At 38.1% G+C, this 144,179-nt stretch overlaps 4 protein-coding genes across 7 annotated transcripts; 2 read left to right on the top strand and 2 right to left on the bottom strand.

The window, feature by feature from the left end:
• The first annotated feature begins 16,613 nt into the window (after nt 1-16,613).
• LOC121312895 (gamma-glutamylcyclotransferase-like) lies at nt 16,614-26,087 on the top strand. The gene is made up of 4 exons (XM_041244790.1): nt 16,614-16,997; nt 21,828-21,970; nt 24,114-24,246; nt 25,402-26,087. The coding sequence occupies exons 1-4, from the start codon at nt 16,881-16,883 to the stop codon at nt 25,525-25,527; spliced, it is 519 nt and encodes a 172-aa protein (XP_041100724.1). The 5' UTR covers nt 16,614-16,880; the 3' UTR covers nt 25,528-26,087.
• A 3,499-nt stretch (nt 26,088-29,586) lies between these two features.
• LOC121312894 (nucleotide-binding oligomerization domain-containing protein 1-like) lies at nt 29,587-52,112 on the top strand. Of its 3 annotated transcripts, none has more exons than XM_041244787.1 (12): nt 29,587-29,684; nt 32,565-32,888; nt 33,013-33,211; nt 33,601-35,413; nt 35,845-35,928; nt 40,262-40,345; nt 41,236-41,319; nt 41,866-41,949; nt 43,460-43,543; nt 43,941-44,024; nt 44,803-44,886; nt 49,671-52,112. In XM_041244787.1, the coding sequence occupies exons 2-12, from the start codon at nt 32,691-32,693 to the stop codon at nt 49,840-49,842; spliced, it is 2,970 nt and encodes a 989-aa protein (XP_041100721.1). In that variant the 5' UTR covers nt 29,587-29,684; nt 32,565-32,690; the 3' UTR covers nt 49,843-52,112. The 3 variants fall into 3 exon arrangements, with proteins under 3 accessions (XP_041100721.1, XP_041100723.1, XP_041100722.1); XM_041244789.1 differs by lacking the exon at nt 49,671-52,112 and adding an exon at nt 45,193-45,967; XM_041244788.1 differs by lacking the exon at nt 29,587-29,684 and having other exon boundaries at nt 32,315-32,888.
• Nucleotides 52,113-54,628: 2,516 nt separating this feature from the next.
• Nucleotides 54,629-109,771, bottom strand: LOC121312893 (E3 ubiquitin-protein ligase znrf2-like). 2 transcript variants are annotated; one of them, XM_041244785.1, is made up of 5 exons: nt 108,744-109,771; nt 70,921-71,016; nt 55,816-55,921; nt 55,229-55,310; nt 54,629-54,897 (listed from the first exon to the last, which is right to left on the bottom strand). In XM_041244785.1, exons 1-4 carry the CDS (start codon nt 109,174-109,176, stop codon nt 55,253-55,255), a joined length of 693 nt encoding a protein of 230 aa, XP_041100719.1. In that variant the 5' UTR covers nt 109,177-109,771; the 3' UTR covers nt 54,629-54,897; nt 55,229-55,252. The 2 variants fall into 2 exon arrangements, with proteins under 2 accessions (XP_041100719.1, XP_041100720.1); XM_041244786.1 differs by lacking the exons at nt 54,629-54,897; nt 55,229-55,310; nt 55,816-55,921; nt 70,921-71,016 and adding an exon at nt 102,907-104,707.
• A 16,512-nt stretch (nt 109,772-126,283) lies between these two features.
• On the bottom strand, nt 126,284-135,799 carry LOC121312892 (maturin-like). Its single transcript, XM_041244783.1, has 3 exons — nt 135,294-135,799; nt 131,310-131,432; nt 126,284-130,384 (listed from the first exon to the last, which is right to left on the bottom strand). The coding sequence occupies exons 1-3, from the start codon at nt 135,459-135,461 to the stop codon at nt 130,274-130,276; spliced, it is 402 nt and encodes a 133-aa protein (XP_041100717.1). The 5' UTR covers nt 135,462-135,799; the 3' UTR covers nt 126,284-130,273.
• Nucleotides 135,800-144,179: the final 8,380 nt, after the last annotated feature.

Genomic DNA, 144,179 nt, shown 5'->3' with positions numbered 1-144,179 from the left:
CTGGTACTACGTTTCTTTCAGGGCATAAATACGTATTTAATGTGCAATTATCCATTTATTGTTGATTTATGTCTTAATGAACAGTCATAACTAGATGAAATGGCAAGCTGTCGGCATTATTCTAAAACGTAATAACTATTATTTATGTCCTAAATATGTGTTGGAACAAGAAACTTCAACTATATGTCTAACTAAACACAGTCAGTATGACTGAGCACAATATTGCAGTGGCATCACTTTGCAGATCTATTGACTGCTGATATCAGGGCTGTCCAGTGCATGGCTGTTCAGCCACATATGGTTCATGGCTCAGGATACCATTTTAAGTTTTAATGGGTTGAGAGACAGCAAGGACACTCTAAAGCAGTGTCTTGGTGTAGTTGTTACTATTTGGTGAGCTTCTTTGTTAGTGATATAAGAATATACACTGCTGTGCAAAAGTCTTAGACACATTCAGGAGTTACGATATATATTGATGTAATGAGCATCAACAATTTACTCAAAGCCTCCGCTACTGTTTTCCACTATTATAAGAACTTTGACTGTTATTAATACCGCTTAGTCTGCATGAGAAGAAACCTAAGCTTGTCATTTAGCAATCTTTAATTCACATTGATCAGAATCTTCAAAAACTTGTGATCCTAACAACTCAAAGTGAGCTATACACGAGCAGCTAATATGAAGGGCTGTAGTAGCTAATCCATCACATTTACCCAGTGGTTCTCAAGTTACATTCAAGCATGGTCAAGTATTAAAGAGATTTTACTGATGACCCAAATATCAGAACCAAATCCTGTATTTATGTGCAAATTCTGTGATTGCCATATTGGCTACCTGCTCTCTGCAACCATTATTTATTCACCAGTTATCATTTTAAGTTGGCCACTTGGCAATTGTCTTTTTTTTTTTTTTAACGCAACATTTTAACTATGAAACTTATTTGTTTCTGATTATTTATTGTGTAGACCTGTGTCTCAGCTTTCATACTGCAGAAGCTGTAATTTTTTAAGGTAATTTTACATAAAATAATATTCATAAGTATTATTAACAGATTGTTCATATAGTCATTCTACAAAGTTCTGAAAATTAAATAGATACAAAATAGCAAAGCAGTCCTTGTTACATGTGAAGCCGTCAATCCTAACTGTAACCCTTTAAAATAAAAAAAATAAAAATAAAAAAAACCTGTCCTACCTCCACCGTGCATTTGGCATAGATACGGAAAGCGCCAGACATTGCCCAGTCCCACTGCATAGGACACACACGCCAGCACAAACTGCATGGGATTTTCCCATGATGGTCTTGAATCCTCCACCATCGCTGAACTCTGAGGAGCTGTCTATGTCTCTTCTTGGGCTCACCTACTCAGCCCCCTTTCAGAGGTGTTCCATGGAAGTGAGCGCTCTCTGCACAGATTAGCAGCTTTTAATAGTTAATCCTATTAAAGGGAACTGGTAAATATATTACTGGTAGGGTGAGAAAATAATTGGACTGCTGCACAGCTTACTGTGTGTGTATAAAGGATTGTGTGTGTTGAAAGTAACACTACTTTGCAAAGAAAAGGGGTTTATAGCAGTGTGGTAAATGTTTAATTAGAAGTTGTTTAATGTTTACCACACATTTTTGCTATCAATTTGGCCTCCTTTTTATTGTTTTGTGTCAATGTGTGTACAGTGGTTTGCAGAAGTATTCACACCCTTGCAGTTTTCACATTTTGTTGGCACCTGAGCGTACTCCACAACGCTTTCAAATTAGACTTTACATTTTTTTTACTTTACTTTACTACTCCACATTGATAAAGTTGAAAAATGCATATAGAATATAAATAAGTAAGATTTGTAGAGAAAAACAGATTAATCTTGGTTGCATAAGTATTCAAGCCCTTTGCTACTGCAGCCATAAATCAGCTCAGGTGCAAAAGATTTGTTTGAAAGGTCACAAAATTAGTGAAATGGCTTCTGTCTGTGTGTACTTAAAGTGGTTTATCTTGTAGATAATTTCCCTGAGGTACAGTGCCTATAGGAAGTATTCACCACCCTTGGATGTTTTCAGTTTGTTGTGTTACAACCTGAAATCCTGATACATTTAAATGGGATTTAACAAAAAATTGATTTACACAACCTACTCAACACTTTGAAGATCATTTTTATTGTAAAACAACGGTTAATGACAAATAAAAAAAAACTGAAATGTCTTGGTTAGATAAGTATTCACCCCCCACCCCCCCCCCAGTCAATACTTCGTAGAACCTCCTTTGATAGCAATTACAGCCGTGAGTCTTTTGGGGTAAGTCTCTACCAGGTTCACACATCTGGATCGTGCAATATTCGTCCATTCTTCTTGGTAAAATTGTTCACGCTCCGTCACATAGGATGGGGATCGTTGGTGGACAGCAATCTTCAAGTCTTGCCACAGATTCTCAATCAGATTGAAGTCAGGGCTTTGACTGGGCCACTCTAGGACATTCACTTTCTTGTTTTTAAGCCACTCCGGTGTCACTTTTGCTGTGTGCTTGGGGTCATTGTCCTGCTCAAAGGTAAATCTCCGTCCCAGTCTTGGGTCTTTTGCAGACTGAAGCAGGTTTTCCTCAAGACTTTGCCTGTATTTAGCTCAATCCGTTTGGCCTTCAACCCTGACAAGCTTCCCAGTCCCTGCTGATGAAAAGCATCCCCATAGCATGATGCTGCCACCACCATGCTTCATAGTAGAGATGGTGTTACCTGAGTGATGTGCTGTGTTGGGATTGCGCCAGACATAACACTTTTCATTTAGGCCAGAGAGTTCAATTTTTGTTTCATCGGACTACAGAATTTTTAGCCACATCTTTTCAGAGTCTCCCACTGCCTTTTTGCAAATTCCAAGTGGGATTTTACATGGGCTTTTTCAGAAATGGCTTCCTTCTTTCCACTCTTCCATATAGGCCAGAGTTGTGGAGTACCTCAGCTATTGTTGACACATGGACAGTTTCTAGTAGATGATACTGCAGAAATGTGGAAAAAGGTTCTGTGGTCAGACAAGACAAAAATTGAACTTTTCGGTCTAAATTCCAAGCTTTACGTCTGGTGCAAGCCCAACACTGCACATCACCCAGTCAACACCATCCCAACTGTCAAGCATAGTGGTGGCAGCGTCATGTTATGGGGATGCTTCTCTTCAGCAGAGACTGGGAATCTCCTCAGGATAGAGGGGTGAATGGATGGTGCAAAGTACAGACGAACCCTTGAGGAAAACCTGTTTGAGTCAGCCAAGACTGTGAAACTGGGGAGGAAATTCACAAAGCCAAAGCCACACCAAAGAGGTTGAACAAGAAGAGAATTAATGTTCTTGAGTGGCCTAGTCAAAGTCCTGACTTGAATCCAGTCGAAAATTTATGGCGAGACAATTGCAGTCCATTGGCGATCTCCAACAAACTTATCAGAATTGGAGCAATTTTGCCATGAGGAATGGGCACAAATGTCACCATCCTACTGTGCAAAGCTAGTAGAGACCTATCCAAAAAGACTCATAGCAGTAATTGCTGCAAAAGTTGTGCTTCTATCAAGCAATGACTTAAGGGGCTGAATACTTATGCAACTAGTAAATGTCATTTTGTACATTTTCTTTGTAAGTTTTGCTGACATTTAACTTCCTGCTGACATATAACAGTGTTCAGTTTACCCTCTACAGCTTTGAACAAAAAAAGTTTGTTTGAAAAACTGTGCCTAGATTATTTGTAATTCAGCAAAATGTGGCATTATTGATAGGGGGTGAGTACTTGTGCAAACCACTGTACATAGGTCTACAAAAGGTTTAAATGGTCATAAAATATTCCTGCCATACAATATTCCTTCAAGGAGGCACAGACGTTCAGATATGACCTCAAAATAAGTATAGTGAACCGAGTGGATCTGTTCTACAAGCAGATGTTAATGGAAAGCCAAATTAATCTTTATCCACAGTTGGAATTTTAGATTTAGATAGTCAGCCAATCAGGAGTACTCAGAATAGTAGCAACCAATCAGAATATGCTTCTGGATGCAAGCTGTAGGCAGCATCCATTACGCGTGCCAACCTACAGCCAGTGATGTGAGTACTACTACATTACAAGGTATTCTTATTTAAATCAGTGGCTGGCTCAAAGCTTCTCTGAAATCTGCTGGATACCCCATCAGTGCATTTGCTCAATATGTATTTCCATTTGGTCAAGATGCAGAACCAGCACTGCATTTCCAAACAACCTCCTAAACTTCACAATACGTTTGTATGCTTTACTTCACACACTGGGTTATAATGTAAAAAGAAACTTGTTTTAGTACAACAAAAAACCTGAAAATTATAGTAACCAAAGTAAACGAGGTTTAAACTCTGCTTGTATTTTCTTTTATAGGAGACAACACTCATCTGGGAAAAAACCTGCAAAACATCAACAGGTGTTATTTTTTTATATTCAAAATATTTGTATTAACAAATGATAATTGTCCACACAGTTCATGTTGTAGCAGTATATGATTAATTACTAGTGACAAACAATTCCTCCATCACACTAGCTCATTTATTTTATGTCAAGAGGTGAACAAGTCTTTGGAGAGTGCGGTAATCCAATTATATTGAACTTTTGCTAAATAGCATATAATGTATGTATGTTTATAATATATTTTTAGGTTAATCTTTCTGACAGTTCCACAGGGGCCTTGATGGTAACCACTTTTCTTCAAAGCTTAGGAGCTTGTCAAGTGGTCCTTGAAGAGTCACTCTCTTCTCCTTTGTGGAAGTCATGTAGGCTTGTGGTAGAACATTTCTAGAAGACTTCGTCAGGTCCTGTCTCCTAGGAGTCTTCTATCAGATTATAGCACCAGCTTGTTCAGCTCCAATACAATTCTGGGAGTGTTTACTTACTGGAGGAATGGGAGCCATGCACCTCCTAGTGTTTCCATAGTAAGCTGAGCTAGAGAAACTGTGTGCATTACAAAAACATTTGTGTCAATCAATACCGAACATTCTGGAAATCGGTACCCCTGCCTTTTCGAGTGAGGTATCAATGTACTCATTCTTAAGCAGATAAGTTGTTACCCACATTTGGCAGTGAAATTGGCCTTAACTGGTGAACTGTTATTGACTTGTTTTTGGTTATACAATATCCCTAAACAGTACACCTTTCAATGTACAGAATTAATTTCAACAACTTGCCTGGCAAGGCTTTTGTAACATTGTCTGGATCTTTTGGCAGTGTTTATTTGTTGAACATGTTGTACCAGTTGGTCTGTGTGCAGAATTAACCCTGCTTTTCCAAACATCCTAAGCATCACTTCCTCCTACTTTGTTTCCATGGGTTATAATGTCCAAAGGCACTTTTTCTTACTTTAGTACGTAGACTGTAGTCTTAACATAGACGATGCAAATATAGGCTGGGAAGATTCTTCAGCATTCTTAACATGATAAAGGATATAGAGATTACCTGCAGAGTGGACAGAAGTTTCTTAATGTTTCTCAACCCATTCAGCCTGACGTTCATTACAGCTTTATAGACGTAGCGCGTCCATATGCAAAAACATTGTTACAACTGAGCGTGAGCTGATGGTTGGATATTGAGCACCTGACGGAAGTTAGTTCATAGTTTATAAAGAAGTGGGAAATTCGCTCATGTAATCATGTTGTATAGCACTAGGCTTGGTGGTCCGGTGGTTAAAGGGCTTCATACAAGGAGGTTCATAGTTCAAATCACTGTGTGTGACCCTGTAACAGGATGGCGTATGTGGTGAGGTCAGACCCAGAAGAAACACTCAGTTCTGTGAACTGCACTGTTGTGCAGTTTAATCATTAAACAGAAAATATATGTACTAGTGTAACAAATTATGGATGAAAATGCAAAAAACACTTTGTAAAATAAAACGGCACAGTAGCCAAAATGAAGAGACAAACGGTGGCAAACAAACAAGTATAGTGCTGGTTGTAAGCCAGCATGTAGCAATTATTTGTCTTAGTTTTTACCTCCTCTCCACACCAGTTCCCCACTCACGAACACACAACCCTGAGTGAGTGAAAACATGCTGCTTTTATGCAGCTGTACGGAGACTCGATTTGCTAATCAATCATTCAGTTGGAGTCTCGGTACAACTGCACGCGAATTAATAAAAGTGCAATTCCCCATGCTCACATATTATTACATTTTACCTGCACGTGAAGTGCTGTGCAATCCTCGTGCCTAAATACAAATATACACTTGTGTTACAACGATCCATTTATATCCCATGTACCAATGACTATACACCAATATTAACACACTACACGTAACACCCAGGGGTGGGGCACTTTGACACAGACCCTGAGCAATTGACTTAGTCTCCTTGTGCTCAGACCTTCGGATGGGACTAAATCCAAACATGACACTCAAGCCATCGGTCACAACCCTCGCCTCCCCGGAAATTTGTCTGCCTTCCATAAAATATCCACTAAAAACGACATTTCCCAGAATACCATATCTTCAGTTACTAGGCAATAGTGCACGAGAAAAATCCACCCAACAAAGCATTATCCAATTATCTTTACAGCCAATTAGAGTAAGAATTAAGAAAATGTGAAAGCTACTCAGAGTCTTTATCAGTGCTGGTTGAAGCATGAAGACTTGCTGAGAAACAAACTAAACTGGACTCAATTGTAGTAAGAAAGGTGCCCTTACTGCTGTATTAAACTAAACTGTCTTACAACATGGATTTTATAATTCATGTATTTCCTTATTTCACTGTGTTGTGAGCTTTTAAGCTATTCCATGGTACATTTTAACAAGTTAACTGAGATGAAGAATTTCACGTTAAATGCAGGACCCAAGTAATGTAATTCCAGAGTCGGTGTCAAACTTCGAGTTATGACAAGGTCTAGTTTTGGGATGGAACTGCATAACAGTCTCGCGTTTTGATTGGTCCTTGTCTGTCGGAAGAACATGACGGCAACACGAGTGGGAAAGCTTGGAGGCATTTTTTACATTGTGATCAGAGAGAGAGAGAGAGAGAGAGAGAGAAAGAAAGAGAGCAAGCTGCTTTCCAGAACCTTTCAACTAAAATATAATATGATATTTTGCTGTACTAATATAACAAATTATGGATGACTTTATATAAATGATCATGTTATGCACAAATGTAAGAATTGGCTTTCTGTGGTTTCTATGTACTTTCAAATAGCATAATTATAGAATCGTTTCCTTAATTTTCCTAATTCAGTCCAGTTAACTGGGCAAAGTGTGACACCTTACTGTCGGGCAGTTGGCATGACTGCACAATCCCCTGTCCTGCTCGAGGTGCTGAGATGGGACAGGACAGATATCAAAGTGCTGGGGGTGTTCTTTGGACTGGAAACCCATATGCAAAAGAACTGGGAGGACCTGGTGGACAGGGTGAGGGGGCAGCTGCAGAGATGGAGGGGACTACTGGCCAAGCTATCCTTTAGGGGAAGGGTCCTGGTGATCAGTAGTCTGGTGGCCATCATGCTGTGGCAGAGGCTGGTGTGCCTGGACCCTCCCTGGGGCATGGTGCAGGAGATCCAAAGAATACTGCTGGAGTTCTTCTGGAGCGGGAGACATTGGCTGCGGACAGCAGTCCTGTATCTCCCCACTGATGAGGGGGGCAGAGGCTGGTCAGCATTGCCAGCAGGGTAGCAGCCTTCAGACTGCAGGCGGTTCAGAGGCTGCTGTATGCTGGGAGGAGGCTCATTGGAAGAGCCTGGTCTGTTTTTTCCTCAGCAGAGTAGGAGGGCTGGGGATAGACAAACACCTGTTTTTAATTGCGTTCCAGACTAGCAGAAGTAGGTCTTCTTTCTTTTTACGTGAGCGTTTTAGATGCCTAAAGGGCAGTGAGGGTGGAGAGAGATGAGGTGTCTCTGACAGCTCTGGTCCTATTGGAGGAGACCCTATTTTTCAATCCGCTCTTCCCTGTGCGTTCTTTCAATCAGTGACGCTCTGTGCCAGCTTTGTGAGGGCAGGAGTGACCAGGCTGAGTCATTTGATCAATCTTGAGCTCTCATGCTGGCAGACTGCTACACAGTTGGCAGGGCGGCTGGGTTGCTAGGCTTTGACAACCCTTAAAGACTAATAAATGTTGGCTAATTCACTTCATAATATTTAAAACAATTGTTCATAGAAATAGATTTAGCTTTAAAAAGAGCGATGGTTTGTCCATTCTTGCAAATTTGGGATGCCGCTTGATTGCATTTTAAAGAAAGGCATAGATTGATAATGTTCTTCAGACTGCAGTACATTTAGAGAAGTTCTGGTTGTCTGTTATCTGTATTTTAAAAGCTTACTATATTGCACTGATACTATTTTTTACTGTACACATTACCGTAAGTAATAGAGCTACGCATCATACAGAAATATTTTTTGACAAGTAAACATCCAGGCTAGTGTTGTTTTTTTTTTCCAGAATATTTTCCACCGGTTTCTTTCATGATTTTGTGTGTGTGTGCTGGGTAGGGTAATTTCCAGCTGTTTCTTTCATGATATTGTGTGTGTGTGCTGGGTAGGGTAATTTCCAGCTGTTTCTTTCATGATATTATGTGTGTGTGCTGGGTAGGGTTAGGGTTAAAATAAAAAACTCTGCCCCCCAAGCCCATCTATCTGCCACCCCTTTGCCTCCCCTCTTCCAGAATCCTGGAGTTGCCACTGGTAAAGGGTCAGAGAGCTAGTTAGTCATTCTAACCTCCGGACCCTGCTGCTGCTGCTCTGTGAACGAGACAACCCCTTGACTCCCAATGGCAAATATGCTGCTCCAATCTAACCATTATTTAAAAGCTAGTTGAACTACATTAATTAGTATAGAGTTAGTTTGCAAAATGTGTGTTAATCTGTATTATTGGGAACCAATTAATTCTGTCTAAACACTGTTAAATATTCTGTCGAAGTTCTGCTGAACAAACTGTATGTAAACCATAAGTCATGTGAGTCGTGATTCCCTTTCAATTCAAAGATGGCCACCAAAACATTGCTTAAGGGATACCAATAGGCAGGCGTATATCCCATAAACAATGTTTTGGTGGCAATCTTCTCTTCTAGGGAATCAGGGTTATGGTAAGTAACCTAAAGTTATACTTTTTTTTTATGAACATTATGAATAATGTTTAGGAGAATAAATATTGCAGGAGTACAATGTAATTCATAAATAGTTAGTTAAACCACATTCCTTACAAAGTTCAGGTGGTTTTGAGATTTTTTAAAATCTTTTTTTAAGTAGACATAATTGTTCGCAAAGTGTTTTCCATGTCTTCAGGTCACAGGAACTGTCTTAATTCTGATTGGTGAGCACACGTGGCAGAAGCTGCCTGTCATGCGTCTGACAGTTGCAGTGCACAGTGCACAGTTCCCTGAAGACATTAAAGTCCTATGAAGCCTTTAAACCCTGATCCACCAGTCAGGAAGCTTAATTCCAGGGTACTATCACACAGGGGACCAAGGAACATTCAGATGCAATACCTAGCTTTTCTATGTTGTGTTGATTAGTTAGTTCAAGAATTCAGTTCTCTTACACCTAGTTCCCAAGGGTAGAGATGTTGTTATGTGAATACCAAAGCATGCAAGTGAGTACCTGCATATACCAGTGGTGCCATGTTTTTTTTTTTTGTTTGTTTTTTTTTAAGAAGCTTGTGCTCTTGCTAAACCCTGGAGACACTCTATATAACTTTGCATCTGTCTGTGAATGTCCACACCCTTTGATCTCTCCAGCATCAGCAGCTTCACCTCTGGTAACTGGCAAGCCAATAGCAGGAGAAATGATGATTGTTTTTGATGGTCTTGGGAATGCTGTCTTCGGGAGTCCTCACTGTCAATAAGTTTTGCCTTCTAGTTTTAATGCATTTTATCTCCACTGGTATTTTTTTTTAGTGATTACAAAACTATTATAAATATAGTAGGCCCCTTTCTGTCAACAAAAAAAAAGCTATTATATAGAAGATTCAAGTACTCACCATTACCATTTTGAAAATATGGTGTGACAATATCTGTCTGAAAGAAAAAAAGATTTAAACCAAGGAGACTGTGTGGTCTGGTGATTAAAGAAACGGGCTTGAAATCCTGGCTCACTCACTGACTCTCTGTGTGACCCTGAGCAAGTCACTTAACCTCCTTGTGCTCCGTCTTTCAGGCGAGATGTTTTTGTAAGTGACTCTGCAGCTGATGCATAGTTCACACATCCTAGTCTCTGTAATTTGCGTTGGATAAAGTTGTCTGCTACATAAACTACTACTAATAATAAATATTGGGGGTTCAGTTGTATTTTGTTTAAGTTTGTGAATTTTATATCACACCTTAAAATGGCTGATCCTTTAATTTTAGGTTGGGTGTGTTTGTCCAAGTGGAAAGTTTTGATTAGGGTAGAATAAAACTACTCAGAATGTTCATTTAATAGACTCGCTAGTGTGGTTCTGTTTTACTGTTTTGTGAATTAGCTTTCGTTTGGCCACTGTATTTATTGTAGGAAAAACCAAAATATTTTTGTGTTCTGATCCTTTCTTAATAAGCATACAGATATGAGTTATGGTGGGGTGTCACAGGATGGCTTGAGCGGTGACGTCAGACCCGGAAGAACACAGGACAAAGACAGGACTGAAGAGCGATAAAATTGCACTCATGCGCCGGTTTATTGTAAAATAAAAAGGTTTAAACAGAAAACAAAACTCTGCACACAAAACAAAACGGCGCAGTGGCCAAAACAGACAGACAACAAACAATAACAAGTATCTTGCTGGTTTAAAAGCCAGCACGCTAGCAATTGTTATTTATACCTTTTAATTATTTTCTACTCTTTCTCGTACCTCCTCACTGTACACCCAACCCCATATGTGTGAAACATTCATTCTTTTATACAGCTGTGCCGAGACTCGACTGCTAATCAATCATTCACTTGAATCTCGGCACAGTGTGCAATCCCCATGTCTAAATACAATTATACAGGCGATGGCCTCAGGCGATGACGAGCTGGCCTCCTCGGGCGATAGCGAACAGGCATTCCCAGGTGTTGTAAACTCGGGAGCCCTAGGCGGTGCAGGCCCGGCAGCCCAGACTCAAGTCTGGCCAGTTGTCTCCCTCGTGTGGCGTAGACAGATAACACAGACCATCTCCTTCGGCATCCCCGGGCGATTCTTCTTCACTCCATGGGTGGTCTCCCTCAATCAGACTCCAGACCGGCCCACGACTTCCCTCTAGTGGTGGAGGTGGGAGCTGCATGTAGTCTCCCCCTAGCAGTGGAGGTGGGAGTGGCAAGCAGTCTCCCTCCAGCCCTATGAGGGTGCAGGTAGGTGTGGCTCTTCCCGCTTGGAATTCAACCTGCTGGAGCAGACCCATATCGACAGCCAAGTAGTTGATCATCACGGCTGCCGGGTTCACAAAGGACGCTGGGTAGTGGTGCTGTTCCCAGCATTCCCAGTGTTCCGCATCTGTGGCCCACAGCGGGTCACCCACCCTCGGGAGGTCCTCCCAGTTCCACTCCGGGTCCATCACCTAGTCCAGTCCTCAGGAATGGGAAATGCTCGGTCTCCATTGCTTCTGTTCGCAGAGGGGGCACACCGGCGATAGCTGGTTGTATAGCCCGGGGTTCCTGACCTTCAGATGGAACTCCTCCGTGTCCTTCACCTCCTCCTGCTGTTGCTGTGGTTGTGGTTGTTGCTGGAGCTTTCCTCTGCCCGTTTCTTTATTTTTTTTCTTCCAAAAAAACAAAACAAAACAAAAACACTCCTTTCCCTTTTAAAAACACCCTTTATTATAACCCCCCCCCCCCCAAAAAAAAAAAAACACTTAAAAAACACTCCTTTTTTTTTCTTCACAAACAAAAAACGCAGTCCTTCCCTGGTCTGACTCGTGGAGGCGGTGGTTTATCCCACGCAGGACACCATATGTCACAGGATGGCTTGAGCGTTGACGTCAGACCAGGAAGAACACAGGACACAGACAGGACAGGTGAGTGATGAAATTGCGTTGATGCTCAGGTGTATTGTAATACCCATTTAAATCTGCCACATGGGGAAATCTCAATTTACCTTTCCAATGGTATTACATGTATAAACTGGAAAGTGTGTGTCATGGGAATTTCTGCTTTGCTGTGGTATGCACGGGATGTTTTACCTTGTGTGACCCCTTTTTATCAGCAGCCTATTTTTAGCGTAAGTTAGCAAAGTCAATCAATATTAAGTGCTATAAATTTTAGCACTGGAGGGCAAACAGTTTGGCACAGTAAACAATACATTTTGCAGGTGAGGGCGTGTATGTCATCTTAATGTTACAAACCGACCTGCCAAAAAACGGAAGAATTACATAAAAAGCCCACAATGCTTAGCTCCAGGTGTAAAAAGGTGCGTCTTGTTGAGTGTTGAAGTTTCTGTGATAAGGGTCACTGAAACTGTTTGTCACAATAAGTTGCTCACGTCTGGAGTTATGCTTTTCTGGTGTTGGTTTCCTGAACATTTTGCCATTTCAGGAATGCCTGGGAGGCTGTGTTGAGGGATGAGCTGCTTGCATGGGCACCCACCATCATGTACTTGTGAAGTCACTGAGATCCTTCAGGTTTCCAATGATTGTTGCTAAATAGTTGCACACAACTCTTACACAGTTTACACCTATTTAAGTTTAATAAATCACACAGTGTGTCACATGACCACAGTAGTTAGCATACTTTCTCCATTTTGGTGACCAGTCAGTGTTATAGGGTTAAATATGATATTAGATTAAAACCAAGAGGTCCGGTCTCAATAAATGATAATTTGATCAATAATGCAAACAAAATACAAGCTAGAACAGCACTGCTGAAGTCAGTTCAAGTTCTACCATGTATGTTTTATGTTTTTATGAAATTAGATTATAATTGTATGTTTTCTCTTACAATTCTCTTTGATGTACAATTACACTGAGTGAACAGCAGAGAGCAGCCTTGCATCAATTGAAGGCATACGAAAAATGCAATTATAATGTAATTTCATGAAAACATACTTGCTATACATGTGTTTGTGCATACATGCTGTGTTAATAAACCATGGAGAAAATGTTTTTGTAACCACGTTCTTAATTGTATAAGGTGCAGTAGTATCTAAGGTATTTGTTAGAGTGGTGTTGTAATTATCCACCAACTCTCCAACAGATCTGGACTGAGTAAAAGCTGGACAATGCCTCCAAGAACTTATCAGTAGTTGATTAATTGAAAGATCGAGTTTTAATACAATGTGCTGAGAGTTAAATAGAGCTGGGTAATAATACTTCAAAAATAATAGAGAATGATTTGAAAGTGTGAGATCAATGATGGACAGGTTTTGAATATTTAATTAAGTCTAATGATTGGCCATGAGTCGGGCCAGTAACATGTTCAGTAAAACCAAGGGACTCGAGCAAATACAATCTCCATCTACATCAACATGTATATTCAAATCACCCAACACCACAACCCTGTCATGTTCAATAGCAAGTGTCAATAAAAACTCAATAAAAACTCACCAAAAAGGAGAGTTGGGTCTCAGAGGCTTTAAATAACTGCAACCTAAAGAAGAATGATTTTCAAATGCTGAATAACCTTCTGTGTTCTCATGACTAAGAGCAATTATACCTAAGAGCATTACCACATCTAGCTGTGTCCTCTAACAGCTATAATGATACTCTTACCTGTGGCCGCACTGCACCTAAACAAACATTAGACTGTTTTTATTGATCTATCAACTGGATTTGGTTGACATAGTTAAGAAGATGAAATCTACTACGTGTGCGTTAGATCCTACTCCATATTTTAAATAAGTATCCCCCAAAATGAATACCACAATTTGAAATGTTGTTCCCTTTTATCAGGTTTTGTTTCTAACTCTTTCAAGACTGCAGTAGTAAAAACCTCTGCTCAAGAAACCTACGTTACATCCCAAGGTTATTAACAACTACAGGCCTATTTCCAATCTCCCATTTCTGTCTAAAAGTCTTAGGAAAAGTAGTGGCTGACCAACTTAACAAGTACATTGCAGTTCATAACATTTAGGAGAAACTTCATTCTGGGTTCTGGCCTTCTCATTGCACTGAGACAGCACTCATTCGATATATATATTGAAGATATATATATATATATATATATAGTAGGGATGAGATGAATACAGCATGTCTGAATAATTTTCCTTTAAGGTCTTACTGAACTGACATATTTCAGTTGAAAGCCGGTTAAACTTTTAAATCACACAATTAGGTGTTGTGTCTATAATCTCCAAAGTGTTTTCAGTTATAATCAAATTGTCACTTTTTAATCTGTAAACAAGTGAGTTTTGTGTGGAAGATGCAGATCCACATTATAAACACATAAACGTAACAATAGTGTGTCTTTAGGTAGGGTTTAAAAAAAAAAAAACTCTCTGTTACAATTCTTCAATGTATTGATTTTGAGGTTTAAAAGTTTTAAATTGAGATGAAGCAAAATGTACATGATGATAATTGACCAGTTAAGCAGACAATTCCCTTTGAATCGAAAGCACTCTGCAGAACTTGAGTGTCACTTAAAAGCGTCACCATGTTGAAATGTCAGTTCTGTTTTTTTTTTTTTTTTTTTAAACACTACTTAAAAACCACGGAAACTCACCTGTCTAAACCCTACAATGAGCTGAAACTGGAATTGAGTTTTGAGAGCTATTGAGAGGCCCCATTTGAACTGTCTGGAATGTATGTACATTTCTGATTCCTATACTGTAAATTAGAAAATGGATCCAAGATTTCCTTTCACCCGATTGGTAAATATGAGGTGCCTAATCTCTGGTAAAGACCCTCGAATGTTATCGTTCAAACGTTCGTTTTTTTTTATTGTTTACCCATTTTAGAATTGCCAATTGTGTTGTTATTTATCCTGGTTCACCGCTGCAACCCCCCGGCCTCCTCCGAAACGTGTTACTGCCAAACTATCATTTTTCCCACTGTGGATCCACAGTGAAGCCATCAGACCTATAGAGGCGGAGGACAACACAGATCAGAATGGCTCCACTGCAGACCCGCAGGTGCCCTATCAGCCACAGGGGTCGCTGGTGCGTGGTGAATTGTGGATTGCCCCGCCGACCTAAGCCCTCCCTACCCACTTCACTGTGCAGTGTATGCAGTTTCTCTGTGTAACGTATGCGATTTCATTATGTAGGGTATGATGTGTCAATTTGTATTATGTCCCTAACGGCGCCTCCTACCCTGGGTCTGGCTCGTTTACCAAATCTGAAGCAGCACTTTGTTGATCCTGTCTGTTATGTTAATCCCACACATCACTTGCCATTTTAGAAACTGACAAGGTGATTAATCAGTGTAATATCAACTATGTAATTGATGGCGGACACAGACTTGGATTTGTGCTTTTGAATGCATGCACAGCAATGTTAGATCGAATAGTGCTTACTCTGCACTAAAGAAAATAATATTACTCCACAATGCCGTTTTCACATCGTGCTACTAAGGTCTTCTCTCGTCGATCAACCAATGAGCGCTATCACAAAGCACAATGGATAGAGATCTGTAATGCATTCCAAAATTAAATCAATTCAGAATGAAAGCACGGCCAATCAACATGCAGTGATTATTGTGACGTTAATGCTGACCAATAGCAGCTAACAGAAACAGAAGCAGTATGAGGAATTTGTTGATTAAGAGAGGAGTTGCGGGACGGGATGGGGAGGCTTCTGTGGTGGCACAACATCCCGCTGGTGGCCACATGTGAGAAACGTTGTAGAGTTTTCGCTTAAGGTTTTATTACTGGTTCTTATTACACCTTGCACGTTTATTATATGGGGCTTGTCATGCACATGAACCAAAGAAATGACTAAACAGGTTGGATTTTAGTAGCCAGTGTTATGAATTCAAAAGACATTTTGAAGGGAAGATCTGAGACATAAAATAGCAAGCGAAGTTAATAAAAAAAATATCAAAAGCAATCACAAATTAAACCTTTTTCTAAATCGTCGTCCCTATATGCATGTTATTTTGTCCTTTCATCCCTTTCTAAATATATATATCTATTAGATATTTGCATTATATATATATATATATATATATATATATATATATATATATATATATAGAGAGAGAGAGAGAGAGAGAGAGAGAGAGAGAGAGAGAGAGAGAGAGAGAGAGAGAGAGAGAGAGAGAGTAAATGTGCAAACTTTTGTGTAAACTATCGTTTACTGTTTCAACCATGCATGTTAAATAAAGGAAAATAAACCACTGTTGGTATATTTTAGTTTTGTATTTATTACATATTTTACGATCACTGTTACATACAGTACTAGTGTACAGAATCAAAGGGAGATTTGCCTTACTTGACGTCTTTATACACTGGTTTTGAACCTGAACTAATGACCCTGAGAACAGCCTTCATCATTTTATTGAAATCATGTGACAACGTTACCTCTGAGCTCTGCCACTGAAATCATGTGACAACGTTACCTCTGCGCTCTGCCAGCTGTCTATATGGTGTATAAATCGTATATTTACGTTTGGAGCTTGTCAGTTTTTTTCTGAACAGAGACAGTACCAACTCAGTCAAAACCCCAAATAAGTAATTGCGTTTTACCCAAAAATTAAAAGAAAAAAAAAAAAAACAACACGAGTTAAATATTTAATCAGAAAGCAAAACAGACCACTGCGGTTGTCGCAATATGTAAACGATTACTTTTGCCTAGCTGCTTCCTAACAAATCGTAGACAGGAGGCTTCCTAATCAATCAAGAATCATTAATTATTTCAAAACTATTTCTTGAACCTTAATTTTCACCTCGTACTTCCGTGTTATATCCTATTTTTATTTCTGTTTACTGTACTTGATTAACTGTATATGTTTTTCATAGCGTATAAATCTTTGGAGGTAACCGGGTTTTGTAAAAACAACAATCTGCTCTGTTATAAGTATATTTTTTTCACATCTGTATAATCAAGCTTCAATGTCAAATAATAATACTAAACATTTTTTGTATTTTGCTTATGGTAGCAACTTACTTAAGGAGAGGCTGCAACTGAATAATCCGTCCGCAGAGTTTTACTGCAAGGGCAGGATAAAGGTAGGCAGCAAAATTTTGTCCTTTTTTTTTTTTTTTTTTTTTTTTTACCTACGTTTTAAAGGTGTTGACTTTTCAAAATAATACACGTTTCAAAATATTTAGTACATATATAGATTTGGACCAATCAGAATACTTCAAATAGTACGTGTTCTAAATAAATGTAAATGAACTATACATTTTATAAGTAGGGGCTGGTCATTTTACAGTAACGTAGACTCGGAGTAAAAAAGACGACACATGGAAACTGAGAAGCATAGGTATTTCTTTTTTAGTCTCTGGTACGGGGTAATGCGTCATTTAAATAATTTTTTGAGTAGTTAAAAATAGACAAATATTTGAGAAACTTATGGCAGGTGTACGGAATACAAAGAGAAATCGGTGTTCTGTACACTTTTCTATAATTTTTGTCCCAGTAAAGTAAGTAATGCACAGGTAACACTTGTTTAATAATGTAATAATGTATATGTATTAATGTATCAAAGTAACAATAATAACACCGTGTAACATTTTTTTTTTTTTGGGGGGTTCCTGGGTAGTAAGTGTTATTTCCTAATTGCTTATGCCTCAAAAGTATAGAAAATGGCTATTATTCCCCACAAACTTTGCTTTTGTGACCAGGACAGTGATATTTCAAAATATCACTATTTCCAATGGGAAAACGGGCAAATGTTTGTCTTTTCGTTCACATTAAGTCAGAAAAAAACAACACATGAATCCAAATTAACATGTATTTATACTAAAGTAATACAAAAATGACTACAAAAGATTTAGAAGTGAGTAGTTTTTCGAGATTTACGATTAAACTGTAAATACATCAAGGATATGGACTTTGAGGGACATCCTACAGCCCATTGTGCCGTAGTTCTTCACCAGAGTCTCAACCAGCTCCACATAGTTTTCGGCCTTGTGATTGCCCAGGAAGCCCCGAACCACTGCGACAAAGCTGTTCCAAGCCAATTTCTCCTTACTAGTGAGCTTCTTGGGGAATTCATTGCACTCCAGGATCTTCTTTATCTGTGGTCCGACGAAGACACCGGCTTTGACCTTTGCCTCAGACAGCTTAGGGAAGAAGTCTTGAAGGTACTTGAAGGTTGCCAACTCCTTATCTACAGCTCTGACAAATTGTTTCATAAGGCCCAATTTGATGTGCAGTGGTGGCATCAGCACCTTCCGGGGGTCCACCAGTGGCTCCCACTTGACGTTGTTCCTCCCCACAGAGAACTCGGTCCGCTGTGGCCAGTCCCGCCTGTGGTAGTGCGCCTTGGTGTCCCTGCTGTCCCAAAGGCAAAGATAGCTGGGAAACTTGGTAAAACCGCCTTGGAGACCCATCAGGAATGCCACCATTTCAGCCTCTTGATGCCATCTCAGAAAAATGCAGATATGTATCTACTGAGGCAGCTGGAACTAAACTGAACTGGTGGGCTTAAGGCCCCTGTATTTATACTACTATTTATATTACTGGAAAGTTCTAGAAAGTTCTAGAAGTTACTCCAAGTTCACTCAGCACTGAAGTAAAAAGGAAAATAGGTAAATTTCAAAATATCACTGTCCTGGTCACAAAAGCAAAGTTTGTGGGGAATAATAGCCATTTTCTATAAGCAAGCAGTAAGGGGTAATGATTCCAGTCCAACATAACTGGAACAGTGCCTGATGCAGCCTTCGATAGGCCTCCTGGTGTTGGTTCAGTTAGGTCTTTCTTAACAAAATGCAGACTGCAAACGTTGGTGTGTTTAGTGACTGTGAATTTCTCTCTTCGAAAATTTGTAAGCCACATTTTTCTCATCTCTTCATGCACGGGAAATGCATGAAAACGTACCGATGAATTGTACCGTGCTGAAGCGGAGCACAGGGGGACACAGCAGCTTCCTTCTCATCGCTGATAATTAAAGGTTTTCATAGTTGTACTTGAAGTACAATTCAAATCAAGTGATAAATCTTTGTAAATTGTTCCATACAATAACAGACAGCCGGAAGCTGAGTTACCGGTATAGCTGAAACATGATGTCTTTAGCTGCAAGTAGGAATTGCACGTCTAAAACATTGTACGACTTTTAAGGGTGGGTAAATCGCCTTCTCCATTTATTTTTAAATGTTTCAGATTATTGCCATTTGATTTGAAAAGTGCTTTATCGTTACTATGTTTTATAAGCAAGGTTATAAAAATACAGAAGCTACTACAAATATAAAATATACCCACTGCAATAAATACATAAATAACTAAGTCCTTTCACTTTTTGTTATCTTCATGACTGGTCATCAGACAGCTGATTGCTTTAGCCTAGACTTTTCTGTCTCTTAGCAATAAGAAGCAATTCAAATTGTACTCTAGCTTTAAGTAGCATCTATCACGCCTAGGCACCAACAAAGGAAAAAAAAAAAGTCTAGTTTGTACCAAAATATGGAGGTATGACACAAGCTATGTTTCCATAAACAAGACAAATACATTTTAAAAATATATGTGAATCTTATCTTACAAAAACAGGTTTCCATAAACTGGATTCTAACGAACAAACAGCTGTATGTAATAACGTCACAAGATGAAAAGGGTTATCACACAAATTTTCTTGATCCGAACAAAAACAAAGTATGATGCATTTCCATCCATTATTTTCTATTTGCTTGCTAGCTTAGTGTATAAACTGTAGCAAATAACCAACCTCGCTGAGCATTCTTGTTATATAATGTGTTGCTGGACTGAAAATAGACCAAGATGGAACGACGGGTTTCAAGAACTAACTGAAATTGGACACATGTTGATCTCTTTTTCCTCATCCACAAAAACAAAACTTTTGCTACAATTTTTTTTTTCTAGAATTATTTGTTTTTGAGAAATTATACATTTCCATTGGGGTATGTAAACTTTTGACTACAACTGTATAAGGGATTTCTAACATGCGGAGGTTGGATGGGAACGATGATTCAGTACAGAAAATCGTGTGGTTTAAATCAGACAGTGCATCAGTAATGCTATCGCAGCATTATGAGATATGTTTATTTTATATTATAATTGAATGTACGTAATACTAGTGGGCATGCTATATGATTATGTCCTAGTGAGGTTAGTATTTTATAAGGTGTAACGTGACTGTGCCGACCCCTGCATATAATGTGTTATTTAAGATGAATTACCGGAACTGCTTTGTCCGCTGCTCCTCTACAAGTTTTTTTTTTTTATCTTACAAAAAAACAATAATTATTATTTTTGATAATTATAGGGGGCGATTACATCTGTGGCCAAAAGTTTTCCAGCACCCTACAAAATTAATCAGTGTTGCTTATAAAGTCCAATGAAACCTGCTGAATAATGTTACCTTAACATATTGAATTACACACCACTTCGTAGTTTTCCATATGCTTAACGAAAAACTGACAAATTGAAAAATGTGACATTTCAAATTCTAACATAAGAACATAAGAAAGTTTACAAACGAGAGGAGGCCATTCGGCCCATCTTGCTCGTTTGGTTGTTATTAGCTTATATACCACAATCTCATCAAACAGCTTCTTGAAGGATCCCAGGGTATCAACTTCAACATTACTGGGGAGTTGGTTCCAGACCCTCACAATTCTCTGTGTAAAAAAGTACCCCCTGTTTTCTGTTCTGAATGCCCCTTTGTCTAATCTTCATTTGTGACCCCTGGCCCTTTTTTGTTTCGTTTCTTTTTTCAGGTCAAAAAAATCCCTTGGGTCGACATTGTCAATACCTAAAAAAAATTTTTCCTGTCAGGTCGCTGCGTAGTCTTGTTTGTTCAAGACTGAATAGATTAAATTCTTTTAGCCTGTCTGCATATGACATGCTATTTAAACCTGGAATAATTCTGGTCGCTCTTCTTTGCACGCTGTCTAGAGCATCAAACTCCATTTTGTAGCGAAGTGACCAGAACTGAACACAGTATTCAAGATGAGTTCTTACTAATGCATTGTACAGTTTTAACATTACTTCCTTTGTTTTAATTTCAACACTTTTCACAATATTGTACTGGCATCAAGGTTTCTGTTAGATTTTTGCGATATCATTTTGTTGCTTTTTGATGACATGATGTTAACTAAAATCTAAATTCTGCTCATTTTTTAAATCATGTCTCAATCCTAAAACTTTTGGCCATCGTTGTAGATTTCATTGACAGATGATATGTGTCAATAAGTTTTAATTATAAAAAAGTATACGCTAGCGCAAAAAATTAGCTTGGAAAGTATTTCCATTGCATTTGTATGCATCATTTGTCGTACAGGATACATTTTTATCCACCCCTATGTAACGTTTTTGTTTTGTTTTGTTTTCGCTCGCATGTATTAACCAGATTTCACCTGTTTGTAAATGGTTTCTGCGATACGATCAACTAATTGAATATCTCCATTGTCTCTGCGGTAGCCCAATCATAAATAATGATAATTGTTCTTATTTCAAACAAAGCTAATCAAATGGGGGTTATCAATTAAAAAAAAAAAGTGCTGCTCAGCTATTTAAAGAGTTAACTTTAATTGTTACAGAACAATCTGTATAAAAGTTGACGGCAGGGAATAATAAAAAAAATGTATAGTTGAGAATGTGAAGCTTGATTGTTTATTGTCTTTAATTTAACAGCAGCATATCCACGACCAGAAAACATAACTGTACATAAATCGTAAAACCCCCAAAAAAACATCGTAAAAATAAATACATTCAAATTGAAGCTTGGTAAACAGTAATTGTATTGCTGGTAATAGATTGGCACTGGAAATAGGACTGCTGCACCTGTGATGTAGCTAAATGTTGTTTAAACATTACTTCAGATCCAACAAACAAGCTGGTTGCCTTTCTGTTTTCCTTCATTCTGTTTTGTTGCACAGGATTACACTTTGAATTTTGGAAACTGGAAGGGGGTTGAGAGTTCTTGGCATGGTGGTGCTGCCACTATCACTGAAAGTCTGGGAGATGATGTGTGGGGAGCTGTTTGGAAAATGAACAAAAGTGACCTACAGAGTTTAGATAAGTATGTTGCCTTTTTATATTAAAAAACCTTTTTTTCAAACATGCTTCCTTTTTTCCTTTGTCTTGTATAAGGAAGGTATATTGCTTGAAGTTTCTAGTGAAGAGATCTGATTCAGGTTAGGTTGTAAGTTACAGCGCAATAGTTTATAGCAGTGCTTTTCAAACTTTTTAGGCCCCGTACCCCTTTCCAAAAAATCTAGAAAAAAAAAGTATTTTCTAATTACTAGGCTTAAGTACTTACTAATGTTAACTGGAAAAACAACAACAACAACAACAACAAAAACCCCCCAAAAAACATTATATATATAAAATGCTTACCTACCAATGTGCCTGCTTTTTATCACAGATTTCAGTAAAACTGCACCCTGATTAGTAAACAATGCAGCCCATAGACAAGGGTATGTTATTCTGTATTTTAAAATGAACGAATAGGACTTCAAGGTACAAAAAAATTTAAGTGAAAAAAAATTAAAATAGACAGGACAGGCTCAGAAGGCACAGGGAAGGAGGAGGGGCTAGAGTTCAGCCAATTACTGTTCATAGAAAACTGCTATTAAACTAATTTAAATAAAATACAATTAAAACTAAAAATGCTATGTAAAATTATTTTAAAAATCCAGACCAATATGTGGTTAAACAAGTCCAAAAACAGGTTATGCTTTTGAAAACAAAACTAGGGTTCTAATTTAAAACAAAATCAGAAAACAATTCTCAACACAAGTCGAGCATTTCTCCAACAAATGCAGAAGTGTAGAGATTTTTTTTGCATAAAAACTAATTAAAATTCACAAATACAGGCATCTTTTTAAAAAATCTGGTAGCATGCAGAACTATGTGAATATTGAATTTTTTAATTTTACATTTTATGTATTTAACTCGAATGTTCTGGTGTAACACTTGAGCTGGACATTTAAAATGCTATGTGTGTCTTGTGCAGTATCAAATCCAGCCAGAAGAAGCACATTGTTCTGAAGTGAAATTTCCAAAAACTAAATTTGATTAAAGTAGAAAGGTGACATTTATATCATGCAGTCAAAAATGACTTTTAGCAAAATGCTTACATGTTAGTGTTTAGTGCAGTCGTCTGTTCATCTTAATCAGCTGCCAGACAGCTTGTTGATGGGCACTCGCTATATGATATGAACACACTCAATAAGTCTGGAGTAGGGAATCCAATTTCAGACACTTCCCAATCCAGGAGTTAGGGATTGGGTATTATTATATATATATATTTTTTTAAATCCAGGATTCCATTTTTGTAATAATAATAATACCGTGCTTTTGCTTTTATTAGCCTAATAATTAGCAGCGTACATGCATAGGCTAATGCAATTACTTGACAAAGGAGTTACTCAATGAATTAGTCAAAAAACACATAAAGTAAAGATAACACAATCGTGTATGCTCCAGCTCCAGCACAGTGATTTCACTGTCTAAGTAGGGCGGCACAGCTGCCTGCTAAACTCAATCATACCGTTATTTAAAAACATAAACTTAGATAAAACACACTGAACTGATTAAACAAAACTACAAACACTGAACATTTAAACTTCAGAAAGCAAATGTACCTAGTAAATACTACACATTTTTAAAAGAAGCAACATCATACAATGATTTTTTTTTTTCTTTTTAGCCTACAGACTGCAGACCACCACCATGCTATTTCAATATGTAATTTAGCCCTGTGTGCGCTCAGCGCTCACTCACGGTCAGCAGCCGGTTGAGTGTTTATAGTTAACCTCGCCCAATAGAAAGGAAACGTACTCCAGTACGGCTGTGGTTTTATTTGAACGGAGATTCAACATTGTTGATTCGATTGCTAAGTCGCAAAGTACTACAATGTAGTAAATAAATAAATAAATAAAAATCCGTATTCCGCCAATTCAGAATTTTTATTGCGTACCCCCTGAGGAGCGCTCGAGAACCCCCAGGGGTACGCGTACCCCAGTTTGAAAACCGCTGGCTTACAGTAATTGATATGTGCAATTTCAGAGACAATAAGTTTTTAGCAAGTGTATGACTTGCACGGGTTTACAAGTTTCGGAAGTCTGCACTGTTGCGTGACAGTTTCACAGAATTTCCCTAAAGTCAAAGGTAGGTTACAGCTAGATGTCATGTGGCTTTTTGCTTTTTGTGTTTTGCAGGCAAGAATGTGTAGAAATGGGAATGTACAGACCCTTGGAGGTTACAGTGGAAACAGAAAAAGGTGAACTCAGCTGTCGAACCTATAAGATGAATGAATGCGTCGTTACTGATACTTCGCCTCAGTATAAACAGGTAAAAGGGTCTTACCATCAAACTGGAGTTAAACGTCAACGTGAACAACTGCTGGACTCAATCCTTTTGCACATAGGGAACAAACTACACAAGGTAACCTGACTCGGAATTAAACAAACAGCATGATTTTCAGAAGGTGCATTTTTAGAGAGAAAATTTAGGTCGCAGTGCATTTGCACTGCAAGTTTTTTGCCACCTAATTATAAGTCTCGATTTGCAACAGGGGCAGGTTAATTTCTTCTACTCGCAACGCCCTTTGTAACTCCCGCTTATGACTGATTTCATTGAAACGACAATTGAGTTTCAGGTTCATTAACAAGCCAATTAGTCACATTTCAATAGTCTGGACTTCTATTTAACTATGAGGCAGTGCACATGTAGTCGCAACAATTGGAAAAAAGAAAGGAAAAATACATTCTTAGCCACCCAGGTTTAGATTTTGCTTGATGAGATTTTAGCAGATAAAACTGTTATTTTTGGCAAAAGGTCCAGAGCCACTGCTAAATTTAAAATACGGAAAAAATAAACAATGTTTACTTTTGTGTACAAGGCACCTGAATGGAGGATCAGCTAGAGTAGAAGATAAATATATGTTTTTTTTAGTACTGACTTATTATTTAGGCTATTGGAAATACCAACATTGGGATAACAAAGCCTGAGCTGAAAGCTGCCAGACCGCATGTGGAATTCTGAGCAAACCACATTACTCATGGAATTTTGAAGAAAACTTTTGCATTCAGTAGCAACAAAAACTAGTGCTCCATAAAATCACAAAAAGAAAACCAACTTTTTCTTTTTTTTTTATGATCCATTTTCTAATAGCAGCAGAACCCTCATAAGAGGGTTTTTACTGTCTGGTAAGGCCCTTCTCATTATGCACAAGGCAGGCTTACCAGATGGTCACAACCTTCTCTTCTGATTCTATATCTTCAGCCAACAGGATTACATACATTTTAGTAACATTTTAAAATTAAAATGCAAATATATATATATATATTTTTAAATTAATGAACCAATAACAACTTAATAGATTGAAGTCAACTATAGTCTGTGCAACCCTAGAATAGTATGTTATGGTAGTTACCGCCTTTCACTTCAAATGCCTGCAAGGTAATATTTGAATATCAGTTTGTTTCTTTTTACTCTGTTCTGTAGGTTGTCTGTTTAGGAGCCAAACAGAACAATCTGCCAGTCGAATATATAAAGAAGCTGGAGGCTATTGAAACCAACAACTATAGTGGACCTACCCCACTGAATCAAATTGAGGATGTTATGAAATAAGGTGTCAAGAGATAAAAGATAAAAACACATAGGGTTATAGGACAGTGAACAGCTGTGTATGTGGGTAATATTAGCACATGTAGAAGCTTGTTTAATCAATACACAGTTGCTCGCAGTCCTATAAATCGCTTATACACTGCTTTAATGGTAATATACAAGTAATAAATCCAGCTATATTTGTTTTTAATCATTATCAAGCTTTATTTAGTCCACTACATTTTCACTGAAAAAAGGGAAATGGTTATTGAAGAGAATACTGGGTGCGTTAAGTAAGTGAGCCGCTCAGAGTGAGAACACTCAGAAAGCACACTGAGCTCATTTAAATGACTTAACGCTCTGCTCCACCAGAGCGCTAAGCGACATTTAAAAATGGAGAATAATAATTCTTTGCTTGTGTGTGTTTAAGAGGTGATGGTAGATGAAATGGCCCTGTGTGAAGTTACTGTCCCCTGCTGTACCTCACTGAGTTTGGCGCTCTGTTTGGACAGAACCTCATATCTGGCTGTGTTTAATACCAACATTAATAATTAAAATTATGAATAATATTAATACTACAAGCCTAATAATAATAATAATAATACATTAATAACTGTAAAACAGCTATAGATTTTTTTTTTAATGAAATTAAATGATACAAATTTGAAAACAACAATTTTTTACCATCGTATTTAGCCAATTAATACATAACTTCAGAAGTCGAAACCAGTTCATCGTTCTTGACAAACGTATTTGTCAATCCTGCCTGTCATCTCCACTTGTTTCCTGTAGGTGGCCATTCCGTTTGCTCACTCTGATCACTGATGAGAAATCCTCAGGAGCGCTCTGAGCGGCTCAGCAGTAGTGGAACTGAGCAAGTCGTTAAGTTGATTCTTTTACTGGGTCGCTCTCTTACTTAACTCTCCCACTGCTGTTAAGTGACTGAGGTATGTGGCCGATTGTGATGTCACCATTTTGAATTGACTTTACAGTTGAATATAATTCCTAGCGTTGCCTTATGATTTTTATTTTTTTTTTAATCATAAAACGGCTTGGAAAAATAACAGTCTTTGATTGGTTAAACAGCATCACATGACCGTGCGTATATATATATATATATATATATATATATATATATATATATATATATATATATGTGTGTGTGTGTGTGTGTGTGTGTGTGTGTGTGTGTGTGTGTATATATATATATATTACTGTTGGAAAACATGGATCGAGAATTGATTAGCAGTTTGCTACGCATGTGGACTGGCAGAGCTATAATGGTGTTCTTTTCTGAAAGGAGACTAATATTGCAGATAGCAGACTGTTTGGTTCAAATTGCATGTACTGCTAACAATTGATAGAGACGTTGCGTCTACAACTTTCTTGCCCAACGTTGACTGCAAGCTAACGAGATAACAATGCTGTGGACTGGAAGGGGCCAGGCTGTAAAGACTTCAGAGAGAAGAATTCACTGAGTTCAGAGGTTGTCACAGTAGACACACACACAGACACACACACACACACACACAATAAATTAACAGAATAATGTGTTGTACCTTGGCCATTGGTTAAGTGTCAGAGAACGGGGAGGTGGACCATCTACACAGAAGTGTATTTAATGTCATGCAAACATTGTAATGATGAGTATTCTGTTTGTCCTGTACCTGGGACCAGACTCCCTGCGTATTTCAATAAACCTGGCAACTGATTGAAGAAAAGGACTCTGTGCATTTTCTTGAATCTACTTAATCACCATCATTTTTTTTAAAGTTACTTCATAATATATATATATATATATATATATATATATATATATATATATATATATATATATATATATATATATATAGTGTATACCATGGCTTGCATACTAATGAGCTGCTTCACACTGATAAAGCCACACACAACCCGCCGAATTACCGGCCTGGATTTTAAACATCTGCGGGAAACTGAGGTACTGTCCCCTGACACCGTGGTCGGTTTGGTGCCTAAAGTCTGGTTCTATCGTCAACTTAATCTGGCACAACTTGGACGCAAGGGTGTCTGACAAATAACAAAAACATATTTTGAGATCTAAAATAATAAAAACGTACTAGAATATGTGTAAACTTTATAGTAAATGCTTGTATATAAGGAGTTAACAAACTCGCTTAAAGATCCGGCTTCAGTCTCTAACGCAGCTGCTCTCCTGACTTCCTTAGTGTAATTTGAAACTTTGCCCTTCATCACAGCTTGTACTCAGCCCTCTAGTTTCTAGTAAGATGGCACTTTTGATGGAGAAATTCACAATAAACAAACGTGCAATTTAATTTTAATAAGCGAACAATGAATTAAATACAGTTTGGGACTATGTTACGCTGCGGATATATACACAATAAAAGTTTCTGGTTTTGTCTTAATTTAAATGTGTTTTAATTATTTTTATTATTTTTCTTCCCACAAATGACAGGTAGCCATGCTATAAGCGGTATAACCAGGACGGGCCGTGCGTTTCCGATGACATATACCACTTCTGGGGTGGTTAAATATGTCATGGGAACCGCACGGCCCGTCCTGGTTTATACCGCTTATATATATATATATATATATATATATATAGTGTACATATATTCAGGCATGGACACTGTAAATACTGACATATATATATATATTCTGTATGTAAATATTATATGTTATATATATATATATATATATATATATATATATATATATAGTGTGTGTGTATAGTGAGCCGCTTCACACTGTATAAATCAATGTGCACCACATAAAAATTCCATAACAAAATTACATGACAAACTGCCATTTTATTTATTAGCTATAGAACCACTGCCACAAAATGAGTGACATTCCACCCATTTTCTTTAATATATTTGGGGATGAAACTCCAGAGGACTGGAACATCACCAACTTTCCCAGTAAATTAAGACAGTAATCCACCTGAAACTACTGAAACTGTCAACAGTAGATTACATGAGATTACATGAGGCACAGCTAAATGAAGCAGAAAACAAATGAAAAAATATATATATATTAAAAAGACTACAACATGGGCTGTTAATGTATTTAAAGAAAAAAATATGGGCATTCATTTTAAAGAAATAAATCCAGGAAAAAAAAACTCAACAGCAGTCAGTGAGGAAATTTTTCTGCCAACTGGAAACCAGTATTCAGTCTCCAGTTTAAAACTGTCACCCTAGTTATCCGGTGCACTGGAACTTTAAAAATGATTTGTCAAAATGCCCTCCCGATGTAACCGCCTTTTACCTGCAACCACTCACTGATTGGAAGGCATTTGCGAAATTATGCCTAAACCTCGCAATAAAGCCAGTCTCTCGCAACGCTATACAAACCACTGCTTGAGAAGCACAGCAGTGCACTTACTTTCATAAACAGGGCTGGCATCAAGGGAAATAATGCCTGTAACCAGACTTCGCTCTGAAAGCAGTTTGCTAAGCTATTGGACGCCCACAATGCAAAACACAACTGGAGTTCAATCCTTAAACTAGAAGTCCGACTCCAGCCTTGCAGTAGCGTCACTTCCTGTAGCCTATTTGATACTAAACCTTTTGTCTTTTTTATATCTTTTCTGTAGTTCAGTACTGTTTTTACTAAATAGCTGTCTGTTATATTTTCCAAAACTTTAAGTTATAGGCTATTTCAGCTTCCTGTCAGCAACGTTTGTATGTTTGCTAAGTTGATGGCTCATTTTATACACCTGCACGTAGGTAACAGAAAAACAACTTGAATAAACAAGCCACTTTTATATTCAGTGCCAGTCACAACAGGCAAGACAGCTGGATTAGTCATAACCCAATATGCCCTCAGTTTGCCGGTGAGCAACAGGGTGCATTAGCAAGTGGTTAAAAATGACACATTCATTTTTTATACCTCAGTACCACAGACTTAAAAAATGGAAAGCGAAATAAGTAAAGCGCAACCTTTACATCTGTAAAAGTCTCGAACAATACTTCAAAATGTTTGCGATAAAAAAAAAAAAAAAACTTTCCAAGAATTGCTCAATAATTTGATGATCTGTGCACGACTAATCCTAATGCTATAAGTGCCTGCTTAGATGCACCGCTGTCTGGGCGAGAATAGTTTTCCTTTCACTTCCTGTGAAACGGATTAAAAGAGTTCTGTGTCAGGCAAGGTAAAAACAACTGTAGTATCTAATTTTGGTAAGTTTCCAGCACTTTATTTTAGATCTTTAACTTATACTATAATGTGTGTTTTGATCTACATCAAATATGCGTTGTTTTGTTTTGCATTCAGTAATTTCGGATTAGTTTTTATTTTGACTGCCCGGTTTGTGAATCGGACACAAAGCGCATAAATACATTGGCAGATAAAGAAATTGTTAAAAATGCTATCCGACCTATTTTATTTGTTGATGTTAAAAAAACAAGTAAATAATAAAAATAAAAAAAACAGCGTTCTATAATGGTGTTTTGATTGGTCAACGTTGGAATTCATTTCGCAAGAATGATCTCGTGTGTTGATCGCATTAAAAAATGTTTGTTGCGCTCTGTACTAAAAACAATAGCCTTGTTTAATAACAATGTATATTTTATGTAACAAATAATATAAACAATACAATTACATCTTTTTTTTTCTATCTGTATAATCTGCCTAAAGAGACCCAATCCTTAACACATAGGTGTTGTTATTTCTACGATCGATGTTTTCACCGGGCCTGACGAGAGCTCCTTATCGCTGAAAGTCTAGCGTTTTAGTGGGTGGGGCCAACAAAATGTACGCCAAAAAGGGGGGCGGCATTTAAAAAGTTTGCGCACCACTGCCCATTGTAAACAAATGGCAACTACACTAGTTGCAATTGTACTTTCTTTTTTTTTTAGTTGTGTTGTCTGTGCTTAATTGATACTATAACATTTTGTTTTTTAGTAGTAATGCACAAGTGGCCCATTACTGTCCAAAACCAACTTAAAGCATACGAAAGTGTTTTATTGTGTGATAATATATTCTGACTCAAACATTGTTTTGTTTGTTCTACCCTACCACCCTAATTATATTGATGAACGAGGGATACCAGATGTAGTGATTCAGAGTTTGTCAGCAGTTCTCTTACCCCTGTCTGCCAAGAAGAGGTGTGACAGTCAGAGTTATGCACAAGGTAACACACAGCTTTACCAAAAACAGGAAAAGGACTGCAGTACTTGGAATAAAATAACAAGTAACAGCGATTAGCCAGTGGCTGTCTGGTAAATTTGCATTAGAAGATAAGTTTGTGTGATGTAGAGAAAAAAAGAGAAAAAAAATGGCTTCTGATGCATTTCCTGCCTGCTGCCCCATCTCTTAACAGCATGTTCACAATTACACAACACATTTTCACTCTATTGCAAAAAGGTCACATTTCCAAACCACCCATAACTACCTAGCAAAACAAAAAAAGAAATGTAGTTTTGAAACCAGAAGAACGTTTCTGTAAACTGGCATTTTAGATGTTTCTAGAGAACCGGTAACCCAATTCAGTAGCACTGTTTCTAGAGAGTATTAGAATCTAGACTAAATTTCAGTGGTTACCTTTGTGAATTCTGGCTTGTAATCCAGAAATCTGCTTACCGTAAAATTGTTGAGTGTTCCTGCTGAGGCTACTGGTAATACTAAGTTTTGCAGCATTTTACATTTTTACACACATTTTGAGCACAGTATAGAAAGCAGGAAACACAACTGGTAATTAAGTGTAGATAGACAGGACAGAGGGAAGGAGACCATTCTTCAGAGTGGTGAGTGTATGGAATGGGCTACTTAGTCATGTTGTTGAGACAGAAACACTTAGATCCTTTAAGAGCTAACTTGACAAAGTTCTGAGGCCAGTCAGCTACTAGGAATGGGATGGGCCGAATGCTCTAAAGTGCTTCTTGTGGTAAAACTTGGCAAAAGCTTTCTTTAGCACAGGTAATGACAGTGTTAGAATCTGGGGCTATATGAAACTGCTTGGCCGTGGATCCTTCCATATTAAACACAACCAGTAAATGTACTGTAGATGATGAGACGATAACAATATGGCCAAACAAATCAAAAGTGATATTGATGCAGACATTTTATTACTTGGTAACGAGGAACAATAGATCTATCACATTATCTATCATAAGTTTAGCAGAGAAAGCAGGCAGTGCGTTTGAGATTGTATTAATAATATAATAACCAACCAAGGTATTGATGGAAATATTTTCAACATGCTGCAATACAGTTATATCCACATGCAGAGTGTAGATTATAGTTAGAGCTTCTGATTTTAACTTTTAACTGATTTAAAACACCCCCGATCAAAATAAAATGATATCGGTGTATAGCCAACAAACACTGGAAAAACAGTAGAAATGGTTACTCAATTCATGTTGACCCCCCTCCTATAAAAAGAATACTACCTTTCCCCATGCAGCTGGGCAGTGTCCTTCTTTCCTGACTTGTATCTTTCATGGATTTGTTCTGAATACTTTAAACCCACCCCAAATACTAAGTGACAGCACATTCCTACATCTATTGGAGACTGCTAGTAAGATTTAAAACAAAATTACAATTAGGAATGGAGGCTTGTTTGCAGGATTTAAAACTGTATTACAGTTAAGATACAGTGGACTTAAAACTGAATTGCAGATTATGGCTAAATGTAAAAAAAATGCCTTCACACAAAAACCTCAGAATAATGTGCCCATGACAACATAAGGATTTCATTGTGGAAGACAGCACAGGAAAGAAGGTACAACTTAAGTGTGCAAGTACTGTTGAGTTACTACCACATTTGTAACAGAAAAAAAAAAAGCCAAAACATTTTGGAAAGTAGCCGAAAACAATTTCATACAGTATATAAAAAGTGAAAGCCCCCCCCAAAAATAAATAAATAAAAAAATAGAAAAACCTATTTACACATAACTTGAAAATACCTAGCAACGAAAAATGAAATTAATAAAAACAGAAAAACAGAATGCTTTTTCAGGCAGTACAGAAACCTGTTAGGAGTTTTTAATTTCCATAGCGGGGCGGATATACTTCCTACAGTGCATTTATTATTCCAACTGACTAACTATTTTTCCCAGGTTTTTTTTCTACAGTTGCCTTGCAATATGCTATCTGTACAGCTTGGGTTTTCACACTCAGAAGGGTCCTTAATGAAGAGTTTCTAGAGGGTAGAACTTGAGCCTTAAAAACAAGCAATTGAAGCAATGGGAACTGAAAGTGGTTGTGCTGTGGAGAAACAAAGTTTGTGCACGCAAAGCTTTGGGCTTCTTACAGTGCATCGGGAGTTATTGGTCTCTCAAGTCAAGAACATTCAGTGTGTCCTGGACAATTTAGTACACAGTGGCTTCTTTTGCACTGAAGATGCAGAGATTATTCTGCGGTTCTCCACCAAAACTGACCAGGTACAGTCTTATTTTCCATTCACTATTTTCATTTCTGTAGACTGCTGCCATCTGCAAGGCTTTTAAAGGAACTGCTGAAAAAAGTAAGTAATTGTATTATTGTAATGTGAAATGTTGTCTGCAGGTTCGTAAAACCCTGGAGCTGGTGCAGAGCAAAGGAGAGGAGGTCTGTCAGTACTTTGTACACATTCTTCATGTACAAACATTCATATCTGATACTATGGCCTTCATAGACCTGAGAGACCATTGGTACAGTGAGGAGATGTCAGTACCACCTCACCAGAGCAAATCTCAGAGGACACTAGTGTGTGTCACAGATCCTGGTGAGAAAAGTTACTGTGTGTGTGTGTGTGTGTGTGTGTGTGTGTGTGTGTGTGTGTGTTTAAACCTTAGAGTATTAGGTTCAGTCAAGGTGTTACAGAATTTGACCCTGCCTCACTGAATGAGAAATGGGATTAATATGAAGCTTCAGCTGATTAGTTTTTGTCCTCCATTTAGTGGTTAATGTCATGAAATGCACCTCTTACCCAGCTTAGGCCCCAGGGTAGTGAGAGCAACCAATTGAAGGACATGACCTAGAATTTCTTTGATCCCACGATTCAACTAGATGTCAAATATTCTTTTTATTTCTTAAATAGTTTCTATTACTGTGGTTTTGTTTACAGGTATGTATTCATATTTCATGTTTTTGAATTTTTTGGTTTCTTTGCAGTGAGCAAGTACTGTGAAAAGCTTCATCGTGAGCTTGGGCAGGACACCAAGTTCATCATCTCGTATGCGCAGAGCGAGGAGACGTTGCTGGATAAGATTTACACTGACACACTCGTGGAGCTGGTGAACGACCGCAATGAAAGCCTGGGTTACTTGGACAACCTAGACGAGCTGTTCAGCGACAACGGCGTCTTTAACCAAGATGCAGAAACCATCTTAATCCTTGGGGATGCTGGCATGGGGAAGTCCATCTTGCTCCAGAAACTTCAGAACCTGTGGTCCAAGAGGGAGCCAAGCATCCCGGTCAAGTTCTTCTTTAAATTTCGCTGCAGGATGTTCTGCGTCTTCAAGAAGACAGATAAGATATCCTTGAAGGACCTGCTTTTCAAGTACAACTGCTACCCGGACAATGATCCAGAGGACGCAGTTTTCAAATACATCCAGCGGTTTCCTGAGACAGTGCTGTTCACCTTTGATGGCTACGATGAGATCCACTCTGATTTTGACCTTAGCAGCATTCCAGAAGTCTGCTCGCCCGAACAGAAGACCCACCCACTCTTGCTGCTCATGAACCTGCTCAGCGGGAAGCTACTAAAAGGATCTAAGAAAGTCCTGACGGCGAGAACGGGCACTGAAATCCAGAACAAGGTGCTCAGGAAGAAATTCATCCTGAAAGGATTTTCTCCAGAGAGCTTGCGGTGGTACACCACCCTGCATTTCAAAGAAAGGACTTCCCAGACCTTGGTGCTAAACCAGCTAGAGGCAAACCCTCATCTATGGAGCCTGTGTTCCATTCCCTTGTTCTGCTGGATTATCTTCAAATGTTTTGAACATTTCCAGTCTGTTTATGACAACTATCAGTTGACGGACTTGTATGTCACCATCACTGATGTCTTTCTGCTGATGTCGGAGGTTTTTCTCAGCCGCTTGACCAACCCAAGCTTGCTCAAGAAGAGCAGCCGATGCCAGAGTGAGACCTTCAAGTCTTGTAGAGAGATCTTGATTGCTTATGGAAAGCTAGCCCACCAGGGAATAGAGAAAACTAGGTTTATCTTCAGCCAGGAGGAGATCATGTCTTTGAACATTGCAGAGAAGGAGCTGCACCTTGGGTTCCTCAGACCCATTGGTCATTACGACGGCTGTGGAAACCCCACCACCTTTGAGTTTGTCCACGTGACCCTCCAGTCCTTCTTCACCGCATTTTCCCTGGTGGCTGATGAAGATGTCAGCTGTAAGGATATCTTGAAATTCTTTGCAGAGTGTGAGTATCGCAAAGCAAGGCACTTCCCTAGATTTCCCGTGATGTCTTGTCTTCGCCCTTCCAAAATGCAGGACAAAGACCCCTTCAAGAACAACGAGCACTTTCAGTTCACCAACCTCTTCCTGTGTGGACTGCTGGCCAGGACCAAGGTTAGCTTGCTTGAGCACCTGGTGTCACCCAAGATGCTGAAGAAGAAGCGTGAAATCTTGAAGTCCCACCTGTCGGACAGTGTGAAATCCCACTTGAAAAATCTGCCACGGTTCAAGTCGGAGCAGGAGGGGTACAAAGTTCATGGGATGCCCAACTTCATCTGGATGTTGAGGTGCATCTTCGAAACCCAGAGTGAAGAGGTTGGTAAGCTGACTGCTAAAGGAATCTCTGCCGACTACATCAAGCTGACCTACTGCAATGCCTACTCGGCTGACTGCAGTGCCATCAACTTTGTCCTGCATCATTGCCGGAAACAAATTGGGCTGGATCTGGACAATAACAACATTAATGACTATGGGGTAAAACAGCTCCAGCCATGCTTCAGCAAGCTCTCTGTGGTAAGGTAAGCAATTTACTGTAGGGAAAGTATTCTTTTCACTTTTTCATACAGTGTATACAGTACTTTCCCCGAAGTCTGGGGGAATTTTAATTTTTAATTGATAAAGAATGTAATATAAAGGCTTTTTTTAATGTTCAAAATTACTTCTTGCTCAGCTGCTGTATACGCTGCATTGCACTAAAATTGAGCCATTGCATCAAACAGAATAATGATGAGCTACGAAATTAGAAAACAGAATCTCCTGGCTCCTCATGTAAAGATCTAGTCTAACCTGTGGGCCACACAGCTTTCTCCTGACAAGAGATACAATAGTACATCAGCATTTTAATTGACAGAATATGGAATGTACACTAAACATTCAGTAAAACGCAAACTTTTACATTAAAATCATAATTTAATAACAAATGGATGTTTGTGGGGGTTTTTTTCCACAGGTTGTGTGTTAATCAGATCACTGACTGTGGAGTAGAAGTCTTAGCAAAGGAACTGGTGAAGACCAAAATTGTCAAAGTTCTAGGGTAAGTTTACATTTCTAGTGTAATCGATAGCTTTCCTTACCAGATAGTTATGAACAATTAATAAAAAAGTACAAAATGTAACCATTACCATATGGGTATTTACCTCTTAACCCTTTGCAGTCCATTTATTCAGCGCTTGTCAGGTGCGTCAGGTCCAGTTTATTTTCACACGCGCTGTTTATTTTACGCTGTTTATTTATTTATTTTTTTCAGAGTAAAACAGGTTTGACAGGCATTGCATGGCAAAACGACATCAGTGCTGCATCTCCAGCCAAGCCCCACACCTTATTCACTGTATTTTTCATGTACTTCTTTATAGACATACATATTGATAAATCCTCTCCTGATCACTCGTTTTATCATCAAACTCTTCAATAATGCGATCCAAGTCATTATTTTATTATATAACATCTCAAAAAGCTCTGGAAATGTCTGTGGTATTCTTTGAGCGCTGGATGCGGAAGCAGCTACCTCCTTTATTTTGTGTCCGTGTTATCTCTGTGGTGCAGGGGCTCTCTATAGCTCAGTCTCACTCGGCTATTGACAGGATTTCTCAGCATTTTCCGTTAAAAAAAAATGACTAGAGACCTGTGTTTTACGTCTTTTTGAGGATGTCTGACAGCGTCCGACATCAGATTGGAAAGGGAAAATTGTAATGTCAGACCTGGTCCGACATAGGACCACAAAGGGTTAAAGACCTGAAACCTGTGACACAGTCATGACCCACCCAGAGGACATAAAAACACTGCCATCACAGACCTCCACACCACTTTTCCTTTCAAGAACTGACCTGACAGGAGAGCGGTTTGTGATAAGTAATTGTTACTTATTCTGCTCCGTCTTTCGCATTGATTGTGTTTTACACAAAGTCTATGTGATAGTAAAATAATCGCTGTATTAGTTTTACTAATTACCATGTGAAACCAACGGCTTGAGTCACTCCTTCCCAGGGATCAAGCAACATAAGTCGGCTGACTTTGTGCTCTCCCCCCACGCTGAAATAGCTCCGGCTGGAGTTAATTCATTCTCATTTTGGCTTCGGCTAAAATTACGAGACTTACTATATTTTTAGTAATTGTTATTACTGTATTTTGCTGAGAAAAAAATGTTTGTTATTCTCGTTCTATTTTCACAGAGACTAAGCGTAGGCCTGTCACCCAACGTGGTGCTACGTCACACATGTAGTGACAGCTGCTGGTTGTGGTTGCTTGCAATCTCTCCCACAGTATCTTGATGCCGTTTTGGTGACAGCTTTAGTGTCACCTTTATGAGGACTGTTAATTAATTCTAACAAGCAGGCTTCCCTCAGTCTCGTGTGAGTACTTACTGAGTGGTTTTGCCAGTGGCTTGTACAGTGGCCTGTGCGTTACTACCCATGGTAACTGCAAACCAGTGGACCAGTGCTGTACGGAACTGAGGTCACCGCTCCATTCCTGACCCAACCTGGTACCGTGCTGGCCCGGTTCTAAAGTCACAGACCCAACACGGTACCGTACCGCTGCCAACCGGTGTTTACACCCCTGGTCCAGTACCAAACTGGTCTTGTTCGGGTCTTGACCTGTCCAGTTACGGTCTATAAGCAGACTAAATACTGTACACTGCATTGCTTGTTTCTTGTATCATGTCTGAGTTTTATCCCTGCGACAAATGCAAGGCCAGACTGCCTGTTAAGGGCATGCCCGGCAGATGTTCTTTCTGCCTGGGACCAGAGCATGCCAAGGAGGCACATTTCTCTAAGCGCACGCAGGACAAACATCTCTCCTGCAGCTCTACAGACGGCTCTGCGTCCTTTACTCCTGCACAGTGCTGTTTCCCACCACCTTGTGTTAGAGGGTGCGTGCGTCATCACACCATTGCTCTGTGCCAAGGTAGACTGGATGACACACCAGGGAAAGTATCCCAAGCAGGAAACTCCTTTCCTCATCTTCATCTGCTTCTCCTTCTTTGGGGAAGAAGAAGAAGAGTCGCCATTCCAGGCGATCATCTGACATAAAACATGATGGAAAAGCTCTGGGCAGCTGTTTCTTACCAAGGAACGGTGCTTGCAGGATTACTGCATGAATGTTCAACGTTGCCTGTCCCCTTGGGGCCCCAGAAGTGCAGATTGACAACAGGAATACTTGCTGTCCATCATTGCCTCTAAGGAGGATGGGCAAACAGGAACTGGCGTTTCTGTCTGAGGACGTGGAGTTAGTCAGCACATCCCCTGCGGAGTTTCTGAGTTTCTGAGAGTTTCTCAGCTGAGTTTCTACCACTGATCAAGAGGGCCACTTCAGTCCACACAGTCTGCAATGCACAAGGTGAGGCAAGGCAGTCCAAACATTACCACTCTCAACCATGCTGGACTATATGGCACCCATGTGTACCAGTACTTGCATCAGCTTGGACTTGCACTGAACTGCTCCATCAGGGCTGGTGCTAGGATTCACTGGGCCCTGGTGCAAGAGTGTGAAGACGAACCCCCCCCCCCCCGTTAACTCTTTGGTACAAAAGTCAGGCCAAGTAGTATATAAAAATCACATAAAGGTGCCTGACTGGGTACCGGGTTCACAATACATAATTCAGTACCTTGTATTTGCTATTGTTGTACATTTCCAATCTGATGTCTCTGATTCATGTCTTTCCTCTGGCTCAACTGTTTATTTTTCGTGTGAGGAGGAGGTTGGCAGTTCCGCTGCCGCACTATACTTCCATCTGCTGTCGGCCCACTTTTAAACCATTTACTGCACACTTTAAAAAATTTATTTATTTATTTTTTTTATCATTTTCTATTTCTTTTTGGGAAATTCCTAGCTGTCTTTTCTGCTCTTTTCGCTTTGAACAACTCGACTTGTGTTTTGAAGACATATTTGATTTACTGTACGTTATGTACTTCTTACCACAATGGTGGAAAAGTTAGCTTACTTCCACCAAGGGTTTTTTTTTTTTACCAGGCAAGTCTATTATGGAAAATTGGGGTGTGATGTAGGAATTCGCACAGAGAATTAAAGTTGGCTGATAGGCCTATGTGTTTATTGTTCTCAGAAGTATTTGTGATTATATACCTTGTTAGTAAACTGTTTGTTATAATCTTTATAAACAGCAGCTGTGAAACAAATGCAACCCCCCCCCTCCGTAAATGGAAGAGTTTTTTAATCAACACTGACTCTAAAGTTTCACAGTCCCGCCTACGTAGCTGTGATTTGATATGTGTTTTGACTGACAGTTCAACTTTGCCTCCATACCTTGCTGCATTCAACTACTGCTCCTACCTGTAACTACTTACTATATCTTGTATTTGATTTTACTCTTATAGGCATCTGTACTCACATTTTCTGTAATTGCTCTTATTTTAAATCATTCTCATCCATTTATCATACTTACTATGTGACTATGGACTTCACTTGTATAAGCTAATAGTTAATAAAAGGTCTAACTTTTAACACTCAAGAATTTATTGTGAAACAACAGTTAATGGAAAAAAAATAAACTGAAATGTCTTGGTTAGATAAGTATTCACTCCCTTGAGTCAATACTTGGTAGAACCACCTTTGGCGGCATTACAGCTATGAGTTTTTTGGGATAAGCATCAACCAGGTTTGCACAACTGGATTGTGCAATATTCGTTCATTCTGCTTAGCAAAATTGTTGGTGGACAGCAATCTTCAAGCTTGCCACAGATTCTCAATCGGATTCAAGTCCGGGCTTTGACTGGGCCACTCTAGGACAATTACTTCTTTGTTTTTAAGCTACTCCAGTGTTGCTTTGGCTGTGTGCTTGGGGTCATTGTCCTGCTGAAAGGTGAATCTCCATCCCAGTCTTAGGTCTTTTGCAGACTAAAGCAGGTTTTCCTTGAGGATTTGCTTGTATTTAGCTCCATCTATTTTGCCCTGACAATCTTCCCAGTCCCTGCCGATGAAAAGCATCCCTATAGCATGATGCTGCCACCACCATGCTTCACAGTAGGGATGGTGTACCTGAGTGATGTGCTATGTTGGGTTTGCGCCAGACATAACACTTTGCATTTAGGCCAGATAGTTCAATTTTTGTTTCATCGGACCAGAAAGTCTTTTGCCACACCTTTTCAGAGTCTCCCACATGCCTTTTTGCAAATTCCAAGCAGGATTTTACATGGGCTTTTTTCAGAAATGGCTTCCTTCTTGCCACTCTTCCATTTAAATGCATCAAGATTTAAGGTTGTAACCCAACAGACACACACACACACACACACACACACATATATGTAGATAATAATGATTTATTTTTTGTGATACTGATTGCTCTAATTTTTTTATTTACAGCAATGGTAGGTGAGGTATGTTACTAACATACTTGTACATTTTTGCTTTTACAGACTTTACAAAAATCAAATAACAGATGCTGGAGCCCAGTGGGTTGCAAAGGTCATTGAAGAATGCCCAAGTCTTAGGATTCTTAAGTATGCACAATTGAGTAACTCTCATTTTAGAGTGATAGAGGTCTGGACTATAAGCCGACACTGAAACCCACAAAACTAATTGGTTTCGGATAGTATGTTTTTGCTCTACAAACTTGCTATAGTATATTTCTTTTTTTTAAAAACCCATCATCTTGAAGGTATTTCCTGATTTTTTTCTAATTTCTCTTGCACTTGTCTTATCCCTGTTGGTTAGATCAGCTGAGTAACTGACAAAATCAGTTGTTGGGGATTTTTAGTGCAGAGTCACTGAGGGGGGTCAAAGGAAGATACTTCTAACCATGGAATTACTATCTACTGTACATCCCTAACTAGATTGAGGAAGCTCAAGAGAAATTAGAGGTTTTGAGAACTCTGCAAAGAAGTGGGGCTTTTAAAAACAGTTTAAAGACTTTCCCAGGTAGTAAAGCATGAAACAAGTCTAAAGTGTTTGAGTAACGGCTGTGCAAAACTACTTTCATCGCTTTGCAAATATCTAAAAAAGGGAAGGGAAACTAAAATGAACAATGTCGCTTGCATTTAAAGCAAAGGTTAATTGTAATATGTTACATCTGATCATTTGTAAGGGGGAGGGGGGATACAGAATTGAAAAAAATGACTGCAGTGCAGTTTGAGGAAGTAGATTAGGGTTTGGATTCTAAAGTGGGAACATTGTTTTTAACTCAAGCTAATCCTGCACACACGGCTATAACAGAAAATATGCTGACAGCTTTTAACCTAGCAGAACCTTTTGTTTCATAAGAAAGTGGACTGGAACAAACACTTCACGATTTATAAATTCAATTCAATATGGAAGTGGTTTTATATATCATTTTTTTTTTTTTAATGAGTTGCTTTTGAACTTGATAAATGACAGCTTTCTGACTTTGCAGGATTGGGTGCAACAAAATTACAAGCAAAGGTGGAAAATCGCTGGCATGTGCAATCCAGAAGAGTAGAACTATCTTTGACGTGGGGTAAGGGCTGAGGACACTTCTCTACTTGCGTTACAATCATTCTGGTGAACACTTACACCAGTTTTTTAAATGGATGGTGTATCCATTTAAAAAACTGTATCCATTATTTCAATCCCAACACACTACAGGACATAAACACCGCAACTAAACATTACTTTTTTTTATTAAGTAAAAATCCTATAGCCTTTTATTTCTTTTTAAAATGTCTTATTGTTTTCACATACGCTAAAGATAAAATACAGTGATGGACCATGGGCATTGCTCTTTTGTAATTCCTGTACTAGTGTGAACAGTTTGTGGGGGTGAGTAGAATAGTATAGGCCACCATGGTATTCACTGGTACAGCTGAATATGTATAAAAACAGACTCGCTTTTGGGACCGAAAAGTCTAAAAGAAGTTTCACTTTAGCTTTGACCATTGTGCCACAAATTGCACTGCAGATTGTTATAGATCCCCTAAACAAAGTGTGTCCACATAGATGTTAGAGTGGCTGTGAAAAGGGAAACGTTTAAAATTTTGCATAACACATTGGCCTTTGTTTTCAGAATGTGGGGTAACAACATTGGTGATGAAGGGGCAATCGCCTTTGCAGAAGCCTTGAGGAATCACCCCAGTCTAACAAACCTGAGGTACAGTACAGTATGTGGCACTGTAGTCGCATTGGATTGGGAGACCATGGAATTCAATTCTCATTGGAGGCATTCGTAAAAGAAAGCGAGAAGTTGTATTATCTGTAGTAAATCTTTGTAACCTCTGCATTCTTTTTCACTATTTCCCTGAACTTAGCATGATATGGAAAGCTTTTTAAAAGGTTGCAATGCTGGCAGTAGTGGCGTAAAGACATTTCCTCCAGAGTGAAGTGCTTGGAAGTGAAGCTAAACCCTGCCATGAGAACTGACATTGTTCTGGTGCAAGATGGGACTGATCATATAGACTGCATAAGTCCTTGGCCTGGGTCCCAGTCCAGATCAGAACATCAAAAAGAGAAAAAGAGAAAGAAAAATTTACTGCTGGCCATACAGAAACTGGTTTAAGGGAGGAGAGTTTAGGCTGATTGAAATTTCAAGTAAGGTGTGCCAGGCTGTGTAGGAGAAGCACTCAGTTGAATGGCTTTTAAGGTGTTTTCTCACAGTGCGAGTGCGAGTCGTACTGGTACGATCCCACCCACTTTTGGTTAATTGGGTGTAGGGCCTAAGGAGTCAGTATGCTTTCTGAGAAAAGAGAAGTGGTTTCTAGCAAGCATTTAGCTGCCCTATAAGAAAACACAGCTTGAGTGCACATCCTGTGTGTGGCGTTGAATGAGATATAAATAGACAGGATCATTTTGACTCGGATGAATGTCTGCAGGACAAAGGGATGTAGCAATACTTCCACACTTAAGTTGTACCTTCTTTCCTTTGTTGTCTTCCACAACGAAATTCCTATGGTCACAGGCACATTCTTCTGGAGTTTTTGTGTGGAGGCATTACATTTCGCCACAATTCTGTTTTAACTCCTCTGTATATTAACTGTAATACAGCTTTAAATCCCGCTAACAAGCCTCCAGTCCTGATTGTAATATTGTTTTAAATCTTGCAAGTGGAGTCTCAAATAGAAATGTAGGAATGTGCTGTCACTCTGTAGTTGGGGCGGGTTTAAAGTATTCAGAACGAATCAATGATAGATACAAGTCAGGAAGGCAGGACATTGCCCAGCAGCACAGGGAAATGTATTTAATATTATTTTTGTAGTAGCTTTTATTTATTTAATGGAAAAAGGGTCAAGTTAACGTGAATTGATTAACCATTTCCACAGTTTTTTCCGGTGTTTATTGGCTGTCCATCAATTTCATTTATTTTATTTTTTTTTGTATCGGAGGGGGTTTTATCAGGTTTTATCGGTTAAAACCGAAAATCAGAAGTCCTAGCCATACAATAATGTGTGAGCTGTTAGTATTGAGTTATCGTTGCATTTGTGAAAAAACTGGTAAACAAATTCTGTTTTAAATAGCAGGGATTTTTAACTGGTAACTTTTTACAGTATACACCCATAAACAGGTATGAACAGACCATATACAGGGTGTTGATTAAATGTTGGTTTATTTGGTGTACCCCTGCAAATCTTCCATGTATTTTAACCTGTTTTAACATATTGTTTCAGCCTTTCAGCCAATCTCATCTCTACAGAAGGAGGAAAAAGTTTAGCGGCTGCATTGAAAGAGAACACCTCGGTGCAGATATTTTGGTAATTATTATTGGATTTTCACTGTGAAGTCTTGCCCGAGGGGACAAAACCCCACCCTGTAGTGAACAGTATTTCTACGAGATATTAAGTCAGACATCACCAAACTCAGGACAGTTTTTTTTTTTGGTTCCGTATTTGTTTCAAGTCAAGAAATAAAAAAACAAAACAGGAGCCAAGGGGAAGAAGCATCTTTTCACTTGATTAAAATAGAAACAAGAGTATCTGCTGGCTTCAGCATTCAAACCCTTCTCAAAAACAAAACATCACCACACCAGTGTAGTTCTCAGCCTCCTGTGAAAACATAGTTTCTTCCCTTTTGGTGTACTGATGCATGTCATGAAGGCATGCTCCAGATCTGTCTGCTCCACAGCCTGTTTAATTGCTCTCATTTCCTCAGGCTTGTGCAGAATGAATTGAATGATGAAGTTGCCAGGTCCTTTGCAGAAGCGATCAAGGTCAACACAGCATTAACGCACCTGTGGTAAGCTTGTGTACACTTTGCAGTCTGAACTCCGTATATTCGCAATCAGTCCCACACCAGAGAAGTAGCCTCTGCTTTCACAGAATAGAAAGAGAGAAATAAATACATTGTCATGTAATAATATAGTATTTAAAAGAGGGGCTGAACAGGCAGAGAAACTATTGAAAATATAGGAAGAGTCTGAGAGTGAAAAAAGAGATATCTACCTGAATTAGATATTGGACCCTATTCACAAAGACTTAACTTGTTTAAATAATTTTGTTGTTTTTGTGAGTAAGAATACACTTTGACCTTCATGAACTGTCAGTGGCTTCTTTAACAACATGAATATTAAATAGTATATTAATAGAAACAGACTTTTAGTACAGTTAAAGCCTTGTGAATAGAGCATGTTATCTCAAGAAGACCTGCAGTGTATAATATTTAAGTGGATCTAGGGAATATATAATTTCCATATTTATAGTTACAAACCTATTGATAAAATATGACAACTGGGATACGTTTGTTTTTGTTCACAAAAAAAAAAAAAAAAACATTTCTAGTTTGGGACAGGATGAAACAGCATGTTCAATATTTTACAGTCTCCCGTTTTCTGCACATAGCAGACATATTCTTGCTATGTCCCCACCTGCTGGATGTGAGACTGCATGACAACACTTCCACTGTTCACCACTCATGCAGGAAGGTTTTCGGTACTGAGTCCTGTCATCACAATAGTTCAATATGTTCTTCACTGTACAGATTTATCTTGTTTTAAGCAATCCTTTTGTATTTGCAGGTTAATCGATAATAAAGTCACAGTAGAGGGTGCAAAACTTATTTCCCAGGCTTTGTCAGAAAACAAAGCACTGAAAGAGATCTGGTATGTACCTGTCTCAATGTTACAATATCCAGACAGAGCATTTTGAATTTGATCATATCCTTCTGATGCATTAACCTGAAGGCTCAGCGTTACTCTGGGTCTCACAACAACATCATAACTTCTCAATTATTATGGGGTTCTTTTAAAATAAAATCTACATAATGCTGATTGTGCATATGCATTTCTCAGACCTAGGTAAATACTTTCTGTTAACTCCTATAACTATATTAACATACTGTATTATTCCCTGAAATAAATGTAAACACATTAATAAAAACCTTGTTCCGATCCCCATTATCAAAACAGCCTGAAAGGAAACCTTCTGTCTTTGGAAGAAGAGGAGGCTCTTAAAAACGAGAAGCGACTACTGTTCAACTGAAGTGCACTGCTGCGTTGTCCTTCAGGAGCCTGCTTCCGTGTGTGTGTCTGGCACAACCGAACTGCTGATTGTGTTCGGCAGCTCAGTGGGTTGGCAGTGAGGAAGAACAAGGAAACAATTGTTTTTGCTGCTTTTGAAATTAGCGAGCAGGGCCTGTGAGGAAAGCACTGCTGAGCTGTTAGCCGGATGCAAGACAGAAGAATTGCTCCAGCTTTCTAGCCAGAGCGTATAGCTCTATGGCTTCTGTCTTCCTCGCAGACCAGTGTAGTGTGTGTTTGTGGATGGCAGGGGTCAGGGCATCTTCTTGGAATGTGTTTAGATTTGAAATCCCAATCCAAGAACTGTGGCTGGATGTCTTGATCCGGTTCAGTCCTATTCCTACAATAGCATGTTAGTTTAAGACTGTCTGTTGTACATAAATAATGATACACCTATAATCTGTCATGGAACAAAATATAAGTATGTTGTTTAAAGAATTAATGAGCTTGTAGCTAAAAGGTGAAGGTGCTGGATGAATGGGGGGATGGACTGGTTTTGTTTTCTATTTAACTTCTGTAAGCCTGTATTGGGGTACTCTTTATCAAACCTCATTGACTGGCACTGAAAGTTTTCGATTGATAGAGAGTCTTATAGAATCAGATCTGCAGTATTGTTTTGTTTCAAGATTTGTACGTGCAGTTTGTATGTGATTACGTTCTGTACTGTTGTCATTGGATTTTCATTTTTGTTCCGGAATCCAACAGTTTTTATTGAAAAATAACATCAAGAATACTTATTATTATTATTATTATTATTATTATTATTTATATAGAATAGCACAGTTCGGAGGGCGTGTAGCTGGGGTTCTGTTTAAGCCCCAATCACCTGCACTCCCACTGTCTAGTGTTTTCGTTGTAGGAAAAGCCTCAGCTGCCGACATTCGTGCTTCAGCTTAAACGTCTTCTCTAATATCTAAACTTCGTTGTCTCGCTCCTTTCACTGCAGGTCACTTCTCCGCACAGCACTGCCAAGACATTATCAATTATTTTCCTACCTGCTGCGATGATTCTTCTCATCATTCAGTTTCTCTATTCAGCTTCGCGAGCTCCAAATTTAGTCTTTCCTGCTACATTCAGTCTCCAGCCCAGCAACAGCACCGTTCAAAGTGCAGCTTCATTATTCAACTTTCTCTGCATCTTCATTAGAAAGACTGGCCCTCTGCTAAACTTTCAAAGCTCCCCCGCCAAGACATCGACATTCCCTCATCAGTAATTGCCCTGCCTTAGCTCTATTTAAATCCACCACAAAGAGCTTTGTCTGCTGAATCTGTCTTTACTCCTCGCCTGCAATCAGGCGCCCCTCCCCTGCTCCCCTCAGCACCGGCTCCCACAGAGCCAGCACAATTTACCGTTCCAGAAGATCCTACCCATCGGTACGTTCAAAGTTTTAAAGAGCTATCCAGCCCATTACAAACTCTAGAGCCTCAGATCTATGCATTCTTCATCTCTGTACAAGGCAGCCCCATCACTGGCACCATCTAAACCTCCTTAACTTTCAAAGACCAATATCCACCACATTTGTATAGCCTCAGTTGCTTCTCTCTCTTCATGTAATCCCAGACAGATTCGATGATGTCGAGATCAGGGCTCTGTGGGGGCCATACCATCACTTCCAGGACTCCTTGTTCTTCTTTACGCTGAAGATAGTTCTTAATGACTTTCGCTGTATGTTTGGGGTCGTTGTCATGCTGCAGAATAAATTTGGGGCCAATCGGATGTCTCCCTGATGGTATTGCATGATGGATAAGTATCTGCCTGTACTTCTCAGCATTGAGGGGACCATTAATTCTGACCAAATCCCCAACTCCATTTGCAGAAATGCAGCCTCAAACTTGCAAGGAACCTCCACCATGCTTCACTGTTGCCTGAAGACACTCATTTGTGTACTGCTCTCCAGCCCTTTGGTGAACAAACTGCCTTCTGCTACAGCCAAATATTTCAAATTTTGATTCATCAGTCCAGAGCACCTGCTGCCATTTTTATGCACCCCAGTTCCTGTGTTTTCGTGCATAGTTGAGTTGCTTGGCTTTGTTTTCACGTCGGAGGTATGGCTTTTTGGCTGCAAGTCTTCCATGAAGGCCACTTCTAACCAGACTTCTCCGGACAGTAGATGGGTGTACCAGGGTCCCACTGTTTTCTGCCAATTCTGAGCTGATGGCACTGCTGGACATCTTCTGATTGCAAAGGGAAGTAAGCATGATGTGTCTTTCATCTGCTGCAGTAAGTTTCCTTGGCCGACCACTGCGTCTATGGTCCTCAACGTTGCCCGTTTCTTTGTGCTTCTTCAAAAGAGCTTGGAGAGCACATCTGGAAACCCCTGTCTGCCTTGAAATTTCTGCCTGGGAGAGACCTTGCTGATGCAGTATAACTACCTTGTGTCTTGTTGCTGTGCTCAGTCTTGCCATGGTGTATGACTTTTGATAGTAAACTGTCTTCAGCAACCTCACCTTGTTAGCTGAGTTGGCTGTCCCTCACCCAGTTTTATTCCTCCTACACAGCTGTTTCTGTTTCAGTTAATGATTGTGTTTCAACCTACATATTGAATTGATGATCATTAGCACCTGTTTGGTATAATTGTTTAATCATACACCTGACTATATGCATACAAAATCCCTGACTTTCTGCAAGTGTACCTAGAAGAATTGATGCTGTTTTGAAGGCAAAGGGTGGTCACACCAAATACGGATTTGATTTAGATTTTTCTTCTGTTCAGTCACTTTGCATTTAGTTAATTGATAAATATAATCTGTTAACATGTCTATTTTTGAAAGCATTCTCTACAACATTTTCTCACACTTACCTAAAACTTTTGCACAGTACTGTGTGTGTGTGTGTGTGTGTGTGTGTATATGTATATAAATGTAGATATATAGATATATATATATATATATATATATATATATATATATATAATAAAATCTGTAAAATAAGGGTTGCCTGACTTCCTCAGCAATCTGGTCACATGTCCACTCATCCTATCAAATACTACAAGCTTTAATAGATAGTGAGAGACATGTTACAAGAATAGAAAGCTGTGTGATTATGAGTTAAGGAATTGCACTATAAGGACTGGAGTTGTGAAGCCCAAATCTCTGAATGCGAGTTCACCTTTTCCATTTCAAGCAGACATGATAGTAGCAAACCGCTGATCGATCCTGTATTAACTAACACATAGGATGGTCAGCATCTCATTTCTCTGCCCTTGTTTCCAGAATGGGGCACAAAGGGCACTGAGCTTCCTCAGCAGTCGATTGTTACATTCGTTCAGCTCCAGCTGCCACCTCAGCTTTCAGTTCCAGCACTCCTCCTATCTCTGCTTTCAGTATCTACGTTCTGTCAGCTGGTTCCGGATTCTTAACAGCCTTTCCTCTGCCTCACCCTCCTGTCTGCCTATTCGCTCATTTCTACTCTTTCTGCTTCTTCTCCTATGAGGATCTACTCATGGAGGCCATCTGCCTCTCAGCCTTCTTCAGTCCTCTCAGAAGCTCTGAATTCATTGTTTCTTCTGCTTCCAGTTTCCCCGCAGTGGGTATTTGTCTGGGGTGATTTGGTTTGGAGAGACAGAGTGAGTGTGGCCTGCAAAAGTGTACATAGAAATACTTGTTTAATTTGATTGATTTTGTTCCAGTGTTTTTTAAGCCTTTGTTTTGTGTTTGTATCTTTTATTTGGTCCTTGTGCCTTTTTATGTTGTGTTTTGGTTAATTAAAGGTTTTTTTGTTTCACTGCATTTTCCTGACTCTGACTCTTCCCTCTGCGGCTGTCCTGCCACAATTCCGTTTAGGTGCAGCCACCTCCACTGCAAGGGCCAGGCTGTCAATCACGCCTGATCAATAATATGGGGAGCTGGTCCTCTTCTGCGGTGAATTCTTACAGTCATTCATCCTCTGATATAGTTGCAGCCCATTCTGAAATTGCAAGTATGCCCAAAATGGGGGCTTCCTGTCCCCTGGAGCCACCAGAGGTTTTCCCCTAATCAGTCTCAAGGGTTTTTTTTTCCTCTGTACTGAGCGCCAGGTATACACAGTCACACCTACTAATAATTCTGTTTGTCCTAATCTTTTGCGTATGTTACATTTCAGCATGTGCATGTTTTTCACAGAGAGCCGGGGGTCCATCCTTTGGGGGGCAAGTGAGTCTCACTTCCCCAACCTCAGGTCCAGGCATCTACCTACCTTCCTTTTAATTGGAGGGAGTGGGGGGGCGGGGAGTCAGAACGGACCCCCGGCCACATTCTATCCTATCGCAGTTTATGTGCTTATCTTACCTCACCTAGTGAGGATCTGTTCTATCCATTCCTCTCTTTGGGACGTGACCACTCTTAGCACTCATGTCCCATACTAACCTGCATGCTTTCTGTTTACTGCAGGTCCCAGACTGCGCAGTCTCTGCCAAGCGCAGGGCTTAACAAGCGCCCCTTTACAGAAGCCTCAGATGCTGGGTACCCTGCTCTCCCGAGGGGCGACTCCCTCATACTTCCATTTGTGTACCTGCCTCCAGGACCAATTTCCTCTCCCGAGGGTCGGCTCTTCGAGTATTAACCCTCGTATATGTTTTTCGGTAGCTGGGCTTCGCCCCTGGGATGCGTTGGCTACGCCACCCTCAGTCAGCAACAACCTTTCTATCCTAATTTCCAGCCAGGGCCATCGGCCCAGTACTAAATCTGGGCTTCGCCCTTCAGCGGCACTCTGTCCTACTAACTGCTCTTTCTGCTTCCTCTGCCATACTCTTACATACCCAGTTCACGCCCCGTGATTTATAATTTTTTTTTTTATTATTTTGAATCGGTAATTCTTTTTATTACCCCAGTTTCTCCCCAATTTGAAATGCCCGATTTTAATACACCTTCCTGTATTTCAAATAAATAGAAATACAGGAAGGTGTATTTTTGCATATTGGCCCCAGTTCCAAACAGGTTATCCCAGTTCAGTACAGAGTCATTACATTTAGCTATATTAGATAACTGAAGCAGCATCCTGTTATGTGCACGGGGGTATGCCTGTGAGATACACAATGGTGGGCATTTTGTGCAAGGAAGGCCAATAAGGGCGGAAATAGCCCTCCCACCTGTAAAAATCTTATATTTACTTTTACTCATTTTTGACTGGAAAATTCATAAACTGTATTTATGTCTGGTTTGTTTTTGTTCTGCTTTGCAATCACAGATTGACTCAGTGACCATCCATTATTTAACAACCCAGACTGTAAAGATTGTCTGTATTTGCATTTTTCTACCCAAACTTGCTATGCAACTACCAGTATATGTATGCTTACTGTCAAGAAGCTCCAGCCTCTTCATTCCAAGTGAATACTCTGAGAGTCATGTGTAGTTGGAATGCAGTTGAAACAAATATACAGCAAAGCTGTTTAAAATGTTGTTTAGGTAGCCTACTTCTCTAATGCTCTGTTCTGTATTATTATTATTATTATTTGCTTGAGAAGGCCCTGTTCATTGTTTAAATGCTGCTCTTCAGTTACTACAGGTGGTTTTAACACATGTTCTTTTGTTTTATTCTGGCAATGCACTGCTGTGCACTAAATGGTGCTGGTGCTTACTACTTTTAAGAGGCTTTGGCTGCTCCAGTTTACTCTACATGTGTCTATGGTAGCTGAAGAGTACCTTAACACAGGCACTTTAAAAGTCGCTTTTAAAGCCAAAGAAAACCCCAAATGTTAACAAAAATAAGCATCTTGCTGTAGACATGTGCAAAGCAGGTAATAATATTATTTATTTAATATCTGTACATATTTTACATACATGGAATGTTATACCACATACACCCTAAATCATTAAAAAAATATTTCATGATCATCTAGTTGTGCACTATCTGCTTGTCAAAAAGTACCATAGCATATCTTAACGAGAATGCTCTCTCTCACCAATTTTAAAGTCTATTTAATTACAAAATGTACAAAGAGCTGTAGCACTGAACACTTCTGCTATTCTGATTAAATGGAATACATGGATTTGTTTGCCTTTATTTCATCAACAACCTGTTGTTACCACATTGTAGTAACAAATCATTTTAAAGCCATTTCAAGTGTTTTACTGTATATCACTCTGCAAAAGTTGTTTCTGTGGTTTTCTCCATTTTACCCCCTGCCAGCACAATTTCAACAATTTTTATTTATTTTTTAAACATGTGGATGACTTATGTTCCTAAAAATCATGAAGGGACCCTTTCACATATATGGGCTTAGTTATGGCAATTATTAGCACAAGCAGCAAAGAAAAATATTTTCAAACAGTAATGATAATCATATGGGTTGGATTTCATTATTATTTTGACTGCTATTTTTAATGTAACACTTTCAGAGCAGATGGGTGCTCCAGAAGGAATCTCCTTCAGAAGGTGGGGATGTGGACACTGTGACACCTGACTGTGTTCGGACCATGAATTACCAAGTTTCAGGAAGATGTTGAAGCAGCCAGGCTTTGCAGACATTTTTATTCAATTGTCACCAATGTGTGGCTCAAATCAAGTCTGCTTTTGGATGTTCTCGCTTGTAAATGTCCCCTGCAACAATCTGCTTCAAAAATTGTCAGAAAGTTGCCTTCTGTTTCATTGGCCTTCTCATACCCATTTACAACACAATGACTCAGAGTGGGCATCCAGTATGTGCCTTACCCAACTGCTGGACTTGGGACAGCATTCTGTGTAGATTCAAATTAAACATCCAAATACCACATATTAAAGAGTAAGTAGCTGGGTTTTGAAAAGTAGAAAAGCTATACATTGCCACGTGTTTCTACAACTGTTTTAATGATGTACCTGCCATGTATCTTTTCATTGTTAACATCCTGACAACGTTTTACATGTATAACTTTAAAGTCTGTTTCAAAGCTCTTTCCAAAATGGTCGCTCTAGTGTACTGGGGTTTGAGATCTGTCCTCTAAATCACTGCAGGAAGAGAAAACATAACAAGTGCTCTGGCTTTTCTGTTCCAAACATACTTTTTATGCTTACTTTAACATACTTTAAAGTTATACAGTGTTCCCTCGGTATAATGCAGGTCTCAGGGACACACAATATGAGCGTTGTAACAGCAGAGTGTTAGAAACTATGGAGGGGATGGGGGGCCCCCGCGGGTCACATAACAACACACATCTGACTAAAATATAAAATAAAATAACTCTCTCTCTATATTGCACATATAGTGAAGCAAAAATGTAACTTCCCGTGAATTAACCTGTATTTGCATTAAGCACCATGTAATCAACGCTAAATTTTTTACAAAAAAAAAAAAAAAGATAACATTCCCACTCGTGGATCATTTTAATTCGCAGATTTTAAACTATAAATAACCTGGCTAAACGGCAGTCAGGAGTTCAGTTCGAAGCGACACACAAGCAAACCAAGTGCGAGAAGGAGAGCTGATTGAGAGAGGGGAAGAGGGAATGGGCTCGCCCCAGCTTTGGCTGCCAGAGAGGGAATGAAGCATCTCGTCTCCTGGATAAATCCGCAGCTCCTCTTGCAGCAAAAAAGTAAATACATTAGGAAAGATAACCACGGAATAAGCCTAAAATATTTAGTTAGTTATAAAACGAATGCTGAATATGATGTCTGTGTTATAACGAGCCAGGGCAGCTTTTCTTCAGTTCAGATACCGGGAGAGATAGAAATGGAAGTTAGACAGTTGTTTATAGTTTGAACAACACCGGTACTGTATTTAATATTGCATGAATCACTAGTATAGGGAAATGGGGGACATGCTGTAGGAGTGTTATATCCGAGGCGCTTTAAAACCGAGAGCCTTATAGTGAGGGAGCACTTTAAGTGTAAAAATTTGTCAGGATGTTATTTAAACAATGTAGCATGGGAACGTGTAACACTATATTTTTTGGAACTCCACTGCTTACTCCAAGCACTGATTTTTTAATTTTTTTTCATTCTGAGGTGTTCATCTAATTAACATTTACGCATACAGTAGCTTGATAAAAACAGATTGAGCAAATCCAAAAAGGCAGATCAAAGCCATGATTGTAGTCAAGCTGCCCTTTTTGCTTGAGAGGGTGGCATTTTAGAAATTGTAATGTTTTTTTTTTTGCTTAATTTTTTTCAGTGCAGGATTTGATCCTGTTATATAAATATTTACAAACACCTGGGTACAAACCAATTGTACCTTTTATTTATTAAACATTGTTTTTCTTTAAAAAAAAAAAAAAAAAAAAAAAAAAAGACTTTTAAAAGGGAATTTGAAAAATATGTTTGTTAAAAAGTAAATGTGCACGATGTCGGCATCTAAAACAAACTTATGATGCAAGAAGCACTGCTGAGGTTAGATTATGTATATCTATCCCTGTACTTTTAAGATTTGAGTTTAGGATCAGCCTTGCTTCATGTCCCAAACAGATATTGCTACAGCTTAATGGTTCTGAGATGTAAGAGGAGTACCAGCCTTTTCCACCATTGTAGAAGAGGTCAATTTACTACCGTTGCTGTGTTTTAAAATTCAAACCCAAAGAAAATAAAACCGCAAACTCAAGTCAAAGACGGACCTTTCTTTTCCTAAAGAAATAAGTACTGGCACAGTTTTTTATCGAAGGTTGAAAGTTTGGCTCATGTGGCTAAAAAGTTGATGCTCGCTATATTGAAACTGCACGCCCTCACGTTCATTATCACTTATATTCTGCACAGGGCACACCTCTCAAATGCATCCCTGCTGCTGCTGACCATCTTGGACAACAGTGACCTGATTTGAATCTGCATCCTACATTCAAGCACTAGAGTATGCTCTTTATTTGTATGCCCTTTAGGTCTGACTGTGAAGGCACTGAGACAGCAGGGGAGGGAGACAGCTCCAGTGTTAGGAGAAAATGTATGAATAGCCAGTATCATTCCTGAACTGATTTTCTGCACAGATATATTCAAGGCCCTGTTTTTCTATGTAGCGAATGTGCTTGTGTACATGTACACATGTGTCAAGACCAATACTGAATGTCATCCTATGTATGCTGCTAGGATGACTAGTCAGCCAAAAACAAGATAGCCGCTCCAAACAATTACTTCTATTACAAGGGTGCACAAATAGATAAAGACATTGTAGCGATGGATCCAGAATGCCTTTAAACAGGACCTCTGTCTGTCTGTGTGTGTGTGTGCAGGTATTACTATCAATGTGGGGACAAAATTTGAGAAAATATCCCCACAAAGATAGTAACTCCTGAAAAAACGACGTTGTGGTGACGTCCCCACTTTGTAAAACACCTTTTTAAGAACTAAATATGCCTTTAAAAAAAAAAAAAAAAACTAAATATTTACTTTGTTGTCAACTTTCACCCTGTGTGGAGTTTTGTCTGATCGGAGTTAGAAATAGTAAATACAAATATAGTGAGTCAATGAGAAGTCCCAAGAAGTAGAGGAATAGAAACGTGTGTGTGTGTGTGTGTTTGTGTGTAATCCCTGAAGGTTGATTTAATAAGTTTTGGCACACCAAAGTGCTGTGGAAACTGGCTTGAATTGTGAGGATGACTTCTTGAAGACAGTGTAGATTAATCGCAGTTTGTGTACTAGCCGTCATTCAGTCATAAGTCCTAAAAAGACTGCAGTCTCTCGTTATTAGGGCGGATCTATTTCAAGAGAGAATTAGGAAACCTATAGAAGAGAAAAGGCAAAATTATAACAAATCATTAAAAAATATACACTTGATTAATCCATTTTTTTGTATAAAATGGACATTCTTAGCAATGTATTATTATTATTTACTGCAGTATTTATAAAATCTAAATAGGTCTTATTAGCATTATTATTATTAGTAGCAGTTTACAGAGGCTGTCCCTTCAAGGTTGGGCTCATCACCTTTACAGTTATGCTTATATGTTAAAGCAGATCTTTCAGAGTAAATCCATAATACATAGAGCACTCTATCAATAAATACAGCATGGCATCATACTCAACAAGAGACAAAAGCACTTTGCGCAGTTACCTGTGCAAATAGTAATTAAGTGCTTTAATCTGAAGGATGTTCAGGACACGACCGATTCACTTCAAACCATTCATTTATACAACTGTTGAGGAAGAAAAACAAGCACAAAATAAGACAGGTATGAGTAACATGTCTCAGTCTCCGCCTCCCTGAGATACACATTCAAGTACAGTATGGTTACCAGGGGGGGGGGGGGGGGGGGGGGGGGGGGGGGGGGGGGGGGGGGGCTGCAAATCAACAGCGACCTACAGTCAGTGTTTTTAATGTAAGCAGCCAAACACGTGTTCACTCAAAAGCTCTTTACGCTAATGTGCAGTTGAGGGAACCTCACTGTATCTGTAAATGAATTTCAAAAGAATAAACACCTTGAGGCTCGCATTTTATAGTGTAAAACCAACGAGATGTTTCAAACAGGAGGATTCAGTAACTGACAGTGGGACACAAACTGATGGAGACATCTCTAAGACAATGATACTTTACAAAATTAGTTTAATTACGAGTCTCGTGCTCTACAACCTGGTTCTTGTAGAGTACGAGACTCGTAATTAAACTCATTTTGTCTGACAGCGTGTGTTCACAACATTTACCCTTTATGGTATATGCATAGACATGGCAGGCGTGCAATGGTGTCTCCCTGCACCAGCTCCTCCAGGCATATTGCACATTCCCCAGCATCTTTAGTCAATACATCCTCTGGGGAGAGAGCAGAGAAATTCAGATTTAGTATCCTATGGGATCACACCTAGTTCTGTCAGATCTGTCAACATTGTGAAGAAATGTAAGGTAACCCATGGAGTTTGCAATAATATATTATTCTTAATTTTAAGCTAGAACTGTGACAACTGTACATACTGTATTTGAATATTTATATAGTATCATTAAATTCATTAATATTTACCTGGTTGTATCCTTGCAATCGATGACAATTCTGTTTATTTAGTTAAGGGTGATTGTATCTTTGGGTCACAGGTTTTCACAAACACAAAAACTAAAACAATTACAGTGCAGTATAAATCCAGTAAGTAGTGAGACATTTAAAACATCAAGATGTGTCCAGATTGGAAGTTCTGGTCCTTGGAAGTAGAGTACACTACACCAGTCATGTGTTAATAGAACCTAGAACATTATAAAATAACTGTACGGTACTTTGATAATCTCAGCGTTGATCCTACAGAGGGCAGTCTAGAACTAGTCTGTACTTGGAAAATGTACCAATAAGAAAATACACACTTAAAAAAAGAAGGATGTTTGTGGTTAATATGGGGAAAAAAAAAAAACAGGCGCACCCAAATACAACAAAATCAACGGGTTTTAAAAGCCAAGGTCTAAATATTGAATTAGTTCTAAGTAGGGCCAGTGCTCATCCCTGCTCCCCTCCACAACATTCAGCCTTACAAAACTAATATCTAGTTATCCACTGTTTCATTAGGTACATGTTGGGAAATTCCTTTACACAGTAGATGAAACAGTAGCATCTGACTGATTGTTTTTTTAAGATACCTGGAAAAGCGAACATTTGATAAGTTCCCTCTTTATACTGTAGGCTGTGTGGTGCTGTGAGAACCATGTCAGAGGTCCTTTTCAGTTTATAAATTCCAGTAAAATAGTCCAGCAACAGCACAACCCCCCCCGTGTTCCTAAGTGCTCTAAAAATAGTATTTGAAGGGAAAAAAATACTCTCAGCTGGGTAGTACAAGAAATATAACATCTATCAGTTTCATCAGACACAGCAGTAATAATGTACAGTACTGCTGTTTTATTTTGCTGGTATTTAAAGTCAGCTGCAGCAGTATTCATGATTTATTCAGCTGGGAAACGTGTGTTTCCATTCTGTAGACACACAGTGAAGCAGGGGGCTCATTTACTGGGTGTGCTATACAGTATCCCTGGCTTCTTTGTTTAAATGGCCACTACTGATGAAAATGATCTGCATTACTTCCTTTTTCACACCTGATAAAAATAGAAAGACAACCAATATTAAAAATTATGCTTCAGATGCCTTACTTATAGAACACCCTGTATAATAAAATAATTTAAATCTTCATTTGCTGCTGTTTAATTTCCTGCTCCCTCCTTTGCTCTCCAGCAGATCAGGATGTATTGCTTTGCACTCAAAGTGAAATGAAACCCTTTAAAACATAGCAGCTGTTTAAATTGTTCTGAGCTTTTTCAATGACACTATCGAAGTAGGTCACATCCAATCTCTAACAGTCCAATCAACTTTTACTGAAAAGCGATTGACAAAACGCTTGCTGGTAAACCCAGCAACTGTAGTGTTTGCACTATCAAGCCAGGCGACACTACTGAAAAGTACATTCTTCAAAGCTGAGGGACTACAGATTAGTCTCCTCACTTTGTTAAAGAACAAGGAGCTTCAAATGACGTTTAAGCAGTTTTTTGTTGATTTCCCTTAACTTTTTATGACATTTGCAATCTTTGAGTGGCATTGGTCAAATTTTCAGTTTTGCTCACCTTGGAAAGTGCTTTGAGATGTTTTGAAAAGCCCAGAACTGTATAGAGGTTGCCCGGTCTGCTAGGTTCCTCTTGCACGTCCTCATTCCAGTTACGACATTTCTACGGCTACATCAACAACGGTGTCCTTTTAGTTTGAGCCCTGTAACCTCTGCAATTCTTACTGCAGGTTTATTTACGTAATGGGTAGACATCATGGGGGCCAAGATGTTTATTATTCTGCATTACTATACGCCATATACATTACTGTCCATTCCACATTGTACTTGTTTAATCAGATACAGCAATAACTGACAGAATCCGATTGCTTTTTAGAGCAATGTCACTGAGGGGTCAGAGGACACAACAGGTAGTTATGGAAATCCATTGCCTGGAACAGAAAGTGCAGGAGAAATGAGTTCCGACCACTTTGATAAGTTCTTGGTGTTTTCAAAACAGTTCAAAGCACAGTCTTTGACACAGAGAGTAACTTTGATTAAATGTCAATCCACATTGCTGCTCACTTGTTCAGTGTTCAAATTATATTGTAAATAGAGCAATGGAAATCTAAGTTATTAGAAGTTCATTAAATATAATACTGTTCTGAATCCAACACTCATTACTGTCATGTATGAAAAGAGACAGCAGGGAGCATGAACCTGGAAAGGTAAATTCTATTAGTAGTATTTTTAGATATCTTGAACAACATATTTTATCATATATTTAAAATCCATGCAATATAAAAAAATAACACGTGTTGCATTTCACTCTCGCGGTTTATGATGTCATATAACCCCTCGATGAAATGTAGCCCATTATATAAATAAATATATAAACATATACATACAAATGTATACCCCAATGGCAATTTATTAATTTCTAAAAATTTCTCGAATACAAATAATTATAGGAAAAACCTTTTGTAGAAAAAGTTTTGCTTTTGTGGATGACGAAAAAAGTATCAAGAAATAGAGGTCTATTATTTATTTCAGTAATTTTTTGGCAAAACCTTAAAAATGCTAATTCAAAAGTATTCATACCCTGACAAGGACAATTAAATTAATAGTTAGTTGAGGCACCTTTAGCAGTAATAATCTCTTTTAAACGATTAGGATATTTGTCAAATAGCTGTTGGCATGATTCTTTAGTGATTTTCGACCATTCTTCAATGTAAAATTGTTCCAGTTCATTCAAATTCGGAGGACTTCTCTTGTGCACAGCCTTCTTCAACTCATACCAAAGATTCTCAGTCGGATTTAGATCAGGACTTTGACAAGGCCATTCCAGAATCTTGATTTCTGGCACCTTGTAGACAATACTATCATAGCATCAAAGGGTATGAATACTTTTGAATTAACATTCTTTTGAGTTTTGCATATTCATTCCTGGTATATGCAATGAAATCATATGGACGAAACAGAGTACAGTTTGACCCACAATACAGTAGTCGGTAGTATCGGGGATTCATAGAGTACAGCATTTCCAGCTTTTACAGATCTCAAATACTCAAAAGAAATTGATGAAACTATGGTATTCAGTTGGATACTTTGAAATTCTTCCCAGTGCTGTACAGGTAAAGTACAGTACAGTTGCTGACATGACACACAATGTCAGCAACACACTTTCAGAATTTTGGCTGCCCTTGTAACCTGTCCAATGAGCACTGTTAGGAAATCATCTGAAACCCCCTGATTGGATTACTGCTTACAAGTCAACTGCTATATCAGGCATATCATTTAACTGCAACCTATCACAGTATTTTGTCTCTTTCGCCACCAAGTCAGCATATGCTACTCTATACCATCTATGACAAAAAGCATGGTGAGAGCACAGAGAATTAACCTCCAAAGCTTCCCACTGAAGAGTGATCTAACCAGGAAAACCTTTTAATGTATTTCTTGACTTTTTAAAACACACAGTATGTATCTGTTCACAAATAAAACAAAAACGTTTTTTACTATGACTGAATACTGTGTTTCGGAACAAAATGTAGACCATCTTATTTCTGAGAGAACAATATAAGATAGAACTACTGTACTTCCACTCCTGTACTGAACTCACTGGTATGAAACCTGCCTGAGATAGCTCAACCTGGGGGAGACAAGTATTGTGACTTGCGCCCCCCCTCCATGTGTTACTGTAGTGTACAGGGTCACACCTGTAACAGCACCTTCCCTGTGAGCAGGCAAAGATGTGAGAATGTTCTGTTGACTGTTCAGTACATACAGAACCCTTCCAAGGCTAGCTTGCTGAAAACAACAGCTCAATTGGAACTGGAAATCTTTATTGTAACTTGACCTAGTGAACACATTAAGCCATGTTTCCACAATGTCCAGTGTTGCTGTTCTTAAAGGCTTGGTCAAAGGAGGTACTGTATTTGTTCTACATGAGACCTCAAATGGAAAGTACTATGCAGTGCAGCACATTATTATATAGTTCAGAACGTTCGTACTACATTGATCAAACATGACCTTTACTGGATGATAACACCGTGTAACAATTTTTTGTTTTGTTTTGTTTGAACAAAAATAGTGTTACATAGTGTAATGGATCCGAAACTGTGATTGGTTCTTTGTTCTGCCTTCAGCTAATCATGGGATGAACAGCATAGCACAACTTTCTTAAGTACAAATCCATAAACAAGGGCCCAGCTACTTAAAGCTATTTCAATACAATTTAGTGTAAAATAATACATTTTAATCACTTAATATCTACAGTACCAGCATACAGTTACTTGTTTTTTTGGAGGGTTTTTGTTTGTTTTTTGTAACAAAACATACAGCATTCTTTATAGGATCATTCCACGCAAGTTGACCAAATGGTGTGATGCAATACATGAGAAAACATTAATCCAACAGTATTTCACCTCCCAATGTTCCACAGGATATAAAGCAAAAGGAAAAGGGTGAACCCGGTGTAATACTGGATTCATCAGCTTTCCAGGAACCCAACACTTCTATCAACTAGAATGTTGTAGCACCGTTTAAGTCTAATTGCAATTAAGGATGAGATGTAAAAACTGTGCGCAATATTAATAATGAGAGTAAATTCCAGAACGGGTGACACTCGAACAACAATATTTTGCCCCACATACAGTATTGTTTACAATATGTGAACAGAATGAATAAATTGAACAAGTTGCTATTGACAGAAAACATTTTGGAAACACTGTTTTGGAAAATACTCCGTTTCCTGTGTTTACTGTAGACTTACAGTACATGATGAAATAATCTGTATGACCTTCAATAAAAAAAGAAAGCCGTGGGCCGTTTAAACTGTTTGGTTAATAATAGTGAAGGTTCTTTATAAAAACAGCATGTTCCTATTGATAGATTTTCAACCTACATCATTAGCCTGGTTCGCACCAGACTAAAACTCCTAAAGCAGAAGATACCTGGTGAATTCCCCATGTGCACACAGAACAGTACCATTCAGTATTATTAATAGTTAACAATATACGGCAGACATAAATCAAATGCCAGGCAACCATCCTGAAAACAATGGGGGACCTAATAAAAGGATCAGTGTCAAGGTAGGATTAGAAACTTGTGGCCAGTAATAGAAGCAGGCAAATATACTGTTCGTTAAAAATCAGGAAACCATTGAGTCTAGCACAAGCATAAAGACTGAAATAATTCTGAGGGTTAAGAGGGAGATTTACTGAACTACCAGCCAGCGCATCAGCTGAGGAAGGGTTTATTTTTAGTCGTCTGCTGGCCTTACCTGAAATTAGGTTCAGCAGAAAATAAAATGTCAGTAAGTGCATACACAATATTCAGTACACACCAAAATGTTGTCTTACTAATGTTTGTCCTACTGGCAGTACTGCAAATCTCACATTGAAAGCTATACTATATATAGACCAATTTAACATGCTAGCTTCCTAGCCCAGCCCACTATACATATAACAATATATATATATATATATATATATATATATATATATATATATATATATATATATATATATATATATATATATATATATATATATATATAAGGGCTTAACAGTGTTACTGTATTTTAGCTTTGTTGCATCATTAAAGCTGTAGTACTGATACAAAGCCAATGTCATGAGGGTGGTAGAAAACTACACACAGTGCAAAAAACAGCGTTGTATTGCAGTGGCAGATAAACACCACCATACTTAGACGATGAGCTTATCGGACATTGAACCACCAGGATTTCTTGACCAATGCAGCATCTCCAGCAGTCACAAGACTGCAGCAATTATACCCAATGTATGTCATCCTCTGAGTGACCTTGCTGAGTGGAAGATACACAGGCAGTCCGGGAGAAGTTCTGTACAGTGTGCTCTCTTACTGTTACACAATGCATGACCACAGTAAGCTGGCTTGCTACTGTAGAGTGGTCTTCTCCTTCCATACGATATGCTCCCCCTTCTACATTTCCCTGATAAAAAGCAGTTCAATTCATTAAAGTTAATGGATGTGTGTGGCTTGTGCCAAGAGAACGCATAACTGCAATAAGAGGCTTTTAATCCCAAGTGTGTGCGACAAGAGGGACAGGCTTCAGAGCAGCTAGATTTCACTCGGGAGGAAGAAAGCACTGCTCTGTATTTCCCCCCCCCCCCCCCCCCCCCCCCCCCCCCAAAAAAAAGAAACTTGATACTATTGATAATCTTCACACTATATTAAAATGAGATAAATTTACACCCCATCCAGTCTTGACTGTGTCATATTTATAAAACTTGTGGAATGCTCTGCAATGGCAGTGCTATGTGCACTTTATTCTTAAAATTACAGTTCCTGTTTCGTGTATGTGGTCTGTATCGACCGGTGCACGCACTGTACCGGGGGGGCCTCTGTTACAGTATATCCTCTACACAGGGCTTCCAGCACAGATCAAAAGCTAGAAATGTGTACTGAACTTCTTTCCACCTCTTGCAAGCTGTCGTTGGGCAATGATGTCATCACTGTAGTATATTAAGCATTTACAGAACATAAAACTCATGAGATCACTTACCGCTGACGGCAGCCATTTTAATAATGGTGATATTGATTTGTCTTGGGCTTGCCATTAAGCTTCCAAGAGAATGCTTCACTCCGAAAGCTTCAGTAAAAAGCATTTTCTTGTCTGAATGTCAATAGCTTCCCTAACATGCTGGGCTGGCACAAAAAGAAAACAACAGACAAGCGTCTTCAAGAAATGTAATACAGTATGTGTGTGTGCCACTTTCTCACAGCTACATTAACTTAACAGTGAGGGGAAGAAAAGATTAGGTGTTACCTTGGCTATAAACTGACAACACAGAGTACAAATAAATAGCTGTGCTGTAATCGCACATCATTAAAAGATTTTCTAAAATCCACTACTGGCACAGCTCTCAAATAAGTGTTTGCTTTTCTTTTGACAATCTCAAGGCAAGTCAGATCAATATGGAATATAGAAACCATATGCTGTTGTGCACGGAGAAGCAATAAGTTACAGTGGCAAGTCATAGTACTATATCAACTCACTGCTGTAAATATACAACTAGAGGTACTGCACTGTATCAATAACATGAATAAGGTACCATGGTCAACATCCACTGTATGCATCTGTAAAACACACACACACACACACACAAATAATAATTCTAACATAACGTGTAGGTACCTGCACATATCCCCAGATTCTGACACTCTTAATAACTTGTGCTAAAGAACGTCCAGACCAAGTTTCATCACAGCTGAATAAGCGCTTTTCTAGATGTACAAATGTAAGCTGCAGCACACAGACAGCTGGAAGACTGACAGAAAGACAGACTCCATATCCCCACATTACGATGAGCTAAAGAAGAATGTCCCAAGTTTAATCGGAATTGGAAAAGGGGCTTTCTAGAGACACGCACAATTGGAAGTGTGACACAAACGGACAGTCAGATGGATATGCGTCATTAAGCAGGGGATAATCCTGATCCTGACGAATAGGACAAGTACTGCCTGCAAGGCAGAGCTTCTGATTTAATAAAACACTTGTGTGTGTCAGAGGATAGTAAGAAATAAATACACCATTTGCTAACAGAACATTTTAAAATATTTTACTGAATCACACAAAGAAGCAACCGAGTGTACAATTTAGTTTTTATTTCAATATTCACTTTTTCCTTTCCTGCTGCTTCAGGCTTGACCTTTGTGACAGGATTTCCAGCTGTTGTTTCCGCTAATAAAAAACTGTTTCCTTGCAGAGTTGGAAAGTAATGCTAGCCAGGGCTGGAAGGGAAGCTTCTGCCTTTCAAGGTGCCCTTCATCTACTGTACATCTACAGCATGAAACAAAACACAGTACTGTACAGCCCATATTCTAGAAGGATACAAAAAGGATCAGAAAGTGTAATATGCTCATTGTGAAAAGAAATTCATGAATTAGATATGAAAAAAAAGTTATAAAAAGGTATCCTCCTGTTGCCTATGTATTGATTATGTACACCCGAAAAATGCGCAATAAAAAAAACATACCAAAATCTGGTTTTGTAAGGTACAAATGTTTAAAATACGACACTTACAAGAACTGTTTAGCAATCCCACTCTACCCCATAAATGTATCACAAGTCTACCAATACTGATAGGATAATAGTGGGAACTAAAAAAAAAAAAAAGTAACCCATCTTTTGTTGGGCAAGTCTTTGAAGCAGTTCCTTGCAGTGTCCCAGCCCACTCAAAACATGGGTACCAGTAAGCTGCTAACAGTCACTGTGGTCCATTGTAATTGGAGACTATAGCCTACCAAGAGACCTGCAGTACAGGTACAAAAGCCCACTTTAAAATGTAAAACAACATTTGTATACTGTCCAAAGCGCCCCCTACCTTCTGTGCAGAGATAGAAAATGATCACTGCACGTGTGTCTTTTCTGTTAGCGTCTAAGAACTCGCGTCTCCACCGTTAAACTCCTTGAGTACTGTGTGTTTCAGTCATGGCTACAATTGCCACTTTGAATGAGATTCTGTTATCGCCAAGTCTGCAACCTCATCATATCATTAGACTGTTTTTTTTTTTCTCCAATAACAGTCTACACATACCGAACTGTTACAAAGAAAACAGGGACGGCAGACAATCAGCTCTCTGTTCCTGTATTGGTTGATGCAGAGAACTCTACAGTTCGCAAGTCGCTCAGCACGTCTCGCTATGGAACAGTGGTTTCCCTGCTGGATTAAAAAGTAAATATCTTAGTACTTGCACACTGTCGTAATGTGATCTTAAAATAAGTAAAAAATCTTGTACTTAAAACCTTTTTTAATTTTTTTTAATTACATTGCATCTCAGACAGGGCAGACTTTACACAGACCCCTCCCCCGTCCTTCACACTCACAGACACACACCATTATCATAAAATCACGTTATAAATTTTAAAAAAATGTGCCAAAATGATGATAATGAATTTAGTTAGAAAAAATATCTTGCAGATTAGGAAAATATAAGGCATGCAGGGCTTCCTTCAGATCCAGGTTTTGGGTACGCTCACGTTAAACTGAAATTGTTGCAAGTTCGTTTAACTGATCCCTTGTCACTGTGGACCGCAGGTAGTTTTATATTCGTTTCAACTTTGAGAAACTGCGCTCCCCACTCACAACTGTGACTGGCAGCGTCAGCAGTATTCCCAGTGAAATAAATGCATTTGGAAACACTGAAGACATATTGTTTTTGCAAATGTCAATATATTCAAGTGCATGTCTTTTGAATCTCCATGTGTGAGAGCCATTTCAATAACGCAGGACTGGTTGAGAAATAGTTTGTTCCCAATGCAGTCAGTACGGGGATGTTGTACAAGATTTTGAATACATCACTGAATTCCTGAAACTGAAAAACAATCTTCGACTGATTGTATAGCAGAGCCCAACACCTGGTTAACAAAGTGAACTTTGAGTCTCTGATTGGGGTCATTGACAGGATTGTCTTCTGCCTCGTAGTGCCAGTATTTATTTTTCTGACGAGATCGAATGTGTCGCTCAGGTGGAAAGCGGGCATCAATGTGAAGGTCCTCTGCCAACTCCCTCGCATTGGTTAGTGCCCCTCCAAAGACCTTGTCTGTTTGATAATTCTGGAGATACGTTTCCGTTGTCTCCTGCTGCTCAACTGCTCGAGAGAGATCGAAGTTAGCTGCCCGGAGCTTTTTGCTTGTTACATTAACTTCACACAGTATATCGTACTAAACCACTAGGTTGCACAAAAATTTTAAATTCAGCATTTTACCTGTGATACATTTTGCTTCCACCCGTGAATCGAAACCACTGCTTCCAGAGGGTACCATCCTCTGCGATTGAAACCAGGGCATTGTACACTTCCCCGAGGCGATACCAGATCGCCTTCACTGCTTCAACTCTACTTTCCCATCTCGTTTCACTGTAACATTTAGACATAACAAGACATGCTATCGGACCCCAAAAATCGAACGAGGGACAAACAAACACGACTGGACAACATTCACACAAGCACACAGAGGTCACGACTCGATCATGCTCCATTAATACTGTTTAAATCTACCAGTCATTTAACTTTCAACAACTCAAACTGAGACACACAAATGCGCAGTTAAGTAACTTCAGTAGTAGATCTCCAGTTCATTAATGATCCTGAAACTTTGTTAAGAATATGAAGATTTCATAGGGAGGTAACCGTTTTACCTAAAGAATATTAAACGCAATTATGTTTAATAAGAAATTAGTACTCGGAAGGCAGCAACACATCTAGTTCTTCTTTTAACAAGTTTGTTCCGTAAGCTCGGGCCCAAACACTCAATCACCATGTTTCCACTATCATACCTGACTCGTACAAGGGTTTTGTCATGCTGTTTCCTTCACAACCTTTGTGAAAAGCACAACGAAAACACTATTTCAGTGAGAAATGGCATGCTTCACATGTTAACCTTTGCACATATAACCTGAAAGAGGTGAAATGGAGGGTGCAGAACACTGGTTGAATTCTTTCACTCAGGTGAATAACTCAAAGTGAAATTTTGTAAAATTTTAAATCATAGGATGCCAGACTTATTGAAAATCAAATCATGTAGACAAACACTCAAGCCTGTGCCTTGGTCAGTCTGCTGTATTAGCCTCCACACATCCTTCATTCCAGTGCTACAGCACATTGTGCAATCTGTGTTTTTTGTATTTTGGACCATTGAAAGCCTATGTGCAGATTTTCTATTGACTCTCCTTTTAACAACCTTCACTGCTTCCTGTTCTTCTAGTACATCAACTCAATCTCCTCAGATGTAGTCTGTGCTGGGCTAAACACAATACAGCCTGATACACATGGATTAAAAAAAAAAGATTTATTGTGTGGCATAGAAGAGATCATTGTTTTCTGTGACATGGAGAGAAAAGCAGACAGCTGATCTCACATCAGCTTATTGCCAGTGCAGGAGGCAGACATTGATGTGATGCTGATCACTAAATGTTTTATATAATAAATTAACCCTACTACAGTACTTTGTACGGTCATTTGTTTCTTTGATGTTTAAATTTTAAAATAATATTGTGTTTGATGAATATTTTACAGTTCTGTAGCATTAGCCAAGGCAGAAGCTATGCAAGGAACATTCAGGTAAAAAGACTACAGTATACAAAAGTGACTGTTCTGACTTTTACAAGGTGTGTTCTTGGCAAGTTGCTAATTGAAATATGTGCTAATTCACCATCTATACTGTTTATTTCTAGAGAATGATTACACACATGTATCAAATCAAAATGCCCAAACTGTTTTATTCAAAACAAAAATACAAAGTTTAAATAGAAAAAATAATTAGGTTATTATATAAAAAAAAAACACAGTGTATTTGTTTAAGGCGTTTCTTTTAACACTTCATCAGAGCTTTCTTCATCATCAGTTTCTTGGCGGTTGTGCTGTAAACAGTGTCAATGACACCTGCACTAGTTCCTAACGGGGTACAGCAATAAAGCACCTGTAGAAACTCCCTCCTCCTTGTGTCCTCTCAGCAGCTGACAGCATGCAAAAATCTTAATTCCACTTATTAAATACCAATGTCACCATCTTACTGTTACATAAATCTAATCCTGTTAATGGGAGGAATCACTTTAGTGTTAAACGGACACAGATGGCACACATCAGTTTCACAGCTGACTCGTCGCCACAGGCTTTTCAGGTGCTGAGCAGGAGATACATTTTGTGCCATTCTAGTAAGAACTTGGTAAACAAGTAGATAATCCGGACTTTCCCATCTGTAGAATGTTGATAACAGAACCCAGTGCACACTGCTGACTATGTCAATAGCCAAAATGTTTGTCTACCTGACTTAATTCCAAACAGAAAGTGTAGCCTTATAAGTGTTTAAATAATGCATGGTGAGGTACATCATAAGGCGTCCCTTAACACTGTGGAACCAGCTATAAGGCTACATGTTCGTGGCTCCCGTTTGCCCAGTAATGCCATTTCACTAGCACTTTCATTGTCTCTTTAAGACGGACACAATTAGCACAGTCTTGTAACTATGGTTCCGATTAGTGTTATAAATGTTTAATTTAGTAATGCACTGTGTAAGGGAGGGGGGCACTGTGCGGAGGATCACATGATGACTATTTCGTAGTGATCTCATCAACTTTATAATAAAATGAAAAGCACAGACTGGCTCACATTGAAAGTATCAAATGTGTAAAAAGGGACACAGTGATGCGGGAAACATAATGATCCACTGGGTGTTGATTGCTCACTGAATAAATAATTCATCTAATTAGCAGTGTCAACAATTGCAACCTGGCAAAATCAAATTTCCACAAAAAAACACACCACAGGGACAGCTGTAGAACAGAAAGATTAAATAAGAGGTAACATGTGCCTGCCATGCTTCTCTGCATGTCTCTGACAAATGAGGTTATTTTCCCTGTACAATGTTCGCACTTTCCAGGAATTGTAAACACATCACTGTCCTCTATAACGAGTAACAATGCCCACCGCCACAAAAAAGACGATCTGTTTACTGTTGATGAAAATGCCGTCCCCGCCCCCACATGCTCAATCTATACACATGTATAGAATTAGGTTTGGATCAGGATCTGGAGCTGAATCACAATCTAAATATACAGGACACGTCACAGTACTGGAGGAACATATTTTTTGGGGGGGTGAAATGAACAAATTCAGTATCACACACAGCCATTCTGCATTAGTAGTAAACATGTTACATTTTGGAAGACTATTATTTATTCAGGTATATTTAATTAGCAAGCATTCAGAGAGGGGTAAAACAGGCAAAAAAGACAAAGGCCCCACCCATCAAGTAATAAACCGGTACAGGTTTCACTTTTCGTTGGCAAAGTATAGGTCAGCAGGGTACATTATACAGACAGTGCATGAGTTTAACAAATGCCTTTTAAAAATCCTGTTTTCAGAAGATAAACTGAGGCAGGCAATCTTTGATTGGATGTTGGAGAGTTTTTATTTTCCCTGTTTTCATGTTTTTATTTAGAAAAACTTTTGTTTCCTGTATACGGGTGCCAGTGTGCGAGGTAAGCAGGGTAAGCATGGTCAAAAAACTGTAAAGTAGGCACGGATCAAGGGTTGTGTACAGCAGCCATGTCTGAATGAAACAGGTCTTTTTTCAAAATCTGTCAGAAACCTATGTTCAGACTTTCATGATGAATACAAATGACCAAGAAGTTTCCATGAACGGTAGCTTTAAGTATTCAAAATGAGAATGATGTAAGGGGCTAGAACTATTGTACAACAACACTAAAACTTTTAAGGCTAGTGAAAATCAAATCCACTCCATAATTAGTCTGCTTCATTGTATTTGCACACGTGTTTATAGATTCTCAAAAATATCATGAACCCAAACAGCCAATTCCCCACTCCTTTATACAGTTTGTACAGTTAACAGGATGAAATATACAAAAAGAACATCTTGTATTGATCCCAAAGATTACAGTATCTACCCTACTTCTAAGCCTGTGTTTCTTGACTGTGCATCACATTCCCTGGCTGCAAGACCCAGTCCAACAATCATTACTGAGACTAATTCATTCATGGTAAAAGGACTAACATGAAAGATTATTATTAATTAATTAGTCAGTTATTAGAGGCTTTTATCCAAAGCGACTTACAGAGACTAGAGGGTGAACTATGCATCACAACTGCTGCTGCAGTCACTTAACAATAGGACCTTGGTTTTACACAAATGCATTGCTATCTCTCTTGTTTTACCACTACTCATAATCAATTAAAATGCAGAAAATGACTGCTTACTCTGACACTGTATACTGTACATACCACACTATTGTGATTGACACAGAAAAATAAAATGTTATGATTGGCAACATGCATTTTTTGTAGTTTATTGGATTTTTACTGCCATTCTTCAGTCTGGTACCTGTCCCATAGGTGGAGTTATAGCGAGAGAGCATTGTAATAAATCATATGGCACTATAAACATCTTGAAGTTTTAATGACATTGTACTGCAAGCCCTGTTTCACTTGCTTTTCCATCAGCGAAAAGGGGTGATGTACGGTATTTAGGAGATGACAAAAAAAAATTACAGATGACGGCTTCAGACATGTTTTGGCTCAATAACCTATGAATCCACCAACAATTGATTTTTAGTATTTTTTAAATTTAGTAATCGGCAATTGATTTTACCCCATTTTTCTCCCAATTTGAAATGCCGATTATATTAGGCTCAGCTTACCGCTACCACCTCTGCGCCGACTCGGTAGCGGCGAAGACGAACACACGCTGTCCTCCGAAGTGTGTGCCGTCAGCTGACCGCTTCTTTTCACTCTGCAGGCTTGCGGTGCAGCCAACCCAGAGCTACAGCATTGGAGGACAATGCAGCTCTGGGCAGCTTACAAGCAAGCCCGCAGGCACCCAGCCAGTCTACAGGGGTCACTGGTGCGCAACCGAACTAAGCCCCCCCTCCCCCGCCCCCTGGGAGCTCCCTTCTATAGGAGGCAGTGGAATAGCCTGGACTCGAACCGGCGACCTCCAGGCTATAGGGTGAATCCTGCATAAAACTAAGACTATATATATATTGTACATTTGTCTTGCTTCCAGTGAAAATTATTTATGAAAAGACTCCTTCAATATTTATTACATAATGAACTATAGCAAGTGGAAGCAAAATAGAGAATCGCACCAAAGAGACATGATAGGTTATTAAACATTAGAAAAATCCACACTTGTCAATAAATATGTGAATCACCATTCTCTTCGCCGGGAGGAACAGTCTAAAAATGGGTCTAAAGATCAGGCTTGTTTTTCATAGCATTAAACAGAGTAGAGGCTCTTACCGTTATATGTTATCCTTGGCTTTGTCAAACACATAACAAGGTGCAAGTCCATTTCATCTGAAGGAACAAACTTGGAACACACAGGGCACTTGAATTCTGTAAAATAAATAGATAGATAGACAAATAAATAAATAAATAAATAAATAAATAAATAAAGGCATTTGTTAAAACATAAAAACATAAAATTACATTAAAATAATTAGCCTGGCCCACTCATTCAGCTGATCTTATTCTCATAGTGTTTAGTTTTTTTTTTAAATTTAGGAAGTGGGCCACCCCATCACAAATATCCATCATGAGGAAACAGTATTGTATGTCTAGCAACAGTAATAGCTATCAAATTCTATTTTCCATATACAGTAGAATCAGGCTATGTGTGTATTTTTTTCCCACCATTCCACAGCACTTTCCTGAATCTGAATTAACAGCATTAAAAAAAAAAAACAGCATAACATTGTTAAAACAATAATTAAAAAAAAAAAACTCGGCTGGACCACTCAATCTTATTATTACGTGTGCACTCAGGATCAGATATTGCAGCAAGAATTAATTAGGAAATGAAAACTAAATATATAGTAGTTTGTACAGTATGGAGGCTGGGCCAAATAACAGTCAATGACCTGTGATATACACTATAAAGCTCACTTATAAATTGATAGAAAGGGAATAAACAGTGCAGTACAAAAGCTGCATTTCACTACTATAACCTTTTTTAAGGGTCAGGCCAGATTTACATAAGTAGTCGTACTAAAGAATATACTCGGACAAACATTTTAAGTCTTTACAAAATGTCTTTGTAGCATTAAAACATTGATATTGTTTTCCTGTTGAAGTGTTTGTTGAAGATTCGATGATTTTACTAAGTTTCTTGTCAGACTGGATTTACCCGTGCTGTACACAGAGGAGAGTGTTGGCTCCCTATTTGAATGAGGGTACTTAAATGTAGGGTTTGATATAATTGTCGGATACCCTGCTCTCTCAAGTCTTCCTCTTTCAGTTTACACAATATAGTTAAATCTATGACAGCTTTCCAGTGGGTCTTGGCTTTAATATTATTTTTTTAAAAGATTATCAGCAGTAAGCTTGATTGTTTTGACCATATTATCTGGGTCCACTATTATTATAATTTCTATCACGAAAGACGCATTTATGTTATTTTGATTTTTTTTAACTTGACAGCCATAGCTAAGGCTAGCTCAATACATCAATCATGTAGTCAAACCATGAGCATGACCATCTTCCGGTGGTTGCAAGACTGAACTATGAACCACTGTATGTACTGACAGTTTCATTATTGGGCTTACACAGCTGGCAGATTATTACTTTGAGCCTACCTTAGAATATTAATGTTGGACCCGATGGTCAATCATTTGGTTTTGAACCCTACGCCTCCCAGTTCAGTATGCAACAATTATAGTATACCATATACAGGTGTGCAAATTTGGTGCTATGGAGCTAGATTCTAACACCAGAGTACCTCATGTAGCGCCAGCAACATTCAATTCTGCCGCCAGTAGACATGTTACTTTTTTATTTTATTATTCCTTAGCAACCACAGATGATGACAGTTTCTCATTTGGTCTGGAGTACTCACATGACCCACTCCCACTCTTCCACAAACACAGGAGAGGTCTCTGTCGTGTGGGAAGTTGTGAGTGGGGCTAGATTAGGGTGGGGTTTGATAATTTAGCACCAATATGCTCTCTGGTGCTAAACTTTCAAAACAGTTTAGCACCAATTTTCAAAATGAATTTGCACCCCTGCATACAGTTGGCCAAACACGTCAGGACATAACCATACCCTACAGTTCATAATAACACCAACAGGACTAAAACAATGCAAAAAAGGAACGCTTTGTAAACATTTACGTGAAGAATCGTGGTGAGAGGTTTAAACAGTTCATTTCTATTGGACAACACTGGTAAAGTAACTTAACTGGGTAAATACAGTACAGTTGCAGTACCACTATTTGAGAAAATACCCTCTCTCTACAACAGAAACTTGGTCTAGAAGCCTTATTAGTTAGGAGGTTAATGCCAGGTCAGCAACACAGATAGCATGCAGTGTTTAGAGCCCTCTAAATATGAATTCACTAACTCATCCATCTCAAACAAATCACCAGGTTATGAGGATCAGGCAGTACAGTGGATTTCTGCTACACAAGGGGCCAATTTTCTTGTACGATACCCACGAACGAACTCGATCAAAAAGCAATTTCCAATGGTTAATGAGATATTGGTACTGTAGCTGAGCAAGCAGTAGCAGCAGTTAACTTGTAAAAACATATGAGCTCATCTCATGTCATGTGCATTCCCATCATAAATTAAACCCATAAATAACCCAAAGGTAACAAACAATACAGTATTAGTGTTAGGAAACTGCCCAATATGCAATGGCTTTCAGTATTTAAAAAAAAAAAAAACTTCTTAACCAGGTATAATGTCTGCTACATGAAAGCATAGCTATTTCCAATTCTGATGTAATTTAACTTTCTGGCCATTTCATTGGTGACAGTGAATATTTCCCCTTTCCATAAGATCCACTGTACTGAATACTGTAATATGCAGACTGCACCCTAAGCTACTGACCTAGTTTCAGAAAACAGTTTTGTTGGCATAACGTTTTATTTTAAGAATTCAGTTTTATCAAGGCATTATTTTAGATCATTGTTTTTCAAGCCTTTTTTAATGTTGCTTCTTGATTCTATCCACGCCGACCCTTTGCAAAAAAGAAACACTTGATATATTATTGAAAATTCATTTTCTTTTTAAAAAATCAGTCTTATTTCTACAGTATATCAACAGCATTTTAAACCATCAGACACGAATATTGCAAAGAACGCCGGTGTCTCCACTTTTGCCCAATTTTCACCATTAAAACAAAACTTGCTTTAAATCTTTCTGCTTGGTTAGTTTGTCCTCGAGCCTGCACTGCACAAAAACAGAATTCAAGCCAAGAAGCAAAACAACCTTTGAGCAAATCTGAGACCTGTATGACTGTTTAACAACTTCTCATTTACAAACAGGACACTAAGTTGCAAGGCCTCGCGGGGAAATTCTCCAAGGTGGTTGCAAGTTTATTTTAGTGAAAGATTATGAGAACTATCAGTGGTTTCTTTGTCCATCAACTACTGTGCTAGATAGTTACAATTCTAGAAAATAAGAAGCCCCTTGGTGTAGAAGTTACATTTATTGCTATTACAGTTCCTTCTTACAATTGTGATTTCCACATGCACAGTGTAAAAATAAGAGCCTATGGGGGTGACTATAGCAACAAAATTAAAATATATTATAAACCTGCACTAAAGCAATAAATAAAAGCATAAATTCAATTCGTACTATCAGTGCTTGGTGCTGGGCAGCTGTACCCGTATCAGAAGCACAAGCAAAGCTGATTTTGAGCTTTGATAACAACAATATACAATTATTTTCAAACAACTGGCTCTTCCCCACTCTACAGTACAATGCAATTGACTGACAAAATGTTTAGACAATGGCTAAACAAATACCTCTTTCAGGAACATCTGACGTCTTGCAAACATATAATCTGTCTAGTCTCTGGCTCAAATTGCAAGGAGTCAGTAAGTGTAGGTAATTTCAGCTGACAGCATGTAGGCTCTGGAAAGAAGCCAGTTAATTCAGTGCAGTGTACTTGGAAACACCTTTTCTGTTTTATGGCAGTTAAGGCAAATAGGAGCTACTGTATAGTACTGTGTGTTTGTGTTTCTATATTCTGAAAATCAATTGTTGCATTGAAAACCAATGGTTGAATTGTTTTTGCTGACATCTCTATAAGAGGCTAGGAGTGTATGGTATGATAAAAGGCAGTTATCACATTCACCATGTAGTGTGATAAACAGATGGATGGAAGGAAGGACAGACACGATCAGGGCATAAAAATAGTTCCTCTTGATCAAGATGATCATTCAATTCCTGTGCCCTGTTTCAAAACTTAAAATCTATATTTGACTTGAATAAAGTATTTATACCGATTAATTATTCACTACTGCAATGCTCTATCAAATTCAGGGAATCTTTTCTATTCAAGTATAATTTACAATCACAGCAACAAGTGAAAACCAAACTACAGTAGTTGCAATGACCAAGCATTGCTTTGGTTTGCAGAGAAACAACAACAAGAAAACATGCAAAAGCTTGTTGCAAGAGAAAACCCATATTATTATTAATAATAATAATAATAATAATAATAATAATAATAATAATAATAATAATAATAATAATAACAATAATAATAATAAAAGAAAGGAAATAATTCCCTTCTCCAGCCCAGACATTACACAGAATACACAGGGAACATACAAATATTTAGCTGTCCTTTGCTGTTTTGCAAGTGCAGAGCATGTGCAGTTCCTTACCAGAAATTCACGAGGGTGGGTTGGGTAAAGGACTGTTTGGAAACAATTTAAACCATTACATTCAATGCACACAAAGAAAGGCAAACAATCAATTTTTTATTGAAAAAAAAAATTACAATTGAAAAATCCAATAATTTAACCAAAATAATACAGTATGAGGTTGAAGCTCAAGGGAAAAAAATAATGACAAGTCTCTGAAGGTTTGTAATTTTATACAACTCTTAATTACTCTCTTCTACAACGGTTTGCAACTTGTCAGAGAAGGTGCAAAGTTTTTGAAGGGTGAGCAATTGCCCAAGTGCAAGGTAAATATTTTTACATCTCATTGTACTGTTTGCGCCTGCTCAGTATTCCAGATCCCCGCCAAATTTAATGCTCTTTCATGGGTGTTTTGAAGCCGCAAATCATTTTGCATGTATCCTTACATCGGCTCCTTATCATCAACAGTGTCTTTGCTCCTGTTGATCAGATTAGTCGGCCCACCACTGGTCTTGTTTAAACAATAAGGTACGAAAAGCTGCTGTCCAAGCAAATGAGAACTTGAACCATAAATGAATCGTTTCAAAGTGCACCAAACTGAGTTTTTATTCCAAATCAACCCGACATTTTTTTCGTTGTTTTTTTTAATTTCTTTAATCAATTTTGCATTGCCACATTGGTGCTTTTTGACAACCTATATTCATGATTAATATAGTTTCCAGCTTTGTTGCAACATAAAATGTTTTTTGTTTCGGAGGCATAGTTACACAGCGCACGCTTCTTATTAAGACAAAAAACTTGACATTCACTGCGGAGGACACATCTTGTGCGTACAGTCCGGGATGTTGACAGTGAGTGTTTATATGATCTTTTTTTGTTTTTTTTATTTGGGGTCCAGGGGCCAGGTTTGTTATAATGAAGGCCGTTACATTGAGGGTGTACTGTAATTAGAAGACATTATCTTTCCTGATTTAATCTGGATACATACCTTCAGTAGGGTTTTCTTTGATTTTCATAACATATTAAAATAGTTAAATGTTCTCCTTTTACTCAAATCGTGTGCAACAAGGGGAATTACACTTCAAAACTAGTAGAAATTTAGAAAAGGATTATAGTTACTGCAGCATGCCAAGTACACCATGAATGTACTGCTTGGTCCCACACTGACATTTTTGTTCCAGTATAATGGGGTGTGTGACAACTTCTTTGCTTTAAACAGAATCAATTAGAACAGAATTAAGGGAACAACAATCCAAAGATATTTGGATTTGAAGCTTGAAAAATATCAACCTAACAGTAGTCAGTGACTCTTTTATTTTAACAAGCACACGAACCTCAAACATTTTGGAGGCCCAGAGCCTATGCAACCAAGCTGCACTGGAAAAAAAACGATTTTCCAAAAACAAACTATAAAACTAGATGACCCCTTTGACACCAGCTTGACAGTGCCAGTGGGCCAAAAGCTGACTGCACAGTACACACATACAGTAATACAGAATGTTCCTCTCCGAGTGTAAACCGTATTTAAAATACTTGCCTGCTGTGTTTTTAAGTAAAGGATCAATGACCTCCAGGCCAGCAAACTTTTTATACTCAAATAATCAACTTGCAATACTATACTAAGAACTTCAAACGTATCTCTGTTTTGTTTAACTTTTTTACTTGAATTTCCATATATAGCATACCATCTGCAACACACAGCCTAAAGGTTTGTTATTGTATCACAATAAAGAGAAGAAAAGAAAACACCATTTTTTTGAAGGGGGTGTTTGCTGTAAACTAAAAATAAAGCTTGGCAACCACACATACAACAGCTTGTGCAATGTGCAGGTTTCTTCCTACACCTGTAACTTTGTCTGATCCTAGTAAATAGTCAGTAAGAAGGTCCGTTGCAACTAAAGCCCCACGCTTCCTGAAACGGTTAGTGTAAAATACTGTATGAGACAAGTTTTTTTTTCTACTGCAGTACTTTATTACCGAGTAAAGGCAGTGAATGGCAGGAGGATGCAAATTTTTAACACACCACATTTTTCCAAGCGCCAATGGGTTGGAGCCAGAACTGGTGCTCATTTGCCCATCTCAGCTATTGCATGAAAAGCCCTGCTGACTCAATAGAATGACTAGCACTGTCAAGAAAGCTGGAAGCTGCATGCACGGTTGCTGGACTTGACTACTGTATTCAATATACCCGAAAGAAAGAGAGACGTGGAGGATAAACAACAAAGCCCAGCTTTTCTGTGCAAATTACCCCTTCTTCCCCAAAGGAACCTCGGGCGACAAAAAAAAGAGACAAAAAATCAGATTACTGTACAACAGCAGCTTCAAGGCATAACAGAAAACCAGGCTTTTCAGATTCACAGTACTGTATTGTAGCCACTTTTTTACACTACAGGAAATGTAACGTCCCTTTTTTGCGGCTAACTGTAAAAAGCTTTCTAGCTTGTAAAGTTTAAAGAGGTGTATTTCTAAATAACATGGTACTGTTGAAATACTGTAACAATAACAAATAAAAAAGGCCTACAGTAAATTCATGCAACAATCAGTAGCTATAGTTCCTCATCGTCACACATTTGCATGCTTGGTCCCATTATACTTTCCTATCACAAGATAAAGATACAAACAAGTGTTCAAATCAGGCAACCTCCTTAAACCGGATACAAACAAATGGCTTTAGAGCCCTAGAAAATTGCAAAATCATGAATAAAAGAAGCAGACAGATGTAGAACGTTATGTTTCATGTTAGCAGGCAGTAGGGACATTTTCAAATAACTGCAGATTATGTACCATAAGCAATACTTACATAAATATTTAGCAACGTGGATGTAAAAAATAACTATAGCCTGGTGTAGGTTATGGCATCTTGGTATTGGTTATAATAATGACGGTTTTTTTGGTATTATGTCTTCCAAATAAACTAACCACATTAAAATAAGTAAGGCTTATTGTACCAGATAATAGTAAACAGGTCATTCATATAATGCAGACAAACAAATAAGACTCTCTTTGCACAGTAGTTATTTCACTACTACTTCAGGTTTACAAGCTGCAAGCTCTTACGTAAGCCATTTGCATACACAGACGTAGAGTTAAACTTATATTAAATATACTGCTTTCTGCTTCATCACTACAATGTGTACAAGAGCCTGCAACTCATAAAAGTTAAAATGGATCAAACTGATATGGAATGGGAGTCTTACATGTTTCCCTATCTGACTACATATAGGACATAACCAATGTTGGAAAGGGAAGTCTAAGAGGCTATACTATCAGATTGTTTCAGAAAAGAACTGGGAAGAGGGACATAAGGAGTCAGTACTTCTGAAAAGCTTTTTTTTTTTTTTTTTAATTCTTGAAATAACAATGTTGCATGTAGGTTAATGCTGGTTTATTTAACATGTTATAATGAATGCTGAGGTTTTGCTGACCTAAGATAAATTAGTAGTTCAGAATTAGCTTAAAGACTTGTGCTGAAGAGTTAATTTCTTTAAAAAAGGGATGGAATAAAGTTTGTTCCCGCCTGTTCCCATGGTGGCTTGAGGTAGAGACATCCACAACGAATTAGCTAATTAGATTGTCAAATTATGTTGTTTTAGTCTGTAAGCTGATTGACAGCAAGGATCTCTCAAGAGACTGAAATCCTACAGAAAATTAAGTAATAGAATATAACTGTGTACATCCTACATTTATAAATGTAATGCCATCAAAAAAGTAAAGCTGAACTTTACTTTATGATGTGGTTATTTTTGTTTTTAACAACCAACAGGAAATATGTTTTTTTTGAACCTATTTAAAATGTTCTTGGCCAATTATTTAACGTCATATTTTATGCCGTCTCTGAACCACCTAGCGAGGTGGTTCAGAGACGGCAGTGAACCGTCGTAACTGCCTGTGTGAAAGGCTATACCACCACTGAAGCGCTATAGTGGGTGTGGTTTCAAAGTCAACATGCCACATCACTATAGCGTAGGTAGGTAAGGGGCGTGCATGCAGTGCTTAATGCCTGCCGGGGATTGCCGTGGGACAGACCCAGAACCTCGTGCAGAGTCATAGAGCCGGTCCCTCTAGTTAAAAATCTCACAAAATGCTCTCTTTTTAAAATCTCAACACAGTTGCATTAAGTCTGCAACTTCTTGCGTGCGCTAAAGAGAGACAGTCTGCTGCCACGTTTGTAGCCTACTTTAAATTACGATTTTCAGCTTGAGTGCCTTTAAAGAAGATGACACTGGCTGCAACTCTATTGTCGTTTTTTATACACAAATAAGCTTACTTGATTTGAAAAAGGTCATGAATGATACAAGCAGCTTCTTATACGAGTTGGTTTGATTGAGTAGTACGCAACAAAATTTGAAAGCTGAACATTTCTTAACTTTTTAATGAAAAAAAGTATTGTAGCCTAATTCAATAGGAACATTAGCCTGCTATATTAAACCAAAACAATAAAAATAATGATCTGGTTCTCTTGCCCTTTTCAGTGAATATAGTTTAATAGAGAATAAAAACATACTAAGTTAACAACTACCTAGCCTAGGTTTAATGAATCGTTTTTGTAATCTACCAGCGGCTTCTATTGCACACACATCACCGATAACAGTGCAGACTGTGGAAACCAATGTTCGAGTTGGGGTGCTTTTTTTTTTTTTTCATCATTGTGGTCCTTCTGGAGTCCATCTTAATTTGTTTCTTTTTTAAACCATTTAAATGCAAAACCATAACAAAACATGTATACAGGCTTTTTAAAAAATAGTTTTTAATTATTTGTCCTGCGGTTACCTTTAATTAATTTCTCTGCACTCACTACTACTTAGTATATGATGTAGAATACGTGAATGTAAACATCTAACACAAGTACTGTACTTACAATACTCCTTACTGTACTTACTTTCAAATAAACGTGTTGATTTTGAATATGCGCTTCTTCGGGTGGGTATTATTGTCATTGCTTGCACCCCGTCACCTCTTTCTTTACAAATTAAGCACTGCATGCATGTGTTAGGTCGTCAGTGTTTCAGATTGCACGAGAACAGTCTGTTGTTGCCATGAGAACAATCTTTTGATTGACAGGTTTGAAAGTTGTACTCACGTGATCTCTTTGGCTGTGTGAAAGGGTATTTCACACACTCGTTAAAACGTTTCAGAGACGGCACAGTAGCTGCATTTCTGTGTGGAAATGGAGTTAGATTTGTACCTGTAATTTTCTGAGAAATCAACAAGAATTACAGCTTCATTTTCTGTGAGGTTTTCTTTCAGTTGTTTCCTCATTTTTAACTGAAATCATAATTGATTGTGAATGTCGAATGTGTGAACAAATTTGCTGCTTCATTATTATTATTATTATTATTATTATTATGAATTTATTTATTTTTCTTAGCAGATGCCCTTACCTAAGGTGACTTACAGTTCTATACAAAAAATACATATCAAGAATTGCAGTACAATTGAGAGCAAGATACAAAATACAATGACTTCAGTCCTAATAAGAGCAAATAGAAAACACAGTACGATTTGATATCGGGGCAGTTCAAGAGTGGATAACAGTGTTGACAGTTACACATGTCAAAGCAAAAATGTACAGTATTTTTGTGCTAGAGTTAGATACGAGCGCATGTGAAATACAAAATATTACAGTAAAATAATAAAGAGGCAGTGTAGGACTTTCAATTTTCTTGTCCCCACATTGTTCACACTCTCTGTACAGCACTGCTTATTTTCAGATGAATAAATTCATCTGAAATAAATATTTCCAAGTTCTTCAGTCTCAATGATATTTACGATCTTTCTACAGAAGACAGCACCCACTTTAAAGATTCTCGTGCTTTACACACTGCCAGTCTCGCTGGAACAATCCAGAATGGTCTATAATGTGTGAACTTAGCAGGTGATAGTATGGAATTTTCATGTTTGAACTGCAGGAACAACTTTTTCAGTGGAGCAGAAAATTGTCACTTTCTCTTTTTTTACTTTGTGCAAGGTGATAGTATCTCTCTTGCCAGGCAACACCCGACTTACATCGTCATAAGAAAGAAATTTGATGACCAATTTCTGTTTCTGGCTAGCAGATAACTTCTGCTTTTTGTTTGAAGTGTTGGTATTAGTAAGAAACCTGTGATCTTTCTTAAAATAATCCACTGCATATATAGCAGTCTGAATATCTTGAAAATGGCATGATTAAATTTCTCAATCTGTTTTGCTTTTGTGCTTTGTTGAAATTTGAGCATGTGGTGAAAGAGAAGTGGCCTCCTCACATTTTTGCCCACTTTGCTATTTTTCAGGAGTTTCTCCGTAGCTTTGCCAGGGGATTTTTTTTTGCATTTATCCTGTAATACGTTTTTTTTTGTATTTTGACACTTCCCTTTCCAGCTGTCATCTTTTCTTTTAGCAATTCTGTTTCTTTTGCAGATTTTAAGGTTTTTTTTGTTAGATATTGATGGCCTTTACTACTTAATTCTGTCTTGCAGGCTCTGGTGGTGTTGACTTTAGCTTTGGTTTCTTTAGCTGCTCTTTCTTTTGTTTTTTGGCAGAAGCCTTTTTCTAGTTCTTTCTTCTATGCCTCTCTTCTTTTATCTGACACTTCACTCACTGGCACATACTTCCTTTTACTTCTTTCTCTTTCTTTTGCTAAGTATATGCACTGTGTTTATCTGTATTATTTTTTCTCTTCTCTCTGTACCTTCTACACTTCTCTGCATTGCTAGCTTTAATTTTCAGAGGTATGTATTGGTGACTTCGTGCGACAGTACTGTCTGTCCATCAGCTAGTAAAGCACTGCCTATCACCAACAATCTTAATCGTAAATATTTGACAGAAAATGGTGATGCTTTAGTTGGTAAGCCTTTATGGAACACACTGATGTAAATGTCCAGTGTGATTTTTGACGCGTCTGGCTTGCACCACCCAGTTCTGTCAATTTTCTTTTTTTTTTTTATGATTTCAAGGTGAATAAACTGGGCTTGTTTTGTGCTGATGTCATGTTCATACCTGTAGATAAATTTCCGTCAGCACAGTGATTGCCCAAACGTTCGCAAAGTATCAGCTAATTTGGGAAAATGTGGCTTCCACTTGCACAGATTCTGCTTCATCATACATGCCAGGGGCATTATATTAATCATAAACCAGAGCTGCTACACATCATATTCCACATGTGAAGTGTGCATAAGTTTAACACGAATATTTTTCAAAAAAGATAAAGCAGTTTTTACCTGTGTCTATGGTGTTCATGACATGAAGCCTTGACCTTTCACCTCATTTGAAAAACGTTATTGATATGCTATGATTTCTGACAAAATGCCTTCAGATGTTGGTTATGAGATTTTATGTGGAAAACACAGGGACACACAAAGTGTTCTATAAATAAATAATTTTTATTTATTTTTTTAATCTTTACGAGCTGCAGATTCATAAAGTATTTAAAAGTCTTTTCCAGAATTAAAAGTAAAATCCAGCATTTCTGATGTTTAAATATCTAAAATATAACTCTGATAATCAAAATTCTAGTTCGAGGACAGGGGTTGGTTATGAGATCTGTGCTATAAAACTGTGTTAAAAAAAAAAAAAAAAAAAAAAAAAAAAAAAAAGTAAAATGAAACTGTGCTAAAACAATTTTAAAAAGTAAAATGAAAAGAATTGATACCATTTTTATTATGTAGAATAGAGTAAAAAAAAGTTCATAAAAATATATATAACTTGTAAATATCCTTCATTTGTACCGTGAAATATGACGACAGGACAAGCAATCTACACAGTTCTTTGAAAATTGCCCAGTAATGGTGAACATGAACTCTGAGATGTCAGGTGCAGGTAAACAAACCCAATAAGGAAATGTTAAACCGCTGCTGAACAGCATAGCCAGGTATAGCGGAGTAAAGCATTTGTTACCAGTGTCTTACCAAACCTTACTAAGCTTCAGTTTTAACAAATACCACAAGCATGAACCAGTTTCACAACACACAGAATGTTTTGGCTATGGTTATATGGGGCACTTGCAGGCATACTGCTCAGCAATCTCTGGAGCTTCGCCTATATCAATTAGGGGGTGGCAATTAGCCCACACAAGCTCATAAGCAACACAAGATAACATAGCAACGGCCACTTTGCATGAAAGAAAATGTCTGGACCCTGTACTGTAGTACCCAAGCTAACAAGAAAGTGCACAATGCCACAAACATGTATCATGTAACCCTTCTTATTAGGTTGAACTACTGTAGGCTGTCCTAGTAATCAGATCAAATTTGGCTGTACTGTATACGTCAAGCATTTTCTGTTTGTCAGACATGACTCTATACAGCAGCACATCTAATTAACATATCATCTTAATTATCAACATTAGTCACACCTGAGCTTAATTAGACACAGTACAGAAGTTAGAATGAAAACAGGATGATGCCACAGTAAATAAAACACATCCAATGTGAGGTAATATCTGTTTAAGTCAGTTTGGTAAATAAGTTTTATACCCTATATAAATACATTGAAATTGAAATTCAGAGGAAGGCATGACATTTACTTTAAGCATACACCTATCTTTATTCATCACACTTAAATAAAATATACAAAATAGTATTTATTAAAGCCCTGTTATGAACAGTAACTATGAGGATTTCAAAAATAATTACTAAATTATCACCAATTGAATTCTAAGAAAGTACTGCTAAGGTAGTTCATGATAAATTCCATATTTGTTTCCTCATTGGCATTGTTATAAAAAAAAAAAAAAAAAAAAAAAATTAACTTGTTCAATTCTTTCCTAAAATGATTAATTCAAGTGGGTTTTTAACATAGTAAAAACACCTAGTAAAGGTGATGCTCTGGTTCAGATAGTGTAGCAGGCTAAGAGAGCACAACTCCTCACACAGGACAAACAAGATTACAAAGTAGGGTTTCAAATAAAGTACACTGTTCACTGGGGTATTATACTGAATTTAATTACATTTCTTAACCTCTAAACCATTTTTTAAACCTTAAATATCTGGAACGTTTGTAACTAAATCAGAAAATCCATGGTAACCAAGAAGCACACAAATAGGGAACTATCTTGAAGGACTAGTATTTTCTTCACTAGACAATGGTTAACATTTAGGCAAATTCTAAACTCCAGCGTTAATCAACAAATCTGTATGTAGCACTGATTTTGGCACTTTCATGTGGTCGCTATGTCTATTTCGTTACTAAATAAGTGCTAATGTGATTTCCAAAATTATGCTGATTTATGAAATAATGTTAATAACTTAACGAGCAATGCTTCTTGCGACTATATGTTTTGATTGCGTGGGTATTTAATAGGAAATTTGTGTTAACTGCCACAATTTATCATGAGTTAATTTGCACCTGTAAAAGGAGGGGTTTAATTAACGAAAGAGTACATAACTCACCTTGAAACAGAAATTTAACAGCCTTCGGTTATGTCGACGACGATACAGAGAGAGAGAGTGTGTACAGGACAAGAGTTCATTTCTTACAGACTGTCTAGACAGTTCAATATTTGTAGTTATGAAAACATTTTAGCCTTTTCTATACTTGTGGTTATGAATGAGATTTAGTCACTTGTTTTAACCATTTGTAACCTTACAGAATGTTTGTTATACTGCTAAAATGATATACCGTTATTTGCACCCAGTGTAATGTTACTACCAAGAAATTGTGAATGCAGCTGTAGCCTATTTGAATTCTACATGAGTACATTACATGACAGCTGACACCTCCTGCACATTTTATATGAATTATACAAATAAAAAACTAAGAGTAAATAATTAAATCTTGGTATAGAAAACAGCACATTAGATATTACAACAGTTTCCTTAGGTGATTGCGGATTTGCAATGTGTCCTTGTCTTTTAACACCTGTGTCTAATCCACACAAGAACGAAGAACAGACGTACAAGGACACACAGATCCACTAGGAATGTGATCAAGATCATTGACATGGATTTTGCCTAAGCATATTTGTAATGTTGTCACACTCCCTCCCACACTATGTACAATGTGCAGTACACGTTCACCTTCACAAGTCTGTATGCATATAAAAAAAGTTCTTACAATACTGCAGTGTTTGCTGGCTACTTCTAATCATGTTGCATTTATTTATCACAGAGGCGAGCAAAGCGTACCAGAGAAAATGCACGATCAGAGGAATTCAAACAATTAATTATAAACAAATTGTGTATTGAGTTAGGGAGTAATTTCGTAATATCGTAATTTTAAAAAGCTTAATAAATACCACACCCACCACCCCATCCAAATAAAAAGGAAAAAAAAAAGCTGTTTTTCTTTTTAACCAAAAAAAGTTTGCAAAATGCTAATTAAAAGAGTTGCACATAATAAGCTGTGGCAAAATATCCCCCCTGAATGAGGGTAAATGACTAGTGGGATTTAATTATTTATTTTAAATTTTGAAATCCGTATCATTCGATTTAAATACCGACGTGCCCTTTATATGTGAAGTGTTCTAGATAAATGTACATTCTGGATGACAAAATGCACCATTTTAAATGAAGTTTACAAATTATGCACAAAAATGCTATTCCCATAATTTTTTATATATCCAATTGGCTGCAGCTCGCTGGTGGGACAGCCTTCTCCCTGTAACGCTAGTAGTTTCCATAACAGTGAATTCTGCTTCCATTCATTTTTCTTGATCTCGTTAACATGCACTTTGATTAACGAGTCGATGAGACAGTTAGTGATGTACATTACCTACGACAATTAAGCTTTTTAAACAAGAAATGCGTTCACTACTTCATTTTATTAAAAAATTTCATTTGAAAATCAAATCACAATGAAATTCAGTTGTTACTATACTGTGAGTTCGACACTAATAAGGCTTTTTTTTTAACTTAATCTCTAAACTATTTACTGCCCATATTGAGAACTGTGCATTAGACCGTGTCTATTTTCTATTAGCCTACACATGGCTATAATGTTACTGAATATATTTACAAATACCCTTGCAAAGCCGAGCACAGTATAATGGGAGAGCTACAATAATCAAAGCTTAAACGTCAGACTTCAATATTACTGTGACGCTTAGTGGTTTATGCACCAAGACTGCTTTGGGCAATGTTTTTAGAAACAGACAGCTATTGTTTTCTTTTGTTCCAGAGTGCTTATAAGCTTGTTAGGACTCTTCACTGTAGTACAAGGGCCCAAGGCACGTAATACCTCTGGAACAAATATGCACTGTATTACCCTAGACAATTAGAGTGTAAGGTAAGACAGTTCTCACAGCTGTATAAAGTGGTGCTGTACATATTCTAAACATTACAGCTAAAACAGGGTACTGTACTTTTTCACCCCTGTGAGGACAAACAGGGATTAATTTATAATCCAAAAGTCCACTGCTTGGTTTGTGTTTATAATAGTTTTGCAAAATAATGTTAAGCATAGAATATGGCCCTGTTTCTTAATTCAAAGCCTTCCCTCAATCCCTGACACTTGCTTGTAGACTTCCCTGGATCTGGGTACTTGAACATACTAAAAAGTTTGCTTAATCCTAAAATAACTGATATCACTTTAAATAGGATTCCTATCGGCTATAAAAAAGAAACACACACACACGCACACACCTATTTTATGATCTGAACAGCAGCAAATCTAAATACATAAACCATTTAACTATTATTAGTAGTAACATCACAACATCCAATAAAAATTAATTACAAAAACTTAATATAAAAAATAGTTATGGTTTAAGCTTAAAGCCGTGACAATAAAATGAACTTCAATGGTGCAGTTTGAAGACACAAAAATCAGGAAATGCCCATATCACCCTTAATTCAGTTCGAGCTAGGTTAGACTTTTAGCATGCATACTGATGGACAAAGCAGCATTCCACTATAAGGGGAGCAGTGACAATGGCAGAGGTAAGAAAATTAAAACCTTGACAACATCACCTTTAACAAGGAAAAGTCACTAAACAATGATAAGGGGAGCAGCGAAAATCAATGTAATTACATTTTCACTGCTCATCTGATCATCTGCTATTAAACTTTGTTAATATGTTTTATTAAGGGTAGTTTTAAAATGTTGCTACTGTACCTCATTAGCTTCAGTAACATTTCCATTTACACTTCTCATTGGCAACAGGGATACAGGAGAGATGCCTTTACATTTGTTTTCACTATAGTGTATCTTGAGAATCATTCATTAAGTTGTGATGTAACTTGGTACGGGCATTGATTAGCACAAGTGCTTTGGGGTATCCAAATCATCGTCTTTTTGACTTACTTTTGCAAGTTTTGGCCTCTGATTAGCTGGGATAATAAAGGGTACATAACCATTTGCCCAAATGTGATTACACTTTGCATGGACAAGATGTTATTCCTTATACAGTCAACTCTCATGAATTTCAAGGGACTGGCCAAAAAGCTGGTCTTATCAGTAATTGTTATTATAAGCAGTCTAAGCCAAATGCATACTGTCAGTTTTTATTGAGATTACAGATACACAAATCAAATTTCAATTGCAAAACATTGAAATGAATTATACATTTAAAAGTACTGTGTATTTTACTGAAAATATTGTTGTAAGTGAATTTTTTAAAAGTATACACTGCAACTTGAATTCTGCATGGGCTTTTTAAACCACAAAAGCATAGCGTCCATAACTTTAGATTTGCTCAATACCCTGAAATGCTGATGACTGGCAACCCCTGTTTGCTGTTCATACGCCTGTATTATTGTATCCCGGTTTTTCAGAATGATTGAGAAAGTGTTTGCGAAAATGTTGAAATCTGCAGCAGCATCTTTCTGTTTTCTTGTACAGTGGTGCATTATCCACTGCTTTCAACACCACCGCATTTGAACATATTTAGACATCATAAACATAGGAGGTGACAGGAAGGGGGTTCCCAAAACTGAAACTTCTGTAAATATTATTCACAAGTATGAGCTGACTTTCCAAAATAAATTGTTCCCCATTTTATTTAATACCACAAACAGTTTCTGGAAGTGTGTTTTTATGATACACAAATTTTTGTAAGAAAAAAAAAGAAAAGTAATTACTGTACTGAATGCTTCCCCAAATAACAACTACACACAAGAGGAATCTAGAAAATAAAGTCACTACAAATACCATCTGTGGATCTGGCGTTTAATTAGAACCCAAATGTTTTTGAACATTAACCTACATCCAAAAAAGCCAAATGCTCCAGAAAATCATTTCTAGGACAGATCCCTAGCCATTCTGGCCTCCGAGGAGCTGAATTTTAACTGACCCTTCCTGCAGACAGCACATCCCTGGCACAGTACAGTCCTTGTAATGTGTAGACAATCTAAACAAGCAAATTTAAAGTTTTGGATGGTGTGCGTACACCGAATGCAAGAGGAGATGATGACCTTACACTGTATGAATACAGTTTGAGTAAATGCTTTACTTTGTCCATCCCAAGGTCCATTTTATCCAGAACAGCACAGGTAGCTATCACCTCTTGTTTTTTGCGGTTTATTTGTACAGAAACAGCCAGTCATTACTCAAAAGGAAATACAGTACTATCTCTATATAAATACAAAAACACCATGGGACCAAAGAATTATCAGGGCCAGTTGTGAAAGCCAAGCTTTTGTAACTCCAAGCACAAAGATTTTTAAATGCTTGACAATTCAAAGGCTCTGTTAGCTTATTTTTTTTTAATTATATTCTTACTGGCTTGAATCAATTTAAATGTTTCTTAAATCTCTTCAACAAATGCCTATTCATTCTAACAGACTGTATGATAATAAAGAACTCTAAATCAACCATATACAGCAAGTTATTTTTTTATTTTTTAAAAAAATTTTAAAGAGTGGAGGAAACTATTTCAAGGCTTTTGTTTAAAGTGAATATCTTAGATTGGTCATTGTGACAAACCTGTGTTCAATTAAAAAGTCAAACAAATTAGTTATGGTAATTATTATGGTAATTAACAGTTTTAGTATGTCTCAAACACGTTTTCCTTCGCAGAACATATGCTTGTAAAATAGAGCTATTTTAATTTTCTTGGATATAGCCACTGTGACAGAGCGAGTGGTCCCCCGTCTTGTATTACACTGGCATGGGTTTGCATTGGCAGTGCCAAGCCTGTGCTGCGGCGTGATGCACAGCCACGCTTGTTCGTTCCTCCAAAGCCAACTACTCTGGGAACACCTACTGTACACATTCAGGAGCATCTACACACAATATTACCTGCATACAAATGTCTATAGCTTATTCCTAACCTTAAAGTTTACAGATTACAAAACTGTTATTCAGTTCCACAGCTTAGCAATTGAAATACAGTCAAAATAAAATAATTGAGCAGTCATGCTGGGTTGCTAAATCAACACCAATAAATAGCTCGGGGCTTCATCATCTGTCTATTATTATTTTCACAAATCACACAACTGCAAACGCAAAATGAGGACTAAGCTGCATTTACCCTTTTGAAAAGTAGAAATGATCCACTATATAAAAATCTGCAGTTGATCAACAATTTGAACTGAGCATCTCAATGCCTCCAGTCCTCAGCTACACTATTCCCTTTGTTTTAGAAAAAGAATACAGAGCAGTAAACTGGCAAATGCCTTATTTTTTCGGAGAAATGAAAGCTCAATGTTGGAAGCAGCTGGCAAAGAGTTAGAAAGAACAAATCAATCAATTTGTGCACTTGCACACCAGTTTGAAAACCATTCTGCAGCATTTTCTTAACACAAATCTGTGTTACTGTTGATGAAAGACAGGGTAGCAGCAGCTGGAAGGGGCCTGCTGATGATACATTAGGAGATAAACAGTATAAAACACTACTAAAGCAGTTTCAAATACTCTGAGACTGCGGTTTCTCTTTGACAGTTCATTAGGTATGAATTCGTAACAAAAAAGAACAACCATGACTTGCAGTATAGCTGGTACTGTACTTTTCTCTGAACAGACATTCCAAACAAGTATATTGGGACTGTAGCTTGTACATCCCCTACCTCAGCTGTGAATACAAATTTAGCATCATTGGAATGAAAAAGTAGAGTCCATGACCTACATCCACTGTGTGTAACGATACAAATGCAAGTGTTATATACGGATGGACAGACAGGCATCCGAGCCTTACATTCCTAGATTCTGATTGACTATCATCTAACATACCAACAACCAAGACAGACAATAACCTGGGCTTAGCAAGGTTCCTCACACCTGGACGCTATCCTCGACAAAAATGTAAAACTGCATTGTGACATTTGTATTATGGATGAATATAGTACAACCACTTTCACTACATCCCCATAGCCACAGATAAGCAGCTGGGCGATACAAATATCTGATAGCATATCTAACTCATATTATGTTATTTATTTATTTCTTCAACTTAAGGACTCAACTTCTAGGAATTTTTTTTTTTTTTTTTGCCATCCATTACTGGGAACTAAGCCACAGAGAAACTTCACAACCGCAAGCCCTTGGCAACATCATGAGCAACTGATCTAATCAAATGGTAAAAAATGACTTGATAATGGATATTAGCATTTTCCTGCAGAGCAACACATTTTTTAAAATAATTTCTAAAAAAAATAAACTTAAAAAAACCACCTTATTAGCCAGATTAGTCAATTACCCACTGCTGTACATTGATCAGAAAAAAGCCAAATACAGCAACCATGTTATTAATTTCTCTGCAACCATGAAAGAAAAGATATAATTTTCACTTCAGAAATGGTTTATTAAATCAGTTGGGATAGATTAGCTCATACAGTCAAGTGAACGATACAGTACACCCATTGTAGAAAGAGGGCAGGCTTGGTTAGAAGAAATGCTGTCAGCATGGTAACCTTCTGGAAAGGGAACTTTCCTTCTGACCTAAAATATGCCTTCCTGAATATTGCATGCAGTGTGAGAGCCTCACCAGCAATGCCCAAACCTATCCGAGAAGAACCTAATTTAAAGGAGGTGCAGCATGTCAGCTTGTCAATTCTGGAATGATTTATTGCTGAAGTAAAAACAATTTTTACTCTCTTGAAAACAGTTCTTAAAAAAAGCTAACGATAACCAAAGCCCTGGGAAGCACATGTGTGCTTTAGCGGCAACATCAGGGGAATGCCCAAATCACTGGAAAATTGTAGTGTCATTTTTTTTTACCTGTTTCAGCAAGAAGCTGAAAGCCCACAAGTACCTTCTGAATCTCACTTCCATTTTCTTTCTACAGTATAAACCAAGTACAGTATGTTAGTAACACACAGTTCATCCCCCAGTTACGGCTCTCAATGCAAAACTGGAACAAACCATGACCTATATGAGTATGAGTGTACACAGGTTATTCCATATATTTAGTCCAAGATTCTGTTACTGACAATAACTTGTGCTACTGAATGCTCTAACCAAGTTTCATAACAATTTAATTATTGTTTCACTAGATGCAAAACATGTGTATACTTCAATATATCCCCATCGAGGATTAATAAAGTTCTGTATGCTGTTTAATCACTTAATTCTTACTTCCCCCCCATGATGTGTCTAAAGCAAGCTCCTTACAGACATCAACAGAAAGGAATATTAGTGGCTGATCATCAAATATTCAGTATACCTCTTAGACTTCAGAATTTAGCGGTCACAGGACAGATTAAATGCACAGCCTGTTTGGACTCACTCAGCTTTACTTTTCAAGTCTAAAATGAGTACTCTTGTGTACTGTTGGTTGGTCTTGTTGTTTCCTGGAAATGGGGGGTTTACTGCAGCTGCTTGGCCTTGCTGGTCATACTGGGGATAAGATAAGCACTGCCAAAAGCAAGCTAAGAGAGGAATGGAGCACAATGCATGACATGAATTGAAGATCAGTAATAACTTATCTAACTGACTGTGCCGCAAACGGCTTTTCAGGGGAATACGCACTATAAAGTAAAATCCAATTACACCAAGGACAATATTTATCCATGAAGAGAAATGCAATCACAGGTACAATCCCAGAAGCAGCTGTTTAAAGAAAATGTCCTGAGGGTGGTTTTGAACAAGATAATAATGTAACGGCAACTGAGGAAGCATACAATTGAATATAGAACAATAACACTGATTAATATATTTGGAAGGGGGTTGGGGCGGTGGTGCTGTATATTTGTGCTTTGAATCAAGGTGGCAAAAATAATTTTACTCATTTTTTTATTCAGTGGTGTGTTAAGAGTAGGGGTCCTACTCTATATCTGAATGTTTGATTTAATAGGGTTTCCAAACTGAGGGTGGGGTGATCATTATTTCTGAACGCAGCTTTAATGTGCTTTAGGTGATTTCAAATGTAATAAAGGACTGCCTTGTACAATTATGATCTTCAGTTCCAATGCCAGAGTGTACCATTACATAACCAAATGGAATGTTGTGTAATCCAGTGCATTCCTCTATTTATGTGAAATCAATTTGTCAGGGCTATTTCTTAAACTACTAGAGGTCTCTGATATTTTACCACCGTCACAAATACAAGTTAATGTTATTATTTTAAATGTTATGGGATTGTAAAATCCTTAAACAAAATTGTAACAGAACAAGTTTTACCATGCGCTGTAGCTTTAAATGAAAGAGCCACAAAAAAGCCACAAAAACGTGCTCTGAAACACCTGCTCCTCTGTTAGCAGCTCCGATTACATCATGCAGCCCTATGAAGAGAATGGAATGGCTGGAAACTATTTGTGGCAGTACAATAGAAAAAATGTAACTCTGTATAAAAAAAAAAAAAATAAAAAAAAAGGCTTTCCAGATCATCCACAAAAGTGTCAAAAGTCCTGTTTTTGGATGCATTTAGATGTCTGCTAGAAACAGCTCAATGCAGGTTCTGAATACAAATGTGTCTGCTCAAAACAGGGATGTTAAAGTACTTTAAACACAGAAATGTTTTCAGTGTTAAACATTTAACCATTTAAGCATTAATTCTGTGGTTCATCATACAAACTTAACCGCTTCTCATGAGGGCTTTTTTGATTAGTTACAAAAATCCCCAATATGTTTGTGATGGGCAGAAAAGGGTCTGGTCTGAAATTCGCCCTCGTGATGCAAGAGACCTCTGAAACAAGGGGTTCTCGAGTACGGTATTAAACGCTGCGTAGTGTAAACACCAACAGTATATAGCACTTTTAAGCCAGTTTAAAGGAAACTAATATGGTTTAAATGCACAGTGTGGACAGGGCCTGAGATGTGACGATCACATCGGGCATTGTGTTCCGGGCTTAACTGACAGACCTACTAAACAATGTAAAGCATGTACAGCGCAAACTGCCAAATTCTTACATTCAATTGAGAACTGTTTTGGTCAAACCTAACAGACGTACTGAACAAATTTCTGCTATTTACAGCCTTATATTTGATTTCATAAATGGGAAACTATTTTTTTTAAATGAGAAAAGCAAAACCTGGCAATTTGAATATTGCTGTTTCACAGAGGCTGAAAAAAAAGCAAAAAAAAAAAAAAAAAATGCTATCAGTAGCATACACTTTGGTGTAAAGAGTCTATCCCTCACATGACTGAAAAGTAGGCCTATTTATACTTAATGCAATACTCGGAAAAGCGGATTTCAATAGATAAGGAATGCACACTGTAGCAGTTCACAAACTTCTACCACTGTAGCAGGCACATTATTTTTATCGACACTGTAAGCTCTAAAGGACCTGTAACATTTCTGCTCAGTAGATATAAACAAGGCAGCAGTGAAGGTCAGGAGAGCCTGTCCACACTCCATCATGTCATGCTCTCTCAGCTGGAGAGGGAGTCTGGGAACTCATCTGTTTTGTTTGGGGAAATATGACAACAAAGCTGTTAATAACCCTCCTCCTGTCAAAGCCACTAGTCAGTTCAGGAGAAAGCTGCAGAATGACAGCTTTTCACAACCCTCATGTGGTTACACAATACCAGAACACACAGGCACTATAGTAGCACTAGCACAACTCTACAGCTCTAGCTTGAAACTATTTCTTTAGGCCATTTTTTCCATTCATAGGAAAAACTACATTGTAATGGTTACTTTATTAAGGTTTTTCAGGATTGGGGACACTCATTGTGTCTCAGCATTCAATATAGCAATACAATAAATACAACTGAATTGTTTATCACATTTTAAAGAGATACCTGGGGTCCTGGGAAGGGATTAGCACTTTAAGAACCACCATTTTATGAACGTACTGTTATCATTTCTTTACGATTGCACTGGACCCACGTCATCTGTTCTAACCACTGATACGTTTGGAAAAATAGTGCTGCTACTTACAATGACATTTTGAATATATTTATTTTGTTAATATTAAAATGTCCCCCCTCATTTGTACAGCATTAGCGCATGTTGAAAACATATTTCTGTCTTTATTGCTGAACTCTTGGCACTATAATAACAGCAGTAGTTAGCATACTTGGCTCACAAAGTGACATGACAGCAAGCAGGTTTCATGCTGGGATGGGAGGAGGGCAACTCCTGTCCCTACAGCTATCATATTACCTTTAGAGAAACAAATGAGACCACCAACAAGCCCTTCACGTTTCAGAGAACAGAAGGCCGAGCTATAGAAGTCTAGAAAGACTGCTGTACATGGAATTACACTGAAGTGTAACACTGAAAGGGGTTTGGGACACTGCAGCTTTAATAATTGATAGTTGTACAGGTGATTAACATGGGATCCCTCAAGATTTAATGTAAAATAATAGTGAGCAGCTCAGATTTTTGTCCTGTCCTGTCATACTCTTTAGGCTGAACACAACTATCACACTTACAGTATTTTTAAGATATTGATGATCTCGGATTGCACTTGGCTATAATCCAACAAAGCATTGATTTTATACAAATTTGACAAATATTTAGAATACATGACCAGATGACCCACTGTATTTGTATGCAGGTTGACTAAAGCAACTATCACCCAGAAATGAATGTTAGAAAGACCAATAGTATGTACAATTATGTATCTCACACATGTATTGCAATTTAGCTTAAGAGGAAGAAGCCAAACATGTAAAGCTTAGACGGATAATACTAAATGCATGCAAAAGCTATGTGTTAATACACTATGTGTCAGTGTTTTTGTTTAACAACGTGCAGATAAGTCATCACAAAACATACTTTGAAAACATTATATTATTTGTGAGTTAGAGATTTGTGAATAGAGCAATAGAGAAAGGCCAACCACTGAATGGGCAAATAACTAAAAGAATGCAGTTTGTGATGTCAAACTGGCACCTTTCACATTCACTAGCTATGCAATTTTGACAATCACTTAAGACTATCGATGGCATTTTTTGGGGGGCGGTTGTTTATTCATCATGATGAAATATCTTCAGAAATGAAAGGGAAATATGCCGGTTGGCAGGCACTCATCAAGAAGAAACCTTTGAACTGTTGACATCAGTTTATGTCTGCTGATACTGGCCACGTGTTCCAACCAAGGGGCATAGTAAATACATGTTGTGTTGCTATTACAGTCCCTAGACTCCCTACACTACTACAGGGCATTACATCAAAGACATAAAATAACAATAATTCAGTAATATAGCAAGTATGTTACTATTTCAAATCTGGTTGACAGTTTGTTCATTTTTCTTATTCAGATTTTAAAAAAAAAACCTAAAAAAATCCTCTTGTTCTTGAATCCTAATGTTCTTCACATCAATGGTGTTTGTGATCTAGTCATGCCCCTTGGCTTCACCCCGGCAGCTACAGTTTTAATAGTTTCCATAATTGCAACATCAAAACCAAGACCTCACTTAATCCTGTGCATTTCTTGGCTCCAGTGTCTCAGAAACTGTAGGAGGTTGCTTGACACTTTGGTTCTTTCTGCTTGTACATATTATTTTGCTGTAAAGTACCCTTACACAAGCAACTGCCCCTTCTGTGATCTCTGGGTCCTGGCAGACTCACTGGAAGGAATCTGTTGCTATGTCATTGCTACTTTCATGGTTGTCTAGACAGAATATACACACTGAAGGCATGAAACTGTATGAAGAGATATATATATATATATATTATATATATATATATATATATATATATATATATATATATATATATATATATTAGTTCCATATATATATATATAGTTCCTAGATATATAGTTCCTATATATATAGTTCCTATATATATAGTTCAAATGAGCGCTGAGTTTTGAGGGATGGCCTTTTCTTGGCAGTGCCTGGGTGGTGTGATGCAGCTTCCACTTCCTGATTATTGATCCAGCTGTGCTCACTGGGATATCCAAACACTTGGATATTATTTTGTACCCTTTCCCTAATCTATGCATTTGTATTACTTTATCTCTAACTTCTGTAGAATGCTCTTTGGTCTTCATTTTCCTTCAGATTCACAGCCTTACCAATGATCTTTCAACAGTGGGGTTTTTATCCAGAAAATGTGACAGCAACTTTAATGGCTCACAAGTGGAGGCCAATGGTAAGGTAATTGTGTCCTCGTTTGGGCAATTTCTTTCATCGGTGCAAACTGGGAGCTTCCACAGCACAGGGGTTGAATACTTATGCAAGCAAGATATTTCAGTTTTTTATTTTTCTTAAAAATATTTCCCAACATAAAACCAATGTCACCTTACAATAATTGATTCTGAGTTTCAGTGTTTAAAAATAAAATATCAAACAGAACAAAATTTCAATGTACAATTTGTAATTCAGTAATATGAGAGAATTGGTCAGGGGTCTGAATACTTTTGCAAGGCACTGCGCGCGCACACACACACACAAGGCTCTCAAAAGTATTCACCTCCCTTGGACTTTTCCACATTTTACTGTGATACAACATGGAATCAAAATGTATTTAGTTAGGAGTTTTTGCCACTGATCAACACAAAAAAGTCCATAATGTCAAAGTGAAAAATAAAATCTACAAATCGTTCTAAATGAATTACAAATACAAAACAGAAAATAATTGATTGCATAAGTATTCACCCCCTTGAGTCAATATTTTGTAGAAGTACCTTTGGCAGCAATTACAGCTATAAGTCTATTTGGATAAGACTCTACCAGCTTTGCACATCTGGACACTGCAATTTTTGCCCATTCTTCTTTGCAAAATTGCTCAAGCTCCGTCAAGTTGGATGGAGACCTTTGGTGAACAGCAATTTTCAACTCTTTCCACATATTCTCAATTTGATTGAGGTCTAGGCTTTGACTGGGCCACTCCAGGACATTTGCCTTTTTGTTTTTAAGCCACTCCTGTGTGGCTTTGGCTGTATGTTTGGGGTCATTGTCCTGCTGGAAGATGAATCCTCTCCCAAGTCCCAGGTCTTTTGCAGACTTTTGCAGGTGTCTCCCAGCTAAGCCGTGGCAAACTGTAACTCCTTTAGAGTTGCCATAGGCCTCTTGGTGGTCTCCCTGACTAGTGCCCTTCTCGCCTGGATAATCAGTTTCTGAGGACGACCTGTTCTAGACAGATTCACAGTTGTGCCATATTCTCTCCATTTCTTAATAATGGACTTAACTGTGCCCCGGGGGGTATTCAATGCCTTGGAAATGTTCTTATATCCTACCCCTGATTGGTGCTTTTAAAGAACCTTATTCCAGATTTGCTTTGAATGTTCCTTCGTCTTCATGATGTAGTTTTTATTAGGAAATGTACTAACCAACTGTGGGACCTCCAAGAGACAGGTGTATTTAACCTGAAATCATGTGAAACACCTTAATTACACACAGGTGGACTCCATTCAACTAATTATTTGACTTCTAAAGACAACTGGTTGCACCAGAGCTTATTTAGATGTGTCATAGCAAAGGGGGTGAATACTTATGCAGTCAATTATTTTCTGTTTAATATTTGTAATTAATTTAGAACAATTTGTAGATTTTATTTTTCACTTTGACATTATGAACTTTTGTGTGCTCAGCAGATGCCTACCTCATAATTTTCTTTGATAAAAATTCATATTTTATACCCCGAGGTGAAATCACCCTTGATGAGTGTCCACATGATCCGTACTATATTATTATCTAGGTCACTGATACTCTAGTGGTTTTATGGTACATGTGTGTTTTATTTATATATTGAGAAAATTTGCACCATTATCTCCGGCATCATCAGCCAATATCCTTCCTAAAGAAGGTACTTGAACTTTTGCTAAATCATAATAGCGTCATTTCCAAACAGTGCACAAAACTTAAATTAATGCTGTATGTAGATAAACTGATGACTACAGTTAAATAAAAATTGCATTTCACTTGTGGAATTTCCTACTGAATGTGTAAGATTCCATGCTGAGCATTCCATTCTCTGGAGTTTGATCAGGTGGAGAAACCTTTCAAAAGTATTCAGGTCATCTATCCCTTCCTTATGTAGTCACTTCCAGGATATCATCACCAAGCGATTACAAAGGAGTGCACAGCCCCTCCCCCAGTGTCCAAAAAAAGAATAAATCTTAGTGTAAAGATAGACAGACAACAAATACAGCTGGGAATCTTCCACATTCAGTAGAAAACATCATTTTCCTTACCTGAATGATCAATTTCACACTGAGCATATCCTACACCAGAGCACAGTGAAAATGTGTTTAAAGGGGGGGGGGGGGGGGGGGGGGGGGGGGGATTGGGGGAGTTAAAAACCCACATAGCATAAAGGTTGAAGTGGCCATTTTCCAGATATAATATTGTAATGTCTGGTAAAAGTATGAGAGGATGGCCAAGTGGCTGCTCTGCAAATATATTGTAAGGGCAGGTATTTTAGATTTGCCCATGCTGTTGCTACCCCCCTGCAGAGTGTGCTTTGATTGAGCAAGGGGTGTCTTCTCAGCTGGCTGGTGTCAGAAGTCTATGCAATTCTTGACCTAGAAAGAATGAGTTTGCTTGAAAACTGCTCCACCTTTGTTACAAGGTCCAAGAGACACAAAAAGATCATTTTGGTCCTGTCAGTGCAAAAACACATTGCCCTTTCGACATCTAGAGTACAGAAAAGTGAAAGGTTATCTGTATATTTGGACCAGGACCGACAGTAATGTGTAACGTCTTCTGTAATCAGTATTTTTTGGCTCGTAACTTTGAAATGTCAACTGAGCTGTCACAGGTTTTCCAAGTACGTTTATATCGCTAATTATTATATTAGTAATATTATAATATACTACTAATAAAATAATAATAATATTATTATTATAAAGACATTCGTCTTAGCAACACCCAAATAAATCGATTTATTTTATGCGCATTAAACTAGTAAATGAAATATTAATAAGAGTAATTTTTTTTTTTTTTTTGAAATAATTTTATTTAACAATTAAATAGAATACACAATCAATATTTATAAAACAGATATTGTCATGAATATCTGTTAAATCAACAGTGACTGTGAGGGAATCCATATATCTACAATATATAGGGAGGATATATATATAGCCTATATGATATAGGATATATATATATATATATATATATATATTATATATATATATATAACAGTCAGGGGGTAGATTTTGTGGGGGGAGTTGAAGAGAGGGGAGAAACAGTTTTACTGTTCCAAGGCCTTAAACATTTCTGGAGGGAGGAGCAGAAGGGTACCCTAAGGGTTTAAACAGCATTCGATTAACTCCTATCTGTGATAACAATGCAATTATATAGGCTGCCTGTTAGACCTCCCCACACCCCAAAGAAGTTTTAATTGTGTATTATTCACAGTATTACAACATAACTTTAATCACTGAACAATAATTCCATTAATTATTTGTTTCTGAAGGCAATACAATAAGTGAATGATGCTTGTACATGGTATTTTTCTTTGAAAGAGAAACAAAGGCAAGATCCAAGAAAAATAAATCAACTGAGCAAAAAAGACTTGAACACAGACAACGTCAAAGAAGGGAAAAAAAATCAAAGTGGATCCTACAAGAAAAGCAACATGATGAAACCGAGAACTACTGTTCGCACAAATGTTTGAAAGAAGGATAAAGAAGCCTGTCACACCTAGGGAAGTCAGATCTAAGTGTCAATATTGGAAACTAAAACACAAGAATGTAGGAGAAAAAGGAAGAACTATTTATTACCTATATCACCACCAGAAAGCCCAGAGAATGCTAATGAACTACAAGCAAGATATCAGTAAATACTTCTTCATCACCAGATGCTTTGTATGCTGCACCATCAAGATAAAAAACTTCAGGAGGAAAAATAAGAAAGAAAAAATAAAACTTAAAATGGAATAAAAACTTCTTGATCTAGAAAATAACAAGATACAAGGAAAGATCCTGAGAAAGTATACAGTGATGATACAAGCTCAAGAAATTGGCCTGGGAAGTAATGGTATGAGATCCTATCGCAAAACTTCAAGAACTGTTTGTTATTATTATGTTTTATTGTTAAGTAAAACTGTAAACAAATATTGCACTAATTGAGAAATGTTCACTTGTATTTCAGTTTTTAACATGTATATATCTTTGAAAAATATATTATTTTTGTAAAATGCAACACCCATGTTTTGTACTAGTATCAATTACACTGTAGAAATTTCTAGGCAGAATTGAGAAAAAAAAAATTCTATCATTACTAAGGTTAGATTGTACATTTTTCAGCTACTATAAAATTGGTTTAAAAAAAAAAGTACAATTAAAAAAAAAACACAAACCTAAAAAAACAGGAAAAAAAATTCTGAAATGATGTAGACTATGAAAAAATAAAATAGATTTCACAGAGCCCAATCTATCTGCTCTGAGGAGTGAAAGACCAATGCCTCCACTGTAGAAAAGCCCCTGATGGAAAAATGTGTTTGACTTGAATCGATGCAGTGAGCAAGACTCAGTGAACACTGAAAGGGTAAAAGCAAGTCCTAACCCACAGAGAGCTTTCAGCTTTCATCTCAGTGGCACTTGAAAAACTCAATTCAGTATCTCATTCATTTGCAGTTCCATTTCAAAGTCTTCTTTCCTTGATCTAAAACATCTAAATACAGCCATCATTAAAGCCACTGGGTTTTGATCCACACATATTCTACAGACAGAAATTACTTAAAGAAAGTACCCCCAAAATGTAATTTGTTTCAATCAGTTCAATCACTGTAGCTACACACAATCGATTAATTGGGCACAGAAAATCAAACTGTTTGAATAAACATCGATGATTGGACTGCCCACACAAATTTTCGCTCCATTCCTCTCCCCCCAACGTGATTATTTTAATGTCATTGCAGTTAAGCAAAAGCTTGTGAATGCGAGGGGTAATTGCGCGTTGGTAGCGTCAGGAGAAAAAAAAAAAAAAAAAAAAAAAACAAGCCTAAAGCAAGTTTAACACACTACAGGGGTGTTACTAAAATATTTATTCCAAACAAATTACAGTACTACAATGTAATCTATATAAACTAGACACAAGTTTATGAAAACAGCCTTCTTTTATTCAGTGACAGCTGCAGCAACACACATTGCACCTTGTTAATACTATACCGCCTAACCTTCAATATCTGTGAATCACACCAGTACTATACATAAAATACAAAAAAAAAAAAAAAAAAAAACATTCAGCTACTCTGATGGCAGGCTGCCACATTTGAGAACTCTGTGTCTTCATGTTGTTTTTGGCATGGCTCTAAACTCACTTTATACAGTGCTTGTAATTCCCTGTGCCCTAATCAGCAACACTTCAGCACTTCCTCCTCAGCGGGTATGATATACAAAACAAAAGTTTCTTGGGAATCACATACAAGGTTATGTTACGCTGCACATATGTCTGGTTTATGCACATTCACCGATATAGAGCTTTTGGAGTGTTCAGAATATCAGGTAAGATTATTAGCCAGTTAATTACTAAACTGAAAACCGCCTGTGGTTTCACCTGCAGGTTTCAGAACATTCAGCTGTAATGACTGATGACTTTAAACCTGGCTGCCAATAACAAACATGGGCAAAACGAGCACTGGAAAATATGATTAACTCCACAATAATTTTTCTATTGCCAAAAAAAAGGTGTCCCCCAGGAAAAAAAAAATCTCAAAAACAGTATTTTTCATAATAATAATCAAATACAGTACATTTCATAGTATTTAGCTACACTTCATTAGGAGTATTACAAAGGACATTATTATACTTATTGAGTTGGTCAGTTCAAATCTACTGGGCATCAAGCAATCTCATTTTAGGGAACGAATCAGTCGAGTGCTCTCACTTTGTACATGGAAAACACAACCACACACAAACTTGTACTCATCCAAAGTATGACTGCAATATGGCAGCCACCTTATGTCACAGGTCAATGGGAAGGGTACCATTAGATTAGACAGTTTCCTGGCCACAGTTACAAAGCATTACCTGCTCACGAATGCTGCTGTTTTTATTATTATTATTATTATTATTATTATTATTATTATTATTATTACTACTTTTTTTGCCAAACTGTACATTACAATATAATATTGTTTTGGCAAAAGTTGCTTTCCTTATTTATCTTTCTAAATCAAACCATCCAAAGCATGTTCCCACAAAATAAGAAGTCAGATAAAGTGTTTGCTATCCAAGCTTACCTCAACATGAACATTTGCCCCAGAGGGTTTTGCATCAGTCAATTGGACCATGTTATGGTACCCTGGTTGACCACGCAAGCCACATTTTATCTATATTATATTACAAATTACAAGTGCTGTCCCTGATACTAAAGCCTGCATTGACATTTTGATTGTTTTGCATTATGCATATTGCATTTCTGTTTAACATGAAATTCCATGAAAAGCTAGTGTTCTAATAGAAATAATACAAGTAAAGACCAGTACTGGAATACTTGTTTTTATTTTTAAATATTTTAGTACATAAATATACTACAAAAACACTACAAACAAAAAGAATGTGCATCAAACATCTTCGTCTCAGACACATGACAGAAAACACAAAACACAACATGCTAGCTATTCTAAATAATTTCTTCTCGAGATCCTATTACTATCACCTGCATGCAGACCTATTTATTACTACCGGAACCTGAAACAAAGGTCCAAGAAACACACCTGTATGGAAAGAATTGAATATGCGTAAACAGAAAATCTATTATTAAACAGCATTAATATGACAAAGTCTGCAACAAAAAAAGTTATAAATAAGATTGCACATCCTTCCATTCATTTCTCTGTTGTTTGTTTGTTTGACCAGTAATTTTACATATTATCACCACATGACCTAAGAAGGCAGAGAACTCAATACAAACAAAACAATATGCACAACAAAAACATGACATTTTCCATTTTGACAGTTTAGGTTTCAGTTCTTATTTAAAAAATAAATAAATACAAAAAAAGTTACATTATTTAAATAAGTAAAAAGTGCTTATTAGGCTTGTTTTACTCTCCTCAGAAGTACCACAACACTGCCTGCTCCTAAAGGAACACTTATAAAGTCAGATTACTGTTACTGAGTTACTGTTTTTCATTGTTAGAGCCAAGGGGAATATGATTTAAAGCACCACCACGCTGTGAATAAATGCAAAGAATTAATATGCTGTCAACAATCAAACATATTTCTTGTTTACGCACGTTTTAGAAGTGTGGGGGCACATGCTCTATGTATGTGGTTAGTAAGAAAGCGGCTAGTGATCCACTGTCCAGATAAGCTGTGTACCTGCCATTTTTAATCATCAAAAAATCAGAAATATGCACTAAATTTAATGCATAAAACTATGCAAATCAATTTTGTTGCACAACTTGTCCGCCTCTCCTGCTGAAATATAAGTAACGGAATTAATTTGTAGAGTCTGTGTGATATCTCAAAAAAAATTTGCTGAGTCGATAAAGAACCTTGTAGAACACACGTGTGGTTGTACAGTAGTTCAAAGTAACATTGCAGTTAAAATGGAAGGCTCTTTTTTAATACCTACCCAGTTACCATTATAGATTGTACAGTATTTAATCGAGATTATCTGTGACTTCAAGGTAATGCTGCATTTTACTCTCAGCGTTAACATTAGAGGGTAAGTTACTCCCAGACCCAAAACCTTATCTGGAGCGCTGCTGGTGATGATAAATCACTAAGTGAAACATTAACAGAGTAGCGAAGTTTGTGCTTTAATGCAGAAAAGATATGTAAACCAAACCATTTGATGAATAGCTCCATCTCCATCAATAAATCTGACAAACACAGGATATCAAAGAAAACTCTTAAATCATAATAAACAATGTAATTACATTATAAAATGTAACCGGTTCTGCATTGACAAAATAATCTATTTATTAGGTGTAAGGATGCCTGTCTCTGTATTGATTGGTTGTGTTTATTTCCACAGCGTGTTGGTGCTTTAAATCATATTCCCCTTGGCTCTGACAATGAAAAACAGTAACTTAATCTCACTTTAGAGTTCCTATAGCAGCAGTCAGTATTTTATTTATTTAAAACAAGAAATTAAGCCCAAACTCAGTTATAGAAAATCTCAACGTTCTCTACCTACTTAGGTCATGTGGTGGTAATGTGTAAAATCACTGGTCAAACAAAGAAAAACAAACAAACAATACATAAATAAATAAATGAATGAATGTTGTTTCCAGCTTTTCAGCTGGGGTGCCACATATTGCCGCATCATTACCACTGCCGGCCCTAGAAATGAAAAAAAGCATTTCAGTTAGGGCTCCAATGAAGGGTACATTTTGACCTTCGAAGGTTCGCAACACATTACTGAAGGAAGGTTCGAACCTTCGATGGTACTAATTTGCATAATTAACTGGTGACGTCACCATAGCTACTTATTTATATTTGACTGAAAATCCCATTATTTTACAGGTAAGCAATATAAATGGAATAAAACATTCACAAGTAGTTTAAAAATACATTATGTAGAACAGTAATCATGTTTTTATAATTTAAATAAAAACAAAAATACACATCGTATTTACACGTAATTGATGCTGTTTGCGCGTAAACTTGTATTACTGCAGCAGACTTAGTCAAAACAAACTTAATTTAACAGTCACGGTTCCAAGCAGGTTATCTGTCACAGTCACATTTTACTACTACGACTACTACTACTCTGGATCGATCTCCGGGGAATCCGTCTCCCCGAGCTGCCGGTCTTCTACCAGGACCTGCTCAGGACCCGGAGCATGTTTTCTATCGGCTGAGACGCAGTTCCGACCAAGGGCGAAGGACTCCTTCTGGAGCCCCTGCTGCACAACCCCCACCTAGGTGCGCAGGCGTTGGAGTCCCCCTCGGTGCGGAGACTGTTGATCTCGCCCAAGGTAACCGCTCGGAGTGGCTGGCTCCCGAGTCGCTGGTTGCCAGGGCGTTTCAGGGGACCGTCAGAACGGCCTGCCAAGCGATCCAGGCGTGCAAAGCAGCATTGCACCCAGACTCTGTCAGGTATCTCGAGAGGGCCCTCAGGACCGGAGAGCAAGCTTCTCCCCCTACCCCTGGCTCCCCGGTCCTGCTCATCGAACCCAAGGTGCGGGACCCCCCTCGGCCTCCCCTCAAGAACAACCTGAGCAGGATCTCGCAGTTCTCCTCGACCCCCGCTGCGATCCGCGTCGAGGAGGACCCTGTACACGATGGTGCTCCACACCCTCCACTTCCTCACCCTCGTCTCCCGCCGAGACACTGCTTGAGGGAGCCCCTCCGACCACTATTTTTATGTTTGCACTACATACGATTTCAGACAGCCTTCTCAAGACCTGGCAGCTCACGGGCCATCTACCTACAGTAAAACCCTGTCTGTTCGTTAGTAAAACAAACAAAAAACACTGGCTCTGGTTGTTGGAGTCTTTCACTATTTTGTATTCTGTTCACAGCTTTTAAATTGTCTCGGCATTAATGCAGTGTTCTACTGAATCCGTGTTCGTCAAGGACTTTGGCTAGTTTCTCGAACACGTGTATATTCTGCACAGCACCCTTTTAACTGTTTCTGGATTTCAGAGTCAACCCAGATTGTTAAAATAATTTTTGATTTTTCCCTCTCCCATATGCCACCACAATGATCTCTTTTGAAGCAAATGCAGCAATGCAATCTGCAAAACTGAAACGACACCTCACAACAAAGCACCTGGAGTATAAAAGACAAATCCACAGATTTCTTTCAACGAAAGAAAGAAGAATACAGTCAGCAAAAACCTCATATGACAAACATAACATTGGTTCTGGAAAAGGGTCTAAGGCATCTTTCCTAACTCTTTGGATTAGAAAAAGTAAAAAGGCCCATACTATTGAGGAAGAACCGATTCTTCCAGCTGCTGTAGAAATGTGCAAATGATGGTGAGCGAAGATGCAGCAAACAAACTGAAGGCCATACCACTTTCAAATGACATGGTTAGAAGGAGAATTGATGACCTTTTAAATGCTATAAAATTTCAACTGACAGAAAGGCTACATGCATGGGAGCAGTTTGCAATTCTGCTTGATGAGACATCAGTTATTATTTTATGTTCGTTATGTCTGGCTGGATAAAATTATGTAAGATTTTCTTTTCTGTCACGAGTTGACAGCATGGACATCAGGTGATGAAATATTCAAACTACTGGATAATTTCATGAAATGTGAATCGCTCAAGTGGGAGAAGCGTGTTGCTGTCTGCACAGACGGCGCTGCTGCTATGACAGGCAATGGGAATGGTGTTGTTGCAGGAATATGAGCCAGAAACCCACAGGCCCTTGCATCAAAGACAATGGAAGCCGAACTTGAAGACATTTTTAACCTGTTAAATGAACTGAACCTACAGCATCCACACAAGATGGCAATACAAACATATTCCACTGAGAACTAAATTCTCAGTTATGTTCCCGCTACTTAGAGAATTTCTGGATACAAACACCACAACAGTTAAGAGAGGATCACTGCTCACGTTTCCACACTGGCAGAGTACTTCAGTGTTTACTTTGAACATGGACGAATAGGATTAGGTTCGGGATCCATTTTCAAATTGTGCTAGTCATCCTGTGGCTTGAGTGGAAAAGCAGTACAGCTGGTCCTGTGACCACTCGCTGAAAAATAAGTTTCTGTAACAGACACCTTGCCAATTTTGTCCATTTGTTGCTGCAGAGTACCCAACCTTAGCAACAGAAGCCATGCAAGTGTTGCTACCTTTCCCAACAACAGATACTTGTGAAATATCATTTTCTGATATGGCAGCTCTTAAGACAAAGTTTAGATCCTGACTGGAAGTGGAGAATGATTTACAAGTTTGCTTGTCAACCACCACACCAAGGTTAAACAAACTGCAGTGAGAAGCAGGCACATTCATCTCACTGATATAAGTAAATATCATTTTTCTTAAAAGCATTACTAACAATGTCTCTTTAAATGCAGTACACTTACATCATGAGCATTATATACTATTATCATTTAGTTGGGGGGGGGGGGGGGGGGGGGGGGTAGCATGATATTATTGCATTTGAAAAGGGGTCCACCAACATAATAGGTTTGAGAACCTCTGGTCTACAGTATTGTTTCTTTAACATACTGCTGCGTGAGTTTTACCTACCTAATACCATTTAAATAAATAAGTTCCATCCACAGTTCCCTGGCAATCAGTTTGTGTGATTCAGTGATGTCTTTATTTCTACAGTTTCTGCAAATAAGTTTTCTTTGTCTACAGCTGTGGCTAAACGTTTAACATCACCTAGAATTTTAGGATTGAGACATAATTAAAAATATATGACTATCATTTAGATACTGTATTTAACATCATGCAATCAAAGAAACTACTAAATTATATATCACAAAAGTCTACCGGTAGCCAAAAAAGTAGTACAGTAGTTCATGTCGCATTTCGAAACGTCACATTTTTCAATTTGTCATTTTTTGTCAAGTTTATGGAAAACTACAAAGCGGTATGTAATTCAATATGTTAATATTATTCAGCAGGTTTCATTCGACTTTATTAAGCAAAATGTGTTAATTATATAGGATGATGTAAAACCTGTCCATAGCTGTACATGAGAAATATGTGACATGGGTTTTCGGGTTCGTGTAGCCTACAAAGATAATATAGTGTGCACTGTTAAAATATGTATATATCCTTTCAGATTTAACAAGCAAGCAAGCAAACAAACAAACGTGGAGTACTATCTGTCTGTCTGTCTGTCTGTGTGTGTGTGTGTGTGTGTGTGCATATATATATATATATATATATATATATATATATATATATATATATATATATATATATATACACACACATATACATACATACATACACACACACACACACACACACACACAGACACACAGAGAGAGCGAGTGAGAGAGAGGCTGTTTTCGGAGACAAAGTAGGAAAAAAAACACTAAAAAAGATGAAAAACTATTTTATAAAAATGGAAATTACACATACTATCCCTGTACAACTAAACGCTTCATTCGCTCCAGAACTAACTTCACATGCAAATAAAAATTAAAAAGTACATGCCATAAATACTGCGCTAGATAGTAAACAGTAGCGGCAACATTGCTACTCTGTGTGACAGCTAAGTCTCTCTAGCGTTTAGCCTTCTGCAAATAACACATCCCCTTAAGAAAAGGACTTTAGGTTAAATCTAGGGGAGAGTTAATCTAGTTACAATAGGGGCAATGACAACATCGGGAAACTAAACCATAAACAGTGTACAGCTATAAAGGTATGAAATAAAAATAAAAAATAAAACGATCTTACCTCCAAACATATGAGACGAAAGGTGTGCAGGAAGCGAGCCTATCATGAGCCTGGGCCCCCCGTGACCCCCGCCTGACCTGTCACGTTCTCCAGTATTTTCTTCTGGGGTGCTGTTACCGGACTCCTGGGAACTGTAAGTTGCACTGCTGTTGGGAATATTGAGCCCGGGCTGATTCAGCGCCTGGGCTCGGGTGCCTGACCCACCTCCACCGCCCCCCATGGACCGGGTCCTTGAGCCAAGATGATGAGCGACAGCGGCAGTGGCTCCCGAGGCCCCATGGGTGGAAGGGCCATAATGACCGTACCTCATCGCCAGAGCTGCAGTCCGACTGGTATCAGTGCTGCTAGAAGTACTGGAAGGCAGATCCGACCCCGAATAAGCCCTGGTTCGGCCGTTTGCAGATGGGCTACTGGTACTTTGTTTGGCACCCATTTAGTATATCCAGAGATTTGCTATTAATTATTTAAGTACCGATAAGCACAAGTAAGAGTTTACTTTGCGTTAAGAATAAGTTACGGAAACCAATATCCCGTACAGAAAAATAAACGGAAATAAATAAAACAAAAATAAAGAAATAAGAAAAACACCAACACGGGGAGCAGACAAAAAAATAAAACAAAAATAGCCTGCTAAAAAAACGGAACAGAACTGTTCAAAATGTAGATTCGCGGTGTTCCACCACTTCTGGAAGCTGTACTCCAAATCCTAAAGCTGCTCTCGCCTCAGTCGCTTGTTTTGGCTTAATTTGATTTGGCTCTTGTTTTCTTAGTAACGTCTTCTCCGCCATGCCTCTTCTTTATTGTGAAAGTGAAGAGACACTGCTCACACTTCCTTCTTTTGCTACTACTGTAGTGACATAGAAACTGTCATAGTGGAAGGGTTTTTCTTTTTTTTTTTTTAGCTGTCGGCGTGGGTGTGTATAAGGGGGGGTGGGCAGAGAAAACCAGAGAGCAGAAATTAACGAGAAAGCAGTGAGACAGTCTACGTGTGGCTGTCCTGCCTGGTTACCGAGTGTGTGACTGAGAGTCAGCGACTGCCTGTGCGTCAAGTGACGTAAGCACCAACAATGCACTAAACTAAACCAACCAGTGTTGGCAGATAATTTTTTTCTCTCACCAGATCTAGAGGTTTTAAGTTTCTGCTCAGGGCAATCTGAAGGTAAGAAATGGGCAGAGAGTTTTTTAAAGGTACGTTTTTAGTTTTAGAGGATTTTAGATTTATTTTCTCCTGCTGCACATGAAGATCACTTCTTGACATTTATTTATTTTTATTTATTTATTTATTTTACCATGCCATAGTGTGCCAATATAATATTACTGAAGGTTTAAGAATTATACAAGTACACTGCATTCCAATGAGTTGCATACATAATTCCTGTTGACTTCAAAAAAACGTGAAGCACTTTTCCTTTGAAAATGCACACATTTTCATTTAACCAGAATAACCGTACATTTTTAAAATAAGTGCACTTCACAGATGTATGCAGTTATCAAGTAAACAATTTAATGTATTACACTGTATATGTTACTGGTAATTGCATAAAACAGTTACTGTAGGCACATCATGGGCTATGAATTAATAACAATCTGCTGTAATATGACTTAACATGATGTGCTTCTGGAATTATTTGAAGTTGGATTTCAGTGTCTTAATATTAGTATATAGTGAACACTTCACCAGCCTATTGCTTATGTTTACAATTAGAAAAACAGGAACTTGAGCCCTCATGCTGAGTTTTTTTTTCCTAGAGGTATTAGGGTCAATTCTCTCTCTCTCTCTCTCTCTCTCTCTCTCTCTCTCTCTCTCTCTCTCTCTCTCTCTCTCTCTCTCTCTATATATATGAGATATATATATATATATATTATATATATATATAATTCCATTGGAGGTTTAGCTGCTACCTGTAATGTGATGTAGAGTTGTTCATACGGAATGTTAACATTTAAAATGTCCAGCAGTTCAGAGAATAAAATATGTCTGTAGTTTTTGTTGATTGCTCCATTTTAGCACAGACCTATATTTTCTTGTTCTGCAAGATAATATAAAACAAATTAACTAATTTAATGATGCGAGTTGCACTGTAAATTGTGTCTTGTCTTAAAAGGTCATTTTTGTTCTACAAAAAGATGTCCCAAAAGCTCATTCAGTCATGAAAAGAAATAGGAGACAAAAATTTCCACTGCAAATGAGGCATCAATAGTATGTGTATTATGAATCCACTGTCGGTGAGGTTAAAAGCTCTAAAACCATGGATGCAAACGAGCCTGGCTATTTTGCATTGTGCTCGCCTGCGGTGCACAGGGTCACCGGTTCGCGCCCAGCCTCTGCCCTGCTATATATGTTACACACATTCTTTCAGTGGTGCTCAACAACATTAAGTTCTGTAGTGCCTGTGCCGTCGAAAACTACATTAACTGACAGCATTTTCATAACAAATGTCAGTAGGAGATGTTCCTAAATTAGCTGGGTCTTTGTGCGTCACAGTTAGGAAAATCAAACATCTAACAATGGAGCCTCTTGAAAAAAGAATTATGCGAAACCCCAGTGTGGTTGATATTTAGAAACACCACTGTTTACATCAAATGATTAGACTCCACTAACGTCATCTTTATAGGATTTTCCAGTTGACTGCTTTCTATACTTACCTTCCTATAGCCATCCTACTTTATGAGAAAAGAGCAATCTGGTAATAAAGTAACCACACTCTGTAGGTATACAAGCAGAAGCGGGCACTTACACAATGCAGCAATAACTACAATAAAGGAAATAAAAACTGAGATAGTAATAATAATAATAATAATAATAATACAACTGATTATCTCCTGTAGAAATCCTCACAAGAAAATCAGTTCATAACATGCACACAGTAGCACACAAACACAAGGAAAGAGAAATTATAATTTGTACTATTAATACATGTATAGCTGAGCTGTTTAGTGAGTTACATGAATACTAAATGCTTAAAACGTGGTCCATACCACAATTCCTCTTTGCATTGTACATCTACCCAAGTAGCTAAAGGTAGAAACACATTGTTAACGCTGCACTTTTTGCAAAAACGCATAACAAACTGTTCATGTAGTATGTGGTCACCATTCCTAGCACTGGATGAAGCTGATTTAGTGCTGTGGAATAGCTCCAAGGCTCTTAATGCTTAAACAGATTGTCGCTCATGGAAATGCCTGTACAAAATAAATGAGGGGCGATATCTTATGGCCGTCAGGAATGTGACCATCTGCTTAATCGGAAAGCAGAGGAATTTGTTTCAGTCAATATCACTGCTGTTGTAAAATTAGATTTCTTAAAGTGCCATATAAACACTGCTTGTGAAGGACAATGAAAATGTAATGGGTGAGTTATAGTGATATCTCCCATAACCTAAAACTCACATAAATAATAGTTCATTCTATTTCTTTATTATTTATGGGTTGAAGAAAAAAAACCTACAGTTTGGAGTACAGGGTGAGTCATACATGCATTGCTTGAACTTGCTAAGTTACTGCTCTTGACTTGAGATCCAAAGGGAACACTGCCCTGGATTTTGCCCTTTCCACTGGCTTAGGGTGGAACATAGGAGGAGTGACACAGTGAGTCCAGGTGGTGACTTCCCAGGCTGGCCCTTGCCTCCAGTGATCAGGAGTGTCATATCTGTTGCTTCAGTGGGGGTAAAATGATGAGTAGAGGTTGCTCGTTGCTATTCAGTCCTCATCGGTAAATGAGATGCAGCAGATGGTGCTGGAAGGTGTATTTCTTGCATAAGCTTGTCACCTGTACATAATCAAATGCACTTGTTTGCATGATTATAAGGTAAGTGGTACATTTAAAAGTGGATAATCAGGAAAAATGACCTTATTCTGTTGTGAGTTATAGAATGCTATCAGACCAAGGCAAGCGAAGGAAGCTTGATACTAGTGCATCTTCTTCATTGGAGGACTTTGTACTTAGATTACTTTATCTATTTATGTGTTGCAAACTATATGTAACTGGTTTTGCTGCTTTCTCCCCACTTATCATAGACAGATTAATCTATTATATTCAAACTTATACACAGGGGTGTGGCAGAGCAAAGCTCTGCTCTTTAGAAATTGGCAGGGATGGGGTTAACTTCCCCTACCTGCCTGGGTTTATTATGTTCAGGTGGCTGGGGTTGATTAGTTGATTAGGTTGATTAACGATCAATCAGCGCCCAGCCACCTGATATAAAAGGAGGCCTCAGCTTCTCATTTAGGAGAAGGGAGCTGAGGAAGCAGGTTGGTGTTTGTTGTGTGGGTTTTTGAATTTTCTAAATCCAGTGAAGGCATTGCCCAGCCTGGAAACTTTATTTTTGTGAGTTTTGTTTTTGCTTTATTTGTGTTTGAGTATCTGTTATTTTGCCCTTGTGCACTTTATTTTTGTTTATTTATAATAAAATAGTTATTTTTTTTTGAACTGCAGTCTGTCTCTGGGCCTCTATCCACTCGCCAGCCTGCCACAAGGGGTCATAGAAAAGGGCTTTCAATCTGTAGCTTGGGCCATTCAGCCACAAAGACAGCATTGTAATTGCATTGTAACTTCTTAGCGATTACAAATGAATTCATATTAAGCTCGCATTAGTTAATGATACATCCCATGTTTAATAATATTTTCATGACCAAAGGTTTATTACTGATTGGGAGAATATCACATACATAAACAAGCATTAGGCAACACATTTTTACAATGGTACAGTTTACAGTCAGTACTCCTCATAAATCAGACATCTGAATACAGTGTAGTCCCAGCTATTTCTGATTAGAGTGTCTACTGTATCAAGATGTTCCCAATGTATTATTATTTCACCTGGTAAACTATTCCATGTGCTTCTTACCTTCTGTTCTGAAATTACTTTTACCCACATTATCAGTTTTTAAAAGCCAGTTTAAGAATAGTGGTGCTCTAATTAAAATGTCATATTTGTAGATTTGACTTTACCTATAGAATTTAGCATTGCATACATTTCCGTTACCCATTTGTTTTTCCAGGCTAAAAAAGTTTGATTATTTAAACTGCACTCATTAAGTCCTGGAATTAGTCTGTTTGCTATTTTCTCAATTCATTAATATTGTTTCTATAAATGGGGTCAATATATAATTTAGCACCACTATGGCAAGCCAAATGATCATTTAGAGATATCTCAAATTGAATTACAGATATCTTTAAATGTGCAGTTTTTTAAGAGAGCTAAAATTCATTTTAAGATATCTGTAAATCAATCAGCGATATCTAAAAATGAAGTAAAAATATCTCAAATTGATTTACAGATATCTTTAAATAATATGGAAACCATGTGGATTTTGCTAGCATGGTATGCTAAACTGTCATTTAAAGATATCTTAAAATAAGGGTTTTAAAGTTATCTCTAAATCATTTGAAAGTATCTAAATCATTTCCTGTTCATTTACAGATACCTGGACAGGAAGTCCATTCAAAACATAGAGCATTTTCACAGGAAATCATTTAGAGGTACAGAATCTTGAAATTACTTCCTGTTCATTTTGTGATATCTAAACAATGTATAGAGTGATTTGGAGATATTTGTAAATGAACAGGAAGTTATTTCAGATATCTTAAAATGATTTAGAGATATCTCTAAATGAACAGGAAGTTATTTCAAGATATCTTAAAATGATTTAGAGATCTCTAAATGAACAGGGCGTTATTTTGAGATATCTCTAAAGGAACAGGTTATTTAGAAATATCTTTAAATGATTTAGAGATATCTAAAATGATTTCAAGATATCTCACAAACATTTGAGATATCTATAACTGATTTAAAGATATCTCAAAATGTGTTTTAGATAGCTCCTTTAAAGATATCTGGAAAAAATTTTGAGATATCTTTAAATGTATTTTATAGATCTTCAGATATTTAAAGATATCTTCAAATATTGAGAGGTATCTGGAACTGATTTAGAGATATCCTCAAATATTTAGAGATATCTATAAATTAATTTGAGATATTGCTAAATGATAATTTGGCTTGGCGTACACTACTATACTACCACCTGCTTTCTGTTTGACATTTTAATTGCTTTTCCACATTGGCGAGATGCTTAAAGTCCACAATAACCTTTTATTACAATTGTATTTATTGTAACTAATCCCAAAGTAGAAGGCAGAAGATACCTTTTTACAGAGAGAGTGGTGAGGGTGAATTATTTGGAATCCTTTAAGACCCAACAATCTTTTGAGATCAGCTACAAGGAACCAGATGAGTCTTGAAGCGCCCCCTTATGTGTTTTTTTGTTCTTATTATATATTGTAGTGTGTTCTTATTATATATTATACAAAACCTCATCTCTCTTTCAGTTCTGTCATCTAAAAATGTCACTGTTCAAGAGCAACTGTCAGACGTAACCAGTATTTCACCTCTTTGAAGGTAATGTGTTTGACATAAACATTGCCCTGCTAGTGGAAAGTTTGATCTGCACACTGGAATAGTATGGCCCTGGTTATTATTTCCGTTTCTTTGTATTATCATACAGTAGGGCTAGGTAGCGGATGAACTCAAGAGCAAGGGCCTCCTATGCTGTTTCATGAGCTGCACGCACACAGCTTTGTAGGGAGGCACTTCCAGATATCCTGTAGTGCTTTCCCTTTGCATTAAAAAACAGGAAATATTTTCATTACCATTTCCATTGAAATGTGTATGTGTGTGTGTGTGTTCCAAAACATTTTTTTTCATATCTCAATGATCACTATGTGTGGAAAAAGCAAGAATAAATTACATCTGTCATCTTAAAATAAATACACCTGGGATAAACCAAAAACACAATGGTCATGCATAACACAATACTTCCAATTAAAAACTGTAAGTATCCACGATAAAGTTGTTTGGGCATGTGGCAGGGCAGAAGCACTGCTGCTGTAAATAGTGTGTGTGTGGAAATGTAAGTTTGGCAGGGATGGGGTTAATCTGTCTCTGCCAGCAATCACAGGTGTGGCCACATGTATAACAGGAAACAAAATCCTTTATTTGCTGGTGGAATTCAGGGGTTAGAGTTTGTGCTGTGGTTTTTGTAATGCTTTGTATTTGTAGTGAAGGCTAATGCCTAGCCTACAGTGATTTGTTCTTTTGTTCGAACATTTTATTTTGTTCCTGTTTTTGTACCAGCACTTAAACTGCAGCTTTCTGTCTCTGGGTCAAATTCCTGCCAGTAGCCAGCCTGTCACAGGGCAAAATAACAATAATAACTATTGACTAAAAGGGTGCATGTAATACACTGAAATTACTGTAGCAAGCTTTTTCAGTCAATTGTAAAAAGTTTGGTTCAGGTATTTCTTTTACTTTGTTACAGCTGTAGGTCATCGTTAATCAATTTAATTTGTAACACATCAGTCTAGTCATACATCTCTCTCTCAGAATAAATTAAATAATGAATTGTCATTATCACCATTAGTCATATGTCATATCAGTCAATGTATATTAAAGGTGTCAATCAGTCTGCATGCTTTTACTTTTTAAACTTAAACACTGAACCAAATATTGAATCTACTACTGTCATCAGAGAGGCTTCTCTTTAGTTTTAGTCTTGATTTTTCAGAGAATTTTTATTAAAGTAAAATGTGCAAGTAAACAAGCAAGTGACGTTTAAGTGTTAAGGTTTATGTTTTTGGTTTCCCCACATGGTGAATAATTATATTATTTTAAGACTGGCGGCTAGCCCAGAAATATCCTGTTCTAGAAAGCATTATAAATAAGATGCTGCCATTTGTAAAATGTCCTGTTTTTATGCATAGCAGCCGGAATACGTTGACTGAGTTGGGTAGGTTGACTTTTCTATAATACAGTGGTTAACATTGCAATATGAAAGGGAGCCTGAGGAGATTTACAGCAACTGCAAGTGCTTCACCAGCAGGGCTCTCCTATGTGGTAAAGCCTGTTGTCCCGTGTCATCAACAAGAGGGTCCAAAGTGAGCTCTGTCATGTACTGCGTGGAGATGACAGCTGCAGTGGGCATGTCTGTCATCACCAGAGCCAGACTACCAAAAGCACCTTGATGTCATCCAAGTCTGTGAGCCCCCACTTCTGTTTACATCAGTAATATTGACAAGCTTTTAGTACTTGCTCCCTGACAACAGCTGCTCATCTTTGCAGCTAATAAGAAAATGGGGGTGCTTGTGTTGCTTTGGAGTGGATTACAATTACCACACTAAACTAATTTGCTGCATCACTAGAGGTGTAATTATTTATGAAAACAGCATTCAGAGTACAATGTGCTTAAGAACTAAGATGGTATATCATAGCTTCTGATCCCTGGAGAGGCATTCCTGCAGTTGAAATAACCATAGAAAGTATTGGGAGCTCAGACGCTATTTTAAATTACGATGTGCCACTATAAGTTCTAACAGTGTCTGTCTATCAGAGAGGGCTAGAGAATTTGAAATTAGTTAGTTTAATGTACAGAGAGAGAAATGTTATCAAGCTTTTGATAATAGAAACACACATGTTTCCGTGGCCTAAAAACTGTGAGGACCACTGAGTAAAGTCGTCAACAAACATTTGGAAGAAAAGTCTTTATCAATGTCTGAATTTGGCATACTATTGGAACAGCCCCCTGAAAACCTGCGCTGTTGTGTGTGCAATGCTCTTCTGCCCCAATGTCAGAGAAAAAAATGCCCTTACCAGCCCTCAAACTGAACAATACACTGACTGTACAATTGCAGCTTTAATGGTGCTGGTCACAGTATTTTCTGCATGTTTGATCTGTCATGAACTGCTTGCAATCGGAGGTGTGCTTTCCCGTGGTGGTTTCCAGCAAACATTGGCATTCAGAAGACATCCAGGAGACTCAATACACATTGGTACAATGCAGCCACTTTATTGATGGATGAAATGGTAGCATGGGCACCAACTATCACTGAGATCCTGAATAGTTGCTTATAACTTTTACCTAAACCGAGCCATAACAGTTTCCATACAGTACTTCAGAGAGCAGTATTTTTGAACTCTGTAAGAGATGCCATGTCCCACCCAGGAAACTGTGAAACAAGCGGATCACTTCACAGGGGAACTGGGCAGGGTGCAGCTAGTTTAATTAGTTTTTAAAACTAAATGTTATATGTCTGCATTAGGCTAAGAAGAAAAGCAGGTGGCTCATGTATCTGCCCTTATCTGCTGTCACAATGCGGTTCCTTCCTGCATTTTATTATTTGATTAGATCAACGCTAAACAAGGCCTGGATGTGGTTATTTGATAGACTGGAACCTCCTTCTGCTGTTATTATTGTTATTATTAGTTTATTTAGCAGATACCTTTATCCAAGGCAACTTACAGAGACTAGTGTGTATGAACTATGCAGAGTCACTTACAACAACATCTCAGCCAAAAGATGGAACACAAAGAGGTTAAGTGACTTGCTCAGGGTCACGCAGTGAGTGAGTGGCTGAGCCGGGTTTTGAACCGGGGACCCCCTTGTTAAAACTCTTTTCTTTAAACACCAGACCACACAGCCTCCTTGAACAGGTGAAACAAGACTGCTTTTAACATCTTTCTTCCTTTTGCCCTCACAGTTTAAAATGTCAACTCCAGGGGCAGATGACCCTGAACTTTAGAAGGGTAGAAGGGTATTCACTGTACCCATACAGATACACCTAGGCAAAACATTGAGACACATTGCGATTATACCTTCATAATGGGGCTTGAAACAAAGGCAAACAAAGGCTTTAAACTGAACCCTTATCAATTTTTCACTTCATGGAATATTCCTTTTTTTTTCAAGTTAAACTCTACTGATAAAAAAATTAAAATAAAATAAAATAAAAACATTATATTGTTTCTTGCTGGTATTTATTAATGTCCTGTGCCAAAGGTCACATGGTCTGATTGTAGCTAGTCCATTGGATAGAAATTGATATATAGCCCAGGAAGCACATAGATGTAATCCTATAGCGTTCTCTTTGAAATATATACACCTACACAGTTATAGTATAAAACAAAATATATTTAAAAAAACAAGGATACCAATGATAATGTTGCTATTGCTAATATAAAATGTAATTTAATTGTGACATATACTGTATTACACAGCAAGTATTAAGTAATCATTATAACTATTTAATAAATATTTTAGTATTACTTGATAACAACTTAGTCAGGCCATAAGGAATAAGGCTAACTTGGTTAAAGTGTTAATGTATTTTTTTTTATATCAATTAGTTGTTTAGTTGTTGTTTCAAATGCTTTGTGTAATCAATGAGGTTCTCTGTGCTGAAGCCACTTTGGTGGCTGCGTCTCTCCTTTGTGTTGGACCATTTAGTTGTGAACATTGCCTCAATACCTCCAGCTGGCCAGCATTGATAACCTTGGGTTGTAACATAAGCTTTTACCCAATGTAATTAATTACAAAAAAAAGATGCTGTTGGGTTCACCAATTACTGAAGAACCTTTACACATCAGAGACCGTCTGGGTTTTTAAGTGAATAGATGCCATGGTTACTGAAAGGATCTGGGCTTGACTAAGTGACTTCACATTATGAAAATAGGCCCTTAGGTTAAATTCCTTCTTTGTTAAATACAGCGGACTCAAAGCTGTGGAACAAGCAAAAGTCTTATTTTATATACTTACAAGTCCATTTCTCTCAGTTACAAATATTTATTCCCCATTAAAAGTGTAGTGCCCCATACTGCTGAAACAATATTTGATTTACATATTTAGGAAAGATTGTTACACTGCGATTACCACTAATCTTGGCCATGCTGACTACCTTCACTTGAAGTCCAGGGCTTGTAACCAGAAGGTCACTGGTTCAAATCCCACCTCTGCCACTGACTGACTCACTGTGTGACCCTGAGCAAGTCAGTTAGCCTCCTTGTGCTTCATCCTGTAGATGAGATGTTAAATCAATGTCCTATTGTAAGTGACTCTGCATATAATGCACAGTTCACAGCCTTCCTCTGTAAAGCACTTTGTGATGGTGGTCCACTATGAAATGTGCTATATAAAGATATTATTATTATTATTATTATTATTAGTATTAAAGGGATACGTTATGCCATCTATATTTTTCGGAAAATGTAATTTGGTATAGGGTTAATATGGGATTATGTGTGTTTTCTGTCATTCTCTATTGCTGTTTCTGCTGTTTATTATGCCGTCTTTCAGGTTAAACTTATGCCTTAAAAAGGCACTAGCCAAAATGTTTACTTGACTTTATTTCTTGTAAGTCTTACCTTTGAATTCTGATTGAGTATTTTAAAGTTCTGGATTATTTTTCAACCAGAATGGCTGCTTCTGAAAAGCTACATTTCTGAAGTGAGGTGGTTTTAGAAATATCCACTCGAGGTGTGCAACTGTAATATCGGCCCCCTCTGCGAGTTAGCCCTATACAGAATCACAGTTACACAGGGGACTGAATTGACAGCTGAAGCAGACTCAGTTTAAAAATAAAAATGCTGAAGTAGTAATTTAAATGCTCAAAGTGGCTGAAAGTTTTATTATCCCCCACTGGGGAAGAAATCCCCTGCGCAGATTACATGGTGAAGACGGTCGCACTACACATTTTTAAATATACTGTATCTGGAAAATCGCTTATCCAGTTGTCATGACACTTGATATTAAGTATGAGATTCTGTGGGTGTTGGGAGTTTTCTGTCTGTCTGTCACATTGACATTTTTTGCAGATGAGAATCATTTATCAAATTGTGATTAAAACATCTGCTGGCTAATTCTTATTCTATGCTATTTTGTCCATACTGTTTATATAGGTCATGATCATTATCTTTTTAAATTTACCAGCGTGGCGGGGCATCCTTTTCTAATGCATATTTAGATCTCCACGCATCCATTTCATACCAGAGGCATGTACGGTTCAGTTACCACCCTGATCAAAAACACTGTAGACAACAAAACATCTAGAATAATAAGGGAAAGTATTGGGTTTTGAATGCAGGTAGGCTTACTATTGTACGATGACAGGTGGCAAATTGAAAGTAGGGCTACCATTGTACAGCATTCCATGTGAATTCGTATTGATCTGTTTCTTCTGCACCTAATCATTGTGCACACTTTATCAGTACAATCTTTTCAGCTGCCATCATCTGATATGAACCGTACATTTCCTTTATCCACCGTAGAGCATGTCTTCAAGTGGGCATCTTTCATCGTTGCTGTTTCATCGCTTTCTTTCTGTTGTACTTGAGATCCCCATCCAGAATCTTTCCATCTCAACCACAGCAAGTTGCTGCTCCTTTCTGTTGCTTCAGATAAGTTCTTCACTGTATGACGCAACTCTTGCCCACTGAACCCGACATCTCTGAGAAACCGGGTTGTAGAGTGTGCCACAAATCCTCGACAACCCACCTCCATGGGTAAACTCGGACTCTCCACCCTCGCTGTTCTGCTTCAGCAGCTAGTTGAGCATACCGATGTTTCTCCCTCTCATACGCCTCATCCACAGCATCCTCTCATGGCACTGTTAATGTCAGACAATGTCTGGTCGAAGGGTAGTGGTGGCAATCTCAGGGGAAAAATAAGCCATTGACCAACATCTGCCAGCATCTTCCAGTCAGTAGCAGCTTCCATTTATTCTGGGCGATGCTTGGTTTTAACACCTTTTCTTGGTGATTGCTCTCCTGGATGGAGGAATATTGTCTGTTGGTGTTTGATGGAACTGGTGGCAACTTATTGGTCAGGTTACGCTTTTCTTCCAATGCTAAGGCCAAACATCGCAGCACCTGGTCATGGTGCCAAGTAAACCATCCTTGGCTAAGACCCACCATACATCATGTCAAAATGTGCCTTAATGTTGCAGGTGATGAACACAAAGGACAGGAGGGATCCTCACCCACCCAGAGGTTTAGGTTCTGTGCTGATGGGAGAACATCATATGTTGATCTGATGAGGAAACTGATCCTGCTCTGTTCCATTGTCCATAGGTCTTGCTAGCCGATCTTGCGTTGTTCCACACTCTCCCACCTCATCCATACTCCCTGCTTGGCCTGGGAAACAGCCTTTACACACCTGATCCTATCCTCCTACTTTTTGACTACCAGCTTCCTCTGTTGAGCTGGGGTTGCCTTGTGCCATGTAGGAGGAGCTGAACTGAGACCAAGACCTCCTTTTCCATGCTGAACTTGCCCCATAATATCTCCGATTCGAAGGGCAGCCTTATCATCTTCCATAGCTTTCTTTGCCTCACATTTTCTTCCAGTTTTCAACACAGGTGCTGCCTCCCTTATGCATTTGTCTTTTTTTGTATTGAAATTGAAGCAGTTCTTTCATTGACTTGGTCACACTAATACTGTAGGGTTAAATCACGGGACACACATAATATAAAAATATAAAAATACAAAAATATAAGTGTTCAGAAAGACTTTTGCTCTAAACTATTTGAAAGTTCATCAGTCTAATGTTCTGATCCAGAGTAAAAAGTTTCTGACTAATTTATTTGTCGTTTTTATATTGAAGACAGGTAGGGAAAAATTTCTGGTGAAAAAAATGATGGTTAAATTATTACAGCAGTATTTATTTAATTTGTGAGTTAAGAAACATTTAAATGTACACAATTAATATTGTGTATTATATTATAATTAACATGTAAGTTATTGAATTTGGAGGACAGCTGTTGCTTTAAAAAAAAATAGTATAAATAATGATTATTGGTTTGCTTTACATGAATATCAATATACTTTATAATCCATGCCCTTATAAAGTGTTCCAATGCAGCTCTAATTTCTAAATGTATGTAATACTTTGTTTAACATAAAACACATGCACATATATGCATGAAAAGTGTATCTGCAAAAATTAGTGCAATATCTAATTTTAAATAATTAAAGTGACCAAAGAAAAACTAAATTTGAATACTGAATCCCTAATTGTCTCCATTAGCACGAGCAACTACCGGGACACAAATTAAACAAATATATATTGTGTGCACAGTAAATGGACTTCAGCTTCCTCATATCAGGGATTGATTTGTAATATAAATGGTTTCCCTGACATCTATTCTATAATATATCAAATGCAAATATCCCTGTTGCAGGTTAGTTTCAGTCTGGCAGATTTTGATAGCTGATAGAAGGCACTTGATTGCTGGGTGCATCTAAATTAAAGACTGTACATATTAATGTTCATTCACAAAGAACAGTCCTAAAAGTAATAACTCAGTGAAACTTCCCAGGTGGTATTTGAAGGCAATTATCTTAGTGGAAGGGTCAATTCACTATTCCAACACTTTGTAGCTGTACCCCCTAGGTGTTTTATGTCCAATCCCTGTATTGACCATGCATTCTTATTGATAATATTTAGATTCCATGCCCAGAGAAAGATATATTTAATAATATAATAAAACCACAAGTGACAAAAGACATAACAACCAAGGGGCACATTACACTGTGGACACCAAATGATGCTCTGTAATGGTTTTTATTTTAACTGCCCATTAAAACTCTGCTGGGCTGGCAAGCGTTTGTGACGTCAGGAGATGCGCACCCACCCCCTTCCAGAATTCTGAGTGTACCAGTGTTTGATTGGCACAACTAGGGGGCAAGCAGATAATTCCTTAAAGAGCTTAAACTGATTTTTTCTTTTTTTCCTAATCAGGGGCATAGCGAGGGGCTGTGCTGGAAATTGCAGTAGCCTTGGCATTTTTATTTTTTCAAACACTACAATGTATTTCAACATTCTCATTTTGAGTTTGTTATATGAATTGTACTATGCATTACTTTTCAGACTAGTTGGGAAAAATAGTGTCAGATGGGGGTCTGTTTTAGAATTGATGACACAGCACAGTCATGCATACATTTGCTGCATTTTACAATGTAAGAAGTTCAGTCTGTCTTTATTAAGTAGATTAGCAATATCAGTGACCACATTAAAATATGTTAGTGCACACACTGATTATAGATATACTGTTCATACAAAAATAAGAAATGCTCTTGGAAATTGGAGAAATTGAGACACCTTTATTTTTATTTTTTTTAACATGTAAGAAGCTCAATTCTTAAGTCATAGTTGAAATAACAATTGATAACCTTAATGCATTCCAATGATCACTATTTGAAATATGGGAACATTAAACTGATAGGACTTTTAAAGAATTTTCTATCAAATGCTTTTCTGATCATTTTTATTTTTTGACTTGTGTTTTAAAGAAGCAGAACTCCAGGTAGGAATGCAGGAATTAAATCGTTAACTCCATTTCACCTATCAATCTCAGTCTCAGACTTGGTAATCAGTAATCAGACAGTAAATATGTCAACACAACTCAGCATTGTGTTGTTAAACAACTATCAGTAACCAGTATTATGTCTCCAAATAATTTGTTGTTGCTGCAACTGTTTTTAAGGGCCTAAGTCTTAAAAACAAACAAATACACAAACGAAAACATTTGCAATGTTTGTGTTATCAACATTTATTTGTTCACGGGTGTTGGCAACACTTTTTGAGCTATTCACTACTACCCTCTGCTGGTTCAAACTGGTACTGCATCAACAGTGTGATTTATTAAAACATCACTTGCTATACCGGTAGGTGATATACCTGTTATACATTATGGTGACATTGCATAACTTGCTTTTTTAAAAACAATTAAGCACAATAGGATTATATGATTAAAACAATCCCCTTAGGCCAAGTAGTACACTGGTAAAAGAAAATATTTATAAAATAAATTAATTAAAAACAAAAAAAAAAAAAAAAAAAAAAACAACTGCCAAGAATAATAGTGAGAGTGTGGCTTCCTTCTTAATAAAGTGTCTGGTAATTTTTCTCATAAGAGGAGGCTCTCTACCAGCTTGCTCCAGCTTGTTCATTTTGCCCACGCTGTACATTTCATCCGGAGCTGAGCTGCCAGTGCTGAGACAGCAGCCTTCACGTCAACACTGGACACCCCAGAATTCCAGTGCAAACACACAGTGGACACAAACGAGAGCATATTGATCTGTTTCAGGCTATTTGCACAGGATGGACCTTGATTGCTAACAGATATGTCACAAAAGTCCCTCTGGTTGAAAAGCAAAGCATCCCATAGGAAAATAATATTATAGTTCTACCAAAAGGAATACTACATGACAGGGATCTGCAAACTTTTATCCCTAGCATTACAGTTTTCTAGACTGGATAGCCATGAGTGGCAACTTCCAAAAATAATTTAAAAATAGATCCCCTGTCTATGTGTAGAACCAATTGATCATCATTTTTACAAGCAGAGGTAAAACTGAAGATTGGCAGCTGGCATGTGGAAAACCTTGTACAATAAACTGCATCACCACTCTTCTTGAAGCAGAGCAGTCAGTATTTGTCAGTAAGAGCTGTAAGCCCCAATATCTCCTCTTTCTCTCTCTATATCTATCCACTCAACCAATCAAAATGTCGGGTTTTTTTTCTGCATCGTGACTTATTTCTATTTGATGGGTCTACATGAAACGAGAAATGGGAACTGACGGTCTCAGTCTAGTTACTCAGATAGTGGCTATTAGGATTAATAAGCTGCATTGGTGCGGAGGGTGTAAGACAGGTCTACCCTTTCATTCTCTCCAGACTGGCAGTTATCTTGTGTCTTTACTAAATAGTTCAAATGTGAATTGGCCCAATGTTACTATCATCATGCAAGTAACAAACACTTCAGAAGACAGACATTGGCATATTAAACAGGTAATAAATGAAATATTATGAACATGTGCTATTCAGTACAGCTTTTTGGCCTGTTTGGCATTCTGTAAACCAATCAATATTCAACTTTAAGCTCTGATGCGCTTTGTGGATGTTTTTAAAACCATACAGCAACTATCGATGAAGACAATCAGTCCCTCGATCATAAACCATTTCTGTAGCTTGGGGCAGGGCCTCTACAAAGAGTTGAAGGTGCTTTTTTCTCTGTCTTTGAAGCCACCATGAGAACAGACCTTGCCAGGAAGTTTGAATATCCAATTCATTTGAAGAAACATCATATCCAAGTTCGCTCTGACTGGCTGACAGGTTTGCAGTAACATGTTCAGCTTGTTGTTGACTCAGCTGGTGCCATTTTATTACATCAAACGCTTTGCTCATTCATGGTCCTAAGACAGGAAAAACAACACCAAACATTTCCTTTGAATATGTATAGAAAATTGAAATGACCTACTGTATTTGGAGTAAAAAATAAACATCAAGGGTCATAGTGTCAAAGCACCCATTTTTTTTTTAAAGGAGAAAATGCCATGTTAACAGACCCTTTAAAAGTTTCCCATGGTTAATTTAGCATTTTTCCCAGGATTTTCCTATGGTTATGTTATGCACTTACCATGGTTTATTCCCTTTAATATGCTTTAGCATACCTCTCTGGGCTTCACAATGCTTACCAATTCCTTAACATGCTTTACTCCAGTTTTACTTAAATAGAAGCCTTGCATTATAAATATGTTCTTTGTTTAGTAGATCAATAGCAAATTCTTTGTTTCTCATTTCATAAAAATGAACAGTTGTTTTTTTTCTTCCCAAAGAAGACAACTGGAGTGCACAGCATGCCCTCCCAAGCAGAAAAATATTCTGTAGAAGCAAAGCGTGTAAAACAGACACAAAAGATAACACCCCAAATCTGAGCCCTATAGCTGAATTTAATCATGTTCATAACAGCTATAAGCAAGTCCGTGCTCAGTACTCTGATCAGCATTAAAAACATGAACACGTATACACTCAGGGCTGGTTGGTAGGTGCAGTAAAGCAAAAAAAAAGAAACTAAAAAGAAACACAATAAAAACACTGTAAAAACATATAATCTCACAGATCTGGGAGAACTTTAAGGTTGTTGCCTGCAGAACTGATCAGTTAGGTGCATGAGGCCTTGTTGATGACAGCGGTCTAGCAACAACTGATGAAATGCCATCTGACTGAGCTAGCTTACCAGCAGCAGTTAAGTCTAGACCCACAATGTGATTTATTTATTTACTTATTTCTTTAATTTACATACTGTGATGTGCAAGGTTACTCTAGCAGCTAAATATGCACAAAGCAGAGACTAGAGGTCAAGTTCCCACTGCTGAAGTAGTCAGAGTACATTAAGTTTAGCTCATTAAGGCCAGATTAGCATAGTACTAGTTTGATCTGGTTGAGTATTGTCAGAGAAACAATTTTAAAAACAGATTTGTTCCTTCTTTAAAGTGCTTGACAGGTTTTTGTTTCAAGATGAACTCAATTTAGAAAACCCAAATCAGCTGGTTTGCCTGATCCTGGTACACAATAACCCTGGACTACATGAGCCAAAGTAATGTTAGGTAGGCCAAGACAAGTCGAACATAGCAGGTGAATATAATGCAGCAATTTTGTAAAATGTTCCACAGTTGCACTGTTCAGGTTAAATAAGAATTTACATTTAGAATTCTGTCTTTGTTGAAAGATTTTGTTTTGTCAAAAAGTTGGCATCCCTTCCATGTTATGACAACGGAACACAGCTGGCGTCCCTTTCCTGGCATGTTAACAAACCTTGACAGAAGCTGAACAAAATTTGATTTGCTTTATTGACAGAGATTTGCTCCACACATTACTAAGCTTTGAAAATAACCCCCTTAAACGAGCCAAATTCACAAAACATCATCATCTGGGGACCAACTCAAGCAATGGAAAAATAAGATTAATATTTAGAAACAGCGTAATTCAACCACAGTTAAAACAAAACTCTCTGTGTACTGCACTGTACTGTAATAGCACTGCAAATGAGTAATGTACAAGAGATGGAATTTAAACTTGTACTGAATGTACTAGTAACTTACTGACATGCATACTTGTTTAAAATTGACAGCCCTACTGTAGTCCATTGATAAATTACATAATAACGCTGATCAAGAGAAGTCAAGCATCTTAGCATGTTTATCCAAAGTGCCTTTTAGCAAAATACCAATTAAAAATGCCATGTATTTGTCATTACTTATGTTACAACTCCAAAACAAGAACTCTCTTCCTAAAGTTGCACTGAAAACCTGTCCTTCCACCAGGGAGTCAGAGGAAGCCTCAAACAACTCCCTGGAAGAACACCACAGTCACCAAAAAGGCCAGAAACAGATCACGTTGTCACCGAAATACAACAGTTTGTTGAAGTTTTTGTTCATCAATACACAATTACTGGTAAAAAGCCAGGACTATGTGGTTGTATCTTTATCCTGCTTTGTATGTGAGGAGTAATTACAACTGTTTAAAAACAAACACAAAAAAAAAAAACTACTTAAATGGATTAATAAAAACTTTAAATTACTATACTCCCCAAACAAAATGGGGTACTACAATTAAAAAGCTTTCAGCAATACCAAGAAGATACCTTTCCATTACTCAGAGCTACACTTCTATTTAATTTAGCATCTCCTATGTGATGTGTGTTTCTAGTGTCAGGGGTAAAGCTGAGGTGCCCATAGGTCACATTTCTTCATGACAATGATCTGTCCGTATACCCCTGTGAACACCAGGGTGTCCCTGTGAATGACGTGCTTGCCTTTCAATGGACTGAACCTAAAACAAAAATGGAGGACATTTTCTAGATCATCTAGGATCATTTTCAAGTTCTCAGGAGTATCAGAATCAGACAGAACTTTAGAGACGACTGTCCGTACCTGTATCTGAAGAACTCCGTTTTCCACTGTGACAAATAGCTATAGAGAGGATGACAATCTGGGAACATATGGAAGTGGACTTCTAACTGTACATACACAGTCATAGGAAATGTAAAATTGACTTTGCCCAGTATTAGGGGTGATACTCGGAATTGCCTTTCATAGGCATTTATCTGTTGGTATTAAATAAATCCATTTGTTAAGGTGTTCATTAAAAAACAAGAAAAAGTTATCTTTCCCCTCATCTTTACAGTTGGGTACCAATCAATGGCAATTAACTCCCGTAGTGAGTGTTTTAAAAGACGACTGGAAGCAAATTCTCCTCTCATCCGGGGTTCTGACATTTTTATTGCCTTACTTCTGTGACTACTTAAAGGCAATGCTGATAAAGACTTCTTAAAGGCAATTATGAGTATGGGTACGAGTATCTGCAGACCCCTACCCAAGGCACGTAATTACTCCTACATGCCGCAAAGCTACAATCCGAGGAGCCCAGCTTGAACACTTTTACAAGATCTGAACTCTACCGAGGAATGATTTTACCTTTTAGTGTAGGTTTCACATTCAATTGCCTTCAGTCTTTCCTAACTGTGTTCAAGCTAGATTGTAACAGTGTATTATATCATGCAAGATAAAGCTAGTAAGAGACAGCAAATCCCTCACCATAACTACAAGACACACAGATCAATTGCTACACGCAACACTTTGTATGCTGGTCTTTAGACTGTGGATTACATTATTGGTTACATCTCGGGTTACTGTCCTGTTCAAGGTTATGTGCACTTAAAACACCCTCACAGTTTATGTTCCAATTCACTGTTAATTGGTAACTTTACTGGAGTATGCCTAAAATAAAAAATAAAAGATTTGGCTGTAAACTGATCAATATACAACGCAGCCGCCAGCAAAAACCACCTGCAGTACCAACGTTTTAGCTGGACCTTTAAACTAGATACATGTAGATTATCAGTTTTTGGGCAAAAAGATCTTCCCTCGTCTAGTTTCTTTCCGTGATGCCCTGAGCAAATCTGCATGATGTTTATTTAAAATGAAAAAGCAGAACAACTTCTTTGCGGCCTTAAGGCATGTCAAAATAATGACATATTACAATAATGATGACTTGGTATTAAACTGATACACAACATTAATGTCTCCTGACTTTTTAAAAAGTTGTGCAAAACCCTCTTTTTTTGTTGTTGCTTTTTTGTGTTTTAGCTTTGAATAAAGTTTTACTTTTCAACACTGGAGTGAATATTTTTTTGTACCAGATCACATTTTAGAATCCATCTAGTACTAAATCAAATCCAGATTCAGAATAACTGGATGAATCACAACATTGCAATGCTGAGCTTGACCCTCACAATCAACCTGCTTAACTTAGGTTTAAACATACTTTCTTTTCTATATATTGTAACAGAATATAAACAGAAACTTTTATTTTACAGCCATCCTCGCGAGTGGAAAAAACACTCCATGAAAGTTCGCAGTGTCATGTTTTTTCCACTCACGAGAATGGCGGTGAAATAGGCATCCCAACTACAGCAACCCATGAAGGGTCGTCTATGCATACACACACTGTAAACATCCTACGAATTTGCTCAGAATGGTCTTTGGGGAACATATGCATTAGTGTACGAAACCAGTCAACCAGGAACCAGTCAAAACATACACATTAGTGTGCTACACATTTTGGCAGACCAGTTAGAGTAGACTTTAAGGTTCAGTTTCAGTAGAAATCTGCCAAATTGTTTCTCTGATAATACATGTGTACAACAAAAACTTTCAGGATTCCTGGAAAATGAAGCTTATCAATACCGTACTACTTGGAAGCATTACTACTGTACATTGAAAAGGAAAAAGGTGTGTGGAATGCTCCCGAGTCTCCTCCACCAAATCCCTGTGGAGGTGTGTTCGAGTCAGTTGGTCTGGGAACAACTTCACTGGGTACTCTTCTCCACCACCTCTCCCCTTCCCCGCGGGTCGGCTGCGTTACTGCTGACTGACGCCCATCTGTTGGTGGTCCGCCTCTGGCTCCTCCTCCTCCATGTCAGCTTGGTAGTCCTCAAACGCATCATCATCTACATCGGGAAGCCCGAGCAGCTGGAGAGAAAAAGAAACAACAGCAAGACACGCTTAAATTGACATCTGACCAATGCTGACACAAATTGACAAGAAAGAAACAGTAAAATAATGATGTGTATGGATTGTGTCTTCAGGTGAGGCTACTGCACTACGCAAACTAAGCCAAATGAGTCACAATCCAGGCAGCAGAAACATAACTAACAATACAGGCTTTGTCAATTGTGTAAATAAATGTCTCAACTCTTCTCGCGCGTCAATGGCTTATAATAAAAATGGACAATAACTCCTTAGGCCTACCTTAATGGTTCCCAAGACTAGCCTATATTGAGCATTGCATCTTAAAGTTTTTTTTTAAGATTCAAAAACCAAAGCAAACCTAATATATTGTTACAGTAACTTTACAGCAGCCAAGAAACTAAAGGTTTTTTGTGCAGACTACATTGCAGCTTGTCATTCTCATGAAACAAGGCAACGTTCAGCAACGGTTTTCTTACAACTGGTTGATTTCCAGGAATGTTGTTGCCCGACATGAATTGTTTACACTATGTAACACAATTTTTGTTCCTGGGTAGTAAGTGTTATTTCCTAATTGCTTATGCCTCAAAAGTATAGAAAATGGCTATTATTCCCCACAAACTTTGCTTTTGTGACCAGGACAGTGATATTTCAAAATATCACTATTTCCAATGGGAAAATGGGCAAATGTGTGTCTTTTCGTTCACATAAAGTCAGAAAAAAACAACATATGAATCCAAATTAACATGTATTTATAAAATTTTGTTACACAGTGTTATCAAGCAACATTAAAGCAATTTTTGATTTGAGCAACTTGGTAACAGTTTCTTAAAATAAATGGTATTCATTCATCTAGCTGCTTCAACAGTTGCCTGGAAGTTGCCTCATAATCCATAGCCTTCAGTTTATTGCCTTTGTGAGCACTTACAGGCCTATAGGATTTGAAGACCTTGTCCAGTATCTCAAGGAGGGTCTTCTTGCCGCAGGAGGAGATGTAGTCCTGAGCAAGCTGCAGAAATGGCAGGCAGTCTTCACTCTCACTCCACACGTGCTTCAGGAGAGAAACACACAGTCACTTTGAGCAACAGGACCAGCCACCTGGCACACGGACTGGTAAAAACGTGCATAAGGTGAACCTCCTCCCTTTAGAATTTAATATTTCTTTTTTTTTTTTTTTTTTTTTACAGTAGATGCTATTAAATAATGAACTGATTAAGACCTAAAAGCAGGTTATATTTGTTCAATTACATAATTTATGGTACAGGTGGATCAAAGACCAGAAGGGCTGGACTGGAATAGTGCCCCACTGGAATGGAGTTTTAACATACTGCACAGTCCTATCCAGTGGCCAAAAAGTTGTAAGTATGATTTATTTGAATACAATATTTTTAATTTTGCATAGAACACGCGTCAATATGTTATAAAGGTGCTCGAAACTCACACTGGCCATACACCGAGTCCTGCGTTTCAGAACTACCTACAATTAAAGGTTATTATTCTATGCTGCTAATTTGTTACATGGGATGACAAGTCATGCACATTAAGACTACTGGCAAGCCCAAGACTGTTTGAATGATCAGAACTATGTATAGTAGGGTCGAGCCATCACCCCACAGAGGAATCCCAGCTCTGGATGTCTCTGTTTTTAATGGAGACATTCTTGTTCTATTTTGCTTTTGAATCACTTTCTCAGAAGACACATCATTTATGCTATTGTAGGAGCTGTAACATCCTTATTATGGCTGGTCACCAAGCCTAGGCACCCTTGATCTTGTTTTCATAGCGATTCCATTACAGCAAGTCCAAAATGCATTTTAACAGGGTATTGCAACTGCAATTACTTGACATCATAATGCGAGCACTCGAGCGCCAATTCCTTTGTTCCATCACATTATTTTTTACAAGCGTCTTGTTATAAATTGTGGACAGGCTGGCTTGTGGGTGATGTCAGGTTCAGGAAGTATTGGACACAGACAGACTGGATTTACGGTAAAGCTGGGCGCTTGGTTGTGCTCAGCACTTATTAAATAAACAAATTAAAGATTTAAACAAAAAACAGCCCACGGCACTTTGGGCCATAATAAATAGACAAACAAAACGAACAGACACTAACAAATAGACCATGCTGGTGCTTCCAGCAGGTCATAGCAATTGTTACTTTCTTTTACTTTTATTTCTCCTCTCCACACCCGTTCTCCACTCTGAGTGAGTGAAACATTGCATCCTTTATGCAGGTGTACCGAGACTCGATTGCTAATCAATCATTCAATTTGGAATCTCAGTACATCTGCACGTGAACTAATTTGTGCACGTCCCCGTGCTAACATACAAATACCCCTTTTAATCTGCACATGAACTAATTTGTGCCATCCTTGTGTCTAAATACAATTATACATTTTACATCACCTGTTCTACATAACCCACACTCAGTGAAGCAATACACACACACACACAACATATAACACATAATACACACATGGGCGGGGCACACTGCCACATAAGTCCATTAATTATTCTATGATGTTTCTTTTTTCTGCTATATTGCTTTTTCCTTTTAAAGTAATTTATCAGAACACAAAAACATTATAAACAATATTGATACAAAATAAATACCATCCACCCCAGTTAGGACTCTGGTTTTCTACTAATGCTCCTCCACTCTAACTCTGAGCTAGAAAAGTATTATTCTTTTAAAAAAAGTACCGAGTATGGCTGAGATCAGTGAGACGTGAATGTGTACAATGTGCATTTGCAATGCCCTGATCTGAACAGGAGCACAACCCTGCCATACTGTAATACACACGGTCCTACAGCAGGAGCTTATATTGGTGTGCACCCTTCATCCTCCCTGTGCATTGCTACTCCTTTTACTGATACATTTAAAAAGATGTTGAATATCTGAGATGAAAGGACAGTCTTATTTCTGTCACAAATAGTATTTTCCTCCAGAATATATTACACATCTGGAGAGTGTGGTGGAGCAACACTGAAGAGGGTTCACTATCCTCCCTACCTGACCAGCTGCCATACAGCACAAACACAAGTGAATATTTCTTTGGCACCTTTGTATTTTATGCTACAGTATACAAACGTATTCCTGCTTTAGCTATTTATAGTACACCAATTGGATGTGATGTATAAATGTGTAGTATAACTATTGTACATACTCCTTATATCATTTTGCTTTGTTACAAAATCAAGCAGTCTATCAGGACCATCTCATGTATTGCGACATGTATACAGGGCTTAAATTCAGCTGGCGCTGTCTGGAGCTGAGCTCCGGTAAATATTTCTGCACCTTGACTTCAGCCTGAGACTCTCTGTAGTGAAAGCAATAAGAAATACACCTTTAACATAAATAATTGTGAACATCTATTTTCATGGCAATTATTAGAAGTGAAAATATTTATGTACAGTATACAGAGAGCAGCATAACAACAAAAATGCCACTTCTATATCATATGTGTCTGTCCTTCCTTTCTTTCCCTGGCTGCTGCTAGTGCTGTGTGTGCCGTGAATGTAACAACAATTGGCAGACCTGAAACAAGATATCGATTTGGCTGCCTGAGAATGTACGAGCTTAACTAGGTTGAAACATTATAACGAACTGAGGTGCTTGACTGAATGGCCTGAGAAACGATTTAGAACACCGGCAGCACTAGTTAAAGAAAAAAAAAGGTTTTCATAATACTCATTTGTGAATCTAAAACTGGGAATCTAACACCTGTCTTTTTATAGCAATGCAATATACCTCATGTGTTGGGAATCAGAGACCTCTGTGGAAGTCGAGATCCACGCATTTGAGGATTCGTGGCGGTTGGGCTCCGGGAAATATTCCATGAGAATTTAAGCCCTGCATGCATAATATGTGTATATAATACAGGACAGTGCATGCCTTGGTGGTACCCTTATTCTCCTACGCAACAAGACTTGAAGGTCAAATTTCTTACAGCTTTGCTATGCATTTACTATAGTTACCATTTTTTTGTTTGTTTTAATATACTATAAACCACACCTCTCTGGGCTTTACCATGTTTATCTATTCTTCACCACGATGTCACTATGCTTTATTATACTTTGCTAAGTTTTTACAATGATAAAAACCAGAACTCTTAACCTAGAGACAATATAAAGACTTGCATCTTCCCTGATACTCTGGTCCAATAAAGCGTGAAAGCTACTAACACCCTCCCTCAAAATCTTTGCAATAACAACACTAAAAACTGTCCCCATTTTAGAGATGCACTGTTAGTACACCTAGTTTATGCCCGATTACAGCACCACCAATGATTGCACTGAAGCCCTTTCACACAACCCTAATGGCTGATATGAAATCTTGGACCTAGGCTTGTGTTATTATTATCTTCCTACAACTCTTAACTGTCTAAGCAATTGTCTAACCTGATGTAATTGGAATCAATGCTTCTGATACATGTGAAATCTAGTATTATGAGCCCTATGGAAGGGGTAAAAAAAAAAAAAAAAGGACTATCTGGTATACTAATTGTATACAACATGAAAAGTAATGATAGGATTTCAAAATGGACAGAACATATTCCACTACCAATCATACCTGCACACACACACACACACACACACACATTCGATAGGACCCTAATGCAAAACTCGAATTATTACCATAAGAACGTTGTCTGTCTGGCTGAAACATCACATTATGAGTCAGATTTTAATGCAGTGCACGCAAGCTCGTATCACACTAGTCTGACAAAGCTAAATTACGTTACGATGACATAATTAATGTATTTTATTGTAGCATACGATGCAGAACGGACTTATCAAATGGATAGGTGAGGTGGCTCTCATCGGATGTAACCGGACCCCAGGCAACAACTAAAGCCACCCCTTCCCTTCCCTTCCCCCCCTCCTTCTTCCCAGATCGGTATTCACTTACAAAATTATCTGCACCATTACTCAGATCAGGGCACAACACGTAGAATGAAAGTCCGGGTTCTGCATAGAAATCCAGCCGTCTCTCATCGCTCTCTTCTGCAGCAATCAGATCGAAGGGGTTACCGGAGCACCACTTCTCTCCAATATCAACTAGCTGCTTGAAATCCATCCTCTCACTCTAAACTGGCTTAAAACTGTACTCTGTCTGTGTACACCCAGAGATGTAGAAGTCGGAGCAAAACAGCAGTGGTTTGACGATACAGCCAGTGATATAATGTGTAGACCCTTATTGAGTTTAATTCACGTCGACAGTTGTTATTTATTTTAGCACCTCGTCCGCATGTTTTTTTTTTTTTGTTATTGTATTATTATTATGAATACTAAGCTGTTTTGCAGTGTTGCGTGTCGGCAGATAATTGTAAAAACGAGTCCTCAGTACGCCTCTGTTTCTCCAGTGAAAAAATACAGCTGATGTGCTGCGGATCATCACACGCACTGCACACTGATTTGGAACGTAACTCGCCCTTCTACTAACGCGCTGACGAAAGCCAGCAATTGGCCAATCGAAAGACAAGGTTGTCTGGCAGGCGCTAGCATGAGGATATGTTGTTGTAGTGGGATGTGCAAAGGTCTCAAAGAGTAAATCAACCACCTAAACCAAAGATACCCCCCCCCCCCCCCCCCCGAAGAAATGGAGGGGTGTCAAATTTTCGCTATTAAAAAAATGCATCAAACTTTTATAGTCTATTTAATTTTTGCCCACGGTCTCTAGAACAAAACGGCAGCATTGGCAAATGGTGTCGCATGCGCATAAACATTGCTCGCAATTTTATGACGGCTGGGACGGAATAGAAAAGGCAGGTTGGTTATTTCTGTAGTATACTGATAAATATCCATCGAATTTAAGTTTTAACCATCAATTTCATTATTTGTTCAATTTCTATGTTTTTTAACAATGTTTATTTAATTAAATGCATCGTATTTTTTGTTAATTATTTTAAATACGCAATATTTAGGCTATTATGGCTGTTTTTATTGTTTTTTATGTTACAAGTTATATACAATATAAAATATCGTTGTGGTGACTGATGTAAGGATTTGAATATGCAAAGAAAATAATAATAATAATAATAATAATAATAATAATAATAATAATAATAATAATAATAATAATAATAATAAACCGTTTTCCTTAGCATACTTGAATCCATACAGCAGTCAGGTACATATACACTTAATCACCACATTATGTGTAACGATGTTTTATGAGGACATCCACACTGAGCCGGGGAAGATCTGCGCTGTCGCCCCTCTGCCATGGACGGCTAGGTCCTATGAAATAGCTTGCGTTCCCTGAATCTGCAACTCGCCGCCCTTCGGTTCTCTTCGGAACGCATCTTTGCTTTCTTTCACATCACCTAAATACAGATCGTTATTAACGTTTCAAAGCACAGCGGTATGAATCAAAATAGACTTAATGAATTATCTTGCCTAAAGTAGTTTGTTGTAGTATTATCTCTCTCTCTCTCTCTCTCTCTCTCTCTCTCTCTCTCTCTCTCTCTCTCTCTCTCTCTCTCTCTCTCTCTCTCTCTCTATATATATATATATGCACACAGGTAGTGGACAAAACATTGAAACACATGGGTAAATGTGGGACACCAAGTATATTGAAAGCAAGGGCTCATGCGTTAATTAAGCAAATAACATCCCAGCATGCTTCGGGTAATGTATAAAAATGCTGGACAGGTCTGGTTGCCTATAATTATGGCTAGCATGGCTGCAAGAGGAGACCTCGGTGACTTTGAAAGAGGGGTGATTGTTGGGGAGCATTTGGCAGGAGCTTCAGTGACCAAGACAGCTCAACTTGCTGATGTTTCACAAGCAGGTGTCTAAGGTGATGTCAGCATGGAACTCCCAGGGAAAGACATCATCAGCAAAGGGCATCAGTGGGAGGAAGCGCATACTCCAGGATCATGCTATCCGGGCATTAATTCAAAGTGCGAGGCAAAACAGGCGAGCAACTGCAGATCGATTGACTGCAAATTTCTACCTGGGGCGCGAGCAGCCAGTTTCATCAAAAATGGTCCACCGAGAACTCCACAGAGCCCATAGTCGGGTTGCAGTGCACAAACCACTCATCACACCTGGCAATGCACGTTTGCGAGTCCAGTGGTGCAAAGAGCACAGGCAGTGGACTACCGAGCAGTGGAGAGATGTGATATGGTCAGAGGAATCATCCTTCACCATGTTCTCTACAAATGGACGAGTGCACTTGGTTCCAACAGTGAAGGGTTCTGGTGGTTCCGTAATGTTGTGGGGTGCATTTTCATGGCATGGTTTGGGTGCACTCATTTCCTTAGAAGGCAAGGCCAATGCTAATCGCTACTTATTGGTACTGAGTGATCATCTTCACCCAATGTTGCAGCATTTCCTTTCTGCTGGGGTTGGGGGAGGTGTCTTCCAGGATGATAATGCCCCCATCCACAGAGCATATGTGGTCGCCCAATGGTTTTATCAGCATGACACTGATGTTATCCATATGTCATGGCCTTCTCAGTCACCAGATCTGAACGCAATTGAATATTTATGGGATATTCTGGAACGATGCCTGAGACAGTGTTTTCCACCTCCATCAACCAGACACTTTCGGAAAAGCTCGGACCCTGGCTGAACTGCTGTTTGGTTGGCCACCAGACTTCAGAGGATGTCCCCAGAATACGCTAGGCACCTGCAGGACCAGTTTGACAATGCAGGCATCCGATAGAAGCGGTATGATGGCAAGGGGATGGCATTTACTCGCCCTGGAATTATTCTGGGTCTGCAGCACCCAACGTAAACAAGGCCGTTGCCCCAAGCTGGAACGTGCTGGCAGCATTCGGATTGGCTGGGACTCCTAGTTATTACATTATTGCAGGGTTGGTGATTTGTAAAAGAGCAGCTTGCGTGCTAGCAGTTGATGAGTGTGTAGTGTTTTGGAGAGTACTTGCTGAATTGCTGTTTCACCCTTTTATGCAAAATAAAAGTGTTTCTGCTTTGAAAGATATCTGCTTCTTTCTTTCTTATTACAATACCTTTATTTCACAACCTTGTATGACATTAAATTATTTATTTATTTTTTTATTTATATTAATTAAATTATTTTTGTTGGGGTATCACATTTAAAATTAATGAAATTTTCTCCTACCGCAATCTTGATTTGCTGCCCTATTCAAATAATACAAGATCTTTATTCAAACTGTCGACTGGAGTGGGCGAACACGTGTATTACATCACAGAAAGATGTGCTTTTGGTTATCGATCTGCCTTAAAGGATTACATTGATTTGCTCTTTCAGACTCTTGCACTGCAAAACTACAGCAGCGAACATTAAGCATGGTCATGGGTGCTCAAGGATATACAAACCCCCTTTTCCCAACCAGGTTTTGATTGCCCTTTTCTTATGGCATTACCATTTCAGTCATACACTTTATATATTTGTATAGAGCGCCAGTCCATTTTTTTGTCTAGCGTTGGCCTACATAATATATTTCCAGACTTTTTCAGATCAGTCTGTGACTGTGAATATTGCTTTGTTTATGTGCACTGGAAAGCAATGCCAATTTTAAAACAATGTTCAGTTCCTGATTGACACAAAACCCCGGACGGTTGTAGAAATCTAGAGGTCCCCCGGGACAAGTGCCAATGTAGGCAATGTTGTATATTTTTTTTAACATGCAGAGTGGTTTTGTGCAATGAATGAAAATATATGAAATGTAAACCGTTGTAATATTCTTACCAGGGAAAAAATTGTCAAGGAAACTCTTTAAATTGGTCCCCAAATCTGTTTAAAATACAGATAGAAAATAGTTTTCGTAGTTGACACCATTATTATTATTATTTCCCCTTAATAATAAACTGAAAATGTCAGTACTGCCTCAATCAATATGCGTGTCAGTAACATCCTTCCCTGCCAAACTAAACTTAAAATGATAGCGATCAGGATGATGAAAATGTTGTTGACCATGATGTATATCAACAGTACAGAGTAGTATAGAGTAAGCATTAGCAATGAAATGTTTAATCATAATTTGATAGGCTGTGCCCCACATGTATTAAAAAAATGTTAGATGAAATAACAGACAGCCAGACCCCCCCCATGTATCTCTATAATCTGATATTATCAATAACTTAAACTAAATAATGCTAGTACTGAGTTTCATGACAGCTGGATAAGCGGGTCTGCAGAACACAACAGGGATCATTTCTGCACTCTGGTTGGCTGAGAGGGTAAACATAATGGTGAACAAAATAATATAAATGATTGTATCCTCCCACAGTGCCTCTTTTCTTCCTCAAGTCTGTGATAATGTAATATTTATTGCGGACGTGTGTATTTGTCTTCGTCTCTCCCGAGTCAGTGCAGGGTTGAAATAAACAGTAATTGGGCTAACCAAATTGGGGAGAAATAAAAAAAAAATAGTAGGATTTGATAGTACTGTATTGTACTACACTGTGAAGAACAGTATGTCAAGTATGATGTGCTTTGTGTTACCAGCAATGCCTGTCAGTGTTCATACTGAGAAACAAGTCCTATATGTGTTTAATATTTCACATGTCTTTGGAAAATAATTGATAGGAATGTTTAACTGTAATCACTCATTATCTTTGAAAGCAGCTCAAACAGAAATTAAAAAAAAATAAGTTAGATTTATTCTGCTGACTTGTTTTCCTATTGGAGTAAAGGAAATACATTTAAAAAATCAATAATAATTAGACTTGTTCTTCAACAGTTAATGGTTGGTTCATCTTAAACTGGTGTGTGTGTTCCTTATGATAACAGACAGTAATCATCCATTGCCACTTGGCAGTTACTGAGAGCAGGCATATACTTTAAATCAGTTTGTAATTTCCATGAATTCATGTAAAAGGGTGTTATTTCTAACTGCAGCAAGAGCATGATTTTCACAGGAAAGCAAGAGTGAAGATTTTGAAATGAGCTACCTTTTCTTTGAACTTATAGTCTGACAACTGCTAATAGAGGGGTTGTTAGTGGTTCCCACCCTAATCGGGTAAACACTGATTTCTCCAGACCCAGAGCTTGACATTTCTATATTTTAAGTACTATATACCTTACAATGTTCAGGTTACAGCCACGTTTAAGAATATGCTAACATACATTATTCAGGTTGGAAAATTGCTGCATGTGCAGACTTGGGCAACTGGCTAAAAGAACTCAGTGCTCCACCATTGAAGAGTTCTAATTATTACATCCTCAGCTATTCATATTGGTGGAATGCTATTGTATGTTGTTGTTTATGTTGAACTATTAGTAACTCTTGTGGCTTTACAAAGGAGTTTGCAGGGTTGCATAACAGCCAAAAATCTACTCTTACTCCTCAGTATTGAATCATGTTATTTTTATTACAGTTCCACTGCAACATCATTTGGTATGTTAGTAGATCAGATAAGTAGGATCAAATAATATACTGAAGCTCATAGTCCATGAAATTTAAACTTAAATGGAGGCCGTTTGTATTGACCGATTAAACACTACTGGAACTTATCCGAGCTGAGCTGCACTACCATTCATACTTGCTCTTTGACAATATTTACTAGAGATGATGATTTAAATGTGTGAGGTTTGAGTTTACTGAGTATAAATGCAAGTGAATGTTAAAAATGACATAGAAATGTAGTTACAAACCGAAGGTGATATGATACCTTTGTAATCAGTTCAGAGTAAGTGCACTTGAGACTGTCTCCTTATTTCAGGACCAGGTCTGAGATGACTTTAATGCACCCTGCATACATACTGTATGGTTACATCATATCTCATATTAAGGCTTGATTTTTCTGAATTAATTTTAGGGGGGTTACCATGGAAACCACAGCGGAACAGGGTGTCCACTTATAAAAGCAGTTTTACTAAATTCAGACTGCATTTATTAGTTATGTTTTCAGTTTCAAGGCTTCTGTCCTACTTTACATTTGAATTGATGTTGGAATTATGTAATTGGAAATCTAGTATTCTTTACCCAGTCCAGTACTTGTTATTGTAATTTTTCTTGCTGACTCAGACAGCCTCAATTACTGCAGGCTTGATGGGTTGGGCCGTCATAGGTCGCACCTGGCTGAGCAGGTTGCGGCGTGTCGGCAGTCTCCACAGCTGACTACTCAGGAGCTGAAAACAGGGTCGAAACCCAGATTCTCCTGGGCCACTATGGGGCTACTAAGAGAACCTTGGCCCGGTCCTGTCTGGTGTTCTGCAGACACAGCGGGAGCACAGCGAGCAGTGTGAAGACATATAACAGTTGCCTTGGCCACTGGTGTGCGAAGGCTATTCCCAACGGTTCCCCGCCACCTATTATGGAGAACCAGAGGGGACAGTGGGTTGACTCTGCTCTACCAAACTGCTCCCAGATGAGGCTCAGGTTGAAGCCTTCACTCTGAGCTGGTGGGGACCCCTTGAAAAGGGGGTCCACAGCCCATTTCATCACCCCGGCAGCTATTCTCTACGCTCTGTCATCCAACAGAGTGGCCAGCATGGACCCGGAGTCCAAGAACACTCCCAGATAGGAGGCTGTCTGGAAAGGTGTGAGCTGGCCCAACCATTTAAGGTGGCTGGTGTTCCGTGTGGGCATCTGCCTGAGCTGGAAACTAGGCACAAATAGCCAGACAGTTGAGTAATCTAACTTTGAGTCTCAATTGGGCCAAAGTAGCTTCGTTGCACTACGAGAAGGCACGTGGAGCTAAAGAGGGGCAAAATGGTAAGACACGGAACTCATACAGGTTTTCCTGAAAGGCAAACAGCAGGTACTTCCTGTGCACTGGTTTAATGGAGATGTGGAAATAGGCGTCCTTGAGGTCCACCGTGAACCAGTCGTCCAGCTTGATTGACTGCAACAGCCGGTGCGTTGTCAACATCTTGTCAACATGTCGAGTATCTGTCTGAGGCCACCATGCAGCATTAGCACTAGGAAATACCTGGAGTAGAACCCTTCCTCCAATGAGGGGGTGTGTCATGCGAATAGCTTGTTTCTGCAGCAGAGCTGTCACCTCCTGGGACACCGTTGTTGTCACGCCCCGAAAGGCAGGGGGACTGTGCTTGAATCGAAATGAATAGCCTGTCTGAATGGTAGTAAACACCCAGATGCCTGTGGTGCACTGGCGCCAAATAGGCCAGATGGCTCAATCTCCTCTCTCGACTCCCACTTCTCTCTTTCAGACTGTCATCTCCACACACAACCCCAAGTCCCTCACACATTTGTCCAACACTCCCTATCTCTGACTGGTCGTGTCAGACGTGCTCCCACCCCCCTCAGTGACGCACTCACGCACAGGCACGCTCAACTGTCAGTCACACAAGCACCAAAACATACAGAGAATGCTCATAGATCTGAACAGGAATAACAGTTGACAAACACATATTATTTACAGAGTATTCCCATCCCCTTCCCCCGTCAATAATCAGGTCCATCCCCACATTGTCTTGCAAATCAGCTGCCCCCGAGCTACAGTATGTGTACTGTATTACAGTCCACGTGTCGTCTCTAATGGCACTTGATATTTTCAGAGTCATCGTTCTGATTTAAAATACTTATGTTGAAAATATAGTACTGTACCAACAAAACCAGCTACAGTACATCTAAATGGAAGCCAACTTATTTTAAAGCAAAAGCCTTTCAGCTGTGTATTTTTGACATTGTATCTTTTTTGTTTTCCCTGAAAAAAATGGACATGGGTTGGAACGGGCCAAAATGAAATAATCAGATATACATCACACTAATTTAACCGTCACTGAAGTAAAAATGTCATAGGGTCAGATATGTGACTTCTGACTGTATCACATACAAATTGTGTAAAAACACAGAAAATGCGAATATATAGAGATGTATCATATAAGCAATAATTGTACTTATCTGAACAAGACTCTTCATCGGGACAATCTTGAAAGGAAAAAGAGATCCGAGATCTGTGTCACATGCTCGGTGAGCAGCCTTGGTATACGACATTCAGGATTCGTATCTTTAGAAGGTAAATACCGTTCGGTAATGGTTACATTTCGTACTTGAAAGGGAACACCACATTGCTTCTGTAGCCATGGCTGGCACAGAAAGAAGAAGACGAGGTCATAAGTGGAAGCTGAGTAAAAGAGTTCAGAACAGAAGGTAGGAAGCAATTTTTTTACACAGAGTTATAAATGCATGGAATAGCTCACCAGATAACTGAGTAGGAACACAGGCACATTTTAAAAAATACTAGATCCTGTGCTTTTAAATGAGTTCCCTCCTGTACGGGAACATGGGGCGGTAACAACGAACAAGCTCTGATGGTCTGAGTGGCCTTTTCTCATTCTCAAACTTTTCTTATGGTCTGTGGTAGAATAAAAGACTGGTGTAAAGTTAAACAAGACACAGCTTGCGGCTCATTTTATATTTAGGTTAATTAGTGGGTTGTGCCACATACCCTATTCAGGTTTTTGATTGATTTTGTCAAATGTCTATCTGAGTTGTCAACAAACTGTGGCTGCTTGTAATATTTCTGGGGGTCATAATAGGGTTTCTGTTTTAATGACATGCATGCCACAAATAGGAAAAAAAAGCATTTTTTTTTTTTTAAACTTAAAAGGTAGCCGGTGTACCAAGAGACAAGGTGAGTTCCAAATGCTTTATTCTGGAGAGCACACATTTACAAGAGTGTACAGAACTGGGATAACAAGAGCTTCTTAGGTTTCAGTTTAGTTTAAAACACCCAAAGCCTAAGCCATACAGTATTGTTCACTTGGACGGCTTGTTTTTGTACATTCTGTATTGCTCAGTAAATGGAGATTGTTTCACCAAGGTAGGGCCCTGTTTTGTAGCCAGTGTAAATGCAGAGGTAATTGAATGCAAGGAAGACCAAAAAAAAA

This window comes from Polyodon spathula, chromosome 3, assembly GCF_017654505.1.
Source record: "Polyodon spathula isolate WHYD16114869_AA chromosome 3, ASM1765450v1, whole genome shotgun sequence".
In the NCBI taxonomy this organism is placed as follows: domain Eukaryota; kingdom Metazoa; phylum Chordata; class Actinopteri; order Acipenseriformes; family Polyodontidae; genus Polyodon; species Polyodon spathula.
This window is presented reverse-complemented; position numbering and strand designations above follow the sequence as displayed.

Coding starts and splice junctions, on each gene's coding strand:
- LOC121312895 (XM_041244790.1), top strand. CDS start 16,881: ATGTCAAATAATAATACTAAACATTTTTTGTATTTTGCTTATGGTAGC. Junction 16,998..21,827: donor ACTGCAAGGGCAGGATAAAG/GTAGGCAGCAAA, acceptor TTTGTTGCACAG/GATTACACTTTGAATTTTGG. Junction 21,971..24,113: donor GACCTACAGAGTTTAGATAA/GTATGTTGCCTT, acceptor TGTGTTTTGCAG/GCAAGAATGTGTAGAAATGG.
- LOC121312894 (XM_041244787.1), top strand. CDS start 32,691: ATGGGAACTGAAAGTGGTTGTGCTGTGGAGAAACAAAGTTTGTGCACG. Junction 43,544..43,940: donor ACCTCGGTGCAGATATTTTG/GTAATTATTATT, acceptor TCATTTCCTCAG/GCTTGTGCAGAATGAATTGA. Junction 44,887..49,670: donor AAAGCACTGAAAGAGATCTG/GTATGTACCTGT, acceptor TGTTTACTGCAG/GTCCCAGACTGCGCAGTCTC.
- LOC121312893 (XM_041244785.1), bottom strand. CDS start 109,176: ATGGGTGCCAAACAAAGTACCAGTAGCCCATCTGCAAACGGCCGAACC. Junction 71,017..108,743: donor TTCGTCTCATATGTTTGGAG/GTAAGATCGTTT, acceptor TTTATTTTACAG/AATTCAAGTGCCCTGTGTGT. Junction 55,311..55,815: donor CTATGCATATACCATAAAGG/GTAAATGTTGTG, acceptor CTTCCTCAACAG/TTGTATAAATGAATGGTTTG.
- LOC121312892 (XM_041244783.1), bottom strand. CDS start 135,461: ATGGATTTCAAGCAGCTAGTTGATATTGGAGAGAAGTGGTGCTCCGGT. Junction 131,433..135,293: donor GTAATGGTGCAGATAATTTT/GTAAGTGAATAC, acceptor TCTCTCCTGAAG/CACGTGTGGAGTGAGAGTGA. Junction 130,385..131,309: donor TCTTCAAATCCTATAGGCCT/GTAAGTGCTCAC, acceptor TTTTCTCTCCAG/CTGCTCGGGCTTCCCGATGT.